This window comes from Barbus barbus, assembly GCF_936440315.1.
Source record: "Barbus barbus genome assembly, chromosome: 17".
NCBI classification, from domain to species: Eukaryota; Metazoa; Chordata; class Actinopteri; order Cypriniformes; family Cyprinidae; genus Barbus; species Barbus barbus.
Genome location: NC_136745.1, coordinates 20,052,889 through 20,197,067, shown reverse-complemented (window position 1 = coordinate 20,197,067; position 144,179 = coordinate 20,052,889). Strand labels below are relative to the sequence as shown.

Genomic DNA, 144,179 nt, shown 5'->3' with positions numbered 1-144,179 from the left:
TACTTATGTAAAAGTACAGAAGTACTTGCTTTTAAAAGTACTTAAGTACCTTAACTTACGTAAATTTCCTTTTTTATGTCAATGCACTGTTTTATTATTGTTGTACGTAATAGTTGCAATACTTCTGAAGCAACTTACAACATTACACCTAATGAATACACTGACTAGCTTGTAGTATCTTTGGAATAAAGAGCTTTTAGAATGTTAAAACCCTATGGTGAAAACAAAACAAAAAATGATTTAACACCCCCACAAAAGCAGGATGGTAGTAATCTCACACTGCTCTGACAAGAGTGTGCACACATCTATGTGTAGTCATTCATCCACATTTGAGTGGACAGTGATATTGCTGTAAATACAGAGTTATAAGGAAGAAAAACAACAAATCAAACCTGCTTTAAAACCCAGCAACACAACTGTAGCTGTATAACTTTACAACAGCAACACTGCTTTAACAAAAAAGCAAAACAGCAAGACTTTTTTGACATCAAAACAAAAATGTTACAAATCCTGTCTAATCGCTCTCACGGTACTTTGTCACACACAGAACGATCTGTGCAGTGCTGCTTCAAGTCAAACAACTATTGTGTTCTATTTGAAGACGCACAACAGTTCTTCGCTGGCTTTATATTTTCACGTACACAATTTTGCAAAATCAGACAATACTGTATCTAATATATACCACAATATTAACTTCTAATTATTGAATTGTTGTAAATAAATATCACATTTGCAACTGGTCAGTGTTCAAAAAATGCTGGGAAATCACTTCATGTAGCCCTACAAGAGTGATTACCGATAAACTGAAAAAAAGAAAGTCACATTTTAGAAAAATAAAATAAAAATCACCCACTGATTTTCAAAGCTGCTACATACTGCTTTCTACTTCGAGGACCTTGATAGAAATGTAGTGGAGTGAAAAGTACAATATTTGTCTTTCAAATGTAGTGAAGTTATAGTTAAAGTCATACGTTTCCAGAAAAAAATAATACTCAAGTAATGTACAGATACTCAAAACGTGTACTTAAGTACAACACTTAAGTAAATGTACTTAGTTACTGTCCGCCTCTGCCCGTTGCCAAATTTGCCTGGTGAAATCCCTCCTGATTGCATGGATTTCTAATGAAATCAATGGATTTTGCCAACAAAAAAATAACATCAGTAAATGTGACCACACTTTAAATCATGTGTAAGCAGCGGTTTTGATGGAGGAAAATGCCACTTGCCTTGAAACAGCAGATCCAAGCACAAACGCAGCACTCTCTTGGAGGCGAATGTCTGTACTGTTTAAAACATTTATAACCAGTTGCATTCCTCCCAAGGAGACCAAATTCTGGGCATTATCTACCTATAAAAGGGATTTAATGACTTTGAGAAACAATGAACTATTTTAAAGACATTTTTGTTTCATAATCATAATGAGGCTTGACCTGGTGCACAAGGTACTCCAAGTCAAGAAGAGCTGTGATTTTTTCCTCAGTTGTGCTGTTGGTGTTATTAAATTGGTTTAAAAGCCTCCTCATAACTTGAACATCAGTTTCCACAAGCATGTCGAGTGCCTCCATGTCTTTTTTCAGCTCTTCGATGGGGCGAAATTGAGCCTTCACTGCATCCTCATCCTATAATCAAACAAAAATAATAATAATAATAAAAAAAAACTCAAATAACAAAATGGTTAGAGATAAACTGAAATGAACATACTTGTTTTGTGTCCACAGGATCATCCATTCCTTCTGTAAACTTTTTTAAAGCCTCTTTCAACTCCTCGGCTGTGAATGACGGGCCGTGCATGTTCATCATCCCTTGCCTGCTCCAGAGGAGAATTATGCATTACAAGCCATGTGATACATACATTTATTTTTGAATACGACATTCTTCTATCGCTATACCTATTTCCATCTCTCCAGTATTTGTGACCTTCCTCCTCTCCCATCTTGACCTCTCTTTGGCCCGTCTGAAGATTCAATCTGACATGAGAGCCTGCTGGAACTGCTTGACCTAAATTGAATTACAGACAAATAAGGAATTGATCCGTTAATCATCTATTTATTTAAGCACACAACAGTCAGTATGGGAATAAACACACCTGGTTTGAGAGTCTGCCACTTGTCTGTAGGTCTAAACACCTCCAAATCTTCAGAATCCTCATCCTCTAATAGTGTCTCTTCACCATTGCTATGATCATCAGAGCCTTCTTTGATAGACAGGGCTGTTGGTGACTGAGTAGCCAAAAATGATCCTGTTATTAAAGTGTTCCAATAAAAGAAATACTAAGATGTACAACAGCAGATATCACCTTCTCATTGTGGGCACATATGAGATGAACACAGACAAGCCACAGGGCGATTGACATTCCAAGTCTCCACTTCTTTTGCATTATACGTCTGGTCATCATTACCAAAAAAAAGATAAACAGAAAAATAATCTGATAAACAATCACAAGTCATCCATGTCTAGGAGACCAGCTAAAATTAAAATCCATTCCCAAACTTTGGCGATATAAGGTTTATAAATGAACTCACCCTGGATTTGCCCGTTCTACGGTAAAAATATCAAAATGTGTTTCATTTAAGTTGTTTTAACGACTGCACCATCCAGAAAGAAACAACTAGAAACCACGTGCATTTCCGCAGTTCATCTGGACTGAATACGTGAACCAATCAGACAACTGCAAGTGTGTGCGATCGGAAAACGTCATTCTTTTTGGTCGCGATGATTGGCTAAAGGAAGATGCACCTTTACATGACGCAATCAAAGACCGCATCTTATATTATGAAACAGAAAATGTAATTTATATATTTTTATATTACGTTTTTAAAATAGTACACGGCTATAAATGCAATGTTAACTTCCGGTTACGTATATGTGGATTACACAACAAAGATCTAACTTACAAATTTTTTTTCCTTTTTTTCTTTTTCCAAGACCACAAATTAAGAAAAATAAGGCTATAGTAATAACTAATGTTTATATAAACTAACCATTTGCACAAATACAGCTGAAGCGGATTATAAATGATTATATGAAGCAGATGATGCAGCAAATGATTATAAAATGACAAATATTGCACTCAGTATACAGGATCACAATGGTTTATACACTATCCATCAATCATGTATGTTTGTAAAGGTTAGAAAACGGAGAAATAGGTACACAAGTTGAAAACAAAAAGTTAATAAATTACTTAGGCTGGATTAGTTCAGTTTATTATTATTTAAACAGGCTCAAATAGTTAACTATATTAAGTGTATTAATTAGGGCCGGGACTTTAACGCGTTAATTTAGATTAATTAATTACACAAAAATAACGCGTTAAATTTTTTTAACGCATTTTAATCGCACTTATTTTTGCACCGCGGAACGTTTCTCACTGGATGAGTTTCGGCGGACCGATTATACTGGAGCACCAACTAGCGTTCAGAATTCCAAGAATGGAAAGAACGGACTTGCGTTCTCGTGGAGACCGGTCTTGCCAAGCTTCCTTGGAAGCATAGACTAGATGTCACCTCTGACGCTGCTGTCCATAGGAACGATGCGTCAGCGCGGCCGCCATCTTGGGTCGGGGGAAGCCGCGTCTACTCTGCATTAGTTAACATTGGCAGAGAACTATCAACGATTAAAATCACCTTAATTTGCTTAATTTTCAACCGATTTTCAAGCCGTTTGGTTTATTATAAATGTTATATATAAATTGGTTTATTATAAATGTCAGACATATATTTATGATAGAACATAGATTAATTATTTTACTTATATGATATAAGTAAAATAATTAATCTATGTTCTATCATAAATATGTGATATATCATATACAATACAATACTTAGACACACCTACATAACTAATTAATTTGTTCTACAATGCACAAAACAATTACAAGGATGCTGATCGTGATATGAAAAAAACATGAATAATATAAAGTATATATAAAATATAAATAAATAATAGAGCAAAATTTAAATTAATAAAGGCACGAGTTAAACAAACAAAGCGGGAAAAAAACAATTATGGACTTCCTGACCAACAGACCTCAGAATGTTAGGATGGGGAACCTAACATCTGCATCTAGGCAGAAATTAAATCATCATAAATCGTCCAAATCTCAAATGATTTTTCTTAGTTTTTTGGTTTGTTACAACTGACAGACATGTATTTATGATCGAGTCCAGAGAAAATTGAAGCGTTTGATATTAATCTACTTCAAAACTAGGTGTAAGTTTATTATTCTTCCACTTCAGTGAACTTAAAATTAACTATTACTTACCTTAGCCTAATCTACTGCACACAAAATGGCTACAATGGTGTGATATCCATACTTAAAAATTCATGTTAATTAAAACATTTGAATTGTACTGGTTTATTATGTACATCAGCAAGCCGCAATACAATGACCCAGCGTAAAATGGTTATATAACACAAAAACAAACATAATGTGCGTACGTAGTGTGAAAACATCTTCCAGTATTTACAACAGCTTATTAAATGATTAGGCTACAGTATAAAACAGGTTAACCATTCTTTGAAAACATCCAGTTCATGAAAATATCTACTACAGCACAAAAGTCCGGCTTGATCTGAATGCCGAGAAACTTTGGCGCTTCCTTCAGATCCCCGACCCAAGATGGCGGCGATGTTGACGTATGCTTAGAGGCCCAAGGCGGCATCTAGTCAGTATATATATCTATGCCTTGGAAGAACGAACTCGGAAGGACGCGAGAACACAGAACGCACACTTATGAGAACTGAGATGTACTGCGTTCTTGCTTAACTGACGCATAGTCTCAGCATAAGCAGCGACCAATGAACAATAAATATTACAAAATGTCATAACTTATTAAAACATTTCATACTATTATAGATATTACTTTCATATAATTGTATTGTTTTATTTTAGAGCGTTATATGTTTTACTGTTAAGATTCATTTTAATATGCCAATAAAAATGCAGACTTTCTCCGGGTCTTATAACTTTATTAAAATTAACTAAAACAAAACGATAAATATTTACTTTCAACTTGAAGAGCCGTTAAGTATTTGTGAGAGCGACTTTAAAGCTTACAGGCTTCCGTACACCGGCCACCCACAGCGTTTTCTGGGATTTCTAAAGGCTGATTCTCTCAAGTCTGCACTCGATGCATCCTCAGTTTCAAGAACATATTCTTGAAACTGCTTTCATGCATCCTCTGTACTTGCGTTCTTGAGAATCGGAACTGAACTTTGACGGTTAATGATGACGTAGAACGAGAACACAAGGACGCAAGATCTCTGAAGAACGCATATTGAGAAACAGCCAAAAACAAACCACAGTGAACATGGACAAAGAAGCTGATGAGACCGCTTTGGTTGGCCCTGTGGATGGGAAATTTAAAAATCCATATAAAAAAACGTACTTCTCACTGTTCTCAGGTCAAATATTTATATGCGATTAAAATGCGATTAATTTCGATTAATTAATTACAAAGCCTCTAATTAATTAGATTAATTTTTTTAATCGAGTCCCGGCCCTAGTATTAATACATGTATAAAGTAAACTGTTCTACAAATCATGTGCATAGACAGGACAAGCCACAAAACAATTAATGATGTAAATTATACACCTGTAAAATACATACACATTTATTTATTTTAATAATGATAAAGGATTCACATTTTACATTAGCCAAACTACTGTTGAGCACACTCGTTTGCCATAGTTTTTTCTGAGTTAACATGAGTGGGCTGTTGGTAAGTTTTCCTCTTCTTCTCAGTTCTCCAGTTCTCCTCCTCTTCACTGCTTTGATGAGTTTGATCCTCATTCTTGCTATAGGAGTCACTTACAGGAGACCTACAGGCAAATCATTCAGTTTGTGGTGGTTCAAAATACAGACCTTAAGTGTTAAAATGTAAATGTCATAAAACAGCATTAAGTTAATTGCAACTACCATTATTGCTACAGCCACAGGAGTGTTTCTTTAACGTAAAATTTTAATGTCACTGTCAAAAAGATCTGACAGTTGAAGTGCAAAAGGCTAACTACTATGATTTTTTTTTTTTTTAATCAATCAAATATCAGGCTACATTTCACAATGATTCAAAAGTTTCTTTACATCTTAAAGTGTAGTCATTAAACCAAGATCAAATGGGATTAAATGTTAAAATAAGTTCCTTCGAGTTACAGAGTTCCTGAGAGGCAGCGGCAGAGCGGGAAGTGACGGTCGAGGAGTGAGTGTTCTCATAAAACCCAGGAAGAGGAAGATGACAAAGACTGTAAAGTTGACACAGCGCAGCAGAAAGGAGAAGGGTTGGCATGCAGAGGTTGGCACTGACCTGGGCGCATCAGGAATGCAGACTGGGGGATCTTCGCAGATTCGAACAGACTTGCTTTCACGGGGCAGTTCACGGAGGTTGGGTTCTGTGTGTTGTGCAGACTGCAATGGGATCACAACCGGCTTCTCAACGGGATAACTGAGGGTTTTTTCCTTTGTATTTTCACTTGAGCCCTTGCTTGGCTCAGTATCCATGATTGCAGTTTCCTCTTTGCTTGATGCTGACTTCTCAGGAACAGGTACAGGAAACTTCTCCCGCCGGCGTTTCTGTACTTGTGCTTTGTTCACCTCTGAATACATAATGGTACATTTATTACCAGCATATAATAGCAACTCAAAGATGTGCAAAAAATAGAGTGCAAAAGTACCCGCCCACTATTCCAGTGGCCTTGGTTTTTCCTATACATCTTTTTATAGGAAAATCTTTGTTAAAAAGTTCATGAACCAAACCAGCCAGCTAACCATACCAGCCTCTTTCGCAGTGCCTTGTGGAAATGGGTGCTAAACTTTGCACAATCAAATAAAATGGTTAACATCCTCGTAGATCACAGTAGGTCACTCTTAGACTTAGATTTATAAGTTAATGTTAAAAATCAATTCTCCTCTGGAGAAAATGATAGAGATTTTAACTTTTAACACGACTGTTGCACTCTATTGCACACTAAACTGGTTTATGTAAAAAAACTAAGGTTCAGAGACGGAGAAAAAATTACCATTAGGTGTATATTTCATCTTTAGTTCTTCAAGCTTGACTTGGAGCCTCATATTGTCACTGTGTCTTTGTTTTAGTGCTTGCTCTGTGCCATAGAGCTTCCTCTCCAACTCCAACACTCTCTGACTTTCAGAGAGAGCCTTCATTCTTGCCATGGACAACTCGTCCTTCAGTTTCTCAGCATCCTTCCTATACACATACATGTCATAATTGCTTTGAAAAGGTCTGAGGTAACACCACCAGTACAAATAATTAATGAGAAAACACTTACTTTGAATTCGAAAGTTGCATTTTTAATAGGTCTGTGTAATAAGTCTCATCCATAAGTTCGCCCTCTTTAGAGGGGGCAGGTGGATGCTGGTCTTTTACAGTCATCTGTTGGTGACAGAGTTAATAATATTAGCAGGCGCAGCTTGTCTATATAGGCACCAAAATATTCATCCACAACATAGACCTCTAATATAAACTGAAACAATAATAAATTGTAAATGTGTTGAGCATTCTGCAACAAATATTTTCCAGATTTTCTATACTATTTTAAGTCATAAAGTAAGCAGTATATATTAAAATCCCACACATGGCTGTAGCAGGCACATGATACTAAGGCTGCATTTACACAGCAAGTCCTGATGACCAATTCCGATTTTGTGACTATATCCGATTTTTTGAACGACGTGCTTACATTTCTTTTAAAAAAGTGACCCGTATCCGATGTGTGCATTTTCCAATGCACTTGGTGAAACAAGCCAAAAATAGCATAGATGACATCACAAACCAATTTGAATAGTACATTGAGTTTAATTTATTGACATGGAATTCATACAGAAACGTTTTTAATGCAATAGGTACCATCAAAATAATATAGCCTAGTAGAAATTCTTCAAGACAGTGATGTAGGCAGCTCCCCTGAAAGCTTGCGAGTGGAATAATAATCAGGTGATAGATATTGTTAAGCATGTCACATCGTCTGTAGGGCTGCAACTGACGATTATTTTGATAATCGATTAGTTGGCCGATTATTCTTTCGATTAATCGATTAATCGGATTAAAAAAATATTGACCAAAAAAAACACTATTCCACATTCTGCCCAATGTCCTTCAAACAAACGTGACAACTGAATGCTATGAAAACATACAGTGCTTAATTTATTAGACCACTTAGCATAATAAAGAGAAAACATATTTTAGAAATTTGTCAAAAATTTGTTTAAATTTAAAAATGTTATTGTCATTTATTAGACATAATAATAAAAAATGGCCTCATAACAGCTTGCATTCTTGCTGGTATTGTTTATGTACTTTTTGACTGCAATTGGGTATCGCGAAAAAAAAATACTCAAATAAAAAATACAAGAAAAAATAAGTGCTCTGGTTTTCTTTCATAGATAACAGCAATAATGATATTATAGCATTAAAAATAGCCTACTACTGTTACTAAAGAGCTTACACATATTGGAGTACTAACCAGTACAGAAAGCCGAAAAATGATTTTGGTTATCACCAATACTGTTACTTTAGAGCAGCAGTGGCACAAACCTTACATAAACACATTGTTAAACTTACATAAATTTGTTAAGCATTGTAAAAATTGAATATAGTTTAAACCTCTATTAAAAATTAAAATAATAAAGATAATAATAAAGACGAATAAAAACACAAACTCAGTGTTAACCAACAGGTAAGAGTAATGTTCTGCAGGAACTACTTTGATCACAGTCACCTTGTCATTTCTTTATCCTGTAAAAGGCCGTTATGGAGCGTCTCATGTTTATATTCAGACAGACAATTACACGCTGTTATCCCTTTAAAGTTCCTACTCTCATAAAATATTTTAATTTATTTTAAACCTTAAATTAACTTTCAACAACAGATAATTCAGCACAATGGATATGTTTGCGCTGAAAAGCCTATTAATTGTCTCCCTCTCTACTGTGTTCTGTCCGTCTGACGCGCGCGTGCGCGCGCCGGCGCTCATTCGGTATTTTAAACTTAACACAGACTGTCAGGACGGACCTTTATGCAAAAATGGAAATGCTCGCGTGAATTTGTGGCATTTATAGATAAGGATATGACCGTAAACTGAACGTTTTTGCGCTGAGGACGCACACGCATCTGTCAAAGCGCCTGACAGGGCAAGCCATTACTCTTATGCATTAACTTAAAGCTTAAAATAAAGAATTATCATGTTTTGGGCAGCTTGGATCACGTGCTTCTCCGGCAGAATCTCATTCTGTTTCCTCCACTATTTTTAGATGCATTTTGTCCACAGAAATGCATTATTCAGTGCCGTAATTTGACTAACCAGCTGAAGTTGGACGTGCACTGTGGGCAGACCCGATTAATCGATAATGAGAATCGTTGTCGATGATTTTCATAATCGATAATAATCGATTTTATCGATTAGTTGTTGCAGCCCTAATCGTCTGTGTTTTTTAGTAATTAAATCCAAATGCGTTCATCAGTGATTGTATATCAAAGGCAGGGACATGTTTGTGTGCATTTTATTTTGGGGTTTCAATGGAACGAACGGGACCTGAAGTGCTCGTCTGTGCACGAGCCGTCACTGACAACAGCAGCAACGAGCACTCAGCGTGATTTCAAAAGGAACACATTTCAGCATCAGATCGCCTTTTATTTATCACAAACAAACGAAATTAATATGCTGCTACTCAACTAGAGATGTTTCATTTGTTACAGGTATGTCTATACCGCGAAATGTTTAAAAAAAACTAACTTTTCAATGACATAAGAGTCGCATTTACAGGGGAATATCTGATCTGACCGCTTACAAGGCAGGCGCAAATGCACGTATCCGATTCATATCTGATTTATTTCCACATATGAATGAGGCCTGAAACCGATCAGAGAATATCGGAATCCATGCGATTTTTTCCTGCTTACACGGTCGTGGGTCATATCCGATCTGTGCCACATGGGAGGAAAGAAATCGGAATTGGGTCACTTGAACCATGTAGTGTAAATGCGGCCTAAGTGGGGCAGATGGTGCCTGAAGCCTGTGCTATACTTTTCGCGTGTGCAATCCAGACCACCAGCGCACACTTTTGGTAGTATAAATACAAGTAGTCCGCGTCTACGCTGTCCTTGTATTTATACTACCAAAAGTGTGCGCTGGTGGTCCGCTCTGCGGACATGTTCCATACATGCACAGTAGATTGGCTTGAACAGTAAACAAACATGTGAACAAACAATTGCCCAGAGTTACTGCCCATCTGGCTGTCTTTATATTGTTATTGTTTTATCAACAGATTGTAAGATTGTACAGGTTCGGATAGCAATGAGCTTCTTCACACAGCCTGCGCATGCACAGTTGGTGCTTTTGTAGCCTACTGACCGCGCATACCCTCCGATGACGATTTTTACGTCACGCATACCATAGCGGACCCGCGCACGCTGAAAGTATAACACAGTCTTGAGACCTCCCGAGCTCAACAGCGCCCCACAATTTTACAACGTAAATCTGTGGTGTTCTTCAAGCCTGTCAATCAACATTAGCGAGCCACCCACAGTATAACGCAAGGACATCTCTGCCAAAATTTTGTCCGCATGTGTTCAGAGATTAGAATATAAAGCTTACAAAATGTTTTTCATATATTAGTGCTACGACCCAGAATCTGCCCCACCTAAATTTATGGTCAGGAGCTGAATATTAGTTTCTCATACTGTAATATTTTTAATTTATATGTTGACTGTAATATACAATGCTCACCTTCTCTTTCTCCAGTTCTCTTACTTTCATCATCAGGCTTTCAATCTCATTGTTCTTTTCAGATAACATGAACTGCAATCGTTCAAGCTGTTCTGGGTCGGCCCTGTTGCCCTGGAGCTGCATAAGGGTGGCTATCTGCATCTAAAACAGCAGACACAAGGAAAACAATATTGAGGGAAAACTTAAATAAAATGTAAAACATTTCTCATAAACCATTATTTACCTTCATGCGGTGCATATGTTGCTTGGTGAGAGCATGCTGCTTTTGTAGAGACTCATGCTGTCGTTTCATGCTGTTCAGCTGCCGCTCCATCTCTGCTCTCTTGTCCTCTAACTGTGCAAATCCAAATTTTGTGTCATGGCACAAAGAAATTTAAGTATAACCTCACGAACATTTAGTAATGACCATTTATATATACTAACAGTTTATAGTCATTTTACTAGGTTTACTGCCTTTTTTAATCGAAAAAAGGTATTGCATAGGTATTATAAAATCTTATTCAGATGCTCTCAAAATTAAGCTTGAAATATAATGAAATCACTTAGCAGACATAAACATCATAAAGTAGTGGAAGTAATGCTTAATGATGTACCTCAGAAAACAAGGAATTGCCTTTGCTGTTTGGATCTTGTGCCTGCTGCAACACCTGTTCCAGCTGGATTTGAAGGTCTTGGTTGGCTTCACGAGATTTCTACATTGAATAGAACAAATAATGTTATTTTATTTATTTATTTTCACACCTGAGAATATAAATTTTAGCATGGACTGACAGTATGCGGGATAATATTTTTTATTGATTGAATATTTTAATATAAAAAAATCAGTGCAAATACGTTTTTTTTTTACATGTTTACTTAAATGCTTATAGACATGCCTCCAAAGCATTGTAGCAGGACACTGCCTCTTTCTCTCTCTCTTCCTTCTCTTCTGTGAGTCTCTCTAGTTGTCTCTGAAGGGTGGTGTTGGCCAAATGTAGTTGCTCTTCTTTGTATCGTGCCTCTTGAAGTTCCTGCTCTAAAGTTTCCTGCAAGACAAGGTCACACTTCAGCACCAAAGGCACAAAGATATTCCTTATTTCTACGAAATCAAGTTCTTCTGTTAAAAATAAAGATTGAAAAGTACATTACCATTGCTGATTCCATATCCATCTTTTGCATTTGCAGCTCAAGGATCTCTGAGGACATTGTTTCATGTGCACGTTCTGTAAGGCCACGAAGTTCTTCGGTTTTGCTGTTTAGTGCTTCAGACTGCTGGTCCAGCTTGTGTCTCATCTGCTTCTCAGCAAGTTGAGCCTCCTCTAAATCTGTCTTCATTTTCTCCAACTACAAAGACATTTCATCAGCATTGCAGATGAGATATTTATTTTCAGGACAATAATTTAAACAATAAGTAACTTTTTGAAATTATGCTTTAAAGGGTTACTACACCCCAAAAAATAATGTTATGAAGCTACGAGAACACTTTTTGTATGCGAAGAAAACAAAAATAACGACTTTATTCAACAAATCGTCTCCTCAGAGTCAGCGTAGCACCATTTTGGAGAGTATCCACTGGAAGCAAACTGCCTACGCTGTTCTGTATCAGCCGCACCACACGGATACGCTGTTTTCTTTCAAATCAAAGTGTTAGTAAACGTAGAAGACGTATCCGTGTGGTGCGGCTGACACAGAACAGCGTAGGCAGTTTGCTTCCAGTGGATACTCTCCAAAATGGCGCTACGCTGACTCAGAGGAGACAAATTGTTGAATAAATTAGTTATTTTTGTTTTCTTTGCATACAAAATGTATTCTCGTAGCTTTATAACGTTACGATTAAACCACTGATGGCAGATGGACTATTTTGACGATGCTTTTCTGGGCCTTGACAGTGTTATTTACTTGGCAGTCAAAGTCACAAGCCTTCCGGTTTTCATCCAAAATATCTTAAATTGTGTTCCGAAGACGAACAAAGCTTTTACGGGTTTGGAACGACATGGGGGTAAATGATTAATGACAAAATTTAAATTTTGGGGTGGAGTAACCCTTTAACCCAAAGTGCGCAAGTTTTTTTGCTACTGGTGGCGTCACCAAATACAAAAATGAAAATAGTTTTCAGATTTCCCAAACACTCGCCCCATTATCCAATTGTCAGAAATTATTTTAACATAAAAATGTGAAACACTTGAATTTTAATAGATAAATTAAAAAACATGGAAGACGAATGAATCCACTGGCAACTTCTGCTTCATATAGAGAAGAAAAGAACATGATACTTTTGAAGATGAAAACAGCATATAAACTGACCTTATTCTTTAAATCACTGAGCTCAAGAGCATGGTTCCTCTCCAGCAGAGTTTGCTGCTGCTCCATTTGATATTTCTGTTGGGTTTTGACAAGATCAAATTCTGATCGCAGACTCTCTAGCATCCGGGCCTTTAACTCAACTTCCCTTTGTAAAGTGTATTTCTCTTGTTCCAGGGCCTGCAATTAGACAATACTGTTAAAAGCACATTGAAGGAATCATTCACTGATAAAATGGACTGTCAGTCATCACACTGTGGAGATCACATGCTGGGTCAGTACCTCAATCACATTGGACATCTCAATTCGTTGTTCCTCCAATTTGTTGTGCAGATCCATTTTGTCATCCAAGAGTTGAAGTCCATACTGCCCAGCCCTCTGAAGAGCCTCTTCTCCTTCCTGCACCTTCCGCCGCAACACTTTAATCTCATCCTCAAGATCCGACATCTAAAATCAGAGAGAATATATGTGATCATTTACCTGTGTAGAAGCAGGAGTACACTTTTTGTCTCTCATGCATATGTGTTTCAGTCACTGTCAGTCACCATTCACTTTCATTGCATCTTTGTCCACAGAGTAAGTGATTCTCCTTTCATTTAAGAAAAAATGTCTAATAGGTCAAGAACAGCATGAGGGAGAGTAAATGATGAATTTAAGTTATAAGTTATAACGTCAGCGTTAAACGCATTCGTTTTTTTTATATCTAACGTTAGCTAACTGCAAACTTCGATCAAAAACATCGCGTGGCACTGGTAATAAGAATGTTTTCTTAATGTCATATTTAATTGAAAGCTAGACAACAAAATACATGTCTGAATGTGTTTACCTTTCGATCTAAAAGGAGGCAATAGCAACTTTATTTCTGAAGAATGAAATACCCCAACCGCTTTCTTGCTCGGGAACTTTCAAACGGCTAGTTTGAATTCTGCAGAAGTCGTCACTCACTTATCGCGAGAAAAACCACGAGATTTCAGATCGTTCATACAACACCGCTCTCTAGTGCCACCCAGTGGCCATACCGGTTATAATTATACGCACTGATTGAGATCAGAGGCACCCAAACCTAAATTTATGATTTGACACAAACTTTCGTGGTCAAATGTTGGATTATCCAACTATATTATATTAAAACTTAGATTAAAAAAAAATAGATTCACTTATATATCATTTAATGAACAAACAGAAACAGAGGGATAAAAAAACTAAACTTTTTTTTTTTCTCTATTTTTGGCCGACTCTTGTTATATGGCATGGCAGGCCAAATCAAAGGCCATCACAGGCCAACTTTGGTTGAGCATCTCTGCTTTAGATAAAACTGCTAAATGAAAAAAAAAAACATCTCTTGCCAGGAATGAATGCTTTCACTGCAATGCATGTTTTTTGCTATAAATATTCAGCTAGAAGTGTATGCATACCTTGAGCTCAGTAAAATGACCGAAAAAAGATGGGGGGTTTTAAGTCGCGGTGAGTCTGGTGACCTGCAAAAAATTTTCATTTGGAGGTCTAAATGAAATTATAAGCAGCAAAAATCTATAAGCGGCAAGTATTTTTGCCTTGAAAATGTAATTGAGTAAGAGCTAACTGAGTTGCAACTGAACATTTAACTCAGAACGCCTTTCTTAAGCAAACACATTTATATAATACACAAAACTGGTGGTTTTTAAAATAATGATTGGATGGGATCCAACAGATACAATATCAAAAGCATAAGGTTGGTAAGATTATTTGATGTTTTCAAAAGAAGTCTCAGCAGTGCTGTTTAATATGTTTATGGAACCCCTCATGCTCTTTTTTTCAGGATTATTTGATGAATTCAGAAGAACAGCATTTATAGGGGAAAACATATTTTGTAACATTATAAATGTTTTTACTGTTACGTTTGATCAATCTAATGTGTTCTCGTTGAATAAAAGTATTAGTTAATTAAATAATTAAAATGCAATTAGCAAAATTGGATTTAATTATTTGTGAGGGTCTGTTTAAGTTCTGCCCGTGGTAGGAATGGCATTGTAATAAACAATGGTTATGAAACAGAATAAAAATGAAGTATTTGGAATTACATTAACTATAGTGCACTGAAAAAGAAGAAGTTTGTTTTTGACTTCAGGAAGTGTGAGGGTGGAGGGAGTTACACATCATTCAACATTCATAGGCTTGGGAGGTTGCCAACATTTCCAAATTTCTTGGCTTTCAGTTTATAAATAAATTGAGCTGGCAGACAACATGGCCCTATACACCTGGGATTACCATCCCTCTTGGGCGACCTGATCACAAGCACTGATCAGATTTGTAATGTGTAAACAGAACACATAAATCACATTCTCATACAATTCTTGGGTCAGTTTGATATGGGCAAAAGTGCCGAATTTCTACCTTAGTATGCAATAGTGTCCTTACATACAGTTAGTCATCATACTGCATATCTAAAGTCTTTAGGTCAATTCAAAATATGCAGCTATAACATCTTGAAAGCTCATCTCACACTTAGACGATGGGTGTGTTTTGCATAGTAAAGGTGAAAACACTCTCATACACAGACACAATCTCCACCCATCAACATTAAGTGTCACCAAATATCTGTAAATTGCTGGCTCCAGACATTTCATCTGTTATGCAGATCTCGTCTATCAGTTCCTATTGCTCAGGCTGAGTGGATAGGTCATGCAACTGCCCCCTCAATGAAACTCAGCCAAATTTAAAAGAAAATTCAGTTTTATGTAGCAACCAAGGTTTGCTGTGATGTCACTACACTTTTCCACCGGCCTCACTAGAAAAAATAAAATAAAAAAAATTGTGTGTATAGTGTGCATATAGGCCCCTAGCCTGAGTGAATATAAATAATGTAAATAAATATATTACAATAGGGTTTGTTTAACTATTTCATGTTACCACTATAATCAATAGCACAATCCATAAATATTTTTTAGACAAATAAAGCTGCCATCAAATCTATGATGATATGGATGATAGTCAGTGTTAGAAATTATTCAGGCCAGAAAAATGCTACGAAGAGTGACACAAATGACCCAGAAACTGTCAAATGTGAATTCATGTGAATCTCTCTGTCTTTTACCTGATGTGTTTCATAATGTTTGTATTGCATCCAAATAGTTAGTTCTAGATATCTGTATTCGTTTTCTCAGAAGTAAATGTTGAATATGGAGCAATTACAGCTGATTAGGTTCTAGTTCTAAAACCCTGCAAAGAATTATTATTTTCTAGAATGGTTCCTAGAAAATTCATAGCCTATGGGTTTTTAAAATGCCAGTTTTAGACCTAGGAGTTGACTTTCACATTTTGTGCTATTACATAAATTAAAAATGGTCAAACGAATTTTACATACTGCGTTGTAGAAGACAAGATGCATATTTGAGAAGTTTATTTTAAAATTAAAATTATATTTTCATTTGACATTCACATTTATACAAATTGGTAGGTTTTTATTTGACATTTTATATGTTAGAAAATACGTGTTTTTTATGCTATTTAAAATTCAGTGATATGTGATTTTTATTATTTTTTTGACAAAATTCCACAAAGCCCGCCTTTTCCAGCGAAGGGGCGTGTCTTACTGCAGGAGAGAACACTGCGTCATGACGACAGTCGTTTTTTTCCAAAAAAAAGGCCCTTTCTTGTCAGTTACGGCGGTCTAGCGGAACAATATGTCAGCAATGGAGCAGCTCTGCAAACTTTTCGTTGGTGGCCTGAACGTCCAAACAACTAACGATGGGCTCCGCGCTCATTTTGAACAGTACGGTAAACTAACGGACTGCGTGGTGGTCCAAAACGATCAACTTCAGCGGTCTCGTTGTTTCGGCTTCGTAACGTACTCCACCGCAGAGGAGGCTGATGCAGCAATGGCCGCCAGGCCACATGTGGTAGACGGTAAAACCGTGGAGCTGAAGAGAGCCGTGGCTCGGGAAGACGCCGGAAAGCCCGAAGCTCTCGCCAAAGTCAAGAAGATATTCGTCGGGGGCCTAAAAGAGGACATCGAGGAGAACACCCTCACCGAGTATTTCTCGCAGTTCGGCATGATCGAGAAATCCGAAGTCATCACCGACAAAGACACCGGCAAGAAGCGCGGGTTCGGCTTTGTCCACTTTGAAGATAACGACTCGGCCGACAAAGCCGTCGTGCTCAAGTTCCACATGATCAACGGACACAAAGTGGAGGTCAAGAAAGCGCTCACGAAGCAAGAGATCCAGGCCGGCGGCGGAGCTCGGGGCGGCAGGGGGAGAGGAGGAGGAAGAGGTATGGGGCGGAATCAAAATGGCTTCGGCGGCGGGAGAGGAAGCTACGGCGGCTACGGGGGTGGCTATGGCGCGAGTGATGGCGGCTACAGCGGCGGCTATGGAAGCGGCGGCTACGGAGGAGGCTACGGGGGTGGATACGGAGGAGGCTACGGCGAACAGATGGGTGGCTATGGCGGTGGTAACGGTTACAGTGACTTTGGCAGCGGATACGGCCAGCAGTCCTCCGGCTATGGGCCCATGAAAGGTGGAAGCACGTACGCCGGCAGAAGCGGAGGAGCCCCTTACCCCCGTGGCGGCGGGCCTAGTTACCCCAGGGGTGGCTACGGAGGCTACTAAAGCGTGTTGGGAAAGACTCGAAAAGCAGCCCTCCCCCCATCCCTCCTCCTCTCTAAGTTCTCTCGGTTTCTACATTGGGCTCATTCACCCGGCCATGCAAGAGATGGCGGACACTGTGAAAGCATACCTTAAAGACCTCAATTCTTAACAGGTAGGAAGAAGATCTCTTCCCAGAAACCTGAGTTGCTCGACCAGCTTTAGTTGTAGGACATGTTCTATTATATATATATATAATATCATTTAATTTCCACGTTTTAGGGCATGCAGCGAAACTTCGAGGCCCTGGTTTTCTTTTTCTTTTCTTTTTTTTAAGATGCGATTTGTTCGTAAACCATTCGTTTTAAAATTCAGTTTTGTTCAACACTGGCGATTTGTTGTCAAAATGCATTCTCAGTAGACCTGTTTTCTATCTAAACTGTTGCCTATTGTCATGGGGGGGGTTAACGCATGCAGTTTTGAGTTTGTGTTCGTCTGTATAAAACCTACCACGAGTTTTTCCAAACTAGTTTATCATGATGGGATAGATTAGACTACGTCATTTCTCTTATTTTGTAAACCAGCGCAGAAACCCATTCATGGTTCAGTTCAACGCTGTATGAGCATCATTACTTCCAACATTCTCTTGTGTATTGTATATTATGTCTTCAGATCAATCCAGTATTGTTAAACATTGATATGCAATTGTATGTTACTTTTTAAATAAAAGTTTCACAGCTTAATTATCCTTTCAGACGGCGTTTTGGCTGATAGACTTTAACTAAGGGGTTTCCACCACACCTGAGTTAGTCATTTAAGCATATATGTGTAGTTGCATTATTACTTGACATTTAACCTAACACTGCCCCACATTCAGTGGTATATATTTATATAGTGTTTATGGTTTATATTTACTCTTGATTCCCACATATAGGTGTTCTTTCAGTTATTCCAGTACTTCAAAATAGCTGTAGCAGTTTGTTTGTACAGGGAACCTGTTCAGTACCTGGGTTCGATTGTGATAGGACTGAAATATCTCATTAGGATATCATCCTGCGATCTAGGTATGTAATCAACCTGTCTTCACTACGTGTTGGTCAAGTATTGCAATTTTCTTTCATAAATGGATTATATTTATTCCTTAAGTTTTTAATTAGTCTCCATCCATAAGTCAAGTGGACTTTACATGAACTGGTGCGATGGAATTTGGGTTTGTAACACCGCGGCTAATTAGGGCCTTAACTTAATATGCCATTTAAAGGATTTTTTTTTCTTGATCAATTTTTTTGTATTATTATCTTGCATGACTAATGTGTTCCCCTTTCTTCCTGTCTTCCTCCCCAGGCGACCTTAGATGCCGGACTCTGCCCACATCAACTGTGGCCATGGAGTTTGGTTATCTACACGATCCAGAGTATTTATGATTTTAATCTGGACTGGTGAAATGTCAACATGGAATTTTTAGTGTCTCACTTTTAACGTGTTTTTATAAATATCTGTATATATTTTAATAAAAGTTTGAAATGATTCTTTTGTATTTGTGGATTATGTGCATGGAATGAGTTTATTCCTATGGGTAAATCTATAGTGATATGTAGGGCTGGAGAGACAGACAGGTGGTCCAATAGATTAGGCAGGGGGATTTGAAGCATCACATTTAAATTAGTCCTGCATAACATGCAAACAGCTCTTTTTACATCAGCTAAATAGTACTGTTATACATTGTAATATTGATACAGGCACTCTGATGATGGTATGCATTTTAGAATATACATTCTAGCACAAAATGCTTATGTATTTGTGCTATAAAGAATAACTGCAACGTGTTACTTGCAAATAAATGGTAATGAAGCCAATAAGTCAGGTACTTTAATGATTTAGAAAAGTTTCTGAATGTCAAACATTCACAACTGTAATTTACAAGCAATAGCAGTGCCAATCTTGTGTGTTAGCTGATATGTGATCTTATGTCTGATCTCTTTATATGTACCATATATAAATATTTAACCTCGAATAGTAGTTTGAACTAATTTAAGAGTGTATAACACTGTATTTCATGTATATGATTATTTTACTGCTCTTGCTGTGGAAAAAGTTTTTTTTTGTATGCAAAAATCACTTGCAGATACAAAAATCAGACGTACACTTAAATATTACTGCAGGTGTCCTGCTCTTCTTCTCTCCCAGGAAACTCCTCAGTACTTCCCAATACTCTCACCACAGTCACCTTAATTGGCTTGCTTGTTTTAAAATGGTGACAACCTTTCACTTTTAACAAAAAACAAACAAACATTGGAATAAAGTGTATACCTTCATGCAACAGGTGTACATATCAACACACAGTGAACAATGAAGTCACATTGTCCTAGGTTGGCCTACTTTCAAATAAGACGTCACGTATATAATTTTTAATTGTTCCACAAAGTGATCAGTGTAATACATAAAGACCTAGTTGAGGCATTTATAGGCCTAGCGTTAACGGAGTTTTTTCATAGTGCTTTCAGCCTATTCTACAAAAATATACTATTTTTCTAATAAAAAAATATACTTGGAATCGATGAAACACATTTGTGATTTGTGTACAGTAGTTCTGCTCACCAAGATGCTTATGAACTGTCATCATAATATGGTAAACGCCATAAATCTGTAAAATGTCTTTATTCCAAGACAGGATTTAACTATGAAAGGGGGTTTAAAAGCTCATAGTTCTATTTCGTGTGTGTTTCGCCTGATTTCTTAGCTTTTGGAAATTTACCCCTTGACACAGATTTAATAAATATATATTTTATATAAATTGCGCTCAAAGATTTTTTGCAGCAAAATAAATACTACAATACTAAGTATAACAAGAAAGAACTTTTTTTTTTTTTACAATAACAATGTCTATAAAATCACACTTTTTCAATTCCCTGATATTTCCAGGGTATTTCCTGGATTCAGAGTAGATTGATTTTTTGATTGATTTGATTTATTTAAGTGTCATACATCATAAGTAGAACTGCAACAGAAATGTACCTGCTGTCAAGTTCTCACATAACACATTAACTCAAAATTTTATCTTCACAAACACACACAAATACGTTTTAACCCCAAAACGAATGGATTCACAAATTAGCTTTGATTTTAGCTCCAGCACAATGCGTCTTGGATGGGTTTGATTTAGGTGCTTTACTTTGTAGCCAATCAGAGTTCACTACGCATGTGTTTACGCGCACAAAAGGCACCGCCCCCGCGTTTCAAACGCATTGCCTTCTTTCTTCCGTTCCGCGTGTTCTCAGTCGTCCATTGCAAGAAAATGACTAACCAGCTTTGTAAACTGTTTGTTGGCGGTTTAAACGTCCAAACAACCGACGAAGGCTTGCGGGCACATTTTGAACAATATGGACAGCTGACCGACTGCGTAGTGGTGATGAACCAGCCGCTGCAGCGCTCCCGGTGCTTCGGCTTTGTAACGTACTCGAGCGTAGAGGAAGCAGACGCCGCCATGGCCGCTAGGCCTCATGTCGTGGACGGCAACAACGTGGATCTGAAGCGAGCGGTGGCTCGGGAAGACGCCGGTAGACCGGAGGCACTAGCCAAGGTCAAGAAAATATTTGTCGGGGGACTGAAAGACGAAATCGAGGACGAACACCTCCATGAGTATTTCTCTCAGTTCGGTGCCATCGAGAAGGCTCAGGTCATCACCGACAAAGACACCGGGAAAAAGCGAGGCTTCGGTTTTGTTTACTTTGAAGACAACGACTCCGCCGATAAAGCCGTCGTCATGAAGTTCCACATGATCATCGGACACAAGGTGGAGGTGAAGAAGGCGCTCACCAAACAAGAGATGCAAGCTTCCGGCGGTCGCGGCGGCAGGGGAGGCCGAGGAATGGGCCGGGGAAGCAGCTATGGCGGCGGAAGGGGCGGTTACTATAGCGACTACGGCTCTCAGAACGGCGGCTACGGTAACGATGGCAACTACGAAACCCAAAGTAGCTACGGAGGAGGCTATAGTGACCAGATGGGCGGTGGATACGGGAATGGCTACAGTGACTTCGGCGAGGGTTATGGACAGCAGCCTTCGGGTTACGGCGCTATGAAAGCAGGCTACTACTCCGGCAGGAGCAGTGGACCCTACCCACGCGGCGGCGGCGGCGGTGGAGGATATGGAAGAGGTGGCTATGGTGGATATTAGAAGCACTAATGTGACTCTTTAAGCTGTACTTCGTATTTTTTTTTTTTTTTTTTTACGCAAACTATTTGGACACTGGACTTTCAAAACGAATTGTTTGGTATTGGGTTTAAATGAGAATTGTTCTGTGCCAGTACCAGCAGACACGCGTTGCGTTTTTCTTTGTTTAGTCCTGTTTACGCAAGTCGATCCTGGTATATAAAAAAAAAAAAAAAAAACCATGTAGGCTTCTGTATGATCGGTTTTGGGTTTATTGATTGTCCATCGTTTGAGATGAAACTCAGGGGTAATGAAATTAAGCAGCTCATTGTTTCACTTCATGACCTCTTTTGTTTTTAATTGTAACTTAATTTCTGTTTTAATGGTATTTCACCGTTCCTATTGTAAAACTGTTTTTAAGTATTTAATTTGATCCAGCAGTGGCCGTATAAGCCTTTTAACCATTAAAAACTTTTCACATTTACTTTTGTATGTGGTCTCTTATCTCCTTTCTCGATGCCATTTCTCAACCATTTTCAAATGTTTTCTTTCCATAATGCTTAAAGGTTGATGTCTTTTAATCTCTTGGGTAAACATTCCCTGAACAAATTAAGTTTAACCGAATAACGTGGTTTTCAATCCAGTAGTAGTAACTGCTACAGGCTTTGCCTCCACTACAATATTTTAAAGCCTATGTTAAGTTTAATTCTTTCACGGTAACACTTTTTATTTGCAGCAATGTTGAGTAAGAAACCTTTCAAAAACTTAGTCTTACCAATCCCAAACTTTTGGCTGGACGTGTAGACGCAATTTGTAAAACACAAGCAAGTATATTAATATAGGCTTTTCAATGTGCTATATATATATAGAGAGAGATTTGAAAGGGAACTTTATTCCAAATACAATGCGCTCAAAATGGACATTTTCTGCTAACACTTCAGAATATTAACTGATTAATACAACCTTTGAATCACCACCACATCCAAAAATAACGGTATTTATAGACTAAGTTTAGCTGACAGCCAAACATATTGATATAAAACCTCAGTCTCCTTTCATTTAAACTCCTATAGATGAAGGAAATTCCTCAATTTCTTTGTAAAACAGTGTTAAATGAAAGCAGCTGAATAAATGTTAAGCAAGAAAATATTGCTAATACCAACACTATTTTACAATCATAGTGTCACAATCTATATTTGCATATTAATGAATCTGATCAGTTGCTTTATATAACTTCACTAGCACTTAGTGCCTCTTATAAATGCAACACTTTAAGCTTATGAAGAATTGACATGTCAATAGTATTTTGCATATTTATGAAAATTAACAGGTTTATTAAAAGTATATTGACAATGCATCAAAACAGAATTTAAGAAAAGATCAATTAACCACACTGACAAAATATTTTTGTAAATGTATTCAGGGTCTATGCCCAAGTGCTGAACTGTGCATATCCACAATTTTATTTTACATATATTGAATAAGCACTACTTACTACCCATTACTGTTGGAAAGTAACTCTCTGAATCCAATTTTCCAAAAATGTAAGCATAAAGTAAAAGCGTTTGACCACAATTAGATTTAATTTCACTTTTCATCAAGCCTTCACCTGAACCTGTTCCAATCAAACAATACCTGTGAAAAATCGGAGCAGTGGGGTACAACAATGCAATGTACAAGAGGCAGCCTGATGAATGGTTATAATGTGTCTTTCTTAATCACTGGCACTAATATATGACCCCAGAGATATAACAAACCAATGCTTCTTGTCATTACAAAATACTAATGTTGAGAAAATAGTCAAAGAAATTATATTTTTTTATTGTTTAGATTGGAACAAAGCTGTTGTGTAGAGCCATGTTGGAATATGAACACTTGATTAGCGTAGTGTTACTAGCTCCTCTGAGGATGTCGGGTGGATAGCAATGGTTCTGTCAAAGTCTTCTTTAGTAGCTCCCATGTTAACAGCCACAGCAAAACCCTGAAGCATCTCATCACAGCCAAAACCCTGCATATGGAGACCAACAACCTTAAAAAGAAAAGAGACTTATTGAAAATGAATTAATGTAACAGCAAAATGTTATAATAAAATATATTATTCCAGATCCTTCTTGATATTTTATGCTGCATGATGACTGATGGACTGATTATGACCTCACCTTCTCATTTTTGCCAGCACACACCAACTTCATGATGCACTGACTCTTTCGAGTAGTGATGGCATAATACATGGGGGTGAAAGAAGTAGTATAAGTCTTCACATTGTCCTTTCCCCAGGTCTTGATTGCTTCATCTGCAAAACATGATATTTTTATATAGATTTTGTAAGGGTAGCTCAAACGATTAGTCAAGATGTCAGTCAGTCAGTATACTGAACAAACATTAGGCCATGCTACATGCAGACTTAGGGCCAGATTAACTAAACAGGGCAAATTAGTGTCCTGTTCGCAAACCCATAAAAGCACTGATGGGAGTGGAAAGTGTTGCTGGTGATCCTGACGCTGCTGGAATTAACGAACACAGACTCAGTCGGATAATTTCCGTAATGACCAACGCAATCTACTAAAAGCAGCACAAATTAGCATAGAGTTGAAAAAAAGCAGAGCTGATGATAATCAGGTGTGTGGAATCTACTAACAACACAGGCTCAAAATGGGTTACAGTATGTTTTTGTTTTTTTGAGGTGTTAAATAATGGCACAAGTAAGTAATAATGGCACAAGTAAGTAAATTGACCATCGCAAACCTTAGTCAATCACTATGATTCATTTACAGTTTTTCCACAATCATTTTGTCACCAATTTCAGAACCTTGATGTAATTTTTTAAAACTCTAGACACATAACCCAAAACATTATTTGTAACAAGCTGTCCAATGTTCAAAACTTTGCATATTGCATTTTTATATTTAAAGAAGCCTTGCATTTGCAGAAGCATTGGTTAAAAAAAAAAATAATTTATTATGAAATATCATAGGAACATTACTTTAGATCACCCACACACAAGATACCCATAGTTTCAATGTGTAGTGGTTAGTATAGTCATTAAATATAGCTGTTCAAAACACATGATGCAGCTTTCATTATGGTTCTACACATTCATTGGTTCTATGCTTTATTCATTGGTTCTATTGGATTATGTTTCTACTGAAAATTTTAAAATTATTGATGAAATAATCAACTCACAACAGGTTTTTCAAAAAACTTAGGCCTACAGTAGAAAGTCAGCTGCAGTGTTCCTCGCTGCACGTCTATGTTTTTATCAACCCTGTCTTGAGAATTTGGCCACAGGTTCTCATACACATCATAATGGATGTTTTTTATTGAACATCTTGGAAAAAAAATCTTCTGACAGGCCAAATCCAGGTCTGACATTGGTCTCCTTCAGGCCCCCCAGCGAACATCGTTCTGGGCCATTCTCAACCTTTCCTCCATGTCTTGGCCAGGTTAAAGCCTGCCTTATCCAAAAACATGAATGGTTTTCATCAGCTTCTATCACCTTCTAAAAATACATTTACTGTACAAAAAACAAATACTGATAACAATGATTAAGGTTTTTGGGGGATTGCCAACCTCTCAGAAGACCTCAGATAATGCCAACCATCAGACAACACACAAAACTACGAAATTTTGCCATAAGTTTGATCGCAACATATAATAATTACTGTTAATAGTGTTCACCGCCTGTTTGATTACATGACATTAACTAACTGCTTGATTTTTACCATACATTTCTGCCATATGGACATCAACTTGAGATAGTCACCACTGATAAGCTATTACTAAATATAATGTAGAAACTTAAATTTTCTGTAAAGCTGCTTTGCAATGATTTGCATCGTGAAAAGCGCTATACAAATAAACTTGAATTGAATCATTTTCCATAAAAACTATGCTTCAAGAGTAATGCAACAGTTACGTAGCATTTTGAGAAGTTGTATCAATTGATAGTAAGATCATTGTAATGAAATGAATAGACACTTTGATTTTGATCATCGGTTGTGAATTATGTGTCTAGAGTTTTGAAAAAAATTGCATGAAGTTTCTGTAAATCATCTCCTCCAATAAATTTTGCATCTGAAAGGTCATTCAGCCCATTCTCAAGAAGTCTGCTCTAGACCCTTTGGAATTCATGAATTACCGGCCAATTACAAAGCTGCCTTGCATTTAAAAAATACTGGAGAAAGTGGTTTTATCTCAGCTGAGCTCTCAGCTGGCTAATAATGATGTGCTAGATGCTTTTCAGTCTGGTTTTAGGACAGGACACAGCACTGAATCAGCTTTATTGCGAGTTTCCAATTATTTGTTACTCATTGCAGACTGGGGTAGTTGAGGAGCTTTAATTATGCTCAACCTTAGTGCAGCTTTTGATCTAATAGATCACCATATTCTTATTAATCGTTTAGAACATGTAGTGGGGCTGAGAGGGACTGTTTTAAAATGGTTTTCTTCTTATTTGAAGGGACAGTCTTTTTCAGTGAGGGCTGGGGAATTTTCATCCTCTTCAGTCTTCAGACTGTGGAGTACCTCAGGGCTCCATTTTGGGGTCTATTCTGTTTACACTTTTTCTGTTGCCTTTAGGCCTTATTTTTAAAAAACACAGTATGTCTTATCTTTATATTGATGATATTCAGATTTACTTGCCTATTAGATCTGGAGGATAAAGTTCTCATTCATCTTTGTTATGTCTTGAGGAAGTGAAATGCTGGTTAGAGCAAAATCGCCTACAGCTAAATGCGAGTAAATCTGAAGTAACCATTTTTGGGCCAAATAAGGTTGACAGTGACATAAACTATGTATTAGGTACATGGACAACTAATGTGCAGTCCAAAATAAGAAATTTGGGTGTAATTTTTGACTCAGCTCTAACGTTTGATCACCAGACAAAATGTGTGGTGAAATGTTGCTTTTTTCAGTTGAGGACTATTGCAAAAATTAAGTCATTTTTGTCTGTTCCAGACCTTGAGATAGTAATTCATGCATTCATCTCCTCCCGTTTGGACTACTGCAATACTCTTTATTTGGGAGTAAGCCAATCTCTTATCTCAAAATTGCAGTTGGTACAGAACACAGCTCCGAGGCTCCTTACTAGCACAAAGAAAAGGGAGCATATTTTTAAAGCCGTCCATGATATGGCTCCAGAATATATTAAGGACCTGATTCATATGAACTCTTGTAGACCTCAAAGATCATTCAACTGCTTACTGTTCTCAATTCTGAAGACTCGTCTGAAAACTAAAGGGGATCGTGCATTTTCAGTTGCTGGCCCAAGACTGTGGAATACTCTTCCACCTGACATCAGATCTGCACCATCAGTTGATGTTTTTAAATCTCACGTCAAAACATACTTGTTTTCTATGACTTTTAATTGCAGATTTTTTTATGTAATTTGTTTTAATTGTTTTTTTTTATTATTGTTGATTACTATTGTAGTTTTGTTGTGTTGCTGTATAGTCCTTTAGTCTACTTTGTAGTGGAAAGGGCTTTATAAATAAAGTAGACTTGAGCCTTGTAGACTTGAAAGGGAAACTCCTACAAATGCATATGTAATGAGGTCAGATGCAAACACAACTGCATGTCTTAAGTAATTCCTGATACTGTTTACAAACTGTCAGATAGCTAGATAGATAGACAGACAGATAGATAGATTATTAAATCAAACCAAAATATTAATACATTAAGACATATGATGGTATATAAATTATACTAAAATAATAATGCTGCATATGGAGTTTGATCTTCAAGATACTGTAAGGAAGCATTATTTGTACGTAAGCTCACCTTCAGTTAGTCCCACTGTGCCAATAGGTGGGTGGCTGAACACAACAGTAGGGATGTTATTATAATTGATTTTGGAGTCTGCTTTGCCCTCAAACAGCCGGTGAGCAAGCTTTCTGCCAGCAGCAATAGCAACTATCCATACAAACAAAAACAGGAAACAACAACAGCTTATCAGAAAAAAAAGAATATACATCCTCAAACAGATGATAAACTGTTTAATTAAAAAAGTGTGATGAATGGCATGTCCAATCTACTCTGACCAGTTGATGTCGCTACAGTAACAAAAAATGCACAAAATCAACTTCTTCATGTATGGAGGATCTGACACAATATGAAAGGTGTTATTTACATAAACCAACTGAATCACAGGATGACTGAATTACACAACATGCAGCATGATCTTTTAAGCTTGATTTTTTTAAAGACTTTTTACGACTAAATCTCTTACTAAATTGGTTTCTAAGAACGCGTACTAAATACTTTTATTCTATGTATTCAAACAAAACACCCAACAGATTTTAATGCATGCAGGAGCAAATTCTCCATTAGGATGTAATCCTGAAACCATACCAGGTGTAAGAAGAGCTCTCCCACAAACATCCCCAACTGCATAGACACCTGCACGAGTGGTGTTCTGGAACTCATCCACCATGATTTGTCCCCTTTCATCAAGCTTCACACCCTGAATAACAATACATTCAACTGTTAACCTTAATTTATCAACTAAAACAGTGCAAATATAAAGCTTACAATACTATCTTGTGTAGGTTCTGCGGTTTAAAAAAAATGTTCTGTGTTCAGTTGAACTTTATCAACAGCATCTGTGGCATGTTTCAATGATTCCTGTTTGTAAAAAGCAAAAATGGTGTTTACGCAATGTGACAATGCATTCCAGAGGGTTTAAATGCAGAAATGTACAGCTTGTATTTTTTCAATTCAATTTTTAAAGTTGTGTATGTCTGCCTTTTAGCTACTGTTGTAGGTCCATGAACTTCTAGTTAAGCATTAGCAAAATAATTCTTACGTGCAGAAATTTGCATAGGCAAGACAGATTTTATCACACTAGTCTCATTTTAACATGCATCATAGTTAAAGTTGCAAATTAACTGAACAGCGACAGATCTTTTCTTCCTTATTGTAACGTACATCCTATTAAAATGGATTATTGATAAAATAAAAATGTAGGGCAAGGACTTGGTTCTATGAGTCTGTCATTGATTTGAATTAAGGCAGATCTGAATGAGAGCTTGAGGTTGATAGTAAGACAGGAGCAGAATTTAAAGGTACAGTTTACCAAAAAAATTAAAATTTTGTCATCATTTACTCACTCTCATGTCGTTCCAAACCTGTACGAGTTTCTGTCTTATATTGAACATAAAAGAAGATATTTTGAAGAATGCTGGGAATCAAACAGTTGAATTATTTCCCCACTATTGAAGTCAATAGGGACCAACAACTGTTTGGTTCTTCAAAATACCTTGTTTTGTGTTCAACATAAGAAAAAAAAAAAACTTATAGGTTTGGAACAACATAAGGGTGAGTAAATGATGACAAAATTTTCATATTTGAAATTTTTCATATATTCCTTTAATCCAACTAAATGATTGGAGTAGTTCAGCATACATCACAAGTCTGACAATTCACTGGAAGATCGATTTATGACATTTTAATAAAAAATAGCAAGGTCCAAAACAAGTAATTTCATAAAATTATATGTATTAAATATGTATTACATGAATATATGCAATGTAACATATGCAGATACATCCCCTAAAGTTTCAATTGTAAGTGCACTACTGTGAAAATAGTTTTTCTAGCTTCTATAAACTTAAGGATTTTCTTTCTTTGGGAATTAACATGCCACAGATGTTGTCAAAAGAGTTTAATTTATAATCCTTTAAGCTTTTTAGCTATTTATTATTATTATTTTTACTAATAATATTTTACCAATCATATTTATAGATACAATGCTGCTATTAATAATAAAAAAAGATATTAATCAAATTAAAATTCATTTTTACTATTGAACTGAGATTGAGGCCAACGGTGTTGGGTTCCCTGCCAATAGCCCAGAGCAGACAGTCCACCTCATGGATGGTGTCGTACGTCTCCTGTGCATCTTTGTTGTCAGGGTCTTTTGTCACCAGCGTAACAAAAATGCCTTTGTCAGTCTTCTGCACTGACCTCACCTGTGAACAATATTAGAATATTTAGATATACTGATGTAAGATATATTTTGGGGGAATCGTAACTGAAAATCTGCCAAACAAACTGATACATCACACTGGAAAGATAGGCCAGCTACATAATACCTTTCTTAATAATTCTCAGTACTAGTTACCTGAGTATTTTTCCGTAAGTCAATACCATGATTTTGCAATTCTTTCGTGCAATTTGAGCTTATCAATGCATCAAAGTTCCTCAGTACCTTGAAAGGAAAGAACACAGTCATTGCTTACTTTGTGATATGCATGACAATAGCATTTAGCCAGGTGACAATAAGCAGGGCTTTTACCCCTCCTTGTCGTATGATGATGGATGTTTTGGACCCCAGAGTGGAAAGGATACCAGCCATCTCCACAGCAATATATCCTGCCCCGACTATCACACTACGTCTAGATGGATACAGTGATCGTTTATTTTAGGATAAGGAGAAAATACATTAATATAAGTAGAAATCAGAAATCAATCACTTACTTAGGGCAAGACTCAAGTTCAAAGAATCCATCACTGGTAATGCCTAAACTGGCTCCTGCAATAATGACATTTGAAGTTTTTAGCAGATGCTGTGATTAAAATAAGTACAAAAATCACATTAATGGCAAGTGCATTCTAAGAATGCACTGAAAAAGTAAAGCAGAATGAGGTACATTTTTTGTAATGAACAAACATAAGATCACCTGGAACATCATCCTCACTGACAGTGGACGGGTGGCCGCCAGTGGCGATTAAGATATGAGGAGCCGTGTATTTTTTTCCGTTAACTTCAACAGTGGGTTCAGAATCATCTGTGAACCTTGCATAGCCATGAATAGACTCAATTTTGGCCTGTATGCAACCACAAACAACTTCTCAGTCATCACATCAATACCAATTTTAAAGGTTTAAAGAGGCCATATCATGCATTTTCATTATGCTACTTCATTTCTCAATTATCAATGCGCTTCTGGACGTTTTTTGTTGACATGGTTTTAAGGTTTATGTGTAAAGATTTATAGTATAATGTAGTACTAGTACAAAAAAAGATCAAGAAAATTTAATTCTTCATGATATGTCCCCTTAAAACCATGCTCATTTTGGTATAAAACATAGATATAGTTTTTTTTTTTGTATCTACTACAAATTATTTTTCACTTCATATTTAATTTGCTGATTTAAAAGTAGCTTATTGCAGCCTACCTTGTCAAGGTTGCTCCGGTAAATCTGATTCAGGCGACCAACGTAAGCATCCCTTTTGCGTTTAATGAGCCTGAAAATACACATACCCAAAGAGTGAACTTTATTCTATTAATTTAGCTTTGTCATATCACAGAAATCCTGATAGCTGAACTCTCTACAGCATAACTCATCTACTACTAAACAAACTATTCCACCTCATGCCTTTGTGTCTGACAGAAACATCCACTGATATTATATACCACAAAAGGGAAGCAAAACAAATACTGAAAGCTGTAATTCATCAGAGCGTGCGGGAACTTGACTATCCTCAACTGTCACAAGAGTAAAAAATTCCTTTTTGTGAGACGAATTACCTCATCTTTTTGCAGAAACAATATCTTCTATGGCAAGCTGTCATTACATGTATCCCTTAAAAACCAATAACTTTACTGATGTTACTAGTACTTATTTTTAAATACTATGAAATAATTACTAGTAAAATTACTTACTATTAGAAAACATACGTGAAATAAGTAACATAGAAAAGGTAACTGAAATGCATACTAGTTAGAAGTGAATGTGAAGTTGTGAACTGCAAATTCTGTTCCAGTAATAACGCAGCCCTAGTTATATAGCCCAATAAATAACTAAAGCATTTGTTTTTTTGTTTCGTTTTTTTTTTCTTGAAAAGACTTCTCGTCGTGGGTGTGAATGGAGCCCTATGAATTAGCAGTCAGTCCGCCAATCTTCAACGTGTTAATCATTAAACTATTACGATTTTGACGCGAGCTAAATTTGGAAAAAGAAATGCTGTTTTTTTAAGAGAACTGGGGAGAATTTTATTTTTTATTTCTATTTTATTTTTTATGGAATTAATAAACAGTGATTGACTGTTGTAAAACTGAAACTCATTCTGAGATATTAAAAAAATCATCTTTACATTGCTGGTAGGTTATCATTGCACAAATTAACACACTCTCTACCTTGAAGAAAGAGCTACATTATCTTTCTCAACAAGCAGCTGGTAACATTATTGTTTTTAGCAATTAAAGCCACAGCTTCACTGTTAAAAGAGAAACACTTTTCTGAGAATAGATTATCGAAGTGGAGATCGCTAAACTGCAAGCTTACCGGTGTTTTCAGAAAGCCAGCGAGTTTATCCACAGTGGAGAGAGAATACATACACATGATTGCCAGGTTGACAAGAATAAGTAACACACTTAGCAGATATTTCCGTACTGCACAAATGTGAAGCTCTGTTTCAGGGATTATGTCTCTTTATATCAGGCAACCCCCTGGTTGTGTTCCTCTGCAGCCAGATTAAACCTGGTTGTAACCTATATATTATACTCTATTCATTCATTTTTAGAAACCTTGCACTTTTCTACGCTGTTCTTGTATTCAAATTAAGAGCAGTCCACTGTGCACGTGCCATGATATCTATACAGAGACAGCTGTATTGATACCCGTATTGTCCAATCTCCGTGACGATACATCATTGTATCGATGCGATTGTACCAACACAGCCCTAGAAGTTATACAAGTAAATTTAAAAAAATGCTAGTAACAAAAATAAATGCCATCAATGCTATTTTCTTTTTTTCAATTTTAGAATGCTTAATGCTGTACTGGCTTGCCATAATCCTACACACTCAACATATTATACACAAAAATCAATCTAAACAACCCAGAAAAAAGCGTTATCTTACTGCCAGTTGAAATGTGCTTTTGCTCCCTCAAATCCATAGTCTTCATGATCATGGAGATACTCTGCATGGGTGGATGTGTTCCACATTACCTGGAAGCATGCAGAAAGGACACAACTTTATGAGCGTTTTTATTTGACAGCACTACCTAATCAATTTAGTGTAAGTATAAAGGGAGAAACACATACCTTTTTAGGAACACAACCAACATTCACCTATAGCAGAAAGAGATGTTTAATGAACCAAATCAATAATATCACCAGACAAAAATGCATAGGGGCTGGTGCAAACCATTTCACACAAAAACACCCCCCACAAAAAGCGCTAGATCTGGAGGCTTCCCAAAGCACCGGTGTTCATGTGACTAATGCAGCGACCAATTACTGTAAATAACTCGTCTAAAGAACACATCTACATGGCTCTAAGGGAAATGAGGTGTTGCGGGAGCTGGACGGTCTTTACTCACGCAGGTACCTCCAAGTTTGTGACTTTCGATCACGGCTACAGCGGCACCGAGTTCAGCCGCCCGCCGGGCACCGGCCAACCCTCCTGATCCTCCGCCAATCACCAGAAAATCAAAGCGCGTCACGGATTCAGAGGCCATGCTGCGACCGAAGAGTCTACGAGAAGATGACAGCGAACGACCAAGAGCAAGAAAAGACGCTCGCAGTCGAGACAGAGGACTTAATATATCCATAAGCAGGAAGCCAACACCCCGGCCAACGCAATAGTTGAACTAATGGGAGGGACGTGAAAAAGCATAGTCATTGCATAGTCATTGTGAATTGACACAATAGTGTGTAAATCCCAGAAGCAGATTTGGACAATAGTCATCATAGTTACCCATGCTTATTAAAGTCCTTCACAATCATCCCCAATATCCAAGGTGCTGAATTTACTTTGGATTCACAGCAGTCTGCTTTATTTGATAATGGGAATTATTTCGGAAAAAAGACTGAACACAAACTCACCGATGAAGTGCAGCCGTTACATATAAACCTGTGGCTGAAGTCCTTTTGCAGTACATTGCAACAAATGAAGTGTGGTTAATTAGCGGTGCTAATCGTTAGGTGTATCTATGCTGTTCATCTTCGTATGCATGCGGTAGTGTTTATAACAGGATGTGTCGATGTAAACCAAAGTCAGAATAAAAGCCACTATAAGCTTAGCTAAACTGAACATGCGCGTTTCTGCGTGTGCCACAAAACAAAAACACGACAGGCGTTAATACACCGGAATGAACGGAAATTAGTATTCAGAAGTTTTTAGGGTCAGTAAAATTATTTCCAAATCAAATACTTTGTATACTAATGCAACGACACATTAAATGTATCAAATATGGACATTTGAAATGTTAAAAATGTTGTTCTTTTGAACTTTCTCTTCATCAAAGGACCTTGAAAAACTGCTCTCAATATTGATAATATTAAAAAAATGCAGCAAATCAGCATAGAATGATTTCTGAAGAATCACGTGACTGAAGACTGGAGCAACGGCTGCTGAAAAGCAACAATGCTATTGCAGGAATAAATTCCGTTTTAAAATATATGAACAAAAAATGTTATTATACAAGACAGTAATATTTCACTATATTACGACAGTTAATTGTTGAAGAAATAAATGCAGCATTAGTGACTTCCTTCAGAAACAAAATCTTTCCGACCTCAAACATTTGAACAATCGTGGCATTGGTTGTCTCCTGTTAACACTTTATTGGGCATATCATAACCATATATTTGAATGTGTTTATTTGCAGTTTGTGGTTCCTTGTGCCAATGAAACATTTAGGGCTTTGTAAAAACCTCTAGCAAGTAAGATCTCCATGAACAGTAGAGGGAGGGTAAATGGGTACATTTGTCAGCTCTCTGTACTGAAAAGGATGGAGCACTCCAAATATTTTAACGAAGTTCATTAAACATTAGAAATCTTTACATGGCAGACAGCAGTTCATTTAAAATTCACGTATAAAACCTCAACAGTTTTCCAAAACAAAAAAAATCTCTATAGAACACCTTAAAACTTGCCTTCACATGTACCATGGTATCCAGTAGTAGGAGACAAACAAACACTTGCCAGAAGACACTTGTATTTCAAATATTTACGCTGGCTGAACACAATAAATGAGACGATAAATCTGAGTGATGTATCATATTAAGGTACTTTATTAAACAACTAAACTGAATCAGTGATTAATTGGCAACAAGTCAGAAATCAATTTTTCACATAAATATTTTCTTTATTGAACAGAAACAAGAAGTTCACATGGATGCATCCTCAGCTGAGCGATTTCACTATTCGCTCTCATAGTCTGCAGTGTTCTTTCTTTTGGTCTGTTCATGAACATGATTTCCCCATGTGTAGGTCAGGTACATCAGAACCATGGCTGTAAACAGAGATGCAGGTTTATAGAGAAGTTTAGTCACACAATGTTTGGTTCAATTTATAGCTGGAATACTATAGATCAGGGATCTATAGACTTCGGTCCTGGAGGGCCGGTGTCCTGCAGAGTTTAGCTCCAACCCAAATCAAACACACCTGAAGAAGCTAATCAATGTCTTCAAGATCACTAGAAAGTTACAAGCAGGTGTGTTTGATTAGGGTTGGAGCTAAACTCTGCAGGACACCAGCCCTCCAGGACCAAAGTTACCTATCCCTGCTATAGATGATATATAAATAGTTTTGGACAAAGATGACTTACGTGGTGCAACCTTGAATACAGAAGTTTTGAATCGTCTCCAAACATTTGGGATTCCCTTAGAAAAGTAGTTTGGGAAAGCCCTCTGCTCAAAGGGAGAAATGCTGTAGGTGATCACATGCCTTATCTTGGCCAAATCTCCGAAGTGACGACCCATTGTGCCAAGAAAGCGGATCTAAGAGAAATTAAATTCAAGGTTCACTTTAGTCCTGTTTAAAATAAAATAAGCATACACTTCCTAGACAACAGTAACATCTCATTGTCTATAATTGAATCAAATATATATAAATTATACATTTGAATAATGTTAAAAACAGCTGTATAAGCTAACAGAAATAAATGATATTTTTATTATAAGTGATAAAATACATAAACATTGATTTAGTTTTCATAAATTAATTACAAGTGAATTACAACCAAAGTTTAATTTAGCCGTTCAGTATTGATCCAAAATGTTTACAGTATCATGTAAAAATGTTTTAATGTTTATTCTTCTATCCAATAACTAAATAAATCCAATTTAATTCACTGTAAATTTGAACAACGTACAAACAGCTGCTATACAAGAAGAAAAGCAGGCTTAGGATAATACTGTAAAATATATAAAGTATTACATATTAAAAATGTCCATACAATTCCCTATGTGGGAACTGTATAGATTGAAAACTCAAGCGTAACGTCAAAGATGCCAGAGATTAATGAATATGGTTACTTACAAATCATTTCAACGATCTGTAATATCTACATTTTGTTAGCATTAAGTGACTCAGTGTGCAGACAAAACACATTTATAGGTAATTTAGCGTTACGTGGCTAGGCTAGCAGCTTTCTGTAAGACCTTGCTTGACATTCATCGCTATCGCACTGTCTCTGTTTACATATACACCGCACAAACATACATGCTATTGCTAAATTGAGATAATTTCGCTTATTATAGAATCTTCTTCACTTCACGAAAGTAAAAATACACAGCAAAAAAATAAAAATATATATAGATTTTCTTCTCACCAATCTCTCGGCTCAGACACCTTTGACGTACTCTGGTGGCTACAACTTCCGCCTGCAACTTTAAGTCACATCCGTTTCCTCTTGATTTCTCGCTTTCTCATTGGCGCTCCGTTCTACTGTTTCCTGGCTATCGAGACACGTGAAGGTCAGCAGAGCGCTGGAACAGTGTATACAGTGGTCAAATATACAAATTAAGTGATTTCTCTTCTCCTCAATGGATAATCAAGGAGTCACGGCAGACCCTCAACTGCAGCAGTTCATCGAGATCGAGTCTCAGAAGCAGAGGTTTCAGCAGCTGGTTCATCAGATGACAGAAGTGTGCTGGGTGAGTGTGTTTCTGTCCTACTGGGCTGCATAATGCATCACTATATATGAGGATAGGATGTATCAGACAATGAGAGAAGACTCTGTATTTTACAGTATATCCTGTCTAATCACTTTAGTTGTTAGCAAGTTTATATGATCTATAACTTGCGTTTTTTATTATGTAGTTTAAGTAAAATGTCCTGCCCTCTTTTGTCGTGGGGTTTGTGACTGTTTATTATACAAAACAGAGTTTAAACATATTTTCATATTTTATATTAATGATTTGTTAAAATAGCTATTTTTCTTGATTACACACATACAAAATACCATTCAAATTTATTTGATCAAAAACATATTTAAAAAAAATGTGATTTTATTTCTGTGATGGCAAAGTTTGCTGTCAGCAGCCATTACTCACATCTTCAGTGTCACATGATCCTTTATGTTTATAATATGCTGATTTACTGCTCAAGAAACATTTCTTAATATGATCAGTGTTGAAAACAGTTGTGCCTCTTAATAGTTTGTGTAAATTGATTTTATTAGGATTCTTTGAAGTTCATAAGAACAGCATTTATTTAATCTTTACCGCCTTGCAGAATAAAAGTATTTATTTACAAAAAATAATAAAAATCTTACTGATCCCAAACTTTTAAGCAATAGTGTATTTATTGTTATATTAAAAGAGCGGAATATGCGATGCATCAAGGTCATCAGTTATGGGTTTCCTTGGAGCTCACAGTGTGTTTTTCTTTGCAGGAGAAGTGCATGGATAAGCCTGGCCCGAAGCTCGACTCCAGAACCGAGGTGTGTTTTGTAAACTGTGTGGAACGATTTATCGATACAAGTCAGTTCATTCTCAACAGACTGGAACAAACTCAGAAGAGTAGAGGAACCTTTTCTGAGACCATGACAGACTAGTAGAACCACAGCCAATGACAAGACCGCATCATTCAGCCACATACTGAGGCTTTGGCATGTCAACGTAAGAACTGTGAGGCAACAGCTATCAACAGGATTCAACTCATTTTTCAAAGACAAAGTGCCTCATTTTGCTCTTTTTTATTATTTTAAAGGCCATATATTCAAAATCAAAAGGATGCATGTCCCAGTCCCATAGCCTGTTTATCGTCACTCTCGATATTGACATTTCCCAGTGCTAAGACTTTGGTATGAAATCAAGGAAACATCATGGAACATCAACTGAAAGGTCCCTTTGTACCGATCCGATCTGGAATTTAGGAGGAGGCTCTGCTTTCACTTTCTCTTCAACCTACATACCAAGTCTGCACTCCATTGTCTTACTGGGAAGTGGGAATGCTTCAAGATCTGTGGCTTATTCAGTGTGTTCAAATGTGAACTTGAAATAAAAAGATAAAATACCTCCTGCAGTTATTCATATGATGTATAAAAATGAGAAAGCAGAGTAAAGTTAAATACTATTAGACATCTCAGAGGTTTCAGTGTCCTATTTATAAAAGCAGATTACTGGGCATTTCAGATGAACTTTAATTTATTAAAGAATCCTGAAAAATGTATCACTGTTTCTACAAAAATATTAAGTAGCACAACTGTTTTCAACATAAACTGCATTCATGATAAAAATGTTTCTTGATTACTGATTCTGAAGGATCATGTGACACTGAAGACGTAATGGCTGTTGAAAATCACCTCTGCCATCACAGGAATAAATTGCATTTAAAATATTAATTTGTAATAATATTTCACAATATTACAATTTTGACAGTATTTTTCAAACCAAATATAAAGACAGATTTGGACTATATAAAATAATTATTTCAAAAATATAAAAAAAAAACTTACGACCCCCAAATTTTAAGTACTGTACAGGTAGTCCAGTAAAGCACATTGTATTAAACAGAATAATACTTTTATTGAAAGGATGAGGCATTAAAAAGGTGCTTGATATGAATATAATTCTATGTATATCCTAAACAAGGTTGATTTGATGATAGAATAAATAATGTAACATTTAATAAGATGTTGTTAGGAGATTTTTTTAACACTATGTTGCTACTTCATGATTTTTGTATTTAAAACAAGTGACTAGGCACATCATCGTTAGTCTTAAAATCAATAGTATAATACTTAAAAAAAATTGCAAGATGGAAATAGAAATATTATAGACAGAAAATGTAAGACAAGTACCTTGGATACTAAAACCAAAAAAAAAAAAAAAGAGCAAATTAAAGTACTCTCACAGTATTAACGGTTTGCAAAGTATGCCTGTACAGTAGCATACATCTGTGTTTTAGTAGTCACTCAAATAATACATTTTGGCTGATATTATGCTAGGTAATAAATGTACCATTGCTCCTTTTGTCTGAACTCACAGGAAAAGAGCTCTTTGCATGTCTTTCTTTAGTCAGATTGCTTTGATCGATCATAGTAGTTCTCTCATCGGTTGGCAAAGCAATGTATGGTTGGTTCCACGTTCTGTCTTGAGGTCCAAGATGCAGATATAAAGGTAGAGAGTCCAACTTAAAGTTGATATCCTTGAACGCATGGAGAAGTAAAATGCCAATGATGATGGTAAGAAAGCCACTAACAGTCCCAGCAGCCCCGTCGGCAGACATTTGAAGCCACTCTTTAAACAAGATGGCTGAACAAGCCATGACAGATGTGGTGAAGAAAACATAATAAATAGGTGTAACTAAAGAAGTGTTGAAGATGTCGAGGGCTTTATTAAGGTAGCTTATCTGGATACTGATGCAGATCACAAGGCATATGAGAAGGGCCCAGAACAGCGGCTCTTTCAGAACAGCCGTGCCAGCGAACAGCTCTTTGATCCCTATGCCAAGGCCTTTCACACAGGACACAGACAACGAACCAATTACAGAGCAGATGAGGATGTACACCAGCACATTCTTCTGACCGTAGCGAGGTGCGACAAAGACGATCAAGGCCAGGCTGCTGACGACAATGCAGACAGCAAAAGTGATGAATCCTGTGATACATGCAAGAAAGACGACTATAATGAAAAACAGCTCAAAGCTCACAGGATGCCTAGTGTGTTTGTAAATTAGGTAGAAGAATACCTGGATCTTTGAGTTTCTCTGCCATTGCAGTCAAAGAAGCAACCTCTTCCTCTTGCGGAGCATGGAGCACCATAACAGTGGAACCGAAGATACACAGCAAACAGCCAATTTTTCCGTGGATATTCAGCCGCTCACTCAGGAAGTATGATGAAAGCACAGCACTAACAACAGAAAATAAGATTGTAAATCCAAACAAATTTTAGACAAAGAACTTATTTATTTGATCAAAAGTGACAGTAAAGACATTTATAATGTTACAAAAGATTTCTATTTCAAATAAATGCTGTTATTTTTAAGTTTCTGCTTAAAGACTGAAAAATATGACATTTCCCACAAATATATCACACTTCAATATTGATAATAATAAGACATTTCTTGAGCACCAAATCATCATAATTTAATGATTTCTAAAGGATCATGCGACACTGAGACTGTGTAATGACTTGAAAATTTTGCTTTTCGATCAAAGGCATAAATTACATTAAAAAAATATATTAAAATAGAAACCAGTCATTTTGGACCACAAAACCAGTCTTAAGTCACACGGGTATATTTGTAGCAATAGCCAACAATACATTGTATAGGTCAAAATTATCCATTTTTCTTTTATGCCAAAAATCATCAGGATATTAAGTAAAGATCATGTTCCATTAAGATATTTTGTAAATTTCCTACCGTAAATATATCAAAACTTAATTTTTGATTAGTAAAATGCATTGCTTTAAAGGCTATTTTCTCATTATTTCGATTTTTTTGCACCCTCAGATTCCAGATATTCAAATATTGTCCTATCCTAACAAACCATACATCAATAGAAAGCTTATTTATTCACGCCCTTTCAGAAGATATATAAATCTCAATTTCAAAAAATTTAATTGACCGTTATGACTGGTTTTTTGTGATCCAGAGTCACATTTAATAATTTTATTGTATTTTTTTTTATCAAATAAGAAACACCAAACTTTTAAGTGTGGTTGTGAGTAAATTTACCAGACCAAAACGCTCAATGCTCCCAGAGGTGTTACTAATGTGGCAGGAGCAAATGCATAAGCTGCGAAATTTGCTGCTTCGCCTAATCCCACTAAAAAGAAAACACAAGACAAAAAAAATGTGATTAGAGCGTCCATACTGGCATTTATATGTGTGAATGGCAATATTTCATTACTAAGATCTAGGCCTATTAATGTAAACATGCACATCTAATTAATGCCCTTATTCTGGTAATGCCTTGTAATTCAGCCCTGCTAATGATAAATAAATATATAAAATGATACTGTCATACTTGATATAAGCCCAGCCCACCACAACCATTCTTTCAGGTATGCATATCCACCTTGACCTGAATAATAAAGAGAACAGACCTGATTAGACAACACAAGAAAAATTCAGTGAAAAAAAATCAATGCAATTCAAATACTGCATAATAATATATTGTGCAATGATAGGTTACTCTGCAAATTTGATTGACCCACCTGCTCTAGTAGAGCCCTTTTTGGCCAGTCGTAAAAGGCCTTTCTTTTTCAATATAAAACTGCCACCGATGAAGATAGTCGAGCTTACAGCAAGTGCCAAACCAATGTAGAAGTCAGAGCGGTTTGCAGCATCCATCTGAATACATTTAGCAGTTCATTAGACATACAGTTACAGAAGTGGTTATGTCTAAGAACCTAGTAAGCTACCTATCTAGACGGCATTTTGGGGCATCCAACATGATGTCTACGTAGGCAGCACATATGATTTAAAACAGCCACAGACTAGAAAAGGAAGCGAGTCAGATCATGTGATTCACGCCTGCTTTTCACATCGACAGTTCTTCAAAACAATAAAACATTATATTTTATTTTATGTAGACTGTTTGTCTATCTACCCTATGCATTAATAACTACAGGAAATGCACAATCACAACATTTTAAAACAAGAAAAGCAACTTTTTAGAATAATTGAGGTAGATTTTGATTGGCTCACTATGCTTTAATGTATTTTAGGCTTGCAGGGAGTGATGTTTATGTTTCGGCACTTATTTATATTAATACTTAAGACTACAGTTGAAACACTATATAAATATGAATAATTGTTAAATTTACTAACCTTGCATTCGAATCGTCCATCGGTGGCGTTTTAGTCTCGTGTGAATAAACTTCCTGGTGAAGTGACTGTGACCCGGGTTGCCAGATACTCTTGAATAACTTCAAATATTGTCAGTCTGGACATTTTGTGGGGAATTTATCTGAACTGAATTTGGTGAAATTGTATAAACTGTGTCATTCAAGTGTTCCACTGTTTAAAATCTACAGTTTGTATTTTGATGATAAAATATACATAAATACATTTGTGTAACATGGAAATATGTGTCAAGGTTAGTTTGGACCAGGCCAGGAGACCATTTTAGACTCTTTAGAATAGATAACTTTTAATCCAAATTATGCTTGTTCATAAAAGAACCGGCACTGTTCATCAAACAAGTGTTTATTGGCATTAATGGTGGCAAAATGCATGTAATTTCAAATAGCATTAAAAGAGTGTGACAAGAATCAGTGGCACCAGAGGAATAACGGAACTGCTCTTATTTTATTCTATACACAGCCAGATGAAAAAGACAAAGTGTAGTCTTTAATTAAATAGCCTTCAGATTTCAACCACAGAAGAGAAGGTGAAAGAAAAGTATTTACACATCAAGACTGGAAGATTTCTTCTAGATCGTACTTTGTTTTACTAAAGTTTACTTATTTATATATTTGTTTGTATATAAATACACAGCCAAATCAATAAAAATCAATACACCATCATTATTTATATGTACATGTTCATTACAGTCATGAGTTTTTATTTGTATTGATGTTGCTGCTGGTTATTATTAATCATTTGAATAATATTAAAGAGTAGCTTTTAATTTAGATATGAAACTTTCATAAGGAATTTCATAATATGCCAAAGCTTTGAGGAAAATGTAAGGAAAGACTGCAATGTTACATGAGAAATGTAAGAAAACATTTTTTCTTGTAACATTTTGACCAATTTATCCAAAAAGTGTGTAACTCTGAATTCACATTATTGGGTTGCTTAGATTAAAGAAATTAAGGAGGTTATTCAAGACTCATAAAAATAATGATTCTTGCTATTTCATACACAAGATTGCATATGATGGACTGTATCCTTCCTTGTGTCCAAAGGTGCTCAGTAGTTGTGTGCATCACATATTGAAAAGCAAATCCTTAATGGTCATGACAAGATCGTTGAATGTGGGCCGTTCATCTGCTCTCTACACAAAAAAAAGGGAGATTTTTAATTACTTTAATTACTTGACTTTTGTCATGTTACATTTGCATGATCAGATAACTGTTTTGATTCACAAAATGTTTTGACTTAGTATAAAGCTGTGTACCTCATGCCAACAATTGTTCATAATAGAATAAACTTTGTCATTGGCCAACTGTGGACGATAAAGCCGTTGACCTGCAGTAATTTTCTCTACTATCTCTGTGTTGTTCCACCGATCGTATGGCATTCTGCCCAAAGTGTACACCTCCCACATTAAAACACCTGTCAGACAAATAATACAAAAAAAAATTAAACCATGATTTTGACAGAAGATAAAGTTCTGCTGGAAATGCAGTGGTGACACACCAAATGCCCAGATATCTGACTTGCTGCTGAACTTGCAGTAAAGGAGGACTTCAGGAGGCGACCAGCGCACTGGAAACTTTGAGCCTACGGAGCTGGTGTATTCATCATCCAGAACATACCTGTAAGAAAAGCAGTAATTTTTATATAGAAGGTCAGTATGGATAATTTCCCTAAAATAGTGTCCTGGCATATAAAATTACCTGGACAATCCAAAATCAGTCACTTTAATGGTTCCATTTGAGTCTACTAAACAGTTCCTGGCAGCCTATGAGAGAAAAAAAAAGCATTTTAGACATTTAAATGGTAAAATATGTCCTCCAGGTGGCAATGAACTTTTTTTGTCACACAAACCAGGTCTCTGTGGATGTACTGATTGGCTTCTAAATAGGACATGCCCTCGCTGACATCTTTACACATCTCAAGGAGCAAAATACTCGAGGGGTGCTGCAGAACATCCCGTAAGTAACTCAGCAGACATCCATTGGCGAGATATTCTGTGACTATGTAGATGGGCCGCTGTTTTGTGCAGACGCCATAGAGCTGAACCAGGTTTTCGTGACACAGTTTCCTAGTGTTATACAGCAGAAAATGATAGATTATAGACATAAACATGGTTGAAACACAGATCAAAAATACAGTAAAACAGATTAATACTGTGAAATATTACTATAATTTATTATAACTGTTTAATATGTTTTAAAATGGAATTTATTCCTGTGGTGTCAAGCCATTACTAAAGTCTTCAGTGTCACATGATCCTTCAGAAATCATTCTAATAGTAATCATTCTAATAATTTGGTGTCCAAGAAACATTTCTTCTTATTATCATTGTCGAAAACAGTTGTGCTACTCAATTTTGCGGAACTTTTATTCAGGATTTTTTGATGAATAGAAAGTTGAAAAGGTCAACATTTATGTAAAATCTTTGCTGAAAATAAAATCTTACTGACATCATACTTTTGTTTAACAACAGTGTAAACTTACATCATGACCTTGGCTTCCTCAATGAAGTCATCCTCCGACATTGAGCCCTCTTTGACCATTTTGATGGCCACGTCATGACGGCCTTGCCATTTCCCATACTTTACCACTCCAAACTGACCATTGCCAAGTTCTCTGATAAATGTAAGCTGACGGGGATCAATCTCCCAACTTCCTGGAATGAAAAGTAGGAGAGGAGGGCAGTTTTAGCACATAGTTTTAATCAAACCCATTTAGTGAGAACTGTCAGAACCATACAGCCAAGTTTTTACATTTACATTTTTACATTTATGCCTTTGGCAGATGTGTTTATCACAAAATGACTTACATTGCAATCAAGCGATGCATTTTATTAGTTCATGCATTCCCTGGGAACCAAACCCATGACCTTAGCAGTTTTAGTGCCATGCTCTATCTAACAAATATAAACTCACCATAACCCAGACCAGCAGTGCAGGGAGCACTCTGAGCTCGATTTGAAACTATGTATTTTAGTCTGCTCACCAGACCTGAAACAGACATGTTTGCTTTGATTAAATATTTTTACACTGATCATTTGTCATTGTGTATTTGCATGCAAGTACCTTTTTACCTGCTGCATTATGCTGATGGTAATTAATAAGTTCTGGGATAGTACTGAAATTGTGCTTCTCCGCTAAATAGAACTGGCCTTCTGCGGTGACGCATATGTTGTAGTGTCTGCAGCTGCCAGCAGTCTCCCTGGAGAGAGGCAAGAAATTAAATTCTCACAGTTACTTAGGAATCAAGTCAAATCCTTCATTTGTCTCACAAAAAACTTGAGAGATGAACAACACAGTCCCATGACAATTTACACAGTGGGAAACCTGACCTATGATAGCTTTGCATAGAGAGATTTGCATCTCTCTTCTGTAGGGTCAGTTTTCCACATTCATTTTGATAAGTTAACTGTGAAACCAATGCGTAGCTTGATCGAACTCACCCACCAGCCTTGGTGAACACAGAGACAGTGTATTTTCCAGTGAATTTGCCAGAGTCTCTCACCAAAAAACCACCATCTTTATTCTATTTTTTAAAGACAACATTTCAGAATATAAATTAAACAAATATATAGAGTGAATTCAGCTCAGCAGTGCCAACTTAAATATATATACTTTATATATATATAGAAATATAGATGTATTTTTAATAATCATAGCATTTATATACAGATTTTTTTGTTTTTGAGGATAAATCAATCACATTTTTGATTGCCACCACAGCTCTATACTTACTTCTGTTTTCAGCAAATTCTCTGCCTGGCTGCGGTTGATGTTCTTGCAGTACCAACTAGGAGACAGAAAATCTGTTAAAATGGGGTTGGACCTTGTTTATAAGGTTAAAAGTGTTGACCAAACTAGCATAGATAGACTGAAGTTGTCTATGTTCTTGAATGTATACTTACTCATATTTCTCCAATCCATTTAAGGCCTGTGCGATGTAATTACTTGGGATGTATCCTTCATTTCTGTAAACAGTGCAGGAAATCAGTAATGCTTTTCATATCTGAAAAAAACAGCCCTAATTGCACAGCTAGTTCCACCTGACTACCTTTCACCCACAGCCTGTAAAAGTTTATGCAAATAATTTGACAGGTGTCTATGTGTTTATTAAATACATTCTCCACTAGCACATTCAGACTATATATCTGTGGAATACAAAAGATAGATCAATGATTACTAATCATACTTGATCATTTTGCAGTCTCTTACCCATATTTATCTCTAGCTTTAAACCAATTGGGATCACTGATTTCTAAGAGTGTGTACTCCTCATCCTTTCTCAGTGCCAAGTCATGGGGAGTCATTGGTACATATTCATATTCAGCTACAACAGTCATGCCCACACCGAAGCCTGGGGTGAGCATGGGTGGCTGGGGGGGCAGAGGCCTGGGCAGCTTTTCCTAAGGAAGTAACATAGATCAGTTCTCAAGAGTAAATCTGATGGTATGTGATGCATATTCATTGTCAGTGATTGGATAGATTGGTAACAGACCTCCTCTGGTGTTGGTGGGAGAGGCTTCCTTGAATTACGATTCTTCGTACCTCTTTTGAAAAACCCTTTGAAGAAGGTTAAAAGATATTGACATGCATTGAAGAAATACAAATAAGTTTAAATACCATTAGCTATTAAATATAGCATATTTAGGTGTTGAAATGATGAAGCAATGGTCCCTTGTCGAATAGGGATGGAAATCGAAAATAATCATTAATGTTGTCCCATTAATGATTCTTTTAGCACATTTAAAGAATAAATATTTGAAAGAAAGACAATTCCATTGAAAATTTATGATAATAATACACTTCAGACAATTTAAAGGGGTCATAAACTGCCTTTGTTTTTTTATTTTCTATATTGTTCTCTGAGGTCCACTTTTAATGTTATGAAGAATTTGCATCAAAAAACATAATTTAGAAGCAATAGGCTATTTTCTGTCCTGTTTTTAACCCCCTTCATCAATTGTTTGAATTGTGGCGGAAGTAAACGCCCACTGCTATGATTGGCTAATAGCTGTGCATGTTTGACAGCCTACGTTATTTACAGAAGGAAGCTTCAGTGATTTAGGTTTAAAATGCATAAATACTCATATTAAACGATCTGCTTAACAGACAAAGCAATAGTGACCTTGTAATAGTTACTCACTTGTTGCGACATTAATTTATATGTGACATTATCCAATATAGTCAGAACAGCATCCTCTTTTAATTTCAATCTTTCTGAAAATCCTGCGTCCAATTGTGCCTTGTTTGTAAATGAATCCACAGTAAAATTAAGTGAACAAAGGACCAACTGACATGTTCTTACTGACATGGTCTGGAACTTCATTAAAAATAAAGTTAATCCACTCTTTCCTAATGTTGGGATCAGACGGAAGGCAATGCAAACACTGTTTTTCCACAATTTGGCACTGCACAGTGTCTTGTTGTCTTCGGAGCATCTTTATCGTTTGATTTCTGCATAGTTTGCTTCAGTGATGTAGAAGCAGGCATTGATCTTCTTTTGTGGAGGCGGTGTTTAGCCACACTATTCTGTCATAGAGTGGTACATTCCACAAGCTGTTGTTTTTGTAGACTGGCGTCAATATAAGCCGTTTTTAGACTAACAAGAACGTTTTGAGTTCTGAAACTTACAGGAGGTTTTTTTATAGCACAATTACCATTTTAAAGGCATAAATGCAACCCAATAACTGGCCTTAAAAGGATATTTCACCCAAAAATAAAAAAATACTCACCCTTATGTCATTCTAAACCTGTAAGACCTTATTTATTCAGAAGAACACACACACACGTTTGTTTCTGTGAATTGTGGGGACTTTCCTTATAGACTTCTTTTACTTTTATACTGAGCAAACGATATTTTCTAACCCCTAACCCTAAACCTACCCCTTACAGGAAACCTGATTGCATTGTTACATTTTCAGATAAACATAATTTTACTAATTTTGTTTTGGTCCCCACAATGTAGCACAAACAAGTACACACGCACACATAGGCTACAAGAAAGAAAGAAAGAAAAACAAACAAACACAACACAATACACAATACACAAGACACTACTCACATCACAAGCCATACAGGTTTGTAATGACATGAGGGTGAGCAAATCAATATATATATGTGAAAAGGTCCCTTTAGCTACATATTGAAAAATAACAGGCCTAAACAAAAATGTGGTCATATATTTTGCATAATACTAGGCCTACTTACAAAACACATAAAGTGTATCTTTAGTTGCATTTTGTCATAACTTAATTTAAGTCTTACAGATAACAGCACTATGTTTTGATTCACTAAAAAAGAACCGATTCATCAAAGTCATTGGTTCAGGAATCGGACTAGGCTACGCAGATTATTTTCTGTAATTTCTTGGAGTCGCTAAAAAGAAGCTCTCTAGATTCATGCGTTTGGAAATTAGACCGGATTTGCTATATGTTTTTGATTCACTAAGAATAACCAGCTTGTAAGAATCATTCATTTTGAGAGGGACTACACTGGTCACGCTAAGAAGTTTTGCATTGTATATTCAGCATCGTTAAACAAGTATTGCAGGAAACGATATGAGAGTACGACATTACAGAAAGATCAACCTGTGAGAACGGAAACGAATGGAACTTTATTTATTTTCACACTATTGTATAACAGACCTCCATTTTTGGTCTCCAGCACCCTGCAGCCCATTGCCTGCTTCATCTCCTGCTGACAACACTTCCATATGCCATCCTCCCAGAAGCACGGGTGATATTTTTGAATAAGGTCCTTGTTGAATTGCACCACTTAAAGACAGGTACATTGGAAGTCATTTACATTGAATAAACATAGGGTTTTACATAGGACTTGTATGCTGAGTTATGGAAAGCATTCATACTTTTCTTCTTATCTTTACTGTAATGTAGCCCACATAAAGGTGGCTTGCTAATTTGAATGTGATATTTGTGATAATGAATTAAACACATACTGACCATTTTTTAACTCATTTATCCAATGCTTTCGAATTTGATCTGACTTAGCAAATACATAAAGAGGACCTTCGTCATAGATTATCTGTGAGAGAGAGAAAAAAAAAACACCACAATACAAAGTTATAAGTTGGCCTATATATTAATCAACTGTTGCATTTCAAAATAATCTACTATTGCCAAATGTTTCCTCTTTCTTTTGAAGCTTCATTTACTGGACAGTTTATTGCACTCAGTTTACATTTTTGAAGGTTTCAAAGTATTTGTACATATTTACATCACAAGTTACATTTTATAAAGATATATAAATACTTATAGCTCACGATTTTAAGACTTAATCTTTTGAGAAGCTGAAAACCACAACATGTTGCTGTTTGACACATTCATTTCCTGGCGCACGTTCTTTTTGTCAGTGATCTGAGGATTGAAAACTCACTTTTTTGTGCTTAAATTGCTAAAGCTATGTACAGTGCTTTTATATGCCTGCCTGACTGTTTTACAATGTCAGCACCTGTTGAGTTTTGTTGTTCCTCTGATTTTAGACTTTGAAGAGGAAAGGTTTCACTTCTGCTCCATTACTCTCAGCCTGATATCATGGTTGAAAGCCTGAGCAGTGTTTCTTCTTGCACTTTGTCAGCCCAATGAGACATATTTCTACTAGCCTGAGTGATCTTTTTAGCCTATACTTCATAGTCAGCTAATGCTGGAACTTTAAGTTTAGATACAGGCAAACAGACTTCTCTTAAAGGGATAGTTCACCCAAAAATGAATATTCTGTCATCATTTACTCACCCTCAAGTAGTTCCAAACCTGTATGAATGTTTTTGTTCTGCTGAACATAAAGGAAGATATTCTGAAGAATGTGGGAAACAGAGCAGTTCAGGGGCACCATTGACATCCATAGTATTTTTTTCCTACTATGGAAGTCAATGGTGCCCTATAACAGCCTGGTTGCAAACTTTCTTCAAAATATCTTCCTTTGTGTTCTGCAGAACAAAGACATTCATACAGGTTTGGAACTAATGATGACGGTGAGTAAATGATGACAGAATTTTCATTTTTGGGTGAACTATCCCTTTAAACATTACTTCAGATCTAGACATGGTGATGCGCAGTATATTAATGAGAGAAGTGAAAGCAACATCATTACTGTAAATACTGTACACCATGAATGCATTATAAATTGTTTAAAATGTTAAAAAAATCAGTGTTATGTTCCCATTGAAGTTGGTGGACAAGTATGATTTAAATGTCTTATTCTTTCATATTCAGACCCACCTGAAATGGATAGAGTCGGTCAGGAGGTGCGCTGTCTTCTGGTAAAACAACCTCCACACATTTGATCTTTTCAGTGTCCACATATCCTTTCAGGCTTTTCCTCTTCTAAACAGTCAGTAGGAGGATTATGTTATTAAAAAGATCAAAATCACAAAATATTGGAACTTGTAACAGTGGTTTAAAGATATTCAAGTAAGTTAGTTAGTTATAAACTAACAACATAACTTTAAAACAACATAACTTTTCTTCATATTGTGACGTACATCTGAATGAGGTGAATTTTCAGAAAAAAGGGGGAAAAAAGTAGGGGACTTTGTTCTATCTATCAGGTTTTGTTCGGACTGAAACAGATCTGAATGTGAGCTTGCAGTCGATTGTAAGAACGTAAGGACAGGGTTTAAGTAGATTAAATGATAAAAAGAAAAAAAATGTCTGTCATTTCACGAGAAGATTGAATTCTGACATGTTGATTAAAAATTACAAGCTAAAAAAAAAAGAGACACATGAAGGACGAGTTGTTTACAATATGATCAATAAGATGCATTTAGAAAACAAATTGAATTTACAATTCATGCTGACTTTAATGATTGCCTACATCAAAATCAACTCAGAATGATTTATTATGCTCAGAAAATGATGTCAAATTCATACATACCCCTTTTTCGGCATCATAGTCATAGTAGGATATCTTATCCTGAGTGAGTACAAACAGTCTTTCTTTGAAGTTTAAAGGTGAGGTCTTCTTTTTCTGCTGGGACCGTTTTATAAAAATCTCCTCCAGAATGCTGCCTGGCATGTTTTTTTAATATCTGATGTGAACTTGGGGGGAAAAAAGATAAACTGTTATGTTGAACATGTTTCAGTGTTTAATTTTGTTAGTTAACTATGAGTGATGGGTAACTCTATATTGGTTTTGTTAAATATGGGTTTCATGTCTCCGTGTTTAATTTTATTAGTTAAATTTGAGTGATGGGTAACTCTATATTGGTTATATTGGTTTGTTAAATATGGGTTTCCTCTTCATATTTATAAAGAATGCTGAAGGGAAATGTTTTTATGTCCCCTGCAGTCAAACCTCTCTATATCCAAATGTTAATATCTAATTGTAGCATGTATGCTGCGTTCTAGTTTTTCCAACAGGACTGTTCTGGTCTAATGCTGAAGATGACGGTTGTGTCTGATGATTAGGAATGGTTTGCATGGGCCCTCCTGCCAGTGTCAATGGCATTCTTTGTTGCCAATATTTCCTCCTGTAGATCATCTGTTTTCATTGAACACTTCTTCCTGCTCTGTTTCAAGCTGTGAACCCACAACCTCACTCATCCTTTCACTGCATATCAGCATCTCACCATGTATCTTCACTATCTACAAACCAAAACTGAACGTTCGCATCCTTCTCCACTAAAGGCCTGTGTCTTTGTTTAATGCAATAGCAAGAGGTACGAGGTTAAAAACATGTAGTCAATACAAAACAAAAACCTTACACTACTTTTGGACAAACATCTCAACATTAAACATCATCATAACGACCCCACTGAATCCAGTAAACGGATGAGAAAGAATGTGTTGAGGAAAAAAGCATTTGTTAATCATTTAATGACCTCGTTCATGAGCATTGTAACTAAATACAGCTTTTAGTTTTGCTCTACAATCTCTGACCTAATGTAACTTCACACATTTACATGAAGCAGTAAAGATTAACCTACTAGGTTGCCTGGTTTTTGCTTAATATCTTCTTAATATTCAAATAATATTCTTGTATTCTGATTAAAATATGGAAATTAAAATTTACTCCAGAGAAGCATTTGCTAAATTGACCTGTGTCTCAGTGTTCTTTAAAACAACATCTCAGTTAGTTCTGTTCCTCATTACTTTAAGTGCCTCTGCACTAAGCTTCTTTCACATAGACGTTAAATGCTGAGTCTTCAGAGTTCTGTGGTAGAGAAACTGAACTGCCTATTTTAAACACCATGCGAGCATTTCCTGGTTTCTTCATCTGCCAGCAACACTGCCTTTTAACACCTTCAAAAGCTTGTCACAAAAACTTTGAGGTGAAAACTGTGACATTATTGCCACTTTAAATTTGAGTTTAAAGTTCTATTTTCTTTATAGTTCGCTATTAAAAGACTACAATGATCCAGTATTAAATGCACTCTGTTAAACACCTGGATGATAGTGGTGTGGGTTTGGTGTTGCCTTGATATTTCAGGACTGCAGCGCACATGTACTGTTATAGCAGCCTTGTTTACCGTGAAAGCTCGACAGCTTTTTCAAAGGGCAATGACTTAGAAGACTTGACACAGGGAAGTTGCATCAATGTTGCTCTGTGATACAGAGGAACGGGAAACACAGCTCGTATCGGCATCAGTAAGCATTGCGAGTCAGATAATTACTGTTAAGCTTGTCTCTGTTTCACATCAGGGTTTTTTTTTTTTTCAGGCAGATGTTGCATAAATGTAACCAATAACTATTTGTTGATTTACCAAATACCACCTTAGTGAAGACCATAACTTCCTATGTTACTTAGTGGCAGGGCACGTAGGCCTTTACTTTAGGCCCAATAGTCAAATGTTATAGAAAAATACAAGTTTATGACACATAATGTGAGTTTTATTTTAAGCATGAAATAACAAAAGCACACCCATTAATGTACTCTCTTTGGTTAACAATTTAAATAGTTGCTTATTTGACTCTTTGTGTTCATTGAAAGTGATGTTGAGTAACAGGAACCTTCTAGAGTGTCCTGTGTCTGTAAGGTTCCTGAATGATAAGTCTGCGAGTATCACTCATGTTCAGAGGGAGTTGAACTGGGCAAAAGATAGTCTGCCACAATTTATCTACAACAAATGCAACAATGCAAATAGTATATATTGCAGTATTTCAAGCAATATTGTGCTTGATTTCGATTGTACCCTACTGAAGAGGTTTAACAAAGGAAAATCTATAATAATAATACTAAATGTCACAGATGATGATGCGATGATGATCACAGTAAATGTTATTCAATGGAATTTCAATTTGCATTACATAACTGATATCCACCAAAATGGACTCTTTTCATTGTGTGATGTAGAAATGCAAAGCACTTTTTTCTGATTGTATCTTGTCATGCATTTAGCCTTACAAACATGATGTCCACAAAGGTGTGTGGGAGCATGGACATTTGTTTAAATGTTTATACATGATGCTAAAAGAGAAATATAAACATCATAACATTGAAGAGGACAATTGCCTAAAAGTATTAGAATAATTATTGATAAATACGAGTTTTTAATGTCAGATTCCTTATTTATTTATTTTTTCCCCTCCCTATATCTTCTATATTAGGCTACTTTGCTAAAACACTGAAACATTCTGGCTGAAAGAAAGCAGCACGTGTCTCTAAAATGAAATCAGCCTTATTGTACTTTTCGTGATCACTTATTTTTTCACAGACACTTTGGATAAAAGAATCTGCTACTTGAAGAACTATAAATGCTCTCTATATATGCAAATGACCCTCATTAATAATACTATCAACCCTACAATGCTGTCTTAAAACCACTGTGGTATAGTCTGCAGATCTGTTTTTACAAAATGCATTGACATTATTGAGCAAGACAGTAAAAGGAAAGTGTTAATTAGACTAACCAGTGGAGTGGACTATTTTCATGTGCAAATAATTTGAATGTTCATTTCATATAATCTTCTATTCTATGAGTTTTTTCACGAAAAGGGACAGTGTACATTAATCAACATTCATGAATGTAAATGTATCCAAATTAGCCCAAAGGTAAATTGTTTCTCAAAACAAGCTACTTATTTCTCCCTTCTATAAGCCAGATATATCCTGATGGATCCTGCATATCCTGTATGCAGGATCCATCGAATTCAGTATAGGAATGTTGAGTTGATCCTCCTGTATACAATTATTTAACAAGTGGATAATGTGGAATGTCACTGTTGTGAGAACTGTGACTGTCATTTAAGTCATTTTCTTGTAGTAATTCTTATTTTACTTATGCATTTTTATTTTTGTACATATATATATATATATATATATATATATATATATATATTTGTTATTATTAATATATTTTTGTGTATAATGTAGTGTTCCTGTAAATAGTATTACAAAATATAATTAAATTTAAAAAGTAGGCATATTTATTTATTTGTATGACATTAAAACAGCATGGCTAAACAGTAAAAGGTGCAAAACAGCAGAAAATGGATTAGTTGAGACATTTTAAGACACTATCACGGAGTGTCTCTCTCTTTTACATTGTTAAAATCTCTATATAGCATGTTCCTATCTATTAATTAACTGACATTGTTTGCTTTGGTTAGTCACTTTATATCTATCATGTATCAGCATTATTCTACGTCACAGCTAATGGCAAATTCCACAATCTTAGTCCTTGACAGAGGAACTCCAGTCTTAAGTTATTAAAGAAATCTAAGAAATCTTACCTGAGCTCTGTTTTTTCCACTGTGATCTGGCACCGAGATGAAACCAGTCAGACTGAGAGCAGGTTATTAAACTAGACTGTAAATGTGATCAACAGTGGACAAAACTCCACCCAGCCACAGGACTCTAGTTACTCAGTTCCCCTTTTGCTTCCTGCTCATTTTCATACTGTCGCTCATGCAGGGCTACTGCTAACAGTTTCTTGCAATCTGTTAATACTCACATACACTGCATGCAACTGACCTGCATGCACCTTTGATATACTGTTTGAGAAGGCTAATTGTGGTTAATTCAAATTTAATTCAAAGCCTGCTAGACTCCTTTGATAAACATGACTATTACAGATGGTTTCTCAATTTTTATAATGATACATAAAATTTGGATAGTTTGGATGCGATCTGTGTTGTTACCAATAAAATCAGTTAATTTACCAAGTCAAAGGGTTGATTTTAGTGAACACCATATTCATGCTCTCATAGTAACTCACAAAATATGTCAAATGATGCAAAATTCATAATCGTAAAAACTACCAGATGGATTTTGGTCATATGCTGCAATTCATGCATGTGTGGATGACAAGAATGAACCCACTGACCCACTACGAAAACAAGTCATGTGCCTCCAAAACACATGGTGGCGCTTATTACAATGTACTAATGAACTATAGAAATGACTTTTGTATATTATATGTCATGGGGAATTCATATGTGTTATGTTTATGACTTTGTTGTTAAAACAAACTCATTTTTGGAAAGTCATTGGGCTATTTATAAATTTGGTATTATTTTTAGAAATGTCATGATTACATGTTTTGTACTGTATGATATTGTATCAAGATTAACATGCCATTTCCAAGACAATACATATTTTATTATAATTTGACATTTATTGGTACAGAAAATCTTGTTGTTGGTCAACTTGTGGTTTATGCCAATCTGAGAAAGAGACTAAAGAGATATATGCAATAAAGCTTCACCAGCATATTGATTAATACATTGAGTGTAAATACATTGAGTGTAAAGTGCCCATCACTTTATAGTAATTCAAAAAGTAGCACTGAAACTTACATAAACGCTTTAATTGATTTCAGATCAATTATATCCATTACAGAACAAGACATGTGCTGCCAAATGATCTGTAAAATCCCTGAGGGTCTTTATTTATGTTAAAATAAGTTATTTGGCACTGAAACCTTTAAACACATTGTAAGTCTTCACTGTGAAGTGGAACAGATTATGGATTAATGTGATAAGGTTTTGTAGTACAGTACATCTTTGGAGAACTGAAAACATAGGTAATACAGGTGTGTAAAGTACAAACTCAACATTTCTTAGAGTTAAAGTGCTTTGTGAATGTTTTATGTACAGTAAAATGATACATTACTACAACTGAATTTTGATTCCTTAGTGTGCACTTTTAAAAGTTTTAAAAATGGATTCTACAGCAGTATTCGAAAGGGAAAATAAGTCTTCATAAAAAACATCAGGAAGTTTAACTCGATCATATTAGTGCAATAATAAATTTCCCATTTCTATGGAAAGTTTTGCTTTCCGAGTCATGTCACAGGGTGTCATGAGGACTGCTTTTGATAGGGCAGACATTGAGAAGTGTTGTGCCTGTAGGATTGACTTGGACCATCACTTCAGAAAAGAGATTCTGGACACCCATTTCCTGGTACACAGGCAGGATCTGCGTTACGGTGCACTTCGGGTCACAGAGCTTCCAACTAGACAGCGTCGCCACAGAAATGATAAATCTGCGTGAACCACCAATCTCCTGTCTATTCATCACTGCCACAGCCAGCCTGTTGCCTGACAAGGGCCGTACCCACACCTCAAAATTGTCACCCTGTGAACATGATAAATGTATCCCAGCTCACTGACAGATACCGTAATGAAACAAAGGATAGGTTAAGACCGTCATTTGGCACTAAGGTGGGCTAAGATACTTTACCTTCAATGTACAATGGCCCTGCATGCCCAGAGGGTCCTGGTTGATGGCAATGATCTGTTTGTTCTGCAGCAGTTCTTTGGCTTTGGGACAAATGTTTTGCAGGTCGTTGGACATCAGAAGTGGGGCAGCCATGATAGCCCACAAGACCATCTGAGTCTGCTGCTGATCGTGGCTCAGGACGAAGTTCCCTATGATCAGCTTGAGGTGTCATAACCAGAAATATGATATGCTAAAAATCGGTTCACATTAAGCTTATTTTAAATTACCCATACTTGTGATTTGAGAGTGAATTGATCAGCTGAGATGCTATATACCATGTCAGGGTCATTCCATCTACCTGGTCCTGCCACGGGGACCAGGGTCTTCTGATGATCAGCTGTCCAGTCCAGGATGCTCTTCACATTGGTCCACTGGTCATAAACATCTCCATAGTTACGCCAGTGGTTACAGGTCTTGCGAATTGCCTCATAGTCAGGCTGGAATATAAGATACACAAAACAACTTTTATCTAAGCAATATTTAAGAAAACTATTTTCACTTTATAAAGAATTTGATTTCAAAGAATAGTACAGTAGAACATTCTTTCATTACTTAAAATATAATCTTTTGTGTTCAGCAGAAGAAAGTCATACAGGTTTGGAACAATATAAGGCTGAGTAAACAATGATAAAATTTTCATTTTTAGATTAACTATCCTTTTAAGATAGCAATGATGCAAAAGTGAAAAATTATTTGCTGCACCTTTAATTAAAAAATCTCCATGTGTCTCACCTGTTGGTGTGGCCACTCATATAATGGCCATTCACAGGAGTAAACAATACTTCTGCCTGTGTGGTTTATAGCTCTTGACATGTTCATATAACCTGGAAAACAACAAAATAGTGTAAAGCATTTCTTAGCAAAACTCTGAAATTCATCAGCATACTGCTCAGACTTGCATATCGACCTACCTTCTCCCAGCTGACGCCAGTCTGGCATGAAGCATCTGTCGAATTTGACCAGATCCACACCCCAGTCTGCAAAGGTTTTAGCATCAATGTCTTAGTAGCCCAAAGTCCCAGGGTAGCCTGCACATGTCCTTGTGCCAACATCTGCATATATTCCCAGCTTCAGACCTTTGGCATGCACCTTAAAACAATAATATTCATTACAAGTAATATAACATTGGGTCAGAATGAGGTTTTATTGTGATATCAGTAAGACAACAGTAGGGGGCGATATATAACTGACAAAAAGATTAGGAATTTTGCAGATTGCAAAATGACAACAAAATATAATTTCTCAGTATTGTTATTGCGTAAAAAGTTAAGTGTGTGCTGATTCACCTTTGAAATTACATTTATGTACATTTAAGACAATTTCATTAAAGGGATAAATTTCCATGTAGCTACTGTACATAATAATGATTTTTTGTTTTGTTTTTTCCCCGTATTGAACACAGTGATTATATAAAATAGTACGCACTGATTATGATATAAAATTACTGCTTAATAATTAATTTAATGATTATTTAAAATATTTATCAGATTATTTTGATCAAATAAAATGATTAGAATAATTAATTTAATGATTATTTAAAATATTTATCAAATTATTAGCAGAATATCCATGATAGCTTTGTGTCAGGAATATATGAAATATTTAATTTTCCGCTTAATATCATAAGGTGTTCACGTGAGATGAGGGCTAGTAGATGATGACAAAATTATTTGGAAGTATCTCCTTCAATTCTAGGCAATGCCACATGTGAGCCAGATGCATGTGTCCTCTTCTTGAATTTCATGATGCCAAAAGATACTGACATAATCTGCCAGTTTTTTGATTCCACTAGGAAACCTCTTGGGGTCGGCCTGCAGACGCCCCTGGGCGTCCCTTTCATACGAGGGCCAGCAATCATCAATGCACACAAACTCATATCCAGCATCCTTCCATCACCATCACATCTGCCATCTCCACGAACAGCTCCTCTCTGCCAGAACACACAAGGGCATGAGGAACAGGGCATCATGGTCGAACATCTGCCCACTATACGGGGCAGATTCTCTGAGTTTGCAAGTGTGAAAAACAGCATCTGTTCTAAACAGTACTATATGAGACCTATAAACGCCCTTTGCACGCAGGATGAGAAGATCTCTATGATGAGCTCTTACATCACTTGCTTTAGCAGTCAATCATGTGACATTCAGGTAGTTTTCTTCTTCCTCATCCTTTTTGTTACCATGTAATTTTATAATTGTACCATTTTAAGTATGAAAATATCGGTTTTTGTAACTATAAATAGATTTTTTTTGTTGTAAATTTTGGCTCCACTTTTTGAGTTTGGAGTGACCTGTCACAGGATTTTTTGCTTATACGTTCATTATTATTATTATTATTTTATTTTTTTTAATCAATGTACATTACTACCTATTTACCTACTAATTCTGACTTCTTTGCTTTTTTTTTTGTTTTTCCATACCGTATATTAGTCTGACATGAATGATATAGGTACATCTCATGAATATCATGAAAAAGTTCATTTTTTCTTGTAACTTATTTCAAAAAGTGAAACTTTCATATATTTTAGATTCATTGCATGTAAAGTAAAGCATTTCAAAAGTTTTTTTGTTTTAATTTTGATGATTAGAGCTTACAGCTCATGAAAGTCAAAAATCAGTATCTCAAAATATTAGAATATTTACTTTTGAGTTTCAATTAATGACCATCCCGTGGTCATTACAGTATAAATTCCAGGTATCTCTTGTTCTTTGAAACCACAATAATGAGGAACACTGCTGACTTGGCAATGATCCAGAACATGAACATTGACGCCCTCCACAAAGAGGGTAAGTCACAGAGGGTCATTACTGAAAGGTGTGGCTGTTTACAGAGTGCTGTATCAAAGCATATTAAATACTGGAAGGAAGAATTTGGGTAGGAAAAGGTGCACAAGCAACAGGGATGACCGCAAGCTTGAGAATACTGTCAAGCAAAGCTGATTCAAACACTTGAAAGAGCTTCACAAGGAGTGGACTGAAGCTGGAGTCAGTGCATCAAGAGTCACCACGCTCAGACGTCTTCAGGAAAAGGGCTACCAAGCCACTTCTGAACCAGAGACAACGTCAGAAGCATCTTACCTGGGCTGTGGAGAAAAAGAACTGGACTGTGGCTCAGTGGTCCAAAGTCCTCTTTTCAGATGAAAGTAAATTTTGCATTTCATTTGGAAATCAAGGTCCCAGAGTCTGGAGGAAGAGTGGAGAGGCACAGAATCCATGTTGCTTGAAGTCCAGTGTGAAGTTTCCACAGTCAGTGATGATTTGGGCTGCCATGTGATCTGCTGGTGTTGGTCCACTGTGTTTTCTGGTCCACAGACAACGCAGCCATCTACCAGGAAATTTTATTTCATTTCATTTATTTAATCAGGGACAATGCACATTAATAACACAAACGATATGTAAAATGCACCATATTTAGCCAACACTGGCTAATTTTCATCCGTAGTCCCTTTTGGAGCACTTCATGCTTCCTTCTGCTGACAAGCTTTATGGAGATGCTGATTTCATTTTACAGCAGGCCTTGGCACCTGTCCACACTGACAAAGGTACCAAAAGCTGGTTCAATGACTATGGTGTTACTGTGCTTGATTGGCCAGCAAACTCGCTTTTGAGAATCTATGGGGTATTGTCAAGAGGAAGATGAGAGACACCAGACCCAACAATGCAGATGACCTGAAGGCCTCTATCAAAGCAACCTGGGCTTCCTTTACACCTGAGCAGTGCCACAGGCTGATTGCCTCCATGCCACGCCGCATTGATGCAGTAATTCATGCAAAAGGAGGCCCAACCAAGTATTGAGTGCATAGAGATGAACATAATTTTCTGAAGCCTGACATTTCTGTTTAAAATATCCTTTTTTTATTGATCTTATGTAATATTCTAATTTTCTGAGACACAGAATTTGGGGTTTTAATGATCTGTAAGCCATAATCATCACAATTTCAAGAAATAAAGGCTTGAAATATTTCACTCTGTGTGTAATGAATCTATATAATATATGGGTTTCACTTTCTGAAATGAGTGACACAAAATATTGACTTTTTTCATGATATTCAATTTTTTTTAGATGTACCTGTACGGAATGATTACCATATTAATATACAGATCACAAATTAGAAAAAAAACAAAAAAAAAACATTCTGTCAAAAATATGGTGTTACTATGACACTTTTCAATGATAAACTAATATCACACATCTTCATTATGATTTGTTTAGTAAAACTTTGACAGTCATCAGGTCACGCTCTCACCTAATGCAGTTCTGAGGATCCGCATCACAGTCGGTGTCGCACATGATGAATCTCTCCCAGTGCAACCAGCCCATGGTGGGAGTTAAAGCCAGCCCATTATCCAGCTCTGAAACTGGGACTAATAAAGACATAATCCCGATAAAGACTATATTTGAGACACTCATGACTGAATGTAGGGCAACAAGTTGTTTCACTTCTGTGTTCACAGCGTATCAGTCAGGTGCATGCACGCTCCAGTCAAAACAAATCATAAGCGTGTATGATTCTGTTGGCTAGTGTTTTGTCTAGTACATACAAGGAGAAACATAACATATGTGAGATTATTTGACTCGACCAAGGAGTGTAAAGCATTTTGTAAAGCATTTTATTGTGGAAATCATATTTATTTGTTCTAAACAATAATTAACCACCCCCAAATTATTCCATGTGAGTCCAGCAGAAGTACTTGGCTACAACCCTTCCCACCATGGCAGTAATCATATTTCACATTTTTGAAGTTACAAATCAGTTTAAACAAGATTTGGTTGATGCTAGTTCTGCCATTTTGACAGATCCATGAACATGATCACAAAACAGATTATTAGACAGACATGACATCATGCTGAGGGTGGGCATTGTGTATGGTTGTGGTGGTAGATTTTTTTATTTTATTTATTTATTTTAGTTAGGCTATTGATTGCGTTTCTTTTCAAACGGTAGAAATATAGACTGGAATGCTATTCACTCTCAGATACATTCAGTCTTGCCATTGTTCAGGCTGTAAACTTCCTGCTATAACTCTTGTGTTTTTTGTTGAGTGCATTGAAAATACAAAATTGACTGTTATCCTTATAACGGAAATATTAGAGTGTATGCTGAACACTCTTCATCTTTCCTAGTTAATTTCCCAACTTGAATTGATTCACTGTAATCAGATCTACTTTTTCCATAGGTGTAGGAAAATGAAAATCTCTTGCAAAATGCACTTTGCATAGCATCTACGCACAATTTATCACACACTCCATAATCTGGCATTACTTTAATATGTCATTTTGCATTTCCTTGCTGTCCATGCCTAAAAATTGACTGTTTTGGGAAAATAAAGTATGACCTTTTTTTCTTTCCAAATGTCAAGAGTTTGGGTAACAGTAACATCAAACTAAATGTTGTACCAAGGAGGGCAGGCATGGTAAAACAATTTATCACTCACAGTAGTTTCTATCAAAGCCAAAGCAATGGTGCAAAGGCCTCCAAATGTCAGAGTTCAATTTTTCTTGGCCTTCTTGATGGATGGACCAGTCAGTGGGTCTGGTAACAAAACTGGTTTCAGTAGTGTGGCAGCATCCAGGTTTATAGCAGAGATAGATTTTCCAATTGTTTGATGTTTGTTTCATTGCATGGAAGAAACTACCTATCTCCTCCTCAGCTGTGTTTTCAAAGGATGGATTGTAGCGGTCCACAGCCCACTCATTTCTTCCCGGGGCACAAATGCCTATCCATCACTTTCCATTTTGCCACTGTGCCATTTAATTGAACAGGTTGTCACCTCTGGCTTATGTATAGACATGTTATGAAATAACGGGTAAAAATGGAAAGGCGTCAGGGAGGCCAGGAGGGATAGGTGTGTGGCTCCCCAGTGTGGTTTTATTGTAGTTTGTAAGATCCGACTTATCAGGATCTTTTGAGAAAACAGCCTGCCTTAGATGAAATTGATTTGATTTATTTTATTTAAGGGTTGAACGCACTGGAAATTCCCTAATTACCTTTCCAGAGGCCTTTCTTGTTCTTTGTGAATGTGTAATATTTCACTGCCTGCCTGCTAAGCCATTAGTCTGGATGGAGCTGGTTGTACCAAACTAAAATCGGAAGGTTGCAACACCCTCCCAGTGCTCCTCTCCTTTATGAAGATGCCTGTCAAATGTGCAACGTGAGAAATTATGGTCTTAATTATAATCTTAGTGTTGGGTTGCTTTGAAAATGGTTTCCAATAATGGTTTGTTTTTTATTACTCTCCAACATTATTAACAATGATCTCATTGCAACTCCTTTACTGAGGAGTTACAAGGCTGAGGTGAGATAGCTTTAGTATATTTTGAAAAAATCAATTTTAATATTGTGATCAATACATAATCCTGCTTGGACTCCTCCAAAGCACCGTGGAGTGAGCTGAAATGACCTTCTTGAACGGCATGATTACTGTACTATAATAGTGTGGCCTTTTACAATCTACTTTTTGTAAAGACTGAATGATATTTTGCTCTTGTAGTAATTAGATAGAATTGCTTATTACTGTGGTGTTGTCGGTAAATAGGACACGGTGAAATCGATGACCTGCAAGAGTGGTGGTGGTGTAATCTTAAAAGAAATGTAGGAATCTACTTCACTTTTCCCTTCTCTTGCCAATCTCTTGCTCACTTTCTTGTCATTGGGTCAAAAAAGTGGAAAAAAATGTCAAAATATCTTGTTTTAGGTTTGGAACAATATGAAGGGGAATAAACGATGACAGAATTTTTATTTTTGTGTAAACTAATTGAATAATTTTTACTTACGAATAGTATTGTTTATCTTTCTTTTTTAAATGAGGCTGTTTATGAAATGATGGGTATATTTTAGTATCTTTTAGGATACACCTCTTGAAAACTGAAATTAGATCAAATAGTCTATACTAAATTACTACTAAATAATCCTTCAGTTTATTGATTTCTTAGACAATGGCCAATGCAAAATTCTTTTGAAAGTTTGAATTCCTCTCGGCCCTGTCATATAGAGATTGACACGGCACAGTTGACTCGTTGGATCAAATTGCCTAATCCAGGCTTCAACATTCTGGTGTTTTTCTCCAGTGCACTCCATTGCAGATTGTCCATTACACTGACTAAATGAAGCCAACACAATCCATTTCCTTTTTGTTACACATGAGTAGCACACCTAGCAGCATGGGATCCACTTGCTGTGGGCTAAATTGGATCAAAATTAGTTTGCGTCCTTTTTGAACAAATCAATTTAGTGCATGTGTATGAAATGACTCCTGCAGGACTTTATGACGAAATTATTTTAAGTGCAAATTCATAAAACCTATAAGGCACTGCCTCTAAATGACGTTACTCTGGGACCAACTTCTAATTATTGTTTTATAGGAACCATGATAGTCGTATGCCTTGTAGGTTTGGTGGAGAACCGTAATGTGTCCCTAAAGTGCTGACTGTGTGGGACCACCAAATTCTTGTTTTATGTCACTTCCGCCAATAATTATGAGCAGCAATATTGTGCAGAGTTGTCAGGGGAATTGCCTACTTCTGGAAGTGAATGTCAACACAACTTTCAGCTTAAGAGATTCGGCTTCATTATGTGTTATGCCTCGTACAGTTTTCCTCACCTCAGCCGTTTACTGTCAAGAGGCAGGAAACCACCTAATTGAGTTTCGCCCACAATTATGAGATTTGTTCTGGGTTGTTGTTGACCAAAACCTAGCTACACACTAGCAAAGTGGAAATGTAATACTGAGAGCTGGACCGAATGCTTGACAGATAACTGCCATATTGTATATTTATTTATTTACATTACAGAGATGTGTCTGGAAAGACAAATGTGAGCTCTTCCGGCGTTTTTTTTTTTTTCTTTAACTCAAGGTGGTTTAAATGAAACATTGCAGAGAGTTGTCGGGAATGCCTGTTTGGACAGGCACAGTTCTGCGGGTGGCAAGCAGTAAATAATTGGGTGTAGGAACTCCTTCATCTCGATCCTTCCCTCATGATACGGCACGTCGCTGGCCCCTGGACTGAAACGCCATCCTCCATGAGCCTGAGATGCTCTACCACAGTTGTAATAAAGAGAGATGATGTGATTTTTATGATGAAGGCCCCAGCAGAGACAAATGTTGTTGATGGTGATAATGACGGCACTGGGAGTTGAGGGTTGAGGTGGAGAAATGGTGCGTGAGCTCAATTCACTCGAGCCCCAGTTACATCTTTTTTCCTCTCCTCCTTTCTGTTCCTTTCCCCTCTCTGCACCACATTCCCACTTTCATCTATTTGCCACCCTTTTGGTTTGGTAACACCCTCCCCCACCCCTCGCCACTCCCATAGACTTATTACTTCCCTGTCCTTGGAAGGCAATGGTTACCATGGCAACAACTATTACGTACCACTTGTTTCCCCCTATTAGACTATCAAAATTTTTTGTTAAATAAAGTGACAAATGCAAATGTTGGTATGCTGATTGTATAGATCCTCAAAACTGACTCTAGTTTATGGAATACAGACATATGTACCATATCGTCTCCCTGCTTAGTACTAATCGTTATGTTTAGGTAATTTATGAGATGCAGCTACATTGTTCATTTTTATTTATTTATTTAATTATGAAAAGTTTAACAAATACTAGGGAAGTGCAGTAAACGGTATTATACTATATCAGTTATTGTTTCAGTACAATTTTATTTGTATCAGCCAACATTGAATTTTGAATTTTAAACATTTTGATTACCTTTGACATCATCTTTGCTTACCTAAAGTTAATCTAATAATTTATAACCTTAATAATAATTTAATAACCCTGTTAAATATAATCTTTAGCAAAGCTGAAAGAAATGAATATGCATTTGTCATACACATTATAATGCTTTAATGCCTAAATTCGCTTGTAGCATGTTAACACAATTGATTGTAGTTTTTAATGTTTTGTTTTTTATTCATTTAGACAACATATTATCGAATTACAATATGAAAATGTAATGCATCAGGGACCGGCATCATTTTAACATCAGTGCATGCGTAATAAATCCATATTTTAAAAACGTTGCAGAAATGTTGTTATAGTTGCCCTTATTTTTGAACCCTGATCACTCCCAGCGATGTAAATCTGAATATATTTACAGTGCTCTTTTATTAAAGTTATTTCATAGAATTGTCCAGTGAGAAACTGTGTTCTATTCACATTCAGGTATAAATAATATATAATATGTATTTACATGAACTGTTTGGCAGTTGTGGTAAATTACCCCTTACTGCATAGATTTGCACAGCATTTCAGTAAGAAAGTAGACAAATAATGTTCCACAATCACTGTAATGTGGCCTGGTGTTTTCATTATGTGTCTGAGATGCCTTATTAAATGGATAAAGTACATTATTTTAAAACCCATATAAAGCTTTCTATAGATGTTTCAGTTTGGTCTTGTTTTGTTTTTATTGGAAAAATTATATACTGACAATTGGAGGCTACTTAAGACATTTTATGTGGCTTCTAGAACATTTTTAAGCATCATATTTCGACGTTATCTACCTGCAACCGAAATGCAATGTTGTGAAATGTAGTAAAAACATTTTATGATTGCTGGGCACTTCCAGTCACAATAGGATTCTGAAATGTATTTCTGTTGAGGTGATAAAAACAGTATATCACAAACCGTGGTTTAAATCTCTGAACTGTCTCTGTTGTTGGTTTCTGCTTATTATCTAGAGCTTGTGTATTGATTATGTGCTGAAAAGCGAGGAAAGGGTTCTGTAAGATTCCCTCAACAATCTGAGTAAACAGTGTAGTGTCTGTCTGTTACTGAAGCAACAAGCAAAGACAAAGTAACAAACAGGCCTAACCTTAAGAAACATCACAAATGGTCATTAATATGCTGCAGGTGACATTCGGAGAAATCCAATGTGATATTTAGCAGAAGGACTTACCCCATTTTAATTGCTATGGAGAAAGTGACCTTTTTATTTATCACTAGCCTGTTCTCTGTGGAGCCAATGGGGCAGCGCAGAGGTTATTCCTCCTACAGACTTGTCTCTTCATTTTTAGCTTTCAGTAGACAGTGAAGACAAATTCACACTTTGAACTTGCAATATTACTTCAGACCCTGCAACAGGACATGATGTGACCCTATAGGACTTTTGGTTTTCTTATAGAGAACTTACAAGCATAAAAAATAAATAAATAAAGGTTTCAACAGGAAAACATTTACAGATTTTTTATTTCAAGAGCTCCTAAAAAAAAATCATATTTCCATCTTTTCTTCTTTATCATTTTCCTTTTAATATTCAAATATTTTTTTTCCAACTTTTTTTCAACAGATTTGACCTTGTTCTTGCTATGAAAATGGCGTCATAGCAAGGCTGAGATGCTGACATGTCATAAAACAACAAAATAAATAAATAAATCATATACTTTACCACAACACCACAAACTATGCAGCTTTAAAGTTTTATAGAGCTACAAGGTCAATCTGTGACATTCAAATCCTCCATTGGTCAAAATTCTTTTCACTCTACAAATTTGGGGTCAGACATCTTTGATCCATAGCATGTGCCTACATTCATAAGAATGAAAACAAAAGTGAATAGTGTAATGTGAATGGCTGATAGATATCAACGTTTCACCATACATTTTCTGCTTATCTGTTGGCTTTTGGTTTAAACGATGTATATGTGTGTGTGTGTACACACCTTTAGTACATAGATCTAAGAAAATGTTAGTCCTTTAAGGTATAAAGTGAGATTTGCAGTATGTGTGTGCGTGCCAGTTGTCATGGTGACAGACAGCTAGTGATGCCTGTGTGTGTGTTACAGGTAGGTCCTGGCTTCATTTTACCATTTGCCAATGCTAAAAACCGTAAAGCTGTTGCCCTTTAACCTGACAGCCTGTGAATCAGGAACACCCACCTCCCTCTCTCCACAGAAAGTCATTATTTCTCATCTCATACTGCTGACCTGCAGCACTGATTCAGTGTCAACATGGCGAAGGAATAGCACACAGGTTGTACTTTTCCAGCTGTCTCCAAGGTATTAAAGTGTGAAGGATGTCCAATGGGTGGGGAGAAAAAGCGAGGAGAAGAAATTGTCCCATTTACCCTGAATGCATATGAAGAGAGGTTTTCTAAGGGGGAGTGGAGGTAAAGGAAGAATTAAAGGAAATTTTCACCTCAAAATAAAGCAAACACAAATATCATTTTTTTTTCTCTTTATCCATAAAATAGCAGCTCATATAATTACTTAAATCTGTAAATATCCTAAAAAGGACAAATACAAAAGCACTATACAAGTAGTCCATCTGGTACATTTTCTGAAGCTTTGTGTAGGTTTGTGTGAGAAACAGAATGTGGTTTATGTGATTATTCACTGATAATATTCCAGCTTTCAAATCAAATATGACAGTATGGCGTCAATAACTTGTTGGACGTCAATAACTTCATACATCATTGGTCACATACCAAATGTTGCTGATGTTGTTTTTTGCTCTTTTTGGAGCTTGACAGCCTGTGGTCAAATTGAATTGTTGTTTTGCTTTTTCTAAAAATCTATGTGAGGATTCTTTAAAAACTTTTTTGTTTGTGTTCTGTGGAAATTACATGACAGTGAGTAAATAATAACAGAATTTTCATGTTTGGCTGAAGATATTGCCTCTCCTCTCTTCTCTAATTTTTTGAGAAGAACTTTTTGCCTGTTTCTCCAGCTGAACGAACCAAACAGTTAAAGAAAAAGGGGGGTTGCAAAAGGATCAATGGTCAGAGACAGTACTGCAAATGCTGTCATCTAACGCAAACCTGTAAAACGCCTGACTGGCAGAAAATGCATGCTTTCTTACTGGATATAGAAAGGAGTCAATGCACAAGTCAAAGCAATTAAAGAAATTGCCAGAGCCTCTTATTGCACCAACCAGTATACGATTTCCTATCATTTTGTGAGTTAGCTCACCTCAGGCAGCCCCGCTTGAAACCATTAACACAGGCAGAAAGAAAAGTTAGAGTGAAGTTAGAGATTATAGCAGAAGTGGCATTAAGAAAAGGAAATGGTGAAGGGGCAAGGAAAAGCAAAGAGTTGTTCACTTCTTCTGACCATTTCTTTCTGGCTCAGATCACTTAGCCACACTACTTAAAGGGTTACTACTTCACCCCAAAATGAAAATGTTGTCATTAATCACTTACCCCCATGTCGTTCCAAACCCGTAAATGCTTCATTCGTCTTTGGAACACAAAGTAAGATATTTTTGATACATTCTGAGAGCTCTCTGACCCTCCCATAGACAGCAATGTAATTAACACGATCAGCGTCCAGAAGCGTAGCAAGGAGATCAGTAAAATAATCCATGTGACATCAGGGGTTCAACTGTAATTTTACGAAGCTACAAGAATACTTTTCGTATGCAAAGAAAACAAAAATAACGACTTTATTCAACAATTCATCTCCTCTGCATCACCCTAGCGCCATTTTGGAGACTATCCACTGAACGCAAACAGCGTATGCTGTTCTGTGTCAGCTGCGCCATGCGGATACGCTGTTTATTCTTTGATTTGAATGAAAACAACCTTGACTCTATCTGCAGTTATGCCAGTTGGTTGCCACAAGTGACTGTTTTGGGAATGAGTGGGCAAATCATTCATTCAACCGATTCGTTTAAAAAAGCAAATTTATTCAGAAGCAAAACAAATGACCAATGAAATTAAAAACTTGTCTTACAAACATGCAGACATTAAATGATGTACTTTGGATTATTGTGGATTTTTGTGATGTTTTTATCAGCTGTTTGGACTCTCCTCTGACGGCACCCATTCACTGCACAAGATCCATTGGTGAGCAAGTCATGCAATGCTACATTTCTCAGACTCTCTTCTGATGGAAAACTCATCTTTGATGGCCTGAGGGTGAGTATATTTTTGGCAAAATTTCATTTTTGGGTGAACTATTTCTTTAATATCATGTTTATTGAACTGTCTCACTCATAATCATGCTGTTTTTATCATCACCACTTGCTGTGTGATTGTATATTTGTGAACAACAGCACTTGTGTGATATTGCTTAATCATTGCTGTTTTTGCAAATTTTCTGGACGGGCATCAGTCTTTTTCCAATTCTCGTCTTATCTGCTGCCCTCTAATTCTGACTGTGCCTGAATGAAACTCAGTGAAAGTGATGTAAAGCAAAACCTCAATCATGTGAGTAATTCTAGCTGAATGATTGAAAGGGTTGCTGCAGCAAAGAGCTTGGAGGGTGGTGCGATTGCGTAAGGCTGTCTGTTCCCCCTTCCCTCCTCCTCTTCATCCTCCTCCTTTCACTTTTAACAGGGCCCAGTGTGTTTTTAAAAAATCTATATTCTATATCAAATATTGTCTCAACGTGACCTCTGGGCTCCATCAATTACAGGGGCTTTTAAGGCACCCACCCTAGGGTTGGCTCTGACAGATGGGAAGCTGGGTAGGAGAAAAATACTTTCCTCTTTGTGTACTTGATCTTGGAGAACACCTGAAGCATACCTAGCTAGCCTCCAAAATGAGTTTTCATCTCCGTAATGGGCACGTTTCTTTCCCTGCAGACATGACTTGGCTCAAATAGTAAATGTGAGAGGAGGAAAGAAACAGGAGACATGAATCAACCCACTAAAATTGCTCATTTACAGAATATAATGACTATGATTGCTTTTATATGTTTGTTTAATATAAGTGATAATATGCAAGGTTAAACTTTGTGTATGTTGTAAAACCTGCTGCTTTAATGTAGATGTGGCATTCACTGAGAAACAGACCTTGAAAGGAGCCTTTATAAGGCTGTCAGGGGACATCTTAAGACAGAGCATCAGAGAAATAGGATCACTACACACTACACACAAAAGCAAAGAAAGCCAGTGACATGACCACATATGAAAGAAAGATACATTTCAATCCATTTTGACTAGCCTGCTCATATAGAACAATTCACTTCTTACACATACAAAAACTATTCATACAGTGCCTTGCAAAAGCATTCAGATACTTAAACAAATCTTTACAAATAATACACTTTATTTTAAATGCAAATGTTACATTTTTTATATTTTAAAATAAATGTGTTGTTTCTAAAAATGCAGTTTGAATAACAGTGACGATTTTGATATTTTTTACAGTCAGAGTTAGTATCTAAGTGTGCTTTATCTTGACACACTGCTTTGTTCAAGGTGATTAAGGTATGACTGATGCATTTTCAAATAGTGCCACAGTTTCTTACTTACTTATATTGATCTGCCACAAGTACTGTATTTATGTTGAAAGTGTTTGCGATCATTGTTCATTGTTGAACATTATCTCAGTATATTTATACATATTCTTTAAACGGCAGCATTTTTGCTTGCAGTATTTTTCTATTTCTTTTTTCTCCATTCTATGTAGGTCTATTGTTCCTTTTAAAACTTTTCTGGTACTGACCTCTGTAGCTCTTTCAAAGTAACTGCTAGTCTCTCTGAGGCATCTCTCTCTCTCAAGATTTTGGTTTGAAAACACTTTTTAAAAGTGGTTTGATATAGTCTTCACTTGCTGATAATTGGACAGAGACTGGGACATCTCAACGCTTGAATGTTCTTTTTTGTACCCTTTTTCTAATTTGTGAATTAATTGCATTACATCTATACGTTTCAAAGTTGTCTATCACATTCAATAATAGGTGTTATAGGGCAACTGCTTTTTGTCTGTTCAAATGTGTCTAATTCTTATATTAACATCAGAGAATTTCAGAATGCCTTTGTTTTTGGTTTGTGTAAAACCTGATGATAATTTTATCCAGCTGATTTGAGAAAGTTCTAAATCTTGTGCTTCAACAAAGCAAGAACAACTGACCATCTGTTTAAAGGTTCACAAGCTCAGTGCTCACATTTGATTTTTTGATTAGTGGCTGTTTAAATTCAATAACTTCTTGAACAAATGCACAGTTGAACCACCTAATATCTGATCTAGCTGAAAATGTGAATCAGAGAGTGCTTCCAACAATATTACTTTCCCCAAGGCTCTATTAACATTCTACTCAGACTTTGATTATTCCCTTGGGTTAGTGCAAGGACAGACCCAGGATAGGATCTGGACCTCCCATTCATCACACCAACAGCCTTGCCCACTTCCCATGTTATTGACTGCTTACATGAAGATAAACAATAAATGCAAAGATCTCAGTTGCTCTCCAGAGAATATGACTAATGTGTTTGTCTTGTGCTTTGTGGTGATTTGAACCAAATTCTTCAAGGAGAGAGTGAGATAAACAAAATATCAAATCTTTCATTTGTGGCCACACTTCATTCACAACAGCATATTTTGAATCAATAAATGTAGAGGAATATCGTTTCATTGATTTCTCTCAGGCATGTCCTTGAATGCATGTCTCTCTGTTTTTCTGTCTCTCTTTCTCTTTTATCTATCTCTCATTTCCTCTCTTGCACACACATATTCCGAGGTCTCGTTATCCGAAGTCTCAGGACACCTGCACAGATCAGATACGCATATTTGTAGAAGTAAATGTTGTGGGGATGTATAGCGTAATGATGTTAGCTTATGAATCCTTGGTGCTTATTGTGGGGAAGAGCTACGGAATAATCTCACAGGAGGTGTCTGTGTGATTTCCTCTGTGATTGAAATCCATTAGAGTTTCTGTATTTGTGATACAGGCAGCACAGGGGGGGAGATACACTGATCGAAGGGAGGGCAGGAGGAGTGTCGTTGTATGTTATAAATCAAAGTCCTATTTTGTGTTTGTCAGTCATGGGCTGCAGATTTAGAAAATCTTCTTAAATCCTACAAAGGCACAGTTTGCCCCCTAAAAACCAAAGCAAAGAACTCTATGTAACAAAAGGGTTACGACTGGAGGAAATGAAGAAAACCGAAGGGTTGCTGCATGGGAAAAATATCCTTGCTCTTTCTTTTTCTTTCTTTCTTTCTTTCTTTCTTTCTTTCTTTCTTTCTTTCTTTCTTTCTTTCTTTCTTTCTTTCTTTCTTTCTATACTTCATAGTCTGTGTGGACCTTCTCAGAGGCAGGAAATGCAGTATCCCACTGTGTTAACTCAAAAAGCCTCTCATGGAAAATGCACATCATGAGATACAATAGCCAATCTTTCTGACATTTGCCAATTGCCCCCAGATTTCCTCTTGGAAAAAAAATCTATTTAAGCTGTCAGCATGTGTGCAGGGCTTAAGCGAATATGTCAAGCCACCACATTCGCTCAAATTGAAAAAACTTAAACTATATAAGGCTAGCTGCCGTTTGAGTGGGGTGTTGGTTTGTATTTGAATGAAAAAAAAAAACATTCTCATCATGAGACTCACTTATTTTAAATGAGCAGAGGTCGAAATCTTGACAGCAGCACATTGTAGCTTGATAGGACTCCTACATCTTTGCCGTTAGTGCTGGATGGACTGGTTAGGAGGGTGGAATTTCAGCACATTTTTAAACTGAAGTCAAGTAGAATTCCACAATATGCATGATCCCACTGGCTATGCTTACATTCAACTGTATTTACTGACAGAAAAGACTCTTGAATTATCCTGTTCGTACAACATTTATCCATAAAATCTGCAAAGTTCCGAAAATTTAAATGAGAATTTTGTCATTTTAAATGCTAGATATCTAACATTTGAGAAAAGTTTTTATGTTGTATTTTATTCTTGCACATTTCAGTTCTTCTAAGTGACAAAATCAAACAGTTTTTTTTTTTTTATTATAATTTTTTTATGTATTTATTTAATTTTTTGGATTGGACAGATTAAGGGATTGGAAAGGACCATGAGCCAGCATTTGGATTGTATTTTGCTGCTATCTGAATAACCTTTAATTTGCTATGAAAAAGCGATAGATCGTTTGAACGAAAGTGAGAGTGAATGAAAGAGAAAACTATGTAGGACGAGAACTTTGTTCTGGCTATTGATTGGATGGAGGCAGATCTGATTATAAGGGTTTAAGTAGACAAAGTGAGCAGAGAAGTCTGACATTAGTCACAAAAGAGAAGTCTGTCGTTTAAACAGAAGATTGAGTTTTGACATTTTGTTTAAAATTAGCAAGTCAAAAAAGTTAATAAAAATGAAATGTACATGGATGAATCGTTCAGTGCATTTAGAAAACAGATGAATAAGATGAATGAAATAGGGTTGGCCTTCCATTTGATGTTGACTTTAATGAGCATAGTAATTATCATTCTGTTGGTTAGGTGTTTAGAAACCAGGGTAATCTGTTTACAAATGGGGCAGCATTAATCTGCATTTATCATTTCCTGCACAAAGCATTTTGTTTCGTTTTCCACTTGCTCGTCTGTACATATGCTCACTCACCCATGGGCCACTAGCATACAGAAGACTAGATTAGTTACTCCTCAGACAAAGGGCTGTGTGCAGAGTTTGACGGCCTTAATTCATTGTCATTAGCAAAGAACGCAGAGTCCTTTTCAAACTCATTAGCTGATAAAAAAACACCTTGTGATTCCCATTAAAATCCTCATTCGTCCTTCTTCAGCACGAAGGCTTTTCTCCTTCACCCTGCATCTCTGCACATCCTCCAACGGCTCTCCGGACAGGAAAATAAACGACGGCTTTTATGTTTGACTGAGGGACACATTTGGGGCTAGCAATAATAAAGAATGGCTGTGATGTGTGATACATGGCTCTGTTTGTTGACAATTAAAGCCTAGTGCTGCCACAGTGACAGAGCGTCACAAATCAGTCGTTTCTTCCGGGCATTAGTTTAAGCGATTTAACACATTTTGGAATGATTTGGATTTTTGCATTTTCTGAAAGGAATGATCCTTGTTAATGAAAAACAACAGAAAAATCACTCTGAATAGAGTTCATAATAAGTTAATCCTTAAATAAATCCAGATTTAATACTTTTTTGTGCTTTTGTGTAACATTTTGCACCACGGTACAAAACAACTCAGACATCCTGGTAGAATATCCATTTATTCAAATGACAAAGAAATACACATTTGTGCTGTCTGCAGTCTGAACAACTCTGCATATATACACTTTATACAGTCATATATATTTATAATCTCATTATTTAGTAAAACAGTACACCGTTGCCCTGTAACTGTTCCCATGAATAATAAATCCCAATCCTCCCCTTCACAGCCCATTAGTTTGGCATTTTAGGATGTAAAAAACACATTTGTTTTGAGGTTTTCAAAAACATTCATTCAAGGATGCGCCTTGTGGTAAAATTCAAGTCAATATTTTCTATCTAACCGAGAATCTTTCAGCCAATAACTCAAATGGAGCCTACAAAGTTGCACAGTTGCAATTGCACTGGCTATTAGTGCAATCCACTCGAATGAAGATGTGAAAGAGAGGAGAGCCAGGTCCCCAACAGCAGCATTTGCATCTACGATTTGCATTTGCATTTGCATCCCTTCGCTCTGAGTGGGCACTTTAAAATGTTTTTGAAATCCAGAAGTCACACCTGAGCACATGATTTTAGCACTGACGGCATTTCTGGGGTAAATATGCCTTCTAGTGTGAGTATGACAGGCGGTTTTGTTTCAAATGAAGAGATATAAGAAAATAAAAGAAGCAGTAAGATGAACAAGTGGCGTAACCAGGAGTGATTACAGGTTGGCGTGGATGTCCTCGTGTCGCAGCACTTTGTAGGTGATCCAATAGAAGATGTTGAATATGAGGAAGCTGAGCGGAAACACGGCTCTGGATATGGTGTCGATTCGCTTGGCTCGGTCCACAAAACGCTTCCTGACGGCCTCTCCGTCATACAGCACTTGCACTGGGGGTGGTGGGGCGAATACGGTGGACCCCTCCACAGTTGTCCCGTCTTTTGCTTGTAAGCAATGGCCCAGTCCGTACCCACGAAAATAAAAGCCACGGCTCTCCCGAACAAGCTCCTCCTCCTTTAACAGAAGAAAAGCATTTTTAGAAGCAAGCAACAAAGAAAATTTTATAAATACTCATCTCACCGCACAATAAAAACTGCAGGGCACTTTCAAATAAAAGCACTAAAGCATTCCAATTGTTGGTGGGCTATACTTTACTTGTTTTAGAAAGCACATACTGGTTTAGTTGTTAGGGTGTAAAGGTGTTTTTTGTTAGGGTGTAAAAAATGTTAAGTTTTTTTCTTTCTTTTTAATCTTTATTTAGTTATTCCACAATTCCACCATGACCCTGATCCTTGGAATTAAATTGTATGTTTTTACAATTACTTGTGTTGTGAGGAAGAGTCATTGAAGTGAAAGAATTCTGCCTTTTTCTCTCTTTCTCTCTTGCCATATTATGTTCAAAGTAAGTTGTACATCTAGGGGCGACAGAATGTGATGCGTTCTTGCATTTAATAAGGGTAGACAGAGCTCAACATATTATATATATATATATATATATATATATATATATATATACATATACATATACATACATACATACATACTGTATAAATACACACACACACACATATGATCATCACTTTTGGTGAATTGGTGAAGATGGACAAGAATGATTATATTGTTTGCATGGTTTCCTTACAAAAAAACCCACAAAAAACCAGAAGTCTTTTCCCCTTACTTTTCCCCTTACTTTAACACTTTGGCCTAGTTCTTTGCCTCTAATGCCATATAAATTAGTCATTTGGATCAGTTTATCTGTCAATCTTTGACAAATTACCCCTTTCCTCGAGAGGATAAGAAGATTAAGTTCTCGTTTAGTTCTTCATTAAATCCTCTGCTTGCACCTAAAAACAATCCAGTCAATCACATGCCTAGGAATAATGATGTGCTTGGTTTAAGATAAAGACACCCTTTAAAGTGAGTGAATGTCACCTGTGAACACAGTTTAGGTCAATGCTTACCTTATTATTCATGGCCAGGCCGTATCCAGACTCAGAGTCTGAGTTTAGCATGTAAAAAGAACTCTGCTGCACAAACGATTAATTATAAAACAAGTCAGTTCCATTTGTATGAGGACTAAGGGCTACAGGGGTCACTCAACAAAATCTAAAGGAATCTAAAGTCTAAAGGAAAGAAACATTCTGGGTGGAGGTATGAATACTTTACTATAAGCACATACTGCTCTGGGTGTGTGTTCACGGTGTGTGTGTGTTCACTGCTGTGTGTGTGTGCACTTTGGATGGGTTAAATCCGTGTATGGGTAACCATACTTGGCCACATGTCACGTCACTTCACTTCACTACTTGAGGAATACTCATTGGTGCATTTGCTAAATATACACTAAGAAAATGATTGTAATTTTAATGGTAAATGTCTATAAAAATGCTACAGTAAAAGTGCATAATTGATTAACAGTACTATACGTTCCCTCACTATACAGTGAAAAAAACTAATCTAAGTAATAATATCAAGTGAAATACTGTTAAATTTACAATTTCTGAAAAAGAACAAGTCATCTCAGAATTTACAGTGAACTCTATGAATTGATAATTCTGTGTGTAACACTTTACATTTGATAGTTTCCCTTTGATTTTTTTTATTATATCAGTTATGCACATTATCTGAGTGTTAATGTCCTTGTTTCTTTATCCAGGGGATCCAGAGGGAACAGCGGAGCGTGGAGACGGTGGAACAAAGGAGCAACTGGTAGGTAGACAAAAGGTAAATGGGTCAGGTTAGTCAACATAGAATGTTTGAGACCAGACAGTGAACGGGAGGAGTGCAGGGATATAGTGCTGCTGATTAGTGCTGGCAGGTGGCGGTGATCAGAAATCAGGGGATTGGGATCTGGTGAGAGTCGTTAGTGGAGACTGCGGTGATGCGACTCTCTGATAGTACCCCCTCCTCCAGGGGCGGCTCCTGACGCCCTATTACAGCGACGGGGTCGGCCACGGCCTCTGGGTACAGGACGGTCAGGGTGGTTCTGGTGAAACTCGGCCAGGAGAGCGGGATCCAGCACATCGTCCCGGGCCATCCAGGATCTTTCCTCCGGACCATATCCCTCCCAGTCAATAAGATATTCCAGGCGGCCACCCCGTCGCCGAGAGTCCAAGATGTCCTGCACCCTGTAGACTAGGGGCTCCTCGATGATCTCGGGAGGATGAGGTACTGCAGGCTCGTCAGGTTCTGTGACAGAGGGAGAGACAGGCTTGAGGAGGGAGACATGGAATGCTGAATGGATACAATACCGTGTAGGGAGTTGGAAACGGAAGGTGACCTCATTGATCTGCCTCTCGATGGTAAAGGGACCGATATAGCGGGGACTCAGCTTCTGGCAGGGCAGGCGGAGATGCAGATACCGGGTGGAGAGCCAGACCTTATCTCCAGGATGATAGACAGGGGTGGCAGACCGACGGGCATCTGCATAGGTCTTGTGTCTCCACACTGCCTGCAGGAGTTGGACATGAGCTGAGTCCCAAACTCTCTCGCTCGCTCGGAACCAGTGGTCGACAGCTGGAATGTTGGAGGGCTCTTCTGTCCAGGGAAACAGAGGGGGTTGGTAGCCGAGTATGCACTGGAAAGGGGTGAGGCCGGTGGTGGTTTGTTTGAGGGAATTTTGTACATACTCGGCCCACAGGAGGAAGCGGTTCCAGCTGTGCTGGTTGTCATGACAGTAGGTTGTCATGACAGGGAGATATCTCCCAATCTCCTGAATCTTCTGCTCAGTCTGGCTGTTAGTTTGGGGGTGTTTGAAGAATGCCTTCCAGACACAGGAGACAAACTGTGGCCCACGGTCGGAGACATCTTCCGGGATGACGAAGGTGCAGAAGAGATTACGGAAGAGGGCCTCTGCTGTTTCGAGGGCTGTGGGTAAAGCCCAGAGGGGAATTAAATTGCAGGCTTTGGAGAATCTGTCAACTGCAACGAGTATGCAGGTATAACCTTCTGACTTGGGGAGATCTGTGACGAAGTCGACTCCGACGTGGGACCAGGGGCGACGTGGAATGGGTAATGGGACTAATTTTCTGGCGGGCAAGTGATGTGGAGTCTTGGAGATGGCACAGACTGAGCATCCACAAATGTACTGGGAGACATCCCGGGCCACCAGTACCGAGCTTGGAGGAGGGAGAAAGTACACTGGCTGCCTGGGCGTCCAGAGCCTGGGGAAGCATGCAGGAATCCCAGAAGGGAAGTCCTCAAGGAGGTGGGCACGTAGATTTTGCCCTCTGGGCCTCCCAGCGGAGCGGGTTCGGTGATGGAGGTGATGCGGATCTGTTCATCCAGGGCCCACTGGATGGGGCTCACAAGGACTGCTGGAGTATGGGTTCAGGTGTGAAGGGTTCGTTGGGGGCATGGATATGTGAGAGAGAATCTGCCTTGACATTCTTATCTCCGGGTCGATACATGGAAAACTGGATCCGGGTGAAGAAGAGGGCCCAGCAAGACGGCCGGGGGTTTAACCTCTTAGTGATGACCATAAAGGGGTGTTGAGCTGCCTCCAGCCAGTGTCTCCATTCCTCCAGCGCCAGTTTAATGGCGAGCAGCTCCCGATTTCCAATCTCGTAGTTCCGCTCCGCTGGGGAAAGCTTCCTGGAGAAGTAAGCGCAAGGGTGGAGTCGGGGAGGTTCTCCGTGGTATTGAGACAGCACTGCTCCCACACTGGTGGTGGAGGCATCCATTTCCACTATGAATGGGAGTTGGGGTTCGGGATGTGAGAGGATGGGAGCAGTGCAGAAGGCCTCCTGGAGCTTCTTGTAGGCGGCTCGAGCTTCGGAGTTCCAGGACAGAGACTTGGGTTTCTGACGGAGCATGAAAGTGAGGGGGGCTGAGAGGTGACTGAAGTTCAGAATGAACCTCCGGTAGAAATTTGTGAAGCCGAGGAATCGTTGAAGTTCCTTTACTGACTGAGGCGTAGGACCTGTGTCACGTGATGGCGATGTTCGGCCAGGTTACGGGAGTAGATCAGGATATTGTCGATGTACACGATGACAAACCGGTGGAGGAACTCCCAGAACACCTTGTTCATAACCCCTGGAAGACGGATGGAGAGTTGGAAAGGCCATACGGCATGACCCAATATTCATAGTGGCCTGAGGGGGTAATGAATTTCCGTCTTCCACTAGTCCCCTTCTTGCCCACAAAGAAGCAGCTTGAGGCTGCCGGAGAGGTGGAAGGGGGCGAATGAACTGTTGTTGGAGAGCCTCCTTGATGTAATCCTCCATCGGCTTGCACTCCAGGATGGACAGGGGGTATACTCGACCCTTGGGGAGTATAGCTCCAGGCAGCAGGTTGATGGCACAATCCCATGGCCGGGGCTTTCCACTAGGGTGGAATGAACTTGGAGCTTCAGGTTACTAACCAGGGGTACAGGGATGTTGGAAAGACAGTTTTGGATGCAGGTTTTACTCCATCGGAGGATCTCGCTGGTATCCCATCTAACTTTGGGGGAATGTTGAGAAAGCCAGGGGCGTCCCAGGATGATATCGACGGTGGGTCCCTCCAGTACTAGAAAGGAAATCCTCTTCTGGTGAAGACAGCCTACTTGCAGAGTGATCGGCGGAGACCGGAACTTGATGTGCCCACGCCCGAGCGGTTTTCCCTGTATGGTCTCGATCTTCTGCTCGGCGAGGTAAATCAAGCGGTTTTAAGAGGGCTTGTGAGATGAAATTGCCTGAGGATCCCGAGTCCACGAGGGCGGGTACTGAAATGATATGACGTGGGGTGAGCAGTTGTACCGTTAGCAGTGGTAGGGTAGAGATAGCAGGCTCCAATTGGAGGGTACTCACCGCAGGGCATGGGGGGCGAGAGGGGCACACCCGAATGAAGTGCCCCGGAACTCCGCAGTAGAGGCACAGCCCCGTGGCGAGACGTCGAGCACACTCAGTGCGTGAGAGGCGATTAGTATCCATTTGCATAGGTTCTGGTACCGGAGGACAGGCAGCTGGTGAGGATGGAGAATGAGCGGTTATGTCCGGCTGACAAGCCGTGAGACGTTGGGAGATCTTATCGGTCTTCTGCATAAAGCTCTCCAGACCGACAGTGTCATCATAGATCGCCATCTGAGCTCTGATCTGTGGATTCAAGCCCTGATGGTAAGTAGTGAGTAGCGCTGCCTCGTTCCATCCACATGAGGCCGCCAGAGTCCGGAACTGCAGAGTATAGTCACTGGCCGAAGAATCTCCCTGGCGGAGGCAGATGAGTTGGTCGGCAATGGAGAGCGAGCCGGTAGTTAGGCCGAAGACCTCCTTTAAGTGGGAAGAGTAAGCATCGAAAGAGTTAATTATAGTGGTCTGTGAGTTCCAGATGGCTCGTGCCCAGAGCAATGCCCATCCAGTTAGCAGGGAGATCGGGAAGGCAACTTTAGCCCGTTCGCTGGAAAATTTATGGAATTGCATCTCTATGTAGAGTGAAACTTGGAGTAAAAAACCACTACATTCAACCGCCTCACCCGAATAGTTTGCAGGGATGGCCATGGGACTAGCAGAGGCAGACTGAGGGTGTGTGACCGGAGAGAGAGCTGTTCGAAGAGTGCTGACCAGCTCTTCGAGGGGACTCTGACTGCGGTGACTCTCTGACACATAGTACATAGTATATATCATAGTATATTAATAGAGGCTACAGTCTATAAATTTAACTTAAATCAATAAAACCTACAATGTTTCTACTGTATATTTTACAATGTATTTCTGGCAACTGCAGCTGCAAGGTTTTTTTTTAACCATAAAGTTTACACATTTGTTTTTATTTGCTTCAGTATGGCCATATTTGCTCAGGAGTATGGGACAAGCATTTGTAATTCATATGTGCTTGAAGTAAATGTATAATCCAAGCTGTTTTTATGTTAACACTGTATGCATTTAACGGGTATAAAGGAAGTGTGTGGACAATAATGCCCCATTTTAGACCTGGCATTGACATTCATTTCTATATCCAATCACAAGTGATCACAGGAGATGCATTACTTTCAGGAATAAATGACCATTGTAAGCGATCACTTATACCAGCTGTGAACTGGGCCAGTAGGACGGAGGGAGTTCTGGGTTTGGAGGACTCGGTGTTTGCCCGTGGGCAACTAAGATGGGGACACAGATGGTATTTTTACCCTGGCACAGGTGTTGCAATGCTGGTTGAATTTGCTGGCACTGTTGCCAGGGAGCTTGTTCACTCTCCATAGTGAGTCGAAGCTTCCTTGCTGCATTGCTCGATCCTTCATGAGGAAAAATGACAGTGACCATGGTGCATTGTGAAATGTTCCTGTTATATAACAGTTTGGAACATCTGTCTCGTTCTTTCTCTAAATTAACTTCTGGGGATCAATAGAACACATCCATCCATCTATCAAGCTGTCATTCTTATGTATCTTGCACAGTTCAGTGCATTTTCAAACATCAAATAGTGCATAACATGGCGGAGCAGACTTATTTTCATTAATATTGGCAACTGTGTAAATACTTCAACAAGAATTTAAGAGACAACAGCTATCAAGCCGCTGCTCTCCAGCACCATCCAAGTTGCTAGGCAACACTACTTGTGAGTGTATACTTCTTTGCAGGTTTCTGAGGGACACTCCAGTAAAGTGCACACTCAAGCTAAATCCGACCATTATCTTTCAGACTCCTCAGCAAAACTTGATAAAGTTTTTAGACAAGTGGATAATGGTCATGCTGATGTATAAGACACATATATTAATCAGCAGATTGTTGAGATCCACTTTTAGTTAGATTATTTTTGGTAGATTCTGTAATTGTATTTTTTATTCAAATATTTGTATTTTTTTATGTTTAGCTTTTAGACAGTTTGCAGGTTAAAATTAGCATCTTTGCATTCCCTTTAAAGTGCACCTATGGGTTTAGACTGCTGGATGGATGTCTTTTGCCATTGCGCCACATTTATTTATTTATTTTTTTGTGATGTTTTGTTTTAGGATGTGCCGAGTTAAAAGTAGTTTTAACATCTTAAAAACAAACCTTGAGATAAAATGATTAAATATTTTTAGGCAGCCCACAACTGTTCAGCCCAATCCTGAAAATATGTTGCTTTGTGCATCCCTGAACCGTGCACGATCCTCTCAGCACCCATCTGTTTGTGTTTTCTTGAGCAGGAACATGTGGCCTAATTTGTCTATAGTGTTATTAAGGCAGGATAAAGCCAAGGATTTGTTGTATTGATTAATTCTGGCCAGTAGTTGGTCCATCAACCTAACAGCTCTCTCAGCCAGTGACCCGTGCATCGATACCACCCAGATTGATCATTCAGACCAGAGACTTAGCGGGAGAGAATAGGACGAAGAGTAATGGCCGTCTCGATCTCCAAAGCAGGAGGGGGAGGTAACTTTTTCATTCTTAAAGGGAATTATTCTCATTTTTCTCTCATTATTGATTCAGATCCAATGAACACACTCGTAAATCTCTAGCACTGTGAGCTTGGACAGCAAACACTGTCGAACAAGCCCAGAAAGTGCCTTAGCTGTTTTAGCCAGTATAGTTTTAAATGTGATAGTCGGTCTTTGATCTTTGTTATAGTCCAAAATTTCAGGATTTATAGAAATTACATTTAAAATCTGTTAACATTTAATGTGTTCACAGTGATTTTACTCTCCAAAGCCCTGAGGGTATTTTCTAAGCTTTTCGTTTAGAAGCCTCTTTAGAATTTCAGTCAGTGTCTGTGATCTCGGATCAGGAAGCAGGTTGTTGGCCTTTGGAAATTGGCTGTGGCAAGGCTTTACAAGGTGGCACAAACAGTGAGCTCAGCACAGGGGACTGTTCACTATGGAAACAGGCTGATCTGAATTCCCCCACACGAGATGTGACAGCCAGCTGTAGCCTAGTGTGGCCGTTGCCAGTGTTTGGATATGTGGCTGAGCACAATGAGAAGAAATGCGAGTCAAAGTGTAATCCAGGTTGACTGGACAGCCTGTATTTGTTTGCGTGTATGTGTGTGTGCGTTTGTCGCACTTACTATTCTCTGCCTTCGCTGCTTCTTGCGCAGCCTGATGAACTCCTTGTGTTGCCTTGAGACGAAGTTGACTGCTGCGTACTCCAGCAATGCAGCAAACACAAACAACAGACAAACGGCCATCCAGATGTCAATGGCCTTCACGTAGGACACCTGGGAGTCACAAGGTCAAACCAATATATATAGCTAATCAATAAAGGCAATGCTAGGAATAATGAGACGGGGTTGACTCTGGATTTTTATTTTATATCAGTTGATATCTTCACAGAAAACAGCACATTTTAGAAAGCCTTTAGATCTAAACATCTGAAGCAGGCATTATTTTAATTGTGAATGAATATTTCAAATTACATACTTTTATAAGCAAGCATATGATAAATTAAAAAAAAATAAAACACTTCCGAAAACAGCTTAAAACGGGGTGTGTCCAATTTTACAATTATTAATTTATGTTTATGTTAAATTTACTTTACATTTAATTATGCTTAATGTCTTGTTGTTGTTGTTTTTCACCCAATGAGTCATCCAGGCTAAGACATGCAAATAACTTTATGTCTGTCGTCGATCATCGAGCTCTGCGCGTAATTTGATGCGAACGCGTGCACGTTGACTGCGTCTGACATGAGTGGTTTTGGTTTTTCTGAGGTGAACAATTATGATATTACACAGCGCCTGAAAGTAGTAGCCTATGATATAGCTGGGGACTACTTTCAAGCACTGCGTCATATCATTGCGCCTGCTGCACCCATGGTACCTTCCTTGATTATTACACCAGAATGAGAGTATAGTTCCTACCCATATCAGCCTAGAAAATCGCAACTTTTCATGTTGCTCTTTGGTCATTTATGATGACCAAATGCTAATGGTCTAATACGATTCAATGGTCTATGCTAAGCTAAGCTAAAAGTGCTACCGCCAGACCCGGAGATCGGCTGAATGGATACAAAAACTGTAAAACTCAACTGATTAACTCTTGGGGAGTTGTAAAATGAGCCTATTTCCAAAAAAAGTGGAGTGTTCCTTTAAGCTACTTTGCATTGAAAACATCCCCCAAAACCATAATTGTAATCCGTCAAGTTTCAAGGATCTACATATCTTAATTTAGAGGAATAGGCCCTAGTTTACCCAAAAATAAAAATTCTGTCTTTATTAACCGAAATTGTATATCTTTCTGTCTTCAAACATTTCACAAATGTGAAATTTGATAGAGTTAGGGCTGTCAAGCTCTAAAATTATTCAGCTGTACAAAACCAATGATTTGGTCAAGAACCAGACTGACCTGGATCTCAAGTTCAAAACACTCACTGATCTGATCTGATCTGGTAGTAGTCAGGAAATACAGAAAGAACTGCATTTCTTTCGTATGCGTCTTCTTTAAGTGTTATTATAACACTATAAAAAATGCAACACTGCTATAACTTTTTATGGAAATGTTAAGGAATTGGAATTGTTAAGAGGAATCGGTATTACGCTTGGAACATAATTCATAAAACAAGGTTTTTTTGGGGGTACTTTCATCCTTTTTCTATTTTAACTGCAGTTTCTGAAGTGTTTGTGTTTTTTTTTTTCCTCACAGGAACTGAGTCATTTTGGTTATGTTACCTTGGGTAGAGAGGCTCTTGAACCGGAGCTCTGGGTGGTCATGGTGAGCACAGTGGTGATACCCAAGCCCACCCGAGCAGGGGCAGCATCCATGTTGATCCAGAAAGACACCCAAGACAGGATGACAATCAGCAGACTGGGGATGTACATCTGAATGAGATAGTAGCCCATCTGTCTCTCTAAGTGAAACTTCACCTCAATGCAGGTGAATTTACCTAGGAGATCACAAAGAGTTTCATAACAGGTAAGTAATTATGTTTAGCAACTTTGAATGCATTAATGCATACCTCTGGTTGGTAATTATTTCTGGAGTAATAATTGTATTGCAGGTTTAAGTATTGGTGACACCATTTAAATGCATTTGAAAATTCATCAGAGGACCATGAAATCAATTCTGTATACCACAATGTATATGATTTTTTTTTTATAGATATAATTTGATGTGCACGAAGGTCATAGTGAAACTTGTACCTGTGTTATAGTGCTTAGTGCAGTAGCCAAGATCTTTTTCCTCCTTTAGTAGAAATTGTGGAAGAGTCAAGTCATCCGCCACCTGCACAGGGCTATCAGAAAGCCACTCGAAGATCAGATCATTCATGGTGTAGCCAACTGTGAAAAAGGAGAGAGAATGAGATAGAAAAATGCACATCTGTGCAAAAGAGTGTGAATTGGACCTGTCATGCTTCTTCTCTCATCCCATACTTTGTACACTGTGTAAAAGATCATCTGCCAGACAACAAACCAAAGCAGTGGATGGATAGATTGTAGGTCTGGTACAGATCTTTGGATAAAGATGTCATGCTCTGGATTACTCTATAGACACTCAGTGTACGGTAGTCTAGAAATGATGTATAGTATGAACAGCGTGAAGTATTTAAGCAAATTAATTGAAAACCTCTCTCTTATATCATTATTTTTGGTTCATTCATGCTACTTGCCACAATTTCTTCACATCCCCCACATCATTCCTAACAGCTCTGTAGTACACGGTGAGATTAGGGGCCTATTAAAAATGCATGAGGCATGCAATAACAGTGTAGAATACTTGACAAATCTGAATAATATTGATGTCTATCAGAGACCCTCAGGGATTTACAAAGCCATCTATTATTCACAAACCTCCCGTCCCCCCTTCGTCTTCAAAACAACAAACCCATGAAAAAAGGATGAAGACTGAAAGTCCTTGAATATCACGGTGTCTTTGAAAAGTTTGGTGTGGTTCCAAACATTGTATTCAAACTAGTACTAGGAATATGAATGTTTTCCGAGAAGAGGAACCTTTTTTTTCTGCTGTTTCAAATGTCAATACTTATCAAAAAGGCATTATATGCAGTAATATTCCCATAATGTTTGTCTTTTAGAACTCACTTGTTGCAAGCTGTCTAAGTGGAAATGAAGGCTCATATCACCAAGGCTACATTTATCTGATTAAAAATGTAGTAAAAACATTAATGTTGTGATATATAATTGCAATTTAAAATAACTGTTTTCTGTTTTAATATATTTTTAAAATGTAATTTATCCTTGTGGTGTCAAGGCTGAATTTTCAGTAGCCATTACTCTAGTCTTCAGTGTCACATGATCCTTCAGAAATCATTCTAATATTTGTGGAAACTATGATAACGTTTTTTTCAGGATCTTTTTAAGGAAAGAGCATGTATTTCAAAGGACAGCATGTATTTGAAATATAAATCTTTTGTAATATTAAAAATGTATTCACTGTCACTTTTGATAAATGCAGTGCCTACTTAAAGTATCTGTTTCTTAAAAAACAAAACAAAACAAATAAAAAAAACAAACATTACTGACTCAAAAAATTTGAATGGTATGTATATTTCAGATAGACTTTGTATTGCTTTCCAGTGTTACTTTGGGTCCAAAAAATATTTTATTGGTCTGTGCTGAGCGTTTGATTTGTATGTTCCTTATAATCCACAAAAGCATCTGTTCTCTAAATCTGTGTCAGTAATACAAAATAAAACATTCATTTTTGAAGCCCTATTGCTAAAGGCTCACGTAGCCTGTTTTTACAATATTACATTTGTTTAATTTGTCATGTTCCCACTTTTCATCCATTTTCTTGTCTTTGTCATCATTTTGCTTGAAATATTTGTTCCCTTGAAAACACTTTTGCACACCCAGTTTCCTAAAATTTACTTTCCTTCTTTGTTTTACTGTTCACACCTTGACTTTAATCTATATCTCTTGCCTTCAGCATCAGATTTCTCTACCAGGATGTGTCCTTTCCAGACAAGATGATCCCACCCCTTGGCTGTGTCCTAACACTTGTCAAAACAGTTTTCAGTGGGCCCTTGTTTAATCAGAAATGATTATGCCCTCCATTACCACTTTGTTAGGCAGTAAACCTGGCTGTCTTCCTGTGTGTGTCTCTTTCTGTCTGACCCTACTCCTTAGAGGAGGGCAATTTTAACTGCGGCCACGGAGGAGGGATTTTTCCACTGATTGAATAAATACTGTAGACATACAGAGGACACAGAAAGGACAGCTGTCTGGGTGTAGTATGCCCCCTAAATCTTTTAAACCATATGAGTCACTGAATTTTGAATGAATATACTTCAGGTGCTGTCTTCGGTCACAACATGTAAACGGGGATTCAAATCAAATAAATCAACAGGCAAATCCAGAAGTCAAGCTAAGTGGCATTTGAAGTGAATTTCTGCATTACACGCATTCCTCATTTGGCTCTTCTGGTTGTTAGAAAGGGCTGTTCTTTTGTCTCATGGAGGAGGAATTAAAAGCCTCTTGGGCACCTGAGGTGGGCCACATAATAAAGGGGACACAAAATGAAAGTTTCATTATTGATATCCTTTAAATTGGTTCTAGGAGTTAAGATGCTATCTGCTCTGAGGGCACTGGGGTGGTGAATAGTCTATTTCTTTGACTCCCTCTTTCTTTTATCAAGGTAATAAGGAAGAACACTTTATGCGCAGTTTTAAAATGAGGATGCTGTGTCGTTGATACTTCTTCTAGCCGATTCTTCTTTTTGTCAGTGAGACATAGAAAACGGTTTTGAGTTATTCATTTTCTACAGATTTAAAAAAAAAAAACTCATAATGCTCAAGATTACTGGGTTTGCAAGTGGAAATAGACAAACAGTGGATTGTCATTACCATCTTAACAGGATTTGTTAATGGCAACAGCGCATGGTATAAACTAACATTAAAAAAAGTTTTATTTTTTTATTATTTTTATTTTTTTCCCAGCAGGGATGCATTAAATTGATCAAAAATGACAGTAAAGACATATTACAATTTTTTTTTAAATAAATGCTGTTTTTTAAAACTATCATTAAAACAAAGCATATTATGGTTTTCATAAAGCTGTTTTAGAAATGTAAATTACAAGAGATGTTACTTGAGCACCAATTTAGCATATTAGAATGTTTTCTGAAATATCATGTGACACTGAAGACTGGAATAATGGCTGTTGGAAATTCAGCTTTGAAAAAGGGAAAGGAAAGGGAAGTGGTGTGTGGCCAAGTATGGTAACCCATACTCAGAATTTGTGCTCTGCATTTAACCCATCCAAGTGTACACACAGTAGTGAACATACACCCGGAGCAGTGGGCAGCCAATGCTGCGGCGCCCGGGGAGCAGTTGGGGGTTCGGTGCCTTGCTCAAGGGTCTCACCTCAGTTGTGGTATTGAGGATGGAGAGAGTGTTGGTTATTCACTCCCCCCACCTACAATCCCTGCCAGACCTGAGACTCGAACCCACGATCTTCAGGTTACAAGTCCAACTCTCTATCCATTAGGCCACGACTGCCCTATATTGTCATCAGAGGATTTTAAAATATATTGCATTTTGTTTTTGTGAAAAGTGGGGACATCCCATAGGCATAATGATTTTTATACTGTACAAACTGTATGCGCTATTGCCCTACACCAACCCTACACCTAAACTTAGCCCTCACAGGAGACTGTGCATTTTTACTTTCTCAAACAAACCTCACTCTATATGATTTATAAGCATTTTTTATAAGCATTTTGAAAACCTAACCTTGTAATACCTATGTCATACCCATGTCATTATACAAATTTATGTCCTCATTTGTCACAAAAATGCGCGCACACACACACACACACAAATATAAACAATTGCAAATATAATTGCAATATTATTTTACAATTTACCTATTTTTACTGTATTTTTGATCAAATAAATGCAGGCTTGATGAGCATAAGAGACTTTGAAAAACATTTCCGACCCCAAACCTTATAATGGTAATGTATATGAAGAGTTTAGATGCAAAAACCCCATCTGTCATCCCATCTGAAATTTTCATAAAAAATTAGCATTTTTATCAGGCTCCTGTGTTTAGGTTCAGTAATTTTACTCTAATATCAATGTATAGTTCATTTTCTATGCAATTAAAATGAAATAACTGAACATAAAAATAGGAGCTTGATAAAAATGCTAATTTTAGAAGAAAATTTCAGATGGCACTTAGAGGCTTTTGCATCTGAGCTCTTCATATGTTCACAATGCACACAAGAAGGTTTTTAAGTATGTTCAATGTGTTTTACCTTCATGTTGATTGCTATCAGTGCATGCATTAAAACTCCATATCTGTGTCAGAAGAATCGAATGCAGCAAAGTGTGAAGAGGGGAAGGGCGAGGAGGGATGGGGGAGGGAGAGAGGAAGAGAAGAATAGAGTACTCACAGCTTTCTAGCTGCATAGTACAAGTCTGAATATCCATTGGGAAATTCTTCAAGTCCATAGGACAAGACAGGATGAGTGTTAGCCTAAGACAGAAAGTGGAGAAGTGTCAGAAAAAAGACAAACAAAACCACACCACAAAGGGCAGAAAAAAGTTGTTAAATAGAGGATAGAGAAAGAACAAAGGAGTTCGCAAGGAAGACTCAAAAATGAAAATTATCATTATTTACTCTATATGTCTCTCAAAAAAAAAAAAAAAAAAAATTATATATATATATATATATATTAACATAATATATCTGGCCAAGCTTTTCAATATAACTTAAGTGAATGACAATGGGGTTATCAAGTTTTAAAATGACACAAAAGCACTTAATAATAATACATATGACTAGTGCACTATTTTCAAGTATTCTTGAAGCCATTCCATAGCTTTGTATGACTTGTTCATGAGCAAACTAGTGTTTTGTGGATGAATTATTCTTTTGAGATGGACACATTGAATGAAAGCTAAAACAAAGATTTAAAAAATCAAGATGCTTTTGCATTTTCAAGCTTGAAATTGTATCTTCTTATCTTATTTTGTCTTTCAAAGTCATATAGGTTTGTAACAACACATGTTTGAGGAGTGACTGAATTTTCATGCCTTTAAGGGCAGAAATTAAATTTCAAAATGCACCAATATTCAAAATCCCAGTTTACACTGTCTCTGTATGAGATCAAATCTCTATGGCTGTACATTTCATCCCTTTGATTTGTTATCAGAGAGTGAATCCCCAAATGAGGCAGTGAATTGCTGTTTTTATATCATGTGCCTTCTTGGTAATAGCCAACTAACTGCCTGACAGTGTTTTCTTTGACATTTTTTTATTTTGCTGCTCACACATTAAGGTTTTAGCAGTGAGGAAGTGTTGCCGCTAATATAAAGTTTGAATAGAGGAAACAGTGTAATTACCTACTGTAATGCAGTGCCTCCAAGAGCCATCAGTGCTTTTTTGAAGAGCCAGTTTATTTTGTGCTGTGATAACCCTAAATTCAAACCCCCAAATATCTACACTTAGTAAATAATGATGTGGAGACCTTTTTATGCTCAACACGTGACATTTTATTCCACCATATTTCCCAAAAGAGCATCCCTGGCATGATTATTTTCAGTTCCATCCACCCCTAGAATAAACTTTTTAAATTCATAGATTTTTTTTAAATAGCAAAAGGGAAAAAAAGAACTAACTTAAAACCTTTTTAGTTTGTTTCTAGGCCACATATCTCTACGTATTGTATAATTACTATGGTTAATAATTGCTCAAATTGTGATCATTGTGCTTTTAACTATCCCTGTTTACTTTGGCTCATGTCTTTAACATATATTTCTGAAGGAATGTTTTCATGCAAAAATAAAAATAAAATGATCTTATGCACTAATTCTTGTAAATTCCCTGTGTTCTCTTAAATCTTTGAGGGACATCTCTGATTACCTAATGCTGTATAGGACATTCCCGTTCTGAAAGATCCTCAGCAGCTTGTTGTCTGTTGTGACTTCATGGAAGTTTGCACCTTTTTCGTTAGCAAAGAACAAGTCAGGTTTCCATATGGAGTCCAGCATAGAGGGGTCCAGGTCTAGAGAAGCATCAGGATATTCACTATAGGCCAATCGAGGGTCATTCCACTGCTGGCGTAGAAAGACGTTAAGCCTATAATCCTGCAGGAAGAGAGAGAGAGAGAGAGAGAGAGAGAGAGAGAGAGAGTGAAACAAAAAACGTTACGTCCTAAAACCTTATAGGTTGATTTCTGGATTTGATTATTTTTACGGAGTGTCTATTTACACTAAGTGCAAATAGCCCATCTTGTTGGCAAAGGCTATTTACACTAACTCCGCCCACTAACGTGTGATTGCGCTAGTCAATATTAAGAAAAGAAGCTAGGTCAACATCAGTTTCAGTGGCGTAGATGGTAAGGCGCATGCTTTTTGACGCGAGCGACCCGAGTTCGATCCCACCTTTTGCCAAACATTTTTTTCTCCCTTTTCAAATCTCATATGCATCAGAAAGGCATTTATTTTCAATAAAAATGAAGGAAATAATCAAAAAGTTGAAAATAAAGTATTGGGTAGGTGTAGGGAGGGCTTTATTGTCCCAATAAGGTGGCATCCATTTAATAAATTTGAATTACAATTATAATTTACACTCAGTATGTTATTATTGCGTACTGTTTTATAATGTACTACAATACTGAGGTGCAGATAATTGCCACTATTTGCAATAAGTAGTATAAATAGCACAAAATCTTGCTATTTTAACATAGTGTAAATAGAATCTATAGCTATTTGCACTTAGTGTAAATAGCATATCGTTAAAAAATACTGCTATTTACACTGAGTGTAAATAGCATCTGATGTTATTTGCACTTAGTGTAAATAGAATCCATCGCTATTTGCACTTAGTGTAAATAGCATCTGTCACTAAAAAAATATGCTATTTGCACTTGGTGTAAATAGCATCTAATTGCTATTTACACTGAGTGTAAATAGCATCTATTGCTATTTGCACTTAGTGTAAATAGCGTCTATCGCTATTTACACTTAGTGCAAATAGCCGCTGCCAAAAAAATATGCTATTTGCACTTAGTGTAAATAGCGTCTATCGCTATTTACACTTAGTGTAAATAGCCGCTGCCTTATTATAAATGTTCCTTTTAGTCTCAATGTTCTTTTTCATTTTAGTTTAATTGCAAACAGCACAGGCTGAATCAGATATGCTCTTAACATGCAAGTAAATAACTTGTTCTCCCTTGACATTAATTTCTGTTGGAAGTCCTGCATTTCCAATGATCAAATCCCAGGTTAACCGACTAACAGACCATTAACAATGGAAATCTGTAACGGTCAACTGAAACATTCTGCTGACAGAGACATTTAGTGCTAAGCACAGGCTTTAGAGGTTGGGTATATCACTGTTTAATTTTTTCCCTCAAGATCCTGGCCGTTCTCTCAATTTTTCATTTTAATTGCATGGAGGACAGTTCATTATCAGCACATCAGCTGACCCACTGGACTCTAAACTTCTAAGTGATGTGCTCCTCGAGACAAGGAGAAGTCAGGTAAGCGACTAAAACTCACTCAGCAGTAATATAATTGTAACAGATCATACTGCCTGAAAGAGTAGAGAGAGAAAGAGAAGGAATTCCCCTTTGCATTTGAGGTCAAGGTCTGAGATGCATAAGTGCAATGCTGAATCTTTGATATTAAACAAAACTAAACCAGTGTGATTACATACCATAGTTGTCTCTGTAATGGATCCAAAGCTGTTGATGAAAATATTACAGGTGACATTTACTGCTGGTCCTGTTGAAATAGAAAGGAGAAGTTTCTTAACACTTTTGTTTGGAGAAATAAGAAATAAATGAGATAATAAATGAAGGCAGCAATTTTTGTAGATAGCCCCTAGTCACCATTTACTTTTATTATATAGAAAATGACCAGCTTGAACATTCTGCCTGACATCTCTTTTTGTTCACAGTTTTGTTTTGGTTCACAGAAAAACAAAACGTATGGATATAGGCTAAACTAATGATGAGTAAATGATGACAGAATTTTTACATTTTGGGTGAGCTATCCCTTTAATAATAACAACAACAGAACAGAAGAATAGCATTCCTGGTCCTTAATGTATTTGGAGTAATAGTACACAGTCAGGTCATTGGGTTCTTTCTACTGTCACCTCATTATGCTTCAAGGAGCCACTATTGTCAAGCTGCTACCAGCTTCACAAATTATGTTGCATATATCCCGACAAATCCAGTTTGTTTACATTCTGTCACACCTTTGAAGTTGGGTCTGATGCGAGCATCATAGCCGGAGGTTCTTCCCATCAGCTTGTCCAGAAAGTCCGATGGGGACATAGGCTTCGGGGCTGGCCTGCTGGAGGACTTTATCTCCTCTTTACAGGAGCCCAGTCTGCCAGAGATAGAGAAAGCAAAGATGAAGGGGTGTAGAAAAGAAGCCAGAAAGAGAAAGGTGAGTTAAAGGATGATACAGCAGTGAAAGAACTGTTCAAAATGTCTTGTTGAAAAGACCAGCATCCAACACCAACATCCCAAACTTATGCTTGTGACCTGCAATACTGGTTTATTGAGCAGGGAATGCAGAGGCATAATGCATTAAACATGCATTCTTCATACTGTGTTTTTACTGAAGCCTGTCACAGTGATCATGGCAAAGAAAAACAGGACCCACTAAATCCCTAGGCAGGGGGAGGTATTGTCTCTGACAGACTGATGGCTCAATTGAAATGCTGCGAATGTCACAGTTAGGGGAAACGACTTTGATTCCAGTTCCAGCGGGACTTAGTCTGTGCCTGACAGACCTGCAAGGCCGGAGCAAGTGGATCCCAGAGGCTCGAGTCTTGGATTTGACTGGATCTTTTTCCTTCTTGATACTTCAGAAGAAGTGTTTTCTGCTTGCTTTTGATTCAGTTTTGAGCAGATCAGTCATGACCCCAGTCCCCAGCCCCCGAGAAGTGAAGGGCCATCACATCAGACTCCCTGTCTCTTCCCAACGTCAAACTTTCTGATCAGTGAGTCTTTCTCAGTGTTTTTATCACAAAAAATGTGGAGTGAATTTTAGTGGAAGCTCCCAGGTGAGACTCTACTTAGATTGCATAGTGTGTGGAAAAAAAAGTGTAACCAGAGGCTGTGTTCTTTCCCAAAGCCCTGGAAGAAGCAAATCTCTCTTGGAGCGAGAAAAAGTCCAATATGGGTTAAATTTGCCTCACAGGCTCCAGGGCTTCCTCAAAATCCAGTTCAGATCTTGTTTATCCGAAATAGAAGAGAAAGGCTGCTAAATGAATCACCCCCCACATTTTATGTGGTCCAACTGCCTTAGAAAATCTGGCTTTTCGCACACACTCCTGCTTCGCTTTTCAGCAGGGTTTATGATAAGACCATGCTAGAATGGAACATGCATTTTTAAAGAGTCGCAGGAGAGCGAGGCAGCAATCAAGTTTGTTTCTCAGCCTTGAGTGTCTGACTCACGTTTGCATCCAAGTACCATCAGCATCAGATTTTGTTTATAAATCTCATGGTCCCACGGCTTATACACCAACTGTGCCAAGTTCATATCTAAGTCTTTCTGAACTTGGGAAGCTTCATTCCATTGAGCTCTTTAAAGGTTGGTTTTCTTGCTCTTTCTTTCACTAGGAGAGAAACCATATGTTTTATGTTCTCTCTCGTTCTCCCTCTTTCTCTGTCTCACCTAAACAATCAATGTTTTTCTTAACACCACAGTGTATTACGGACAGTCAGATTACATTCTAATCCCCAGTAAAATGGTTTATATAATATGTGGCTCAGGCACACAAAGAACCGCCATGGCAAGAAGCCACGGCAAAGGTCCATTGCTTGTGTTTGTGCTGGGTATAATCCATGGTTTCTGTTGTTTTGGTTGTCTGGTATTCAGCACCACTTCAAATATTCCAAAGAGATTACGCAGTCGCATTTGAAATGCACAAACTGATAAGACTTTTTTTTTTTCTTTTTTTTTTTAATGCTAAAAGCATTCTTTTATATGTCAATATATGGTTGGTGGAAGCAATTTTGTCAACATTACTGAGGTGATGAATTGGCAAATTTCCTCCAAATGGTAGCTGTGTTAATGGCTTTCATGTACTGTGGGGTAAGCTGCGCCAGTGATAGTAAGTTTGGCATTTAAATGCATGAAATACTATTACATTGACCCAGTTGAATGTTAAACCTTTTTCTGACTGGGTTATGACTATATCTTGTGCATCAAGATAAGACTTTGGAATGGGATAGTGCACTATTCATTTTTTAAATATATTTTTTACATTTATTTTTTGCTTTTGACATGTTTACATTTATTTATATTTGCAAGCATTCATCTTACCCTTTGGTATGACACAATACGTGGCAAGTTTGGTAGTTATATTTTTATGGCCGTATGTTATTGATACTTTCTTCTGATTTTTGGTTGATAGCAGACTTCCTTAAATATAATTAGGAGGATTAGTTTAGCCTTCTTTTTATCTTTACCTGTCTCATTTTGGACAATGGAAGTAAAAAGTGGAAACACTTACCCCACACTTCCAAATTATATTTTAAACTATTTTATAAAATAAAACGATAAAACAGAATTAAGTAATGGTGGCAATAAATCTGTCAGACAGTCAACAGAAAAGTTCACTAAGGTCACGAATAGAATTATTCACATGCATTGAAAAGATTAAGTTAGCCAGTCACGTGTGATTACCTGCCATGTCTCACAAAAGCAGTCTGTCAACAGCATTCAATTAAAAAGTGATTAATTAACTTCTGTGATTGACCTGCTGCCCTGTGAAACTATAATTGTCTGGAGGTTTTACTGCACTTGATTATAGAGATGCACAGTGCCTGTGTGTTGAATCTTACATAGTTACTGTCTGTTTTTCAATATTTCTTCTCTTTATTTTTGTCAAGATTATGTGGAAAGATTCATGACTGGATTTCTTCCCCCTATGAGTTCTTAGTCATCAGAAACCGTTTCAGATGGTGAATAAATCAGCATAATATTTTAAAGCATGCCTAATTTTTCAACGACAACGCAGAAAAGTTTAGAAGGTGGTACAATTAAAGATTAGAATAAAATTCCTCTCTCTGAACTTATATAAATAACTGGGGGGATGTTAACGGAGGCAGATCTAAGCCTTTTTCATGCTGGGCTGTTGCCTTCAACTGGGTGATGACCACAACATTTTTTTTTATTACTGTAAGCCTCGAGAGATGGCTGACCCCTTCATCAGCCGTCATGAATTTATAATAACTGCCTTATACCATTGCTAACTTCACAGTATTTCAGATTCGTTCCCATAAGACAGAACTGTACCAGCGCAGCAATCCAGTCACGTAACTGTGTGAACATGAGAGCTACTCATCAAAGTGTGAGTGGAGTGTTCCTGAGGTGTGGAAATGCTGGGATACAGTCAGAGGGAGTCGCTTAGGGGATTCCCGGGACGGCAGATTATAAACACAGATCCATTGTGGTAGGGAGGAAATGAGAAGCAAGAAACTTTAATACAGAAAAAAGCTGAAAGTGAATGAAGAGAAAAACAGTAATTAACTGAATCTAATGTGAAGTGTTTGCCTCTCGTCTGACAGGAACAGCATCTGTCGGCTGGTCATAAGGCCATTGGGGTTGGTAATGGTTCCGCAGGAAGCATTACTGGAATACAAGAGGCCTGGTTAATGAAAGGGCTTTTTCTTGAATCATTGAGATGCAAGTAAGGTACTTTTAATGAGCCTGACCTTTCAGGGCCCAATACTGCTGTCTGATCCCTGAGTCCCTGTCTGAGGAATGACAAGAATATTTAACACTCGTTGCTTGCTCAACAATAGCTCAGATATTTTCATGTTTTATCAGCATCCTGAAATTAATCACCTTGATGGCACCATCATTGGCAGACATACACACATTGTAAAAAAAAAAAAGGATAATGCTTGAACAGTTTTGACAGTTTTGCTTTTCAAAAAGATGGGACTTTAGTTTTTTTCTAATGAAAAAATCAGTGTTTGATCGGGGTAATGGTTGGCCACCCCACTCACAACTGCTGCCTCTGTCTCTTTTTTTAGTAGTAGAACATCTTTACGACCACATGAAATGGGAGACGTTTCAGACGCGCACTCACTTCACCCCAGCACCAAGTGCGAGTCAAATGAGCGGAAACAGTACTGTGCTCATAGTGCGCTTCAGTTACATGCACAAAGGCGCCGGCGCACGCAGTAGTATGTATCATTTCATATCAAAGTGGGAAATAAACTACGTGCACGCAATGTTGTGGTTAGTTAAGTCATGAAGTTACCAAAAGGCATTTAAAGCTACCTTAAAACTATGCATGCATGTAATATTTGTTATATATGTCTCTGAAATGCTTTTCCAAACTGTCCTGGTGCATCCCAGCACTGTCTCCCTCGTCTAAAACACCCTATTCATCTCGTCAGCTCATTAGTAGAGACTTTAAGACCTGAAGTGAGTCAGAAAAGGTAAAGAGAGTTGTGAGAAAAAACGATGCATGTCAGATCTGCATCACAGTCAGCAGGGGCAGCTCTTAAAAAAATAGCACCAAAAATAACCTAATAACCCAGCTGCTGTGATGTCTGTTAATCAAAGAACAAAAAAAATATTTTATATTTTATAGCTTTAAGGATTCGTCTATATTTAATTTAGATTTTAGTGTTTGATAAATTTATTCAATTTCTGTATATTTCTGCTCAAGGGCACAGGTCTCTAAATATGATATTTATTATAATGGGTTGTTTGTGAAGATTGTTTTAAGTTCACTTAAATTAGAAATTGTTATTTTTTAAAGTCGAATAAGTGTTCAAACTGATATCTCTCAGTTGTACTGTAATGTTGACTGGCTTTAGTTAATGGTTAAATATTAGGGAAAAAACTATTTCATAGAGACATCAGTAGTATTGGTATCAGTGATACTGGCCGTCAGTCATTAAAAAAAGATTCCATTAATATACTGTCTTTATGCTGTTTGTACATTAATTTGAAGATTGAATGTGAAATTATTGCAATATACAAATATATTTAAAAGTTATTGCAATATAAATAATTTTTTAGGTGGAATTAATCACGATTCATTTCAGAAAAAAATGTGCGATTAATTATTAAATTTTATTAATCGATTTACAGCACTAGTTTAAATTAAATATTTATTTATTAGAATGTGTTGTTGTTAAAGGTCCCATGGCATGAAAAATTCACTTTATGAGGTTTTTTAACATTAATATGAGTTCCCCTAGCCTGACTATGGTCCCCAAGTGGCTAGAAAAGCGATAGGTGTAAACCGAGCCCTGGGTATCCTGCTTCACCTTTGAGAAAATGAAAGCTCAGATAGCCCGATCTGGAATCTTCCCCTTATGTCGTCATACGGGGAAAGGTTACCTCCCCTTTCTCTGCTTTGCCCGCCCATGAGAAAATGAGCTACGACCGTGCGAGGCGAGCGTAATATTTTTTTTTCGAGAGAGACATCATGGCTTGCAAACGAGCTAAGCACTGTTTTGCATCTGAGTAATAAACTGTGCATATTAACAGACAAATTATGTTCATATTTAAAAGTCCAAACAGTCAGTAAGCGACAGGTGCGACGGGGGGGGGGGGGGGGTTAAGTCGCTAGGTTTGTTAGTATGTACCCGTTATGGGAAAAAAGCCGCCTAAAGGGTCTGAAAGTGACTAAATATTGTGCTAAAGTCGCGCTCGTGTGTGTGAGATGCGTGAGCTGATGGCAGCGGGCGGTGGATATTGTTGCGGTCCGCCCAGGTAAAGTCTATGTGTGGGAAACACTGACCGTATCCAGACACAGCATTTTAAACTAACCATTCGGAGACGTCCTGCTGTAGCCGCTGAGTTGCAACTTCTTCATCTGGTGCTTCTCCATCCGGATCAGATTCTGGGTCAAACTGAAAAGCTTGAACGACTGCGTGTCTACGAGCCATTGCGATACATCCACTGTCAACATTAGCGCATGGTACCGTGGCCGCAAGCTGCAGGACACACACCCACCCTCCACCTTGCCCCGCCTCTCTCCTCATCATTAGCATTTAAAGCTACAGACACAGAAATGGCTCATCCTAAGGAAAGCTCATTTTGGGACTGGCACGTAATGGCTGAAATTCTGCACCAAGGCTGAATTTCGGGAACGAGACTTCAGATACAGCACTAGGGACCAGGCCTATATAAAAGCATCCAAAAAACAGCATGTCATGTGACCTTTAAAACTGTAATACAATGACGTTTCAAACATTTTTAGTTGGTTTTTATTTGTAATGTTTCTGCTATTCAGAAAACTTCCATCACATCTTTGGTATCTGTCACGAATCCAGTCCGCAGCCTTCAGTCTGCTCACAACCAGATGTCATCTTCTCTTTACATTGACTTTCACACCACACAGACTTTTACATGTCACACCGGACTACAGTTCCCATGATCCATAGCACTGATTGCACACACACAGCTGAAGGCACTGATTACACATTCACAGCTGAATCCATTCAGACACGCTTTATAAGCCTTGGACTTCCTAGTTCAGATCGACGAGCACACACACACCGTGAACACACACCCGGAGCAGTGGGCAGCCATTTATGCTGCTGCGCCCGGGGAGCAGGTTCGATGCCTTGCTCAAGGGCACCTCAGTCATGGTATTGAGGGTGGAGAGAGCGCTGGACATTCACTAGGCATACCAGAAGCTTCCATGCATGTGTGTTGAGGCAAGTTGGAGCTAATCTAGCGTTTAGCACTCTCCTAGTGTTAGCTGCCTTACCGAGCCATTCTGTGTTTCTGTTTAGTCTCTAGTATTGTTCTGTGTTTATCACTCACCTAGTGATAGCTGCATTACTGAGTCTAGTTTCCAGTTCTAGTTAGTCTATTCATTTCGTGTTGCCTTGTTTCCCGTTTCCTGATTCCTGTCTGTGTATCTTGGATTAACCCTTGTCTTGCCGTTCGGACTCTGTTTATACCTTGTTTGGACTATTGCTCATGTTATTGGACTACCCGTCTTCTCAAGTCCTCTGGATATTGTTCACCGATCGAAGACCCACGCTTGCCCTAGGATTATTCTTTGCCTGTGTTATACCTGTTTGCTGATGTTTTGAACCTGCCTGTGTTTTTGACCACGTCTTGGAATAAAGCTTGCAAATGGATCTGCATGTTTCATGTCTCGCTCACCGTGTTACAGTATACTTCAAATGTTTTTAGTATCAGCTCTCGTATTATAAAGTTGGCTAATTGTGAGAGGAGAGATTTAGCCTCTGCACATGTTAAACAGGGCTACAATCTGCCAATTCTTCCAAAGGAAAGTAAATCTGGATAGATTTCAGCCCAGTCAGCTGCAATATTATCAGACAGGCCTTGGGGCAACATGCTGGAATGAGAAGCTTCATAAGAGGTTTGACTCTGCTGATACACATGATTTGAGTCCTTGTGTTCTTCACAGTAAGTACAGTGCTGCATGTGACCCTCACCAAGTCCTGGTTTCTCTCAAGGGCTTTGAAACCACAATTACAGATAATTAGAGATAAATGCTAAAAATATAGATTTTGTCAGAGCCTATGAGAATAGAGAATATCATTATTTAAAAGGCTGATTTTCACATTTCAAAATATATAATTTTTTTCCCACAGAACAAAATAATGTGGATTTGGAATGACTTGAGATTGAGTAAATGATGACAGATTATTAATTTTTGAGTGAATTAGGTGTTAAAGCCCTTTCAAAGGGCTGTCTATTATAGAGCCCATTGGACACTTTGAGGTTATCCTTTCTCCATATGACCCATCATGGACCCAGAATCCTAAAAATATGATATATGAAGGGTGAGTAAATGAAGGTAGAATTTGTATTTTTGGGTACAATCCCTTTAAGAATTCTGGGGACATGATGACTTTCACCTGAGTATTTTTAAACAGGTTTGTCATGGAAACAGAGGAACTTTAACAAAAGTAACACTGCTGTAAACCTCCTGAAAAGATGTTGGGTTTTAGATGCTGGTTTTAATTAGCAGCAAGCTTCACCAGAGTTTCTTCAGGTTTTGCATTGCTAAACTGGTACTAACCATTATGGGAGTTCATCTCGTAGATCATGATTACCATCACAGTTACCAACCTGGTTTCAATTAGTCCCAGCATACACTTTGCACATGACTTGCAAACATATGCTGCTAATTGCTTTTCTTTAGGGAGCCAGTGATCAGAAAGCATATCAATTTTCAAAGTGGCCACTTTTTAACCAAAGGCATGGGAAATGGTCATTAGACACTCATGGATGGTTGTCCAGATTTTTAGGGCTATTAGCATAATATGAGATGGAGTTTTTACAGGTTTTACAGCCTGTCATCAAAATACAGCTCTGATCATTTCCTTGAATGCTTGCACTCAAGCATATTTTGCCCTTTGGATCTTAATTTATTTTATTTCTTGTGGAGGTTCAAGTATGATCATTTGAGTTAAATGTTGTGCATATTTGAATAGAATAGAATCCATCCATTGTCAGTTTCTTGCTTTTTTACTGAAATCTATGTCATTTAAATTTTTTTAAGTTTCAGTCTGGCCTTATCCATTTGGTTTGTTTTCTGTACTTTATTTCTATCCACGCTTTACATTTGATCAACAGCATCATAGGAGGAATAGGATTTGTCTTGACTGATGTGATCTATGTCCCTTCTGTGGTAATGTTCCCGTGTCCAAGGAGACACAGGGAGATATTGGTAGTATGTGGACTCCATCACCCACTGCCCTTAAGCAGTAACTGGGCAGATGCCTCTGTAGAAAAACATGTTTGGAATCTGACACGACTCACACATACAGGTCAAAGCTGCCCTTTGTGAACATGGAAGTGAAAAAACCTCTAGAATAAACTACATTTGTCAACGATAATCTCACCACAGGAATATCTTGCAAGCCTTCAGTGTGAACTTTTTTTTCTAGGCTGGCATTCACGTAGGAACCAGAAGCAGTAAAAGGTAGAATAGACCGACCATGTAGAAATCAGACCACTAAATATGGTGGCTGTAGTAATGGTAAATTTAGAGTATATTGCTTTTAACTTTTTTTTTTACCTGCAAAGTTTTTTCATCAATCTGGTTTTAGAGTGAGCTTGAAAGCTCTAAAATCATTAGCGATGCTTCACAGCTCTTTCCCAAGAAGGTTTATTCCTCACTGTTTACAAATCCTGCATCATTATTAGTGTCTGTAGAAAGCTCATTGTTCTAAACTAAATCTATGATGCGGCGCAAAAGCAACTCAGTGGAAATGTATACTGCAAGTAAAAAACTCATAACTTTATTAAAAGTCGAGCTCATCTGAAACTCCTCGCAGCCCACAGATTACACATTTTAATTCATAATGCAGTCTTTAACCTTGGGGCAGGCTGTCTTTGACATCTCAGAGGACCCATTAGATTAGATCATGTTTCAAAGCTAAATTTATTCTCTGTTGCTGAAAACCTTGAGAAATGCATTTAATGCCGTGATGGTCTAATTTTTAAAATCTGATCTTCCTCTTTGCCCGTAGCCACCGTTCTCTCCAGATTCACAATTTGTTTAAACTGTGGTTTAGCGGTGGCTTTCTCAAGCTATCAGCTTAATGCTCTGGTGTGCCATAATTAATTATAATTGTTTTTGAAGTGTATACTGATTTGCAGGGAAACATGATACTTTAAGCATTTTTTCCAATCTAATAAATTCTACTAGTCTGTTGTAGCATTTATCATTCTCTTTTTGATCACAAAAGGAATTGATTGAATGATTTGCATAAATATCTGAATGTGAAACTGAATGCACAATTCATCTTCCAGCAACTGTCTTTTGAAAAAATTAGACGTAATTGGCGATACAGTATGTAGTGAAAAAAAGGTATCAGTGTTGCTTGGTTACATAAAGCCCCATAGTGTCAATTAATAGAATAGGCTTTGTTGTGCAAGTCATTTTTGTGAAAACCACTCATCTGATTGTTTATTCACCAAGGCTATTATTTACATTAATTGTTATCAAACCGTAACATTGCTAATTGGTGCATCATCTCACAAAAATGTACAACAAATGAGCCCATCTGCTTTTCCCACTTAATTTGAAGACAATCAAACAAACAAAGATATGAATACATTACCATTTAGATACAGCACCATTAAAAAAGTAAAATGTAAAAAAAAGTTTCTCAATATCTACTATTGTCCTCTCAGCCTTCATCTCATTCCCTTACAGAGATAGACCTTGGTTCAGTCGGGAATGTCTGTTGTCAGTCTGTGAGACAGCGCTCCAACTTCTCTGATTACTTGTCTGATGGTGCCAGCGCTCTGACAGAGAGCTGTGATGGGTCTTTTTGTGACGTGATCTATTCTGTCAGAGCAATAAGCAACAGAGCCTATCAGATTCACCCTCCCAAGGGGGTCACACAGGCCCGTCTCTCTCATCAGGGACCATGGATGATATTTCAGGATCGTCAATCTGTCATTCAGTGTTTTAGACCTTTCCTTTTTCAGTGTGTTCATTAAACATTTTTGTGGTAACTGATGTTCTAGTTTAAAAAACATCAAACCCTTCTGTAAAGGCCAGCATATGTTATCTCTGTTTCCAAACTTGGTTAGCAATTTTCTGCATAATGCAATTTATCATTTATTAATACTTTTCAGTATTAAGCGATTTAGGTGTTTATGATTTTCTCACCTCGCCTGCAATCTTGAATATTTTTTCACAACCTTAAACAAAATCAAGTAAGTTTTTCCCTTCTTCCCTTATTTAATCAAAAATACAGAAAAATAGTCATATTGAGAAATATTACAACTTAAAATAAATGTTTATTTTTATATTAAAATAGTAGCATTTCTGCTACTTGTTTCACTTCTGTTTCAGTTTTTATAACCATTTCTTACTATGTGTAAGTCAGTTGTTGTTTTTAGCATGTGTGTTTGGCAGTGTTATTTTTTAGGATTACTGATAAACTATACTGTCGTGATTTGTATTTTTTATCTACACTGAACAAAATTATAAACGCAACACTTTTGTTTTTGCCCCCATTTTTCATGAGCTGAACTCAAAGACTTCTTCTATGTACAGAAAAGGCCTATTTCCCTCAAATATTGTTCACAAATCTGTCTAAATCTGTGTTAGTGAGCACTGCTCCTTTGTCGAGATAATCCATCCACCTGACAGGTGTGGCATATCAAGATGCTGATTAGACAGCATGATTATTGCACAGGTGTGCCTTAGGCTGGCCACAATAAAAGGCCACTCTAATTTATAATTTTGTTCAGTGTATTTTAATTTTAGTTAAATAATGTCTCAATTTATTATGTCTGTATAGGTCTTTTATTAAGTTTATTTTGATACTTCAACAAACTAAATGGAAATGAAATGATATATATTGAATTTATAAATGTGTGTGTGTGTGTGTGTGTATGTGTTTTTTTTTTTTTTTTTTGGTGTTTGGCTTAGTGTTATGTTAGAATCATTATTATACTCATACCTTTTGTTCTTTAATATTTCGAATTGTTTTTAGCTTTATTTTTAGTTTTTCATTTAAATGTTAAGTTTTGAAATTTTGTTGTATGCATTTGTCTTTTTTTTTTTTTTTTTTTAAATGTGTATAGGTAGCATTTATAAAGTTTTAGCTTTTAGTTTTGGATCTGTTTTTAGTTGTTTTAATACTACAATTGATTGCTTCTGTTGTCCTCATTTGTAAGTCGCTTTGGATAAAAGTGTCTGCTAAATGACTAAATAATAATAATATATTTTAAAATGTAATTAATTCCTGTCATTACTCCAGTCTTCGGTGTCACATTATCCTTTAGAAGACATTCTAATATGCTGATTTGCTAAAAAAAAATTATTCATTGTTCAATTATTCAATTATTCATTCATTTATTATCAGTGTTGAAAAGACTTCTTAATATTTTGTAGAGACTGTGATAGTTTTTTTTTTTTTTTTTTTATTTCTTTGGGAAATAGAAAGTTCAAAAGAACAGCATTGAAAGATAAATCTCCCGTTACAGTGTCACATTTGATCAATTTAGTACATCCATGCTAAATAGTATTAATTTTTGTATTAATTAATTCTGAATAGTACTGACTTCTTTAACATCCTGACAGTATATGTTTTATTCTAAAAAAAGTGTTTTACATAAAATGTGTGCACTTTGTACTGTATAAGAGAAAATGGAATGATGAATTTATCTGAAATGCATCAATTTTCTGAAACCTAAATGGAAACTCTCTGCTCCACTCCACTCGTCTCCAATGCAAAGACATCACTACAGAGAAGCAAGATTAGCCTTCTGGCAGAGGAGCACTGCCATGATTTTTCTCTGTGTGCCCATTCAGTTTAATGAAATGAGAGTTCAGAGAAATTGGGCTGGAATTCAGGTGTGACAGAGAAATGAAGGCCAGGAAACGGAAGAGTTTAATGAGTGAAGCTGAGCAGCATTGCAGAGTCACGCTGCTTACCTTCTCTCTGACAGACAATGCTATTTCCTGCTTATGCCCAACAACACATCTAACACGTGTACGTATGTACAGTAAATGTCTAATTAGGACTTGCAGCTTGCTACCTCAGGATGATAAATGTGGTCCATTAAATGCCTGTGCTGTATGAATATGGATGGACGTGTCAGTTCTCATCAGGTTCTGGATTATTTCCACGGACTTAAACAAGTCTCTGTATGCCATCCATCCACTCTGAGATCTGCTTATTGTTGTTTCACACATTTATCTGCTACACTCTCTAGCTTGCTCAGGTAATGAGGCCCTCCCGTCTGCTCGCCTTGGGGGCTGTGACGCTCTTACAGTTGTGCTGGGTAGTTCACAGCTGTCCTCCCTGTTTTCACTAGCTCTCCCCCAGGTGGTCCTGACTCATTCTACCTTCACATGGCTTCAACAACGCTCCACCTGTCTATGAAGTCTGTACTATGGGTCTAGTGCCAATTTGGGCAGAAAAGTGTGCAGAGAGGTCACTCGCTGCGTTTTAGAGCCTCCAGCTGTTCCAGCCCTCAATGTCAGTGTGTGCTTCTGCTTCGCATGCAAGAGACTGAGGACCACAATGGCTTGTGTTTGCGTGTACGTTCCCAGTCTTCGTGGGATTCTGGGAAAGGAACTCTTTGAGGTCCTGTGGTACACTGTGCACTCAGCATATGTTTCAAAAATAATTGTTGTTTTTCTTTCTGAACATATGCATTGCCATTTTTAAAGTATCAGTGCTTTTGATACTGTATTGTAATGTAGTTCTTTTAATCTAAAAATAACAGGGTTTAAATATTTCAAAATATAAAAAATTGTTGAGTATTTTTGCTGGTAACACATTACTATAAATTCTCTTTTAGCTCATCTGAACGCACAGAAACATTGAAAAATTCAAGCGGTTACAGACACATTGCAGTCCTCATTCAATTGAAGAGCAGTGCTTACCATAGCTAATGACATACAGTGAAACATCATTTGCTGTTATTTCACACTAAATTATGACAGAGCAAAATGTGACATTTATTATAATTGTTTGAGGTACACCTGTTATTTAAAGTTCATTTACAGTACAATAAAAGTTCTCAAAGATTTATCATGCTCTTTAATTATATACAGTATTTAATAGATTCATCATGCTCTTTAATTATTATATACAGTATATATATACGTGTGTGTGTACAGTATATAATATATATAAACAGTCTGATCATTTACAATTTAGACTTTAGACAATTTAAAGACAATTTACAACGGCTTTAAAATATAATCTTAAATCTTAATGGATATCTGTGCCTTTGGTAGTACTTGATATAGAAGTACTTGCTACCGATTACTGATTACTAATGATCAGTATTACCCAGCCTTATTCTGTGAAAGAATGACTGCAAAATAGCATTTTCTATATAGTATTAATTTTATGTGACTGCTTATTCAGTTGATACTTCCACAGTAGCGTGTTCCCGATAGTGTCAGAATGCTTGCATGTTTATCAGTTTCTGAAATCTGCAGAGGAAAATTGACAAATGCAGTGTCGTATGAATATTGCATTCGCAGAAACAATTTGCATACAATGCATTGCATGGATGCTGCACATTTTTTCAAATCTAGTACGAGAAGTACATCTGTATGCGATTTTGAATGCAGGTACTGTGATAAATGATAACAAATGGTCTGGATGAGCCATCAAGGTTTATATGCTAGCGTAGTGAGGTCAGGATGTTCCTCTCACCTTTATGGAGTGAGGCACATGGGACTTTAGACAGTCTGCTTGTCACGGTTGGTGGTTGTAGTCAAGGCGCCCACAACGACGAATAACAAAAGGTATATTTATTAGCATCAACACACTATAAACCAGTACAAACTTAAGATCCAACCAAGATGGGGACAAAACTGAATGCTTATAAAGAAACAGGAAACAAAGGAGCAAACTAGATAATTAATCAAACATGGGTGACAGGACTAAATGATAATGACTAATTAACTAAATCAGAACAGGAACTACCAAATAAGGTCAAAACAGAACTGAAAGGAAAACCGACATGTGACAGATATCGCCCCCCTCCCGGTAGGTGCGTCCCGCATCGTAACAGTAACATCGGGGAGGGGGGGCGGGCACCCTGGAGGCTGGCGTAGGACCAGGACAGGGAGGAGACAAGGGAAGCCTCCAGGGCGGATCTGGAGACTCGGGAGACCATGGCGGATCTGGAGACTCGGGAGGCCATGGTGGATCAGGAGACTCGGCATGCCATGGTGGATCGGGATCCTCGGGCGGCCATGGCGGATCGGGGTCCTTGGACTGCCATGGCGGATCGGGGAGCTCCGTGGCCCTGGCCCTTGGCCTGGCCACACAGGCAGAGACTATATGGCCCCCCCAAAAAAATTTTCTTTGGGCTGTTCCCCTCTGGGGGCCACACTGGAGGAGCGGGTTCTGAAGTGCGCTCTGGAGGAGCGGGTTCTGAAGTGCGCTCTGGAGGAGCGGACTCTTGGGGGCGCACGGGAGGCGCGGAGCTGGACGGAACCAGCGGAGACGAAGGAAAGCTGGACGGGACCAGCGTAGACGCAGGAGGGCGCTCTTGCAGCGCGGACACTTGAGGGTCGGGAACGGCACTCCTGGCCGTGGTCAGAGAACTGGATTCTCGGGATTCGGGATCGGCTCTCCTGGCCGTGGTTTGAGAACTGGATTCTTGGGTTTCGGGATCGGCACTCCTGGCCGTGGCTTGAGAACTGGATTCTCGGGGATCGGGATCGGCACTCCTGGCCGAGACTTGAGAACTGGATTCTCGGGATTCGGGAACGGCACTCCTGGCCGTGGTTTGAGAACTGGATTCTCGGGTTTCGGGATCGGCACTCCTGGCCGTGGCTTGAGAACTGGATTCTCGGGGATCGGGATCGGCACTCCTGGCCGAGACTTGAGAACTGGATTCTCGGGTTTCGGGATCGGCACTCCTGGCCGAGACTTGAGGACTGGATTCTCGGGATTCGGGAACGGCACTCCTGGCCGTGGTTTGAGAGCTGGATTCTCGGGGATCGGTATCGGCACTCCTGGCCGTGGCTTGAGAACTAGATACTTGGGGGCGCTCTGAAAGCGCGGATTCTTGAGGGCGCTTTTGCAGCGCGGTGCTGGGTGGAATCAGCGGAGACGAAGGAGAGCTGGATGGGACCAGCGGAGACGAAGGTGGGCTGGACGGGACCAGCGGAGACGAAGGTGGGCTGGACGGGACCAGCGGAGACGAAGGTGGGCTGGACGGGACCAGCGGGAACTCAGGTGGGCTGGACGGGACCCTCTTGCGAGGTGCAGGAATTGGAGGGCACTGACGAAGAGCTGGCACTGGAGGGCTCTTACGAGGAGTAGGCACTGGAAGGCACTGGCAAGAAGCAGACACTGGAGAGAGCACGGGAGCCGAGAACTCCGGGGGAAGAGCCTCATCCAATAGCCCCCTGTTCTGTGTCAGTGGACTCCTCCTATGCGTGGGCGGCGGAATCATCACCGTCGCGTTCGGCGCAACGTTCATCGCCGGTTGTGGCGGTTTCCTCCTCACCGCGGGCGGAACATTCTTCGCCGTGGACGGCGGCATCCACTTCGCCACAGGCGGAACAAATCTCTCCTGGGCTATGGGTTTGGGCGAGCGGCGAAAACTGCGAAAACTGTTTTCCCCAAAACTGCAGACCTGTATAAGCCGCGACAGGCAGCCCAACATCTCACGCACAACGGGCAGGGGCGAGCCGCGAACGGCGGCGTGAACCCCCGCAAACGACGGGAACAAGCTCAATCATTACGAGCGGTGATCTCATCTTCGGTAGTTGGTCGGATCTTCTGTCACGTTTGGTGGTTGTAGTCAAGGCGCCCACAACGACGAATAACAAAAGGTATATTTATTAGCATCAACACACTATAAACCAGTACAAACTTAAGATCCGACCAAGATGGGGACAAAACTGAATGCTTATAAAGAAACAGGAAACAAAGGAGCAAACTAGATAATTAATCAAACACGGGTGACAGGACTAAATGATAATGACTAATTAACTAAATCAGAACAGGAACTACCAAATAAGGTCAAAACAGAACTGAAAGGAAAACCGACATGTGACACTGCTCAAGCACACCTGAAATAACCACTTTAATTGGAGCACTCTCCAATGGACCTCACTACTCTGAACAAATGAGTAACAAATGATTTTTTCAGGCACTGTTGACCCACTGCAAACGAGTAGATTTTGGAGCTGGTTCATGCAGGAAGAGCTGTGATTAATCTTTATAAACAGAGAGAGGTACAGTTGCTCTCCCCTGAAGCGCTCAGTGTGGGTGGTATGTCATACACAAGCATCCTAGAGGCACTTAGTGGATGAAGTCCATACTTTGCTTAAGGGGGTAAAGGGATCCAGAGTCTAGACTAAGTTTGGCCTCACTCCCAGAAGCTCATCTGTATAAGTCTAAGTGACTATGTGCAGGACAGCACTGCTTCTTACTAAAAACAACTATAGAGAGTAAAATTCCTTCACTTCTTGTTCATTTACCTCAAATATGATTCGGATTTCTGTGATTGATCCATTGCTTATAAAGTGTCGTTTTCTTGTGAAATCTACTTAAGTGGGTAAACCAGGAAGTAACTAATCTCCTCTCCTTATAAGGCTGTTTTCACACTTGCTGTGTTTTCCAAACTTGAGTTTAATTCCACTACTGGTCTTTTTAACATTGTAATTTTAGGTTTAAACCATGGCATGTCAGCATCACAAGCACTAATGTCAGCTGTTTCCCACTGTAATGTAGTGTTAATCGTTGGGTTAACAGTGAATCAGTTTGATTTGTGATTTATTGGCTTTTGATTGACTACACAGTTTGATTTGATTAAAAGATTTGATTTAGTATTTTTTATTTATTTATTGTATTCTTTAAAGATGGCATGTGATGAAAATTGCAATGGTCACAATTCAAAATTCAAATCAATAAACGATGGATTATTATAAATAAAAAGTCTTTTTTTTTAAGGTAATCTGTTACATTTGCATCTTGTGCTACTTCCGTTTCATTGCAACTTTAAATTCTTTCCTTAGTGTATATTGTATATTAATAATTTGATTTGTGTTTTTAATCAACTTAGCCAACACAAAAGATTCTCTTTCAAAAAAACATCTAACCAATTGTAAATTTAACAAATGGCCTCAGATCACACCAAAAGCTCTAGCGTGAAGTGCCCTAAAACGTTTGAACGTAAAATCCTTACTGGGGTGTTTGAGAAACAGACTTTCAGATGAAGTCACCATGCTGCATGCCTTGAATGGCTCTGCACTGATTTAACTGCTAATAGCTCTGTGTTCTTTCCTGCTGTGTTCAAGCAGGGAATGTAGTCTCCAATCAAGAAGGTACACTGACAACACAACAGTCACACAGACAGAAATGTTCCATTGTATGGATGCAAATATTCCCTCTGACCTCCAGGAATCCTGCACTGATGCCATTAGTCAGTGCAAACAGGGTCTAATGTAGTCTGACTTGGGCCAGGAAGATTGGTGGCCAGAAACCTTCTTCTTGGACATCAAGATGAGGATGAAAATAAAGACAGAGAAGAAAGGGAAAACAGGGAAGTGATGTGGGAAGACCCGATGAGCTGATAGTGGTGCGCTTGGGTAATGGACGAGGTATGGGTTGGCAGCTGGTTGTGAAGACAGAGATAAAGAGAAAGCATGGTCATGCATGTCTAATTCAATCTTTTAGCTCTAGCTCTAATCCTTGGCAAACAGAAGGAAGCATATACAGGTTGTATACAATATGTAATATATCTCTTAATAATTTTCATTTGCCTTAGCTGGTTAAAAGACAAGACAAGATTAGGACTACTTGTCACATAGAGATGTTGTCAAAAGGGCTAGTAAATAAGGTTTAATGTAAAATTACACAAATACTTGATTGTCTAGCAGTGGCTTTGTATTTTGGTTTCAAGCACCCATTTTATTTAAATTTTTTTTTTAATTGCAAATATAGAATTGTTAATTTTATTAACCACAAATCCAATATCATCATTTTTACTGTTCCCATTCCTAAACAACTGAAGTTAAACCGATTATAGGTGAATAAATTAAGCTTTTATTTATTTAATATATTTATTTAATTCATTTTCACAGTCATTTTACTTTAATTTGATATTTTTGCTGATTTATTATGATTTTTTGTGTGTTTCATAATTTGACTTAAATTGTACTGAAAAGCCTATAATAGGATGATTAATGGCAATTTACAATGTGACAACTTACCACACTATAGGGGGTCAACATGTGTTCAGTAAACGGCACCTGTTTTTCCTATGTAATGATGGTACAAATGTCAGTGATTTTATATATATATTACAAATCATCCCATGAAATTTTCACTGGAGTCAAAAGTGAGACTCATATAGCATACTATATTTATGTTCATGATACATAATAGCATGGGTGGCGTTCCACTCCCTTAAATCAAGGGAAACAAAATTAGTCTATTTTACGTAGGCAAAAGTAAATAGACAAATTAGATTTTTTTCTGAATAAAATAGCTACCTATATTAGGATCATATAAGCATTTTATTGTTTATTAGACTGATGTCATACAGTCACAAGAACTGACATAACTTTCTCTGTAATGGCCTTATGTCTGTTTGTCTTCGAAATATAGCAGTTACGGTTAATACCATTAACTCAGACTCAGTGGCTCCATCCTCATGACCTGATGTACTTCCCTTGTCAAGACAGTCAGTCAGTCAGTCATGCTAATGATTCTGAATGTATTTCTGAATCCTGTGGCATGACCTAGGCTGTTTACGTCCTCCTTGACCACTGCTGCTTTTCTCTTGAGAAACTGCAGCTGCTTCCGTTTTTCCATTAGGAAAAAAATCCTCTGTCGTACAGGGTTAATGGATAAGGCCATAAGCTAAATAGATCAATAAACCGGAATTGTCATGGCAACTGACTGGCAGAGCAAATCTCCAGCCGCTAGCATCAGTGCTCTCGTAACTGCCGTGACACCAGTAATATCAATAAACCAAACACTGGGTCGGCGTGGCCCAGTTTCTGAGCCCGTCTGGAGGTCAGAGCGTTAGTCAGGCATTTACTGAAAATCTGTGATTAGCACTATTGAATTTAATTTGTTCCTACAATAGTGCGCCGGAGTCAAGGGGTGCCCTTACAGAGGGTAATAATTTATTCAGCGTTCAATGGAATTACACGGCTCCAGCGTGCTTGTGTTCTCATTTCATGCCGAAAAAAGTGTCGCCTCGCTCCCTGACATTGTGTTATCTGACACGCACAGTTGTAATCCCCACTTCAACTTCCATCTCCCCCACCCACCTCCCAAAACTGCTTCACCAGCCATGCGTAACATAGGCTATTGAAAAGGAAAGTGGAGCAAAAGATAAAGAGAGAGACGGAGAGACTGGTGTGTCCTGGTGGGTGTTATCACTTGTGTCACTTGTATCCATCCCTAAAGTAAATGACCTTGTGTCATGTAGCACACTCTGGGAATGTGCTGTTTGCATGCTTAATTTTCCTGATCTGCAGGTATTGCGTTCATTTGTTCCCAATGGCTATGCGATTGTATTATTTTTAAATTAGAAACAGCACCTCCTGCCAAGACCTCTGTTTGCTTCCTATTATCTTTTTCTAAGATCTCCCCTCAGGATTAGATGAGTCAAAGCTGTCCAGCTGTTATGAGATCTTCTGCTTCAGCCAAACAACTTTGTTATACTATCATCGGATGTGACAAAGTGACCAACATGCACAGTGGCAAGACAAATGCTCTGTTCCAAAGCCTATAGTGAGCTGAATATAGAGGCAGAATTTGAAGGCATGAAAGGTTGTTTACAAGAGGTGCTACCTCCATAAGACACTTTGTTTTGGCCAAATTCTGGGACCAAATTCTTTGTAGATATATTCCAGTATTTCCCATTAAGTCTTACACTTCTCATAACAACATAAAAGGTCGGTAATATTGTGTTTTGCTGCATTTCACTGGCAAAGCATCTATCAATCGAACTAATCAAAATCGCGAAAAGGCTTAATGCATTTATCAAATTGCTAAAGGTTGCGATTTCATTAAATACATTGAATACAAAACTATTTTGCATTGTGTTCATTTACAGTACATGCGAGCAGCTGATGATCCGTTGTTTTTAGCATCTCAGAGCTGCTCGGATCACAGTAATGCTGTAGTAAACCCAATTTCTCCATGTACTGTGAGTTTAATGTGCATTTGGGAACGCAGTGTGCTGTAGTTATGCTTTTTCACATAATTTTCACCAGTTTTGTAGACAGATGATTACAGCATTTTCTTGGCTTTGTAATTAATTGCCTTTGTAAACCTGAAATCTAGAGGTCTCTCTGCAGTTTTCTGCCGAAATTATTAAAGTTCTCTTGCAAGGTTAGAAATGAAGACATAATTATTGTAATTTTGCTACTGTAGTGTACCATTGCTACCAGTACCATCCTTATATTAAAATAGTAATGTATTTCTTAAAGACATAAAATTAATTAAAACATTTTTTTATAATAATAACATTAAAATGTGAATGTAATGTGAACGGAGACACTATCACAAGTAAAAAAAAAAAAAAAAGTTTGAGTTAAGTCCCTAAAGTCAGGTCCATGCACCATTTTATTAATTCAATACTAAAAACCTTATTTGTAAAAAAAGAGAAGCTATTACAATAGTTTGGTGTAATTAAAAATTAATCATATTTTACAACTGCTTATGACAGTATTGCTAGCTTAGCAGCAGGCTAACATTGAAGTACTCCCATACACTATTTGTGCAGAGCAGAGACTTGCTGCCGTGAACATTCCATGTTTGAGGTTCTGTGGTGGTATTGATGCTTGCATAGAAGACAGGGTCCTATGTAATGAATTGCCTTTCATTACATTTTGGAACAGCGCACTATATAGATTTCTATAGAGTATATATTTCTTCAAACATCGATCTATATGATGTTCCATCTCCCCTCCCACTAATTCCTTGGATGCTCACCTGTTTCGCTGTCTCTGAATTAGTAACAACATAAAGACTCCTTTATGTGCTTTTAATTGCGCTGAAAATAATAGATCAATGTAGCAACCTCCAGTAGGGTTTTTCCAATAGGGCTTCAATCTGTCAAACCTCGAGCAGGAGGAGAATCCCACAGGCCCTTCATTTAAATGAGACGCTGTGGCCCAACTGCATTAGTTACACTTCATGTTGTGCTTCTCTTGCTGTGGTGCTGTATGGGAGCTGGCAGTGGAAAGAAATTAATTTCACCATAGCCCACTGGCTATGCACTCAGACTCAAAATCATTTTTGCCAGGTTAAGAGTCAAGTACCAAAAACGAAAGGGAATAGTTTATGTTTGGGAACATTTCTGAACAAATGTACTGGTCTCTCTATCACTGCTTAACTTTTAACAAGATCCCTCATCCTTTTAGACCTCTGTTCTGCCCCACATGCAGTACACCTTACACTTTGTAAAAAGCGAAGGGCACGCACATTTCTCACACCTCAATGGTAAGAGAAATTGCCCAGGAACAATCATTCACACTGCTGCACAGCGGTCTGTCACCTCTCAGCTGTATGTTAATGCTCACATCACTGAACCACTTGTGCTGCTATCCCACAGTTTTGTTGCAAACCCTGGGTTAAATCTGCCCTGCCATCTACCGCTCTGCATATTGTTGTATGCTCTCTTTGTTTTCACAGTAGAGCTGCTGAGGTAGACAGACAAATATTTGTGGGAGAGGTGCAAGCACTGGTGGCAAAATGGGTGAATAACAATGTTGTATCAGAGTTGCTTGTTGAATCCTGATTAGCAGATTTTTAAAAAAATCCAAAAAGTGGTTAAAAAGAACTAAAATTAGTTTTGTAATAGAATATAATTATTAAAGGATTGTTTTACACTATTACAAAAGATTTATATTTATAATAAATAACTATTCTATTTTTAAACTTTCTATTCATGAATCAAGAATCCTGAAAAATGTATCAGAATTTACATTAATATATTAAGCTGCATAACTGTTTTCAACATTGATAATAATAAGAAATATTTCTAGAGCATCAAATAAGCTTATTAGAATGATTTCTGAAAGGTCGAGTGACACTAAAGAATGTAATGGCTGCTGAAAATTCAGCTTTGCTGTCACATGAATAAATTACATTTTAAAATATATTAAAATATAAATCAGTTTTTAAAATTGTGTATATTGTGCATAAATATATATGTGTATAACTCTATACATACAGTATATATATATATATATAATTTATATATATATTTACTGCATTTTGGATCAAATAAATGCAGCCTTGGTGAGCATAAGACTGTAGAATATCAGATACTGAATCAGACAAATTTAAGATGCGATCAGAACATTGAAGCATGAGGAGCTGGAATCCCACCGAGAGGCCCAAGGAAACAGGACAACGTCGTAAATCAGATTCCTAGCTCCAACTAATCTGAAGCAAGCAAACTAACCAACAAGCCTCTTTCACAAAACAGCTTACATCCTTGAGACAAAAGAACACTTATTGATAATTCCAATTCAGGATTCCAGGATTCCAATTCCAAATTTGTTGCAAATAATCAAGACTGATGGTCAAAGAGATGGCCATCACGTGTTCCACGATTGAATTCACGAGCTTCCTTAGACTGACTTCTCCCCCACATAGAAGCCAGACCAAACCAAAATTCCTTTGTCTAAAGAACATGCCTTCATTCTCCATAGAACTACACAAAGACTTTCTTTTTAATATGCACATAAAATCATCCTAAAAGGACATTTCTATGCAGAACCCATTATTATGTTTGTAACCCACATATTAGACTATCATGTTTTAATCAAATATTATGTATGTCTTTTTAATCATTATTGAATAGCTGAAGGATTCATATGCGTGTTTGGTATGTATGAGTTTGAAAAATCATGCTTTAAATGTTTCTTCCAATCAATTCTTTGTCAAATGCATCATAGTCTTGTTATAGAAATCATGTTCAAAAGTATACTTTGCAAGAGCCTGTAAAGTTCTGACCTCTGAACAGATAACATGTTGATTTATTAGTGGGGTGGAGAAACAAAGATGGGACGGTCTGAAAGCCGAGTTTAAAAACTCAGGACACCATCAAACTCTCTCTTCTTCTTAAAATACTCTCTTACAAACTCTTGGTCCTCTCCCTTCTCCTCTTCTTCTCTTTTGCCCCCGTGTTTTGACGCTGCTCTTTGAGAGTGCTCTGGCCCACGTGCCAGCTGCTACCACAATGAGAAGAAAACCAACCTAGTCTCGCTACATCCTTTTATTCTTATTCTTTTACTTTAGTTTCTTTTCTTCCGTGTAGTTTCGTGTTCTAATGTAAGTTTGCTGCAAAGTTCAGCTCCGACTGCACCCGCTTCAAACTTCAACCAGACCAACTCCGCATCCTCAGCCAACACCCAAGACTTCACTTCAAAGACTACTGAACCAACCAATCAGACACTTCGGGGAACCCCCCTGTCTGCAACGACGACAACGACGACACAAAGGAAACCCCTTAACATAGGCAAAACAAGCAAGTAACACCTCCAGGTTCTAACTGAATCGGTGTATTTAATATAAATTTTAGCCTCATTGAGAAACTCAAAGCGAGGGTTAAATAAGTGATTGATGGTTGCTCAGGTCTATGCAATTGAACAGCTGTAAACTTGGGATTTCACATTTCCATTCTCTTAAACTCATCCTTTCCTTACTTTCTCTCTTTCTGCAACGTGTGAATGTGTGAATGTGTTAGATTAGTTTATGTCTTAGGTTTATATAAATAAAATCTGATTTATATTGAAAAGAGAAGTATCTTGTGGTTTGTGCCCACAAGTTAATGTCTTAAACTGCCGATCTTGTTACTGTGCTATTAAATAGTGTTTTCACTATATTTTGGATTTTAATATCCAGTGCAGAGTTTGTTATACGGCTCGTTCAGTGAATCGCTGTAAAAGTGAGTCTGTTCAAATTCCTTATAAAATCATAAATGATTCCCTTTGAGCTAAATGAAAATATTTATTTAAATTACATATTAATATTAAGTTTTTTTTATTACGTTACAAGAGACTTCTCTCAAAAACATGAAAAAATCTTACTTATCCTATTTGGTAGTTTATATAAAATGTAAAAAACAATAATAAAAAAAATACATATATATTAATATGTAAATATGCTAAGATTTTTTTTATTATTATCTATATCTATTATAGTAATTATAATTAATTACATTATATATTATCAGCACAGCTACTTTATTATATTATATTATAGTCACACTTTATTTTCAGGTCCAATTTTCCCTATTAATTAACTCTTGACTATGACTTTTGCCACAAACTCCTAATTATTGCTTAGTAAGGTAGTTGTTAAGTTTAGGTATTAGGGATGTAGAATATGGCCATGTAGAATATGTGCTTTATAAGTACTAATAAATAGCCAATGTGCTAGTATTATGCGTTCAAATAAGCAACTAGTTAATAGTGAGAATTGGTTCCTATACTAAAGTGTTACCTATATTATATTATATGTTTACATGTAAAATATTTATTAGAGTTTAAATTATTTATCATATAGAGACTGTGGAGCACTTGAGGTACAGTATTGCTGGGGACGATGGGCATTATTCAAAAATATTTCAGATTCAGTCAGCCAATCAGAATCAAATATTCCATAGGCGTGTGCAGTGAATCTATATATAACAAGTGTTTTGCGCAGTGACCCCTGACCTCTGCATTAGTATTGCTGCTGAGAGCTGTACTGGTGTGACTTTGGGGTCAGATTTGGCACACACTCCTGATTGGTAGAAATGGTGTACTTATGCCTGAAAATTTGTGCGTAGCCCAGCGCTAATAACTGTGTACTGCTTCATTATTAATTAGACACATAGTTTGAGCTGCACAAACCTCCTTTTGTTTTCAATCTCGGCATCTTTTATTTCTTTACAAATCCCACTGTTTGTGCCTTGACAGACGTCTTTATTTCACACAGTGCCAGATGCTCTTTCAAGATGCTCTACGCTAGTCTCTTTTCTCGAGGTAATGTTCTTTCTATGTTTTCCCTGAGGTTATACTCTATTTAAATCTTTCATTATGAAACCAAAAGATGTCTGTGAAAACAGATCACTCAGTCACCACACAGCTGACCTGTAGACTGCACAGACATGCTGAGGCTGCTCTGAATCACTCTGCCTCCCAGTATTTTTTGTAAGTTCCTGCCGATATCTGCGGCCACGCTCGTGACCTGTCTACCTGCTAATCAGCCACCTGCTGGATTTCTACCCAGGTCTCTGCACTGCTCCTTTCACAGTCATTCTCGCCCCCTCACCTCAGAGTCGGACAGCTCAGCCCAAACAGCGCTCATCTCTGCCTCCATGTTCTGTCCGCTCTGAAACACCCACACAGTGTCTGCAGGTTGACACACTGAGCTGGTCAATGCCATCGCTAAAGAATGTCATCTCCCACCTGCAAGTTACACCACAGGCCCTTCAGAGACACCGAAGCCTTTCTGTGCTCGTGTGTACATGTAACATGTGACACACCGCAACATCTACAACATGTTCCTCTGCCTGTCACCCTGTCCCTAGCTGTCTCATGCACTCCTGCCTCACACCTTTTCTAGTTGTACCTTTCGTAACATCATCATGACTCCCAGCACTTTTCCTGTAATTTCATCTAGACTGACTTCACTCCATCTTCTCTTCATCCCTCGCTCTGATTCTCGATAGAGTTCCCGTCAGTGTCTCACTCTCTCAGAGCGGATGTTCGACGGCAGACCCAGACTTTGGTATTATGCAAATTTAACTCCAGCCTGTTCACACCTGGATGCAATGGGGCATGAAACAGGGAGTGCACTCGCTGCAAAACTATTCACTTTTTTCATTCAGACAGAGAGAGAGGGAGGGGGGAAAATCGTTTTCCTTTTTTAACAGTTGCTGTATTTAGCTTCTTTAAATTGTTGGATGTTTTTCTTAATTTAAAAAGCATATGGCTTCAGTAGCATATGGCTTCATCTTTCAAATTCTTCAAAATCTTGCTTTTTGTGAATTAATAAAATATAGAGACAAAACCCTTACTGTGAGCTAATGGGTTTTGTGCTGTTGGATATTGTTTATGCTGTTTCTTATGCACTCCAGGCTATACATTTTTTTTTTCTGCTAAAAAAAATGGATCAAAAATGGTATTATATATATTAAAATTTGTATTTATTTATTTTACAAAGAGCTTTTTTCAGCAGCTTTCATCTCTCCTTTCAAAAATGCTGCATAGAATTTTTGAATGTGCTTGAATTTGTAGTATTATTTTTTTTAATGACCACATTTCCATAGACTGACTGTTCTCTGTGTTGAAAAAGTTTAAATTCACCAGTCATTATAAACTAAGATAAACTAAGATACTTTTTTTTTTTTTTTGGCATTTTTGATCCAAAATCTCTCCCAACAATAACTCTTAAGAAAATAAGAAAATAAATCAATATGGTATTTCTCACAATATGCACTGTGCAAAGAACCACAAAAAATATATAGATATGCATGCTATGGAAAACCACTGCTTGTCTTACCTGATAAAGCCCCCTTGGAAAAAGAAAAAAGACAATATGTATAAAATCCTTATGACCTGAGGGAGCATTCTCTTGCTCAGTCTCTCTCTCTCTCAGACCGTTTGAAGAACTTACAGTCTACAGAATTACCAAATCCAAAGAGGAGCAGGTAAAACTTGACAGGAATGCATTGTCTTGCAGAGTGATCCGAGCCTGTCTGTGAAGAAACTTCTTCTGCCTTCCTCCCTGCTCACTTCTGCTGGCTGGAAAAACCTCCACAGTGGCCACCCACCCTCAGATGTCAGGGAGAATAGGTGAGAGAGCAAGCATGTCTGTGTGTCTGGGTTTGTGTTTTGAAGAGACTATGTGCTTTTCCCTTTCTTTCTCGCTCTTTTTTTATGGCCAGCTGCTCGCTACAGGAATTATAATGGAGAAGATTTAAAGGGCCAGAAGCACATTTGAAGGCAGGGAGATGGCGTGCGGTGAGCCCACTGAGAAGCGGAGCAGAAAGAGGAGGATCTAAGAGATCAGAGAGGGGGATGAAGGTTTTTTCTGGCTTTGTTTATGTTAGTTATTTTTCTCTCTCTCTTTTTCTCAATGTGGAAAACTAACCACTTTAAGGCTTTGCTTCAGTGCACAGACGTATGTGTGTGTGTGCTTGAAGGAATGAAGGAGATCCAAAAACATGAGAGCAAGAGATGTGCTTATAACATATGCTAGATTTCGTATTAATATTTTAAAGCTGGCTTATAAATACCATGTACCTTAAAGTGATAATGGAGAGTAGCCTACAGTATGTACATTATATACATGACACCTGCTCTAATTAAAGGACTTCAACATATAAAACAATTAAAAATTTAAACAGTGTAATGTTTGTTCCTCTAGCATTACAAACAAGAATAAAATATGTAAATATTTCAAGTAAAAGTGTTTTTAATTCAATTATAAATACATTTGATTCAATAAAATTTTAATTAAATCTGAACAATTCAGACCAGCACCAAACCTATATATCAGACCAGCATGTAAATTCCATTCAGCAGGGTGCTGAAGAAAACATTTTTTTTAAAGGGGCTGTTTTTTTCCTTTGTAAACTCGAGATGAAAAGGCACCACAAGAGAAATTTCATTCTGATTGAAAAATTACTTGGGGCTCCTGACCATCAAATTACCTCAGCTGGAGTCATTCATCTTCTCAGGGGATGACACCGCTGATACCACCGTCTCCTAAGGAGATAAAGGTCTCGTTCTTTTTAATCTTTTCAGGGGAAAACACGTGAGATTAAACACGCACCTCTGCAATTATCTTTTTGCTTCTGGTGTACAGAGCCTGGCTTATGAAAGATGCATTAGAGCCTTTTAAAAGAATGAATCCGAAATGTGAAGCTTGAAAACATAAGCAACCCCTCTTCATTTCTGTTCTTTGATATGACCGTGAAATTCACTGCCTCAGAACATCCCAGAGTGAATCCAGCCTAAGATTTTGCTGTATATAACAAGATTGTCTGTCTGTCTGTCTGTCTACATTTCTTTTACAATAAAAAACTGTGTTTAGACTGTGTTTGTACCCCTCAGCTTAGGGGTGTCAAGGCTGCAGGTGCCAATACTGCTGTAGCACCTTTATGCTGTGCTGACTTTATGGTTTCCCTTGTGTATGGTGCTCAAATGGCTGTAGGTTGACACAAAGAGCCCTATAGGACTGCTGACATATGGATCTGGAGATCCATCTGTCACCTTGCTGCGACCAAACACCATGAAGGGGCATAGAAGTGGAAACCAAATATAGTCGAATATCAATTGCTGTGACACCATTGCCCTATTGGCTGCTATGGCTTGGCCACAAATCAAGTCGCTAAGTCACCCGTTTGTACCCGTTGTCTGTTTCTGTTGTCCTTCACAGCTTCACGAGTCCTGTTGTCTTCTTGATTCACTATACTGTTGTGCTGCAGAACTCAGTGAATCCACCAACAGGTATCACTGAGCATTTATCCACAAATCTTTTCTGATCTGTAGGGTTTAGACTTGTCTTGTGCATTTTACAAAATGATACACCAATTAATGCATTAATGTAATGTCTCTGAATTATCATCTTATGTGGGTTAATTATTGCAATGTGTAAAAATTATTTGTTTTAATAACAGAACAATCATTATTAGGTTAGGTTATGTAAGTTAATAGACATAAACATATGACCATTTAATATAATTAAAATTTATTGTAGAATTGTGTCTTACGGAAGTCTGAAGGAGTGATTAAATGTGTTACTTTTTGTCTTATTATTTTATGAATAATTAATTGTACTATTTCATTATGTTAAAAGAGCCCTTAAAAATATTAAAATATTTGAATGAAACGTAGTATGAAGCTTGAATAATCCCTTTTAGACTGTGAACAGACTGAGTTAAAACTACAACATAAAATAATCTCAAAAGCCGGGTGTCTAAATGCAGCAAAGAGATATTTAGACAGTTAATCAAATTTTTACATGGCTAAGGGGTGTTTTACATCTTTACTCATTTAGTTCTTTATGCATATCACTCTCTCATTTTGAGAATGTCCCTATTTGAAAATGGTGCACATAACAATTAAGCTTGATTGTCTTTTTTCATCCAGAGCAGACTGAATTACAGTCTCAAGTATCTGTGATGACCCTCTTCCTGATCCACAATGACACACTAAAGAGCCAGCAACTTGCTTCATTTAAAATGTTTGCTATTTGCTTTTTTCAGTGGTATTTAGTATGTCTTTGTTTGAACTATTTCAGAATGGCAGTTTCATTGCATTTTAAATTGTTTCGATTGTTAATTGTCTGCTGTTACATATCAAACCTTCAGATCAATAATCGCCCAAACCACGGATGACAAGAATGTCACAGTTTGTGATTTAGTTTGATGTCAAGAGTCAGTGCTCATATAGATCTATATGATTAGTATTAAATAAGAAAGTCTACTCTTCATAGATCCAAAAATCTTAAATGGTCTTTAAGAAAAGCGTTCATATAAATCTGAATGCAGTTTTGGATGTCAGAGGGGTTTGTGAGGCTATTGAGAGAGCATGAATCTCCCCAGTATGTGCCTGCTCATATCTCAAGCCCTCATGCATAAAGATGCCACTCTCCTCTTTAAATTCAATCTCTGTGGCCTTTATCTGCTCTCACATGAATTTTCATACTTCTGTGGAACTTCTTTCCTTTCTGATTAGACATGCCCTATTTGAATTAGTTACTACTACTTGATTGAGGAATGCTTTCATGAACATTAATGTTGACGGAGAGCACTTAATGCCTTCGGTACCATATTAAGTCAGTCGAGGGCAAGCATCCAAACCAACTTAGTTACTTAAAAGGGTGTTAGATTGAGCTTTGTAATGAGTGTGGGAATTAAATGCTAAATAGCACTTAAAATGTGAGGGTAAAAATTCTGTTGTACACACCTAGTTCCTAATTTGAATGGATGAAACATGTTAACGATTAAAATAACTGATATTAAAGTGTTTTTCATTTAACATGATGGATAAAATGCAATCACAGGGTGTTGGGTATAAAGAAGAATGGGCAGACAGAGGCTTTCAGATATAAACATCAGCATACATGAATAATCACAATCATTTTCTAGTCTTTATGTGCCATTTATTATCAATTCAGTGGCTATTGATTGTGTATTATTTGCTGTTGTAGCATTATATATATATTTACAATCACCCATACTGTTATTGATCCCAGCATGTAGGCAAAGTTGCTCAAAGTCAGACAGCAACCCCTCCAGCTCCCCTCAGTTCGAACAGTGGGGTTTCACATGGTATCTGGTCCATCTTAATAAACACTTGTGCAGGATAAGGCATCTCAGCACATTTCATTTGTCACTTCAGGCCTGTCATGCTGCTCTGGGAGCAAGGAGCGAGGAGACACGGAGAATCTTGAATGGACAATGTTTATTTAAATCAACTCATGGAACGTGGAAATCGGGGAGTAGACAAACAATACAGGACATGGGAGACAGGGAGACACAGGGCTTAAGAGCACTGGGAAATAATGAACTGATAACTAAAGGGAACGAGGACAGGAACAGGAACACCAAATATGGGCACGAGAGGAGGGGAAACACGAGACACAGAGAGACAAAGTCTGACATTACGCCCCCCACCGGAAGGCGCGTCCATGCGCCATACACCATCCAATGGGGAGGGAGGGTAGGCACTCTGGAGGCCTCCAGGGATCAGGGGGCAGGGCTACCGGCCTCCAGAGCGGCGCCCATTCCGGGAACCATGGCGGGACAGGGGACTCGGGAGGCCATGGCGGGACAGGAGACTCGGGAGGCCATGGAGGATCCGGGGACTCAGGAGGCCATGGGAGGACAGGAGACTCGGGAGGCCATGGCGGGACAGGAGACTCGGGAGGCAATGGCAGATCAGGGGAGTCCAGTGGCCATGGCGGATCAGGGGAGTCCGGCGGCCATGGCGGGACCGGAGACTCGGGAGGCCATGGCGGGACTGGAAGTTCCGTGGCCTTGGCCTTCGGCCCGGCCACATCGGCCGTGACCATAGACTTGGACGGCCATAGCGGATCAGAGGGCTTGGACGGCCATGGCGGATCAGGAAGCTCCGTGGCCTTGGCCCTTGGCCCGGCCACCCAGGCCGTAACCATATGGCCCCCCCAAAAAAATTTCTTGGGGAAGTTCCCCTCTGGGAGCCACTGAGGAGCGGGCTCTGTAGGGTGGTCAGACGGCGCAGACTCTGGGGGTCGCTCTGAAAGCATGGACACTTGGGGGCGGTCGGGCAGCGCGGAGCTGGACGGGACCAGCGGAGACACAGGAGGGTGCTCTGGAAGTGGAGACGCAGGAGGGTGCTCTGGAGGTGCAGACACTTGAGAGCGCTCTGGAGGCGCAGACACTTGAGGGTGCTTTGGAGGCGCGGAGCTGGACGGAACCAGCAGAGACGCAGGAGAGCTGGACGGGACCAGCGGAGACGCAGCAGCGCTGGACGGGACCAGCGAAGACGCAGGAGAGCTGGACGGGACCAGCGGAGACGCGGGAGAGCTGGAGACGCGGAAGAGCTGGACGGGACCAGCGGAGACGTGGGAGAGCTGGACGGGACCAGCAGAGACTTAGGAGGGCACTTGCGAGGAGAAGGCACTGGAGGGCACTTGCGAGGAGCAGGCATTGGAGGGCGCTGTCGAGGCGCAGGCACCGGAGGACACTTGTCCTTCTCTGGCGGGCTTGCATTCTCGGATGGCAGGCTTGCCATATCTTCGGCAGGCGGGCTTGCAATATTTTAGGCAGGCGGGCTTGCCACATTCTCGGATGGCGGGCTTGCCATATCTTCGGCAGGCGGGCTTGCCATATTCTTGGATGGTGGGCTTGCCACATTCTCGGATGGCGGGCTTGCCATATCTTCGGCAGGCGGGCTTGCCATATTCTTGGATGGTGGGCTTGCCATATTTACCACCGATGGGCTTGGGAGTGCCACGATCGGCGGCTCTAATTTTGCCGTGGACGGCGGCTGGCTTGAGGGAATCACGGAAGGTGGCGGGCTCGGGAGAGCCAGAAACGGCGGCGGGCTTGGGAGAGCTGCGGACGATGACGGGCTGGTTCTGGCTCGGGCCCGGACGTCTCCCCCGGGAGGTCCATGGGGCGGTGGTAACAGGCCCCGAGCCGGAACAGGTAGAGGATGGCCGCGTCGTGCAGCTCCATCACCGCGGCGAGCCCGCAGAACTCCCCGGCGTACTCCACGAAGGGGAGATCACGTAGGATGAGGGCGCGGAGGCGGGCGGTAAACTCCATCGCCGCCGAGGGGGAAAAAACAGGAACAAACAAAAACTATTCAAAAAACGGAAAACAAAACAGGGAAAGAGAAGTGCCGCTTACTTCAGTTTGGGTCCTGTATTCTGTCACGCTGCTCTGGGAGCAAGGAGCGAGGAGACACGGAGAATCTTGAATGGACAATGTTTATAATGAAAATAATGAACTGATAACTAAAGGGAACGAGGACAGGAACAGGAACACCAAATATGGGCATGAGAGGAGGGGAAACACGAGACACAGAGAGACTAAGTCTGACAAGGTCTTTGTTGTGTTTTTACGTCTCCGTGTTTTAAATAATGCTTCAAAGCTGCACATATTTCATACTCTAAGGCTGATATTTCTTCCCTTTAGCTGACACATAGTTACATTTACATTTATATTTAGTCATTTGGCAGACGCTTACATTGGTTACATTGGAATCTGTGAAATTCAAGGAGGATGATAACCTTTGTAGAAAGTTACATCCACCAATCCCACACTGGGGTTGCTGGGAATTCCGCCTCCAAATAGTTGAATCCATCTTATTTTTCAATGTGAAAGTAAGCTATTTCCTGTGAATGTTGTTAATATAACAGAAAATATGATGCAGATTAAGGTCCTATAAACATTAAAGTCTTGAAGTTGACTTTATTTATAGTAAGTTAAATAAATTAAACATTGAAAATCCAAGTGTAAAATACTTCACTTTTGTTTATAGAGAAATTAAGTCATAAAAAGAAAAAATAGGAAAAATTAATATTTTGATTAGTACTAAATCAAAATGTAAGGTTTGAACCAAACCGTAAATATAATTTGAGAAAAACTAATACATTTGGCTGTAAGAAACTCAAATATTTTTAAGTTGGTCCAATTTAGGTAACTACAAAAAAAATGCAATAAAACTAAATTTCTATTTGTAAATAAATAAAATAATATGATAATATACTAATTTGCAACATCAAGTAGCATAGCAGACTGTATTTGTACTGCTAAAATAACTGGAAGGCTGATACTGGAATCTTTGTGAGGTAAAAATCGAAGCACATTTTACGTTAAAAATAAGGTGTATAGCATTACATATGGACATGGACAGTCACAAAGTCACATGTTCTCTTATTTTTCTGTATGTTGACCTTTCTTCCTCTGACCTCTTTGTGTATTTCCTGCATGCCAGGCTCTGATGGAGCCTAGCAGCTGTGGTGTATATGAATGCTGAGAGCTTTGCCATTAAAATTAATAGCTGGACAAGTTCAACATGACGTGCAGAGGTCGCATTGTAATGATGAAATGAGTCGCTCTGGGTTACAGGGTGGCAAAAGTCAGAAAGAGAACGGACTGCCCACCTATAGAAAGTTAATTCCCAACACTCAAAACACGTGTTACTGTATTTTCATATCTACATGAAAATAATTTCCATCTTGATGATTCATTGGAATTTTGTATAGATTTGTGCACATTCCCACATGACAGGACAATCTCCCGGCTTGCAGGAGCCGCGCTTGACAGTGGCATAAAGAAAGCCAATGACTTTTTCCATGGGTAACAGATAAGAAGTTTATAGACACTAAATGTCTTTTCCTCACAGATATTCCAGTTTTCAATCTTCCTGTGGCTCATTTTGAGACTCTTGGCGTGTTTCTACACCTGATAATGCTGTCTTTCAAGTACAACTAGGCCAAGTTAGCGTGCCAATTCTGTGATCTCTGGCCCTGTCCCCCTGTTTAGTCCCTTTACATTCTCTCCTGCTTTCCCCTTGCTCAGCAGTGTCCATTGTCACATTTGATTGAAAATGTTTGAAGAAATCATTGTGTGGCTTACGTGTAAAGATAACACTGAGCTCTTGTTTACTGGTACCTATATTCCTCTCGCTGTACGCCTGCATTCTGCCGGCTTGCTGGCAAAAATTCAAGCACTAGGTGTGAGCACCTTTGAGCAGTTGTCTAATTGCTTTGTTTAGAGCATGTGTACATTTTTACAGCACTGGAAGACGAGTATAAATCAACCAGCGCTGTTCTCTTTAAAAGCCCATTTGTCTTTCTGCTCTGGTTTATCTCTTTGTTGCCTCCTGTTCAGCTCAACATACATACATAATCTTCAACTATAATAATAATAATAATAATAATACAGATAATATTTATTCCTGTCAGCCAGCTTCCAAAAATCCAAAGACATTTTTCTTTAAAAGAATATCCATTTACTAAATGATATTAGATTTTGGCTGTAAAGTATTGTCAATCATATAATTGTGATAATTTACTTTATATTTCTATCATTTATTTCAGTCATTTACTCTTGAAGATCAAATAAAATGTGTGAATTCCTTTTAAAGCTTCGTAAACAAATATTGTTCAGGGTAGAATGATTCTAAATATGATATTCTAAATATGAAAATGTTTTATATAACATACACATACAATATTACATATTTATATAATCATTTTATATATATTATATAATTTTATATATTTTAAATATTTTGGGTATAATTTAAAGTGTATTTATAAATATTTTAGTTAAATTTTTTCCATGACTATTATATTACAGTAACATAAAATTAACTATTATTATTGTCAATAATTCTGGATAAAATATCACGGCATGTTTACTTTTAAGCGAATGTAAGCATCAATCGCTTTGAAGCTCTTTTTTTCCCGGCTGTAAAAATACTCCACGGTTTGAGCCACATTGACTTGCTTGGATGCACCACACTGTCAAAGTATTTAAGTAATTACTAGATTGAACTTTAGTTTCTGGCTGTGAGGATGTCATAGTGTAACTATTATGTTTGAGGTAATAGTATGTTCTAGTTAATTGTATCTATTGTGTTGCCTCAATGTTTTTTTTTTCTCTCCCAGAAGCTTTGTTTGTTTGTTTTCTCAGTTGTGTGGTACTGCATGTAAAATGTTATAAAATTAATCTTTACAAACATACATTTTTCATTAGCATATATTTTTTTAAGCAATGTCTCCAGGGTAGAACATATATAACAGCTAGTGTTTTCAAGGTTACAGAGAATGGCATTAAAGACCCTCCTGCCCTCCTGTCTTGTAAGAGATGTTGACTTTCCCTCAGTGTTTATGCTGCTGTTGTTCTTTATCGGTTGCATCATCTACATTTGTATGAGTAAGGGTCCGTCGTGGAAAATAGCTGTCATGTTGTCATGTTTGTCAAGGAGTGATGGTGTCCTTTTGCCATGTAAAGCATTTTAGATAAGGTCCCCTAACAGCTGATGTATGAGAACGGGATGTGAAATTGGTTTACCACACTGAAAGAAGTATGTGGGTTCAAATGAAATGCAATGAAGTGAGTGACGTAGCAGCCACACTTGGAGTCCTGCTGTGATTCTGTGTAGACAAAGAGCAGAGAAGTCTGCTCCTAAAATTCATAATGATCTTTAGTATTTGTGATTCTCATGTCTTAGAAATGACATGCAGATTCTATAAATAAATCCAAATGCATAGAAACAACTACCTAGCAGATCAAGTGTGAAATTAATGCAGAAAAATGCTTGGTTAACAGGCCTGGTTAACATTGTGTTTATGGATTCTTGCATGGTCAGGAGCAATGAGGGGTTTAGAGTTCATTTGTTTTTCTCTGATTGTTATTGATGGAGGGAAGACACAGTGGTGCACAAATGTTAAAGAGGGGCTTCTGTAGAGAAACTTTACAGGCACATGTGGGAATTATATGTGATTTCATGAATTAATTTGAATCCTAATTTCCCCCAGCTGATAAATCTATCATAACAACAAGGCTAGAGCTGAGATGAAGCCAGCTAATGAACTTCTGATAAAAGTGTCCATGGGCATGACTTTTTTGTTTTTTTTTTTGTTAATGAATGATTCTCACATAGCTTAGTATCATTCTTAGGTTTTCTGCTTCAGTTTCTAAGTCTGAGGGCTTAAGTTACTTGTCAAGACAAGATAATAACTTCCAGACCTGCATCATTTTAAGTTATTAGTATTCTGTCATCATTTATTCACCCTGGGACACTCATTCCAAACCCGTATTATGTATTTTGTTCTTTTGTGGAAATTCTGTTCTTCACACAAAGTTATGCTATAACTTTAGACAATGGTATATATTGTCTTTCAAATGGACTAAAGCTGTACTTACAAAAGTACTTATTTTTTGTGACTCTACATTGACTATTAAAAATGAGTCTGATTTTGATTCTAATGCACTTCTGGTTCTTATATGAGCAGAGATGGTGTGTCTGTGCTCAGATGCTCCTTCTAAAGTTCAGATGCCATAAGCTATTGTTCTTACGAAGGCCTTTCTGAGAGGGACTGATCTGTCAAGGTACAAAAGGTTAGGCTTCATCCGTACACCCTTGCTCTATTTAGGGCACACTCAGGTTAGACTGTGGGGATTTCTTTCCTCAAGCATGTGGTTTCTAATCCTTTCAAGGCCATTTTCCCCCCTCCCATCTGAGAACCGGTTGCATTGGAAAACACTTACTGAATGCTAAGCCTTCTCTCAGCTAAGCTTGCCCATCTCTTGCTCACTAAGGCTGCATTAATTTGATCAAAATTATAGTAAAACAGTAATGTGAAAAATTATTACAGTTCAAAATATTTTTTTCTATTATAACTGTTATCTATTTTCAGGATGCTTTGATGAATAAAAATAGAATAGAAAAAAAATAGAATTATTTGCAGCATTATAAATGTCTTTACTGTAACTTTTGATCAGTTTAATGCATCCTTGCTAATTAAAAGTATTAACTTCTTTAAAAAATGTGAACAGCATTGTATATAGTGTTCAGTAGTGTCTAAAGTTTTCATTTCTAATGAATGAATGAGTGAATAAATCAGTGATTTGGACACAGCATATGCGAGTCAAAAAAACAAAAAAAAAGTCTGCTATTTCCACGCAATCAGTTTGCTCCTTTCAGAAGAAAACAACTACCTTGGCATCATGCTGACACCTACGACTCTTTACTACCGATGTAGATATACAATATCCCATTTCATCACTTGCAAAATAACATGGTGAACAATCAGCCCTATAGGTTGGATTGAAGAAAAAGATTCCAAAAATGATAGCTAACACTCTTTCCTTTCACTAGCCACAGTATAGCATTGAACTTTTAAACAAGCTGCTGTTCAGAGGCCCAAACTGTGTCACATTCTTGTATAAGTTGACTGCAGAAGCAAACAGTCCTGCGTATGCTTTGACAGCTAGAAACACGTCTCAAACTAATGTAGGTTAATTGCTTCCCACCTTAGCTGGATAATTCATTAAGCCCTTTGCCGTGCTCCTCCAACACAAGACGTCTGGTGCTTCCAGGAGCACACAACTCTTGGCATTGTGGAGTTTTAGGTTTAGTTAAAGCAGCTGAGATTTCACTCCCACCCACATCCAAAAACTTGGACCGCAGTGATGAAGAGAGTGTGCAAGGATAGTAATGCATTTGTCTGCTGGATCACTGGAGAGAGAAGTATCAAAGAGTGCTGCTAATTGCAGTGCTCCCTTCATACATCACTGAGTCAAGTGAAAATAATTCAACATTGCATTCAGATTTGTTTTGTTAAAAGATCCCCTGGCACCTCGGAGGAGGAGGAAGGGAAGACAGAAGAGGAGGAGTGTGAGGGGAGAGATGTATGTGGAGGAATTCTATGCAGAGCTGAGCATTATGCAGATTTGGGTTTTGCACCCGACCGACTGTATGTGCCGTGTTTTTGTCTGCATATTCATGAGGGAGGAGAGATAGATGAAAGGAACGTAAACCTGGTTTACCATCAAGTTGGCTCTGATATTTGTCACAGTATATATAGAGTGATTGCAAGAAGCATTCTGAATTTCACTGCATTTAAAAAAAATCTAATCAAGTGGCATCTGCAAACAAATTATGCTGTTGTCACAAGCATTTTAAGCTTAAGCATTTTAACATCATTAGAGACATATAGCATGAATTAATTGCATTTTACTGATGCTGTATGTACATGTGAAAATGTATGTCTAAATGTTACATTTATTTCAGTTTGAACCTGTGCTGTACAGTAACTTACTGATGTAGAACTGCCATCGAGAGCGTCTGCTTGTCAAAATGACATTTGATGTGTCTAACATAACACACTACTACTTAAGCAGTCATCTGTCTCATGAGACTGTGTTTCTGAGGAGATTAATATTCAGAAATCAAAACCCTGAATTTTAGCAGATGGTGTACTCACAGTGGCATGTCAAAGAATTCCAGTGTTTCTCTGTCCTTGTCCAAGCGTTTCAAACTTTCCACTTTCATCTCACTTTCAGGCTGTTGAGATAGCCACTGGGACATCCTAGAAAAGCGGAAAAAACACCTCCAAAGACTCGCTTTTACACTTTCACTCACTTTACTCCCACAGCTGTCACAGCGTTGCCAGATCCCTCAACACACCGCAAGCACTCCCTCTTGAGACACGTTCCTCACTTCACCTGAGCAAACTGTGTTCACTCAGAGAGAATTTTTGATACTGCCATTAAACACTCTAGGTACCTAATGCCCCATGGAGAAAATCCTGCGGAGTAGTTGTATTTATTAACATATCTGTTGGCTAAAGAAGAGAAAAGGCCTCTTACCACCAAGGACGAAAACTATAGTTTAAAAGTGTTCTGATTGTAAAAGTATCCACACCACAACCATAACGATCATGTCACCGAAGATCAGTATCATTAGCAATCATATTCAGAATATTTTTTTTTGTTTTTATAAACATGACAGCCAATGACATGCCAACCAGTGTTGCCAAGTTCGTGGTTTTCCTGTGGAATTTGGCTACTTTAACACTGTTGCCGTGGGTTGTTTTTCATATCTGTGGGATGAAGCAACCACAATAACGTGATATTTAGCCCCTGGAATGCGAATTGTACCACCAGGGGAACCCCGTCAAAAACCTGTATTTTACCACCAACCCACAAAATTTCCTGATAATGTACTCACCCTCATGTCATCCAAGATGTTCATGTCTTTCTTTTTGCAGCTGAAAAGAAATGAAGGTTTTTGAGGAAAAAAATTTTTGAATTCATGAAATTTTTTTTTTTCATGTAGTGGACTTCAAGGGGAAATAAACAAGTTGAGGGTCCAAATTGCATTTTCAATGCAGCTTTAGGGCTCTACAAGACACCAACTGAGGAATAAGAGTCTTATCTAGCAGAACGATCTGTTATTTTCTTTAAAAAATGTGAAAGTTATATACTTTTTAACCACAAATACTTGTCTTGCACTAGCACTGTGGTGTACATCCATGACTTAACACATTACGTAATCATGTTGGAAAGGTCACGCGTGATGTAGACGGAAGAACCTACCCAGTGTGGAGGACATCCAAAAGTTGTTGCATGTTGAATGACACGTGTCTTTGTGTCAGTTTATTGTTTAAAATTGTCCATTTGTGTGCGTATAATGGATGTTTAAATCTTTTGAAACCTAAAAGATTTCTTCCACTGTAGGAAAAACATGACCTTTCCTAGGTGATTATGTATTGCGTGAAGTTGTGGATGTGCATTGCAGAACTAGTGAAAGACGAGCATTTGTGGTTAAAAAGTATATACATTTTTATTTATCACTAGATAAGCTGGGATCATGTAGAGCCCTCTGAAGCTGCGTTGAAACTGCAATTTGGACCTTCAACCCGTTAGCTCCCATTGAAGTCCATTATATGGAGAAAAATCCTGGAATGTTTCCTCAAAAACCTTCATTACATTTCGACTGAAGAAAGAAAGACATGAATATCTTGGATAACATGGGGGTAAATTATCAGGAAATTTTCATTCTGGAGTGAACTAATCCTTTAAAGCAGGCAGCAGACGACAGAACTGCAACGCATGGTGATAATAAAAAGATTGTTATTGTGCATTGGCATGCGTTTATTGTTATTGTTCTTGGTGTGAACAGGCCTTTAGGTAGAAATGTAGATTTATTTGTTTTTCATGAAACTAACATTGAGAACTAACTAACATTTATTTATTTGTATATATATTTAAAATATTTATATAGTTCCTTGATACAGTTTCTTGGTTCTGATATATCCATGCACAAAAACACTTGTGCGTCTCTGTTTGTACTAATTTACTCTCTCAACCTGTTAAATAATAAATACACTGTGGAATAAATTTGAATAAAACAGGAAAACAGCAAAGTGAAATTCAATAAGCGGAATAAAATGAGGTTTTCACAAGACTGGGCAGATGGATCTAAGCCTTTTATTTAGACAGAATGTCCACATTCCACCCTGCTCTGGCTGGAGGATGCAGCGTCCAATCAGGCAGCAGATAAACAGCATGTAAATGATGGATCTGGAATGGACCTGAATGCAAGAAGAAGGTACTACTTAAAATCTGAATTGAAGTCACATAATCTTTTCACACAAGCATAAAATAACTGGGATATAATTAAAGTAGACTTAAGATAGGATTTGGGAAACCTGTGTGTGTTTAAAAGAGACTGATAAGACAAGAAGAGCAATTGAAAATAAGATCCCGTTTATGAAGGTTTCTCTTAACCTAGCAATTAATCCATTATCACAGTAATCATAACAGTATCAACAGCTGGTTTCTAATGAATCTGTGTATTTACATATTAGATAACTGTAGTGAATTTGCCACAGTTCCAAAGATTCCCAAAACCATTCATTACGAGCAAATGTGTCTGAACCATAAAGCACTTGTATGTGGCTGGCGATAATGACTTTTGTGTGAGCTCTACACATTTCTACAAAACACATTTACACTAATGACCTGATTTCAAAGCAGCTGGGGCCATACTATCATTCCTCAGGTCTCCAGAGTGAGGTATTGCATCAATAAACATGGGTAATGGGCGAACATGCCGGGGCGAGGTAAAACACTTCAATAAGAGGAAGATGGAGAATGACAGCTGAGGGATCCATCAGAAGAGTGGAAACTGTTTAAGGATGATTAAATAGCTTATTATTCATACACTGACTCATAATTGCTCACGTCTAGGAGGGAGGGACAAAGAACGGGAGAGAAGATGGCAACCAAAAAGAGCTCCAGATCTGTCTCATTTGGCATATTTTTGTCCTGTTTGAAGTTATTTTATAACAACTACATTGAAAAAAACTGCAGTAAATTTCACAAATAATTTGAAATAAATGGCAAATAAATTAAACAATATAAGTTATTAATTGAAATATTCTCCTGTAAAATATAGGCCTACTCCACCCAGGTAGCCAGCGCAATCAGGCCAATTGCGGCTGAGTTTCGGCTCACTCAGCTGTGTTCTGGCAGCGGTTCACTGAAAGTGAGCCAGCTCTGGCCCAGTAATGGTTGCCAGATTTGGCTAGGCTTTGGATGTGCGGATTTGGCCGATTTGCACTGAGACACGGCACATTTAGCCACATTCGGCCCGATTACGGACCATAAGGACTGGTATGATTTTGGCTGAGATATGCATACATATCTGCATGATATGCATGCATACCCGGACCAGTTTAGGTTGAGTGCTGGGGGTGGGTCTCCGTTTACGATGTGGTAAATAGTAGCAGTGACACTTAAACACAATGGCCCGGTTTCACAGACAGGGTATAGACTTTTAGGCCAGGATTAGGCCATTGTTCAATTTGGACATTTAAGTAATTTTTATAAACGTGCCTTAGAAAAAAACATTACTGGGGTGCATCTAATTACAAAACAACAGCACTGATATGTTTTAAGATCAGTCAGTGCAAGTTTATTTCAGTTGAAACAGCTCAGACTTACATTTTAGTCTAGGACTAGGCTTAAGCCTTGTTTGTGAAACAGGGGAATATCTTTCACCTGCCCATGTTGTTATTTCTTAGTGTATTTTTTTATTTAATTCCTATTAATATTTTTTCCTTTTATCCAACATTCTCTTTTTTTCTTTAACTACAGTTGGAAATGAATGCTTTAATTCATAAAATGAAACAAGCTTAAAGTGGTTAAGGGAAATTTTTCTTTATGAGTTTCAAGACATGCACACTAGCTTTGACATAGGCTTTTTGTGCTGCTAATTGCCAGAAAACCAGAAGAACTTGCTACCCTGGTGAGTAAACATTTGACAATCTAACATATAATATCATTTTAAACCGTTCTACACATATAATATCAAAGTAATGTTTATTTATAATGAAGCTATAATTGTGAGTTTGCTGACATAGTGCTAGAGTTGAGCTCCAACCATAATCAAGCACACCTGATCCAGCTGATCAAGGTCTTCAGGATTACTAGAAACTTCCAAGCAGGTGTGAGTTGGAGCTGGTTGGATCTAAACTGTGCAGAGCTGCGGCCCTCCAGGAATTGAGTTTGACAACACTAGTCTATAGTATTGCGACTGATCTCTCTTTTTTTCAATGAGTGCAAAATAAATGCAAGTACTGGCAGTGCATCAGATGGAGAGATTGAAAAGTTAATCAAAAGATGGCTGCTGCTCACTTTGGACAGAGATGGGGGTAGAAAAGAGCGGGCCCAAAAGCAAATTTAAGTTATGTTCCAAATGTTAACATTTAACAGAGTTACCATTCATGCTATCAGTCTGAGATTGTCTGACTAACCATACGTGTCATTGTCTATTCCCCTTTTTATTCTCTTTCTGTCAATCTGTCCCTCTTTTAGGGTATGCTTATTTGAGGAGGCTCCTGCAGTTTTCTTGTTTTTTTTTTGTTTTTTTTATTACAGTTTTTTTTATGTTTAAAATAAATTGTCATGTCACTCAAGTTTTTATTGTGTCATTTTTACTTGGGGAAAAGGAGCACATATGGATGTTATGGGGTAATTCATGGAGTAGTAGGTGGGGATGCCATGAAAAAAACAGGATGTAAGGGCCAAACCCTTAATCTTTGTAAAGTTGGCACATTTAGTTGACATGCATGTAAATGTCATGTAGTACATGTAGGCTTAACAAGGACACTGTACATTTTTTATTTCTTTATTTATTTTATGACATTTTAAGGTAATGTGATTTTGTGGAAAAACTAATTATTCAAAGCTCTGTTTTCGTAAAATAAAACGAATTTAATACACATTTTAGATGTTGTACTGAACACACAAAAACTGTTTTTAATTCTGTTTAAGAGGAGTAAGTGCAAGTATATTAATTAATTTAGCAAAGAAGTCTCAGACCAGTACCGGCTAAGTGTAGTATTTTTGGTGGCATGATTGTGGCCCAATGCCGGTGGTGTTGGCTCAGTTTCAGTACCCAGACTCGGGCCAGTACTGGCTAAATGTTTCAATTCTTGTCGGTGTGATTGTTGCCCAATGCTGGCAGTTTTGGCAGCCGGACTCGAGCCAGTGTATTTAGGCCGATTCTGGGGCATCATTCATCCCATGTCCATGCCAAGTCTGGCAACCGCAGCCGGGCCGAGTTATTTCTTTCGGCCTGCCGGACCTGGGCCATTATCGGGCCAAACCGTTTTGGCTACCTGGGCAGTTATGTGACTAGTGTGTTCATAATAAAAATGCAACAAGATGTAGTACACCAAGAGTACCTGGATGATGTAGGATGATAGCTGTTCAATAAATTAAATAACAAAGGGTGCAGTGTTGGACACTTTATACTTATTGGCCAATGAATAGGAGATCAGTTTCAAGATTACAGAAGTGGCAACTACTTGTATGGAGAGGAAGACAGGACTTCACAATGTAAGTTAATGCTTTATCATCATCCCATGTTGTGTTTAAATTTTTTTTGTATTTGGGGCACTCTTTCATATGTTCATATGTTCACATGTTTTAACATTAAATGGCGTGTGTAGTGTAGTACGTAGCATGTGTACTGCAATCATGCAATGTATATAATTTGATGCCCAGCTTCAGATTTCTTTCTTTGCAACCATTTTAGCTGTTCCCTGTATCGCTATGGCAACTGTAACCATAGCCCGCTCAGATGTTCATAAAGCGAGGAGTGGAATTTCACCCACAGCTGTGCGGGTGTTGAGGTGATGGACGTATGTGGAGCAGATGAGGCTGGATGTAACTGACTGATTGATTTACAGTTGCTGGAGTGGTGTGTGACACTGAAGAATGTGGGCCTCAGATGTGATCCTAAAGAAGCTGACCCTAAGGACTGAGGGCTCTCTGTGGTTTATGAGGCTGTTAACTCTTACTCGGTGTTCTCCAAACTAGAGCTCTATATGTGACCCCACAGGTAATAACATATAGAATTTTCCCATTAGCCTACTGTTTTTTTATTGATCTTTTACTGAAGCGTGAAGGTAGAGTGACTGATGTTTTAATATTTGCCATTCTATATCAAATATTTGATCATTTTTGTATTATTTTTTGACAAAATGACATGCCAAAAAATGATGTAATGTTTTTGTCGGTAAATCACACATTGGAGAAAATAATTAGTCTTAAAATATAACTAACAATACTGGCAGCTGTATTTGCCAGATTTTCACATAATTTCATATAGCGGTAGTTATTTCAATAGTTGCATCTCTTTATGTTATGTTACTTCTGGGAATGTCCTTTTACTAGAAAGATAAAAGGATATATTATGATATATATTCTTATTAACAGTTATACAATTTATTAGCTAAACAGGTTTTTACTGTAACATTTTCACACTCTATTACTATTTGAATTCCAAGCATTATTTATAGTGCAATGTGAGGACACTTGTTTACTCTGCAGTTCATTGTGATGTGCGTCTTTGCGTATAATGGTAGGTGGGGAGGCATTCTCCAAACAGCATTCTGGAAGTCACACAGTGTTGACTCACAGTACCGCATTTGGCGAAAAAGGAAATGAGTTTGACAGTTTGACTGCTTGTTTGATCTTAGCCTGGCTGACGTGTCAACAGCTGCACACAAACACACATACACACACTTTTTCTTCTGAGCTCATGACTGTATCAAGGTCAAAACAGTTTCACACACATGCAGTGATCTTTGATCAGACAGAACAGAGCATATAGGCCATCTTGACTTGACATCTCTTAAACAACTTTCACTACTTTCAGTATGTGGGAAACTGGGGTCTTAAATGAAGAAGATAGATTATTTTAAATTTGATTTTAAGTACTTATAATAAATATTTCATTTTATACATTGTTTTTTTTGTTTGTTTGTTTGCACCATTATGCATGATAATTACATTTGAAGAATGCTTTTCAAAATTGCAGCATCTTTCAAATGTAGTCAACATGAAGCAGGATGAAAGATAGTTTCCATCAAGTTTTCTTTTTGTTGTGTTAGACTACAAAAAGTATTGGTTGTGTGACTGTGAATTCCAATTCAGTAAATCCTCTAGCTGTCATTCCCATTCAAATCCCAATTCAGCATCCCGTATGATGTTGCCACTTCAAGCCCCAGCTCATGAACTGAAAGGGAGCCAGTTCTTAAATTCAGATTTTTTTCTAACCCTGCATAGAGTAAATAAATACTCTTGAGTGCTTTATTGAACAGAACTTCCACACATGCTTGGAGAACCCCAGAGAGACATGTGTGAATTTGAGATCTTCCTGTCAGGCTTTGTTTAGATTTATTAAGGGCAGAAGATTGGTGAGCTGTGTAGCTCTGCCATTCTCAATCTCATCAGATCAGGTGAATTCTTACCAGCAGCTGGGAAAAAAATGCAATCAGAAGCCATATTTCAGCACTGCTCGGTCTTCTTCTGCTTCTTAGAAAGCGGGATGAAACCATCCCTCAGATGGATGTTTAATAAAACCATGCTATAAACCTTTACACATAGAAGGAATCTCTGCATATAATAAATGTATGCGATAAGGGCAAATGGCATATTAATCTTACGTGATGCATGTACATTCTTGTTTTTGTGATTGAAATTTGACTGCAGATCTGGTTAAATATCAAGATTGAAATTGCTTTTACCCGGTAATCTGAACTTTGTAAGGTTGGGCAAATTTACTTAAGAATAAAAAGTATGTAATGTGCTTCATCTATAATATCTCTCTATATGACAAAATGAAGCTTTTGTAACCAACCTAAACTCAAGGTATTCTGATTTGTGGGTTGTGGGAACTGTATATAAATGTTCTTGACAATTTAATGGAAGTTATAGTTCAATATGAGCCGCTTCATTATGTATGCACTCTTACATTTACCATGCTTATGCGCCCTAACTATGGAAGCTGCATTTTTTTTACTATTCTTTTGAAGATTACTCAATTTCAGGCAGGAGTGATATATTCAGTATGCAAAGTAGAACTTCAAAGTGCCACCTTGCGATTGGATGTATTTGTTTAGTGCGTTTCTGTCACTTCAGGCCTAACTCACCCAATTCACACATCCTTAAATTGTCGGATAGCTGCAACAATCTCCCGTAAAGCTCCTGCTGTCACAATTTACTGGTTCACCTAAAGAACCCATACCACTGGTTTTGTTAATACGTAGTGAGGAGAATGTCAGCAATGTATCATCCCACATATGTCATGTGCAGCTTCACATAAAAAGTCTATAACTGTTAGACGGACTGTGGGGTTTTCAAAGTGCGTTCTCTTTTACAGTGCTAATGGTGTCAAGGTCTCAATGTCTGATGGGGTTCTGAGAGACACAGATGACAGGGCTGGAATGTGTTATGAAGTCTCATAGAGGTGCAGTTCCATTTCTATTGTCGCCGTTGTGCCCGCAGCGCTTCTACCATTGTGTGTATCCTCCACAGTCACCTCTCTCCCCCTCCCATTCTTCTCTCCTTGACATGTTCCCTTTCCCCCACATCTAATTTAAAATTGGCTGGTCAGCACAGACCTGACCTCTCCATTACATAACTCATAATTGACTTCCTGGAGAATTTAAGTAATTTAAGTGTCTCTTTCCCAAATCAGCAGGTTAGCAGGCAGGTCTCAGGGAATCTGAGGCTGTGAACCAGTGTAGGTGTCTCTCTGTGTACGTGAAAAGCATTTAATGAAATTTTCTCTGCTTAGAAATTGACATATCTTCGCAGTGACAACTATATCCTGAAGTTATGCTTGTTGTAATCTTCATAAGCATGCATTTTCTGGAGAGGTGAATATCAGACTTCAAAGAAATGTAGATGATTACGTGTGCTTCCAAAATAGGCGACTTTTCCAGCTGCGAAAACCTGCCGCAGACCCGCACTGATTGGCTTTGTGGGTTGGCCAGGTATGATGGGCTTAGACAGGCTTATTTAGGATAATCTGTGACATTGCATGAGGGAATCGTCCTCACATGTTGGCAATCCAGACAGCCTGCACTCCTTCTAGCATACCAATCAGTGGCTTGAAAGGCTCTTGGTTTATTCTCCTTATGCGAATCATAGAAAGTGTACATCAGGGCGGTTAGGTTTTTGTAGACCATAAAAAAAAAATCTATAATAAAATGATAAATGATGACAATGTTTATATTTTTTCAGTATTCCATCTGCTGATGATGATGATGATGTTGAAATTCTCAAGCATTCTGCTTTTGTTATAGTTACTTCCTCAGGGTAAGATTTTCATTGAAATATGATAATCATGAAATTATAATTATATAATTAGTATGCTTAAACAAAACATATACAATTTTTGAGATCCAGACACCACGAAACCCCCATTTTTCGCACCCTGGCGTCAACACAATAGGAACAGTGTGTTTGGTTTCCACTTCAGCAAGGTGACAGAAGACACACAGGATCTCCCAACCAACAGACAGAGGTTTTTTCTTTTATTATTATTGACAGAATATGGCAAGGAGTTAATCAACACCCACTGCAGAGCGTCTCTTTGAATAAATCTCTCTTAATTGGGGATATTTTACTCAGTTTTGGAAAAAAATATGCCATTCTCAATACCCCTGATGCCTTATGGTGATGATGAGAATATGATAAACCTACAGAGTGAATAGGGATTTCAATTAGGAAACATAATAATCTCCAGAGCCTGTCCTTTTTTCATACATTACTAGGATTACGAGTCTGACGTCATTATTCCACCACTAATAGGATGGAAAACGTATTACTTGGATTTGCACTTTAAATTACTTGCATTTTAACCCTGAAAGCATGTAATATGTTATCGAAATCAGATAAAAAAAAAAAAAAAGTAATTGTCTTGATTGTCTGAATCACACCTTTTCTTTTTAATTGACTTAGGAAATACCATTGGAGTGTATCTGTTTTTGCAAATATAATTGCATAACAATCACAGAGTAGACACTGCAAATGAAGAGACATTTTTCCTGACAGGATGATGGGGTGTCGGCCAGCTCAGGTGCATGTAAATGAAAGTGGCATCTAGCTGGAGAGCGGTGCAATGGAGAAGTAAAATGGGGCCTGACAGTGACAGATGGGGTGTGTCTCCAGCTATCAGCTCGGGCCCCGCCTCTACGCCACGTCGCACTGCCCTTTGAAGGGTGCCAGAAAGATGTGCCCTATAACTCAACAGCAGATTGGGGCATAAGTGGACGGAGTGGGAGAGCTGGTCAATGCTGATAAAGCCTTGCCCTTGAGAGGTGAGTAAGGGACGGGAAAGGTGAGGAGGGGACAGACATTCACTTGGACATGTACCAGCAGCTCCGAGGATTAATTCACCATCCACCTCCAATCCCATAATTCCAAGAGCTCATCATGATTAGACAGTTCTCCATTCACATGTATACCAGCAATTGAAATTACTGTAGTTTGGGAAATGAACATAGAATTTTTGTATTTAAATAGTGATGAGGAAAGTCAAGCTGTGAGAGTCAGGAATAGACAAAAATTAGTGGTGGTGATGAACAGAAATCTTGATGAAGATCAAGAAATAGTTCAAATGAATTGAATTGAAGAGTTGAATTTCCTAGATTCATTTACCCTGCTAAACCTTTTTGACCTAACTGGGAGACCAGTTTAAACAACCTGCTAACTATATATATATATATATATATATATATATATATATATATATATATATATATATATATATATATATATTAATGCTGTCAGTCGATTTAAAAAAAATGAACTAATTAAATCACACATTTTTCTGAAATTAATCGCGATTAATCCCAACTAACATTGTTAAAGTTTTTAAATATACTTTTATATTGCAATAATTTCACATTCAATCTTCAAATTAATGTACAAACAACATAAAGACAGTATATTTTTAATATTTGTTTAATGGCAACTTTTTTTTTTATGTCTGAAGGCCAGTATCACTTATACCAATTAATACTGATTTCCCTAAAAAAAAAAAAAAAAAATCCCCCTCATATTTAACCATTGACTATCGCCATTCAACATTACATTATTAAGAACTTTCAATTTTAACATTTATTAGACTTTAAAAATAACTTCTAATTAAAGTGAACTTAAAACAATCTTCACATAAACCCATTATGATTAATGTCACATTTATCTCCCTGTGCCCCTCAGCAGAAATATACAGAAATGGATAAAGTTATCAAACACTAAATTCTAAACTAAATACAGATGAATCCTTAAAACTATAAAAGTTATTGATTTCCTCTGTTTTCTTTTGTTCTTGATAAACAGACATCACAGCAGCTGGTTATTAGGTTATTATGGCTGCTATTTCTAGAGTTGCCTCTGCTGAACGTGACGCGCATCTGACACGCATGGTATTTTCTTTCAACTCGCTTCACCTTTTCTGACCCATTTCAGTCTCTACTAATGAGCTGTAGAGTTGCATCGAGTGTGTTAGATTAGGGAGACGGTGCTATGATGCTCCAGGACAGTTTTGAAAACCATTTCAGAGACATGTTTTTAATAACTCATATTACATGCATGCACAGTTTTATGACAGCTTTAATCGCCTTTTTGGTAATTTCATGATTTAACTGATCACGACATTGCATGCTCGTAGTTTCTTTCGCGATTTGATATGAAATGATACAGGCTATGCGCGGGTGCTGGCACCAATTTATGCGTCTATTGAAGAGCACACGCTGCGAGTGCAGTTTAGTTTCTGCGCTCGTTTGACTCGCGCCTGACGCTATAATGAAACTGGAGCGCGCGTCTGAAACGTCTCCTGTTTGATGTGCATTTGAAAATTTGCTATGCCGATTTCGAATCTTCAGGCGATCACCGGGTGCTCCGTGCTCATGTATCCGCCTCGAGCAGCCTTACGCTCGGCTAGTCCTTCCGACATTTGTGCCGCTGGCTCTGATGTCTCTGTAGTGATTAAACGAGAGTCAATTCGTGTTGGGTATATTTAACAGGCATTCGTGGTCTCATGAATCTATTATTTGTTCCTGGTCATATCGTTTTGACTGAGCACAAAGCTTAACTTTACCTTAACTTACAGCGCTGACTTTTTAGCAAACGTTTGACTCTAATTGTTTGCTTTTGTCTTTATTTCCTCTTATATAAGCCTTATACTTTGTACTTATACTTTTATAATGGCTATTATTGTTCATTAAAACTGAGTTGTGCTTATTGTTGCGCTTTATTGTCGATCGCT

At 37.9% G+C, this 144,179-nt stretch overlaps 9 protein-coding genes and 1 pseudogene across 15 annotated transcripts in view; 2 read left to right on the top strand and 8 right to left on the bottom strand.

The window, feature by feature from the left end:
* LOC306883753 (nucleotide exchange factor SIL1-like) overlaps positions 1-2,651 on the bottom strand; it is a 4,436-nt gene extending 1,785 nt beyond the window's left edge. The window contains exons 1-7 of the mRNA XM_079439205.1: positions 2,523-2,651; positions 2,297-2,384; positions 2,087-2,219; positions 1,890-1,998; positions 1,702-1,807; positions 1,431-1,619; positions 1,227-1,348 (exon numbers count right to left, since the gene is read on the bottom strand). Of these exons, the coding sequence (XP_079295331.1) occupies positions 1,227-1,348; positions 1,431-1,619; positions 1,702-1,807; positions 1,890-1,998; positions 2,087-2,219; positions 2,297-2,377 (740 nt within the window). The 5' untranslated portion in view covers positions 2,378-2,384; positions 2,523-2,651. The remainder of the gene's footprint in view (positions 1-1,226; positions 1,349-1,430; positions 1,620-1,701; positions 1,808-1,889; positions 1,999-2,086; positions 2,220-2,296; positions 2,385-2,522) is intronic.
* A 2,928-nt stretch (positions 2,652-5,579) lies between these two features.
* LOC306883752 (protein Spindly) lies at positions 5,580-13,976 on the bottom strand. Its single transcript, XM_079439204.1, has 12 exons — positions 13,851-13,976; positions 13,307-13,471; positions 13,028-13,204; positions 11,873-12,067; positions 11,620-11,769; positions 11,338-11,436; positions 10,968-11,078; positions 10,745-10,885; positions 7,289-7,392; positions 7,019-7,206; positions 6,307-6,595; positions 5,580-5,824 (listed from the first exon to the last, which is right to left on the bottom strand). Exons 2-12 carry the CDS (start codon positions 13,469-13,471, stop codon positions 5,665-5,667), a joined length of 1,779 nt encoding a protein of 592 aa, XP_079295330.1. The 5' UTR covers positions 13,851-13,976; the 3' UTR covers positions 5,580-5,664.
* A 2,418-nt stretch (positions 13,977-16,394) lies between these two features.
* LOC306883751 (heterogeneous nuclear ribonucleoprotein A0-like) lies at positions 16,395-21,895 on the top strand. Of its 3 annotated transcripts, XR_013785385.1 has the most exons (3): positions 16,395-17,764; positions 18,524-18,653; positions 18,934-19,116. XR_013785385.1 is itself a non-coding variant. In XM_079439203.1 (2 exons), the coding sequence occupies exons 1-2, from the start codon at positions 16,687-16,689 to the stop codon at positions 21,761-21,763; spliced, it is 924 nt and encodes a 307-aa protein (XP_079295329.1). In that variant the 5' UTR covers positions 16,659-16,686; the 3' UTR covers positions 21,764-21,895. The 3 variants fall into 3 exon arrangements, 1 of the variants encoding a protein (XP_079295329.1); XR_013785384.1 differs by lacking the exon at positions 18,524-18,653; XM_079439203.1 differs by lacking the exons at positions 18,524-18,653; positions 18,934-19,116 and adding an exon at positions 21,675-21,895 and having other exon boundaries at positions 16,659-17,521.
* Positions 21,896-22,610: 715 nt separating this feature from the next.
* LOC306883749 (glutathione reductase-like) lies at positions 22,611-33,799 on the bottom strand. Of its 4 annotated transcripts, none has more exons than XM_079439200.1 (14): positions 33,573-33,799; positions 33,068-33,337; positions 32,790-32,816; positions 32,605-32,693; positions 30,917-30,986; positions 30,418-30,565; positions 30,215-30,269; positions 30,033-30,132; positions 29,859-29,945; positions 29,539-29,706; positions 28,088-28,199; positions 27,518-27,649; positions 23,899-24,032; positions 22,611-23,768 (listed from the first exon to the last, which is right to left on the bottom strand). In XM_079439200.1, the coding sequence occupies exons 2-14, from the start codon at positions 33,296-33,298 to the stop codon at positions 23,619-23,621; spliced, it is 1,503 nt and encodes a 500-aa protein (XP_079295326.1). In that variant the 5' UTR covers positions 33,299-33,337; positions 33,573-33,799; the 3' UTR covers positions 22,611-23,618. The 4 variants fall into 4 exon arrangements, with proteins under 4 accessions (XP_079295326.1, XP_079295325.1, XP_079295327.1 ...); XM_079439199.1 differs by having other exon boundaries at positions 33,068-33,221; positions 33,573-33,750; XM_079439201.1 differs by having other exon boundaries at positions 33,445-33,726.
* A 1,013-nt stretch (positions 33,800-34,812) lies between these two features.
* Positions 34,813-36,357, bottom strand: LOC306883573 (cytochrome b-c1 complex subunit 8-like). Its single transcript, XM_079438940.1, has 3 exons — positions 36,305-36,357; positions 35,300-35,471; positions 34,813-34,984 (listed from the first exon to the last, which is right to left on the bottom strand). The coding sequence occupies exons 2-3, from the start codon at positions 35,451-35,453 to the stop codon at positions 34,893-34,895; spliced, it is 246 nt and encodes an 81-aa protein (XP_079295066.1). The 5' UTR covers positions 35,454-35,471; positions 36,305-36,357; the 3' UTR covers positions 34,813-34,892.
* An 84-nt stretch (positions 36,358-36,441) lies between these two features.
* LOC306882972 (mitochondrial import inner membrane translocase subunit Tim8 A) lies at positions 36,442-37,531 on the top strand (the record flags this gene model as incomplete). Its single annotated transcript, XM_079438008.1, has 2 exons — positions 36,442-36,629; positions 37,370-37,531. Exons 1-2 carry the CDS (start codon positions 36,519-36,521, stop codon positions 37,529-37,531), a joined length of 273 nt encoding a protein of 90 aa, XP_079294134.1. The 5' UTR covers positions 36,442-36,518.
* Positions 37,532-38,108: 577 nt separating this feature from the next.
* Positions 38,109-41,826, bottom strand: LOC306882971 (magnesium transporter NIPA2-like). The gene is made up of 6 exons (XM_079438007.1): positions 41,758-41,826; positions 41,142-41,277; positions 40,952-41,008; positions 40,660-40,750; positions 39,670-39,830; positions 38,109-39,578 (listed from the first exon to the last, which is right to left on the bottom strand). The coding sequence occupies exons 2-6, from the start codon at positions 41,275-41,277 to the stop codon at positions 38,923-38,925; spliced, it is 1,101 nt and encodes a 366-aa protein (XP_079294133.1). The 5' UTR covers positions 41,758-41,826; the 3' UTR covers positions 38,109-38,922.
* A 289-nt stretch (positions 41,827-42,115) lies between these two features.
* On the bottom strand, positions 42,116-54,631 carry LOC306882970 (tyrosine-protein kinase BTK-like). The gene is made up of 18 exons (XM_079438006.1): positions 54,479-54,631; positions 50,682-50,845; positions 50,027-50,131; positions 48,752-48,833; positions 48,437-48,565; positions 46,288-46,352; positions 46,005-46,195; positions 45,698-45,760; positions 45,528-45,582; positions 45,236-45,318; positions 44,867-44,994; positions 44,709-44,783; positions 44,278-44,449; positions 43,645-43,861; positions 43,494-43,558; positions 43,294-43,412; positions 43,052-43,209; positions 42,116-42,928 (listed from the first exon to the last, which is right to left on the bottom strand). The coding sequence occupies exons 2-18, from the start codon at positions 50,820-50,822 to the stop codon at positions 42,860-42,862; spliced, it is 1,917 nt and encodes a 638-aa protein (XP_079294132.1). The 5' UTR covers positions 50,823-50,845; positions 54,479-54,631; the 3' UTR covers positions 42,116-42,859.
* Positions 54,632-56,036: 1,405 nt separating this feature from the next.
* On the bottom strand, positions 56,037-60,878 carry LOC306883607 (alpha-galactosidase A-like; annotated as a pseudogene). Its single transcript has 7 exons — positions 60,715-60,878; positions 58,232-58,398; positions 57,380-57,557; positions 57,201-57,292; positions 56,744-56,905; positions 56,430-56,627; positions 56,037-56,324 (listed from the first exon to the last, which is right to left on the bottom strand). The product of its transcript is annotated as an alpha-galactosidase A-like (transcript).
* A 13,469-nt stretch (positions 60,879-74,347) lies between these two features.
* Positions 74,348-120,467, bottom strand: LOC306883750 (glycine receptor subunit alpha-4-like). Its single transcript, XM_079439202.1, has 9 exons — positions 120,091-120,467; positions 93,345-93,478; positions 92,799-92,866; positions 91,002-91,225; positions 89,530-89,612; positions 85,317-85,454; positions 84,846-85,060; positions 83,247-83,396; positions 74,348-75,302 (listed from the first exon to the last, which is right to left on the bottom strand). The coding sequence occupies exons 1-9, from the start codon at positions 120,156-120,158 to the stop codon at positions 75,009-75,011; spliced, it is 1,374 nt and encodes a 457-aa protein (XP_079295328.1). The 5' UTR covers positions 120,159-120,467; the 3' UTR covers positions 74,348-75,008.
* Positions 120,468-144,179: the final 23,712 nt, after the last annotated feature.

Coding starts and splice junctions, on each gene's coding strand:
- LOC306882970 (XM_079438006.1), bottom strand. CDS start 50,822: ATGCCAGGCAGCATTCTGGAGGAGATTTTTATAAAACGGTCCCAGCAG. Junction 50,132..50,681: donor ACTATGATGCCGAAAAAGGG/GTATGTATGAAT, acceptor CTGACTGTTTAG/AAGAGGAAAAGCCTGAAAGG. Junction 44,995..45,235: donor GTGTTCACCAAGGCTGGTGG/GTGAGTTCGATC, acceptor GCCTCTCTCCAG/GGAGACTGCTGGCAGCTGCA.
- LOC306883751 (XM_079439203.1), top strand. CDS start 16,687: ATGTCAGCAATGGAGCAGCTCTGCAAACTTTTCGTTGGTGGCCTGAAC. Junction 17,522..21,674: donor CGGCTATGGGCCCATGAAAG/GTGGAAGCACGT, acceptor CTATGAAAGCAG/GCTACTACTCCGGCAGGAGC.
- LOC306883749 (XM_079439200.1), bottom strand. CDS start 33,298: ATGGATATATTAAGTCCTCTGTCTCGACTGCGAGCGTCTTTTCTTGCT. Junction 30,133..30,214: donor GAACTTGAGTCTTGCCCTAA/GTAAGTGATTGA, acceptor GTATCCATCTAG/ACGTAGTGTGATAGTCGGGG. Junction 23,769..23,898: donor GTGCTGGCAAAAATGAGAAG/GTGAGGTCATAA, acceptor TTTCTTTTTAAG/GTTGTTGGTCTCCATATGCA.
- LOC306882971 (XM_079438007.1), bottom strand. CDS start 41,277: ATGGATGCTGCAAACCGCTCTGACTTCTACATTGGTTTGGCACTTGCT. Junction 39,831..40,659: donor GCATTGAGCGTTTTGGTCTG/GTAAATTTACTC, acceptor TTCTGTTGTTAG/TGCTGTGCTTTCATCATACT. Junction 39,579..39,669: donor AGAGAAACTCAAAGATCCAG/GTATTCTTCTAC, acceptor CATGTATCACAG/GATTCATCACTTTTGCTGTC.
- LOC306883573 (XM_079438940.1), bottom strand. CDS start 35,453: ATGGGTCGTCACTTCGGAGATTTGGCCAAGATAAGGCATGTGATCACC. Junction 34,985..35,299: donor TGTATTCAAGGTTGCACCAC/GTAAGTCATCTT, acceptor CTCTGTTTACAG/CCATGGTTCTGATGTACCTG.
- LOC306883750 (XM_079439202.1), bottom strand. CDS start 120,158: ATGCTCCCTCAGGTCATAAGGATTTTATACATATTGTCTTTTTTCTTT. Junction 85,061..85,316: donor CACTAAGCACTATAACACAG/GTACAAGTTTCA, acceptor GTGATCTCCTAG/GTAAATTCACCTGCATTGAG. Junction 83,397..84,845: donor CAAGAGCCTCTCTACCCAAG/GTAACATAACCA, acceptor TGTGACTCCCAG/GTGTCCTACGTGAAGGCCAT.
- LOC306883752 (XM_079439204.1), bottom strand. CDS start 13,471: ATGTCGGATCTTGAGGATGAGATTAAAGTGTTGCGGCGGAAGGTGCAG. Junction 11,079..11,337: donor GCAATTCCTTGTTTTCTGAG/GTACATCATTAA, acceptor GGATTTGCACAG/TTAGAGGACAAGAGAGCAGA. Junction 7,393..10,744: donor GAGAACTGGAGAAAGAGAAG/GTGAGCATTGTA, acceptor TGTCACCAACAG/ATGACTGTAAAAGACCAGCA.